We start from the raw sequence: 140,101 nt of genomic DNA, 5'->3' as shown, positions 1-140,101 counted from the left end.
GCCTTTTATGAGCAACTGCCAAGGTCTAAGACCAGAGTAATTTCTGTTCTTGCTGAAGCCTGAACTGAAACCAGGAGCTGGGAGGCTGCGGCCTTTCACTGGGGAATCTCCAGGGACAGTGGGACAGTGCCTGATGGCAGGACCTTGGGTCCTCTGCTCCCTGCAGCTCACTCATACCCTCACAAATGAGTCACTACAGGACTTTATTTCTAGGTGAGAAATGACTCATGCTTATTAATTTAGTTCTACAGCTACAGAAGCAATTGAAGACCATAGGAATCATCTAAACTTTGGGGTGAAACACTGTGACAGGTAATGGGCTGCATGGTATTCCTGAATTTAAGGATCAGTGAAGGTCTCAGGATCCATCCTTCGTGAAGGCCAAGGCCCCCAGGTCCCTCATCTGGAGACCACCTGCAGCTTGGCCCTCACATCATGATCCCATGATGAACTCGAATCTCACTTTTGCCTCCCACCGAAGCAAGTACCAGACAGAACCAGGTGAGAGCTGGATCCCTTTCTCCTGGGACAGAAAACCTGCCCCAAGGCCATAACGGGCAATAACTGCTTTCCTTTTCCTGCTCATCAGAGTGTCAGCCAGGTTAACAGAAAATACACAGACTAAGTGGGAACTAAATATAAATAGCAGGCCACCACACACAAACCGTGAGACACTGCGGGACGTGAGCCGGGACCACTTTGCGGGGTGGCCATGAGGCCTGTCACCAGACCACAAACCTGGTGGCATGTAGCTTATCTCCAAGCAGCAGCTTTCCAGTCAGGCCTGGTCACGGTGAGGGAAGACCAAGGCCACAGAGGGTCTGGGTTCCCAGAACCCCAGGGCAATAACTCCTGGGGGGTGACGGAGGGACCCGTCAGGAGGTAACCCCTCACAAGGTCCCATCATGCCAACCCTCGGCCTACTCCCAAAGGGACCCCAGGCTTCTCTGAGGCTCTGCTGTGTCAACAGGGCCGCCTCCCTTCACTCACCTGGCCCCATGCTGGGCTGGATGTCCTTGAGGGGAGAGGCTGGTGACTCCCTCTCTGAAACTTCCTCTTCCTCTTTAACAGAGGACAAAACGCTGGTGCTGGCCGGGGGCCCTGCGGGAGAGAATCCCCTAAGGGCCTTTCCTGACACCAGGCTCCTTCAGGGTGACACAGCCACCCCCAGCAGGCTCTGGATACACTCAAGCATTTGCCAGGAAAAGGGAGCCCCAGGGCTCTGTCCGGAGGACTACAGGTACCCACTCCGTAGGCTCTGCTTCAAAGGTGACAGAACAGCTGTGAAGGCCCATGTGAGCCAGTGCCAATGACTGGTCCCTCAGCATCTGAGGGTCACCCTGCAGAGCCTCAAAAGGACAGAGGGTTTGGGGAGGCCCCTGGGCTGCAGCCCAGGTCTGCAACACAGCAGGGACAATAAGAGAGTCTTATCCCATGTTATACACTATCTGGGAAGGAGGGACACAGCGAAGGGAGGAGGCGTCACCTCCAACCTCAGGAAGACCATATTCAGTGGGGAAGATGCAGAGAAATAACAAGAGAGAAGGTACCCAGAGAATGGAAAGTCAGGCTAGCAGCAAGGCGGAGACGTGGAAGCCAGGCCAGCAAGGGGCAGTTTGGGGACAGAAACAAGGCCCCCGATTATCTGCCAAACGCCAGACTCATGCCTTCTGAATTATACTCCATATTTGTGAAAAATGGACAGGAGTTTCCTTTAAACAGAAGCAGACAAAGAACATTTGAAGGGTGACGGAAGCCCCAGAGCCCCTCACAGGCCTTCGTGGAGATGACAGCAGGCTAGGCATATGACACATATCTCCCTGTCACTGTAACCAATGTGAGAAGCTCAAGATCCACCCTGTGTGCCTGTCCCCTCACTGTAGCTGGACTGGTGTGCCCGGTCCCCAACATACGCAAGGAACCCACACCTTCGCTCAGACCATTCTCTCCTGCTGAAATGCCCTATGTTCCCAGCAAAATCTCCTCTTCCTCTAAGGCCTGTCTCGGTGGCCCCCTTTCCAGGAAGTCTGTCCGGCTCCGCCCAGCTGGTCCCGGTCATCTTCTCAGTACTGCTGGTCTGTCACTACTGCTGGGATGCCGTCCACACCGCTGCCCTGCAGCCCTCACTCACCTGTGCTTGCTCCGGGCGGGGCTGCTCTTGCTCCCGAGACTTGCTGGTGCTGGTGCTCAGGGGGCTGCCTCTCTTGTGGCTCCTTCCGGACAGGGCTGGCTGGGCTGGCGATGTGCTCTGGGTATGGAGGGAGGTTGGGGGAACACAAATCAGTGACACTGAGGACAATACAAAGTTCCCCAAGCCAGAAGCCTACATTCAGTCACCGGGACCTGGGACATCAGGGCAAACACAGGATATGATAATTAAGTGGACTTCACTGATCATCTCGTGACTACATTCTAGGCCAAAGCCTTCATGTCTGACAGAAGGAAGCAGTACGGCACTGTAACTCACCTGATGGTACTAGACAGGTCACACAGCAGGGCCAAGGGTCTGCCCTTTCCGGATTCCTGGCTCAGAACACTGTAACAGTGACTCCTAATCTTAAGTCCTCCCCCAGGCTAGTGTATAAGGATCTCCTGGGGAGCACCCCAAGATTCTCATCAGTAGATATGGGTGGGCCTAAGAAGTTTATCTTTTTAAAAAGCTTCCTAGGGCAAAAGAGATGAGTATTTCACAGAAGTTAATAAACAGTTATAATGGCCCATAAACAAACAAAAAGATACTAAACCACACTCATAATGAGAGAGATACCATTAAAATCACACTGCTAGCCAAGCCAGACAGATCCTCCAAAACTACAGACCAATGTCTCTAATGACCTTATGTAAAAATCCTCAACAAAACAGCAGCAAACCAAAATCAGCAGCATATTAAAAGGATTAAACACAACCGAGTAGATTCATTCCTGGAATGCGAGGGTGCTTCAATGTATGAACTTAGGTCAACAGAATACACCATATTAACAGAACAAAGGGAGAAAAAACCCCAAGATCACCTCAGCTGATGAAGAAAAATGAACTTAACTGTATACTGAGTTGGTGACATAATCACAGAGAAAATAATTATTTCAAGTGACTTTAAAAGGCATTATTTTGTCTGTAAGTCCTTGAATGAAATGCATTCAGAGAACAAGAGCTGCAAAGAAATCTCAGATTTCAATCAAAAATCTAACTGCTAGTACTAATAATACTGGCTTTATATTTTAAAATTATAAGATATTATAGGAGAATGAAAATATTAGGACTGCACATAGATAATGCATATAAGTAATTATGCTAATATAGTAAGAAATTGAAAATATCCATGTAAAAAAAAAGTAACATACAAGTATAAAATCAAATAACATTATATTTGAATTAGAAATATCAATGTAAACTCATGATTTTTCTTTCAAAAATTCACGTTTTCTGAAAACACTTATTAGTAGTAATTGTCAAAAATTAGCTACTACTGGCACTCATGCTGCAGTCTCTAAATATCATTCCTCACCGAAAGGAATCAAAACTCCTTGGAGAAATTTTTATTCCAGGTCTGGGGCAAGAAATATACAAGATGACTCAGGAACATCTTATGATGTCTGAAAGCCACTGAAGTCACAGCAAAATGACCTAAGGGCCAACTTTAAGGGGCTTCCATGAGCTAAAGATGGGACAATTAAGCATGAAAATAAGTGGCTGCAAAGAGTTGGCATATATCCTGGCGGCTGCAACTCTTCATTCTGATGAAGGGAAAGAATTAAGTATTACCCTTCCTTTTCTGTCCAGACTGTATTTCAGGGCCACTAAAAGAGTTAATTAGAGAAATTATTCTTTATAAAAGAATTTCAGCTACTCAGTGCAGAAGTAACAACAGAGTTTCACCATTCTGCAATCCCTAACGAAATAACGAATATGGGCAATAATCTTCAATGACCATTAAAATCATCAGGTGAAAAGTTGATGGAGAACTTTGTAACAAGAGGATTAAGGGGCTGATGATCACAAAAAAGCAGCAACTGGACCCTCTATGTCTCCTGACGTGATGTAGCAGGGAGTACACAGCACCACCTCTAAAGTAGACTTGCCAATGAGATTGAACCTGAATCTAAATAAGCCTCTAGATTGATCTACCAGTTTACAGGAAATGGAAGAAATAGAAGAACATGTTAAATGACACTAAATCCAGAATGTGGGAAATAATGGCATTTAAAAAGTAAATATTAAAATTTTGACACATAGATGACATTAAAAGGGGGGAGGTGAGGACAGTCCGTCAATTGATGGAGAAACAAAATGTGGTATATCTACACAATGGAATATTATTTGGCCATGAAAAGGAATGAAGTATTGATACCTGCTACAACGTGGGTAAATCTAGAAAACGTGCTCAGTGGAAGAAGGCAGACCCAAAAAGTCACATGGCGTATGATTCCATTTATACAAAATGCCTAGAATAGGTGAATGTATAGAGATAGAAAGCAGATTGGTGGTTGCCTAGGGCTGGGGAATAGGGAGAGAGGAACAAAAAGTTGTCTAACATCTATAGGTTCTTTTAGGTGAGACAAGAAAATTTTTAAATTAGACTGTGGTGATGGTCACAAAACTCTGTAAATATAGTAAAAATACTGAATTATATACTTTAGCCCATGAATTGCATAGTATGTTAATTATATCTCAATAAAGTTGTTGGGGAAGGTATAAGCTTTTTATGGACTTTTTGTAAGCCAGACGCATTATGTAGACTGGTTTATTAGAAATAGGATCCAAACACCTAAAGAGACAATCGAGGAAAACAGAACATGTTCTAGGTATTAGATATTAATCTGTTGGGTGTGATAATGGTATTTTGGTTATGCTTAGAAAAAAGGAAGAAGCAAATGTGGCAAACTCTTAATCATCGTTGAATCTGATGATTTGGAGGTCCACTGTAGAATTTTACTTCCATTTATTTTTAAATTTTTTTATTTATTTAACCAAAAAAACTCCCAGAAGATTCTGATATACAGTCAACTTTGAAATCACCGTCCTATACACAGCAGCTGTGGGGACAAAGTTGTCCCCAGGCTCCTCCTCCAGGAGGGTCCACTTCCACGAAGGGCAGCCAGAACACTGCAGGCCGTACAGCTACAGGTTACAGTTGGGGAGCAGAGGCTGACGGGGAAGCAGGAGGCGGTAGCAACGATGCTGCTGCTGCCACTAGCCTTACTGCCGATGACAAGCGCGCACTTACATAAAACGCTCCGCCTTACGCCTGCCATCATCCCCTTAGCCCTCCCAGCCGCCATGCGGGGCAAGCACTGCCGTCCCCTCCCCTCGCACAGATGCAGAAACTGTGCAGCTCGAAAGCGAAAGCCCCGCCCCTGCCCCGACTGACCGGCCTGGGACAGATCACGCCCGCTTTGGGTCAAGGGCCTGTGTAGCACATCTGGGGAGCCCAGGGGAGTGGGGACATGGTTCAGGTTGCCCCAGCTGGTCCCCGTCTTGCGCCCACTCACCAGGGCCCAGCCTCCTTGGGCGTGCTGCCTCGCTCTCTTTCCCTTCCTCCTGGCCCCACAGGCCTTCAGGACAAGGCTCTTCTCCCCTCTCCATGCGGGTGAGGATGTCCGGTTTGGAGATGGCATAATCTGCGTATAGAACGGAGACAGAGAGCTGGGTCAGGGCTGGACGCCTGCTACGCAATTGCCAGGGACGCAGTATGAAAAAATAAAAAAGAGATAGAGACACCAGAGGAACAGAAGCCAAAGCGAGGACACAAGAATGCAGGAGGCCGACCTGCAAACGAAGGCCCAGATCTCTTCTCCGCGGCCTTACCCAGGGAGACCAGCATCTCGTAGTTGCCCCTCATCACGTGCTTGTAGAGCTCCTTCTGCCACTCGTCCAGCTTGCCCCACTCCAGCTCGGAGAAATACACGGCCACGTCATCAAAGGTCACAGGCACCTGGAACCACAAGCCTCATGCACGCTCGCCCATACTTACAGGCACGGTCCCTTAGGCTGTCCCACCCCAGGGGCCCAGGGTTACCTTGGGGACCTCCCCCTTGCTGCCCGGGGGCAGCCGCAGGACCCAGAAGTTCCTGTTCCTCAGCAGGTTCTCCATGTTCTCCAGCCGCCTCTGCAGCAGCCCGTACTCCTGCAGCAGCGTCCCCAGCACGGCCCACTTGCCCTCCAGCTGGTTCCCGAACTCCAGGGTCGTCTTCTCGCAGTCGGCCAGCTTCTTCTCGGCTGTCCCCGTCCGCCCCTCCAGAGTCAACAAGCGGGCCAGACAGGAATCCACTTTCTTTTCCAAGGCCTGGATGGCGGCCACCACTGTCCACAGGGTGATCTCCGTGGAGTAGAGATATGAATTCTTCTCAGCAGGCGGCTGGGGCGATGCAGAAGGTGTTGAAGGCTTTTCATCCCCCATTTGCTTGTCCATCTCTGGAGCCTGTCCACAAGAGAAAGGAAAGATGTTACAAGAATTATACAATCAAAATGTCCATCTCAAAAAGAAACCTCGGACTGGCACCCGCCCAGGTAAAGCCCCATCCGGGATCCTGAGGGGCAGGCAGTCAGCTGTGCAGGGGATGGGGCGGTGGAGACATGAGAAGTCCAGTTTCAGAGACAGGAGACACTGGCTGGGCAGAGGTATCACAAGTCGGAAACAGGAGGAAAAACATGGCTGAAGAGAGAAGATATCTGCTTTCTCAGACAGGAGATTCCCCTCCTGGTTTTAGTCTCTGTTCAAAACGAAGGTACAAGTTTTGAATGAAGAACAGAGAATGTGAGGTCTGCAGACGGCCTGGGTGCAGCTAGCGACTCCGCCACTCAGAAGCTGACTGACTCTGAGCCAGGCTTCTTAAACATCTTACAATCTCACTTCCACATCTAGATAATGGAGCTAATAACAGTACCTATGTGACATGACTGTAAGAATTAATGACACAACTTAGCACAACGTCTAGCCTGTGGCAAATACTCAATAAATGTGAGCCCTCTGTCGATCAGCTGAGATGAGAGTGATGAGGATGATGGTGGCCACGGGTCTGGCGCAGGGACGCAGTATGAAAGTTCCCAGGCCTTTCTGCATGACCTCTTTCATGCCACTGTCCTTCAGTGCTCTAGAAACGGCTTCTGAAGTGCCTCAGCGTAACTTGGACGAGCCTTCCCTGAGCATGTACGCCAGCCTAAGTCCCGGGTCACCCTGCTGAAAGCCTTGTTGGAAAGATGAATGGACACCTCACCCCTCCATTTCACTCATCCTTCAAGGGCAAATTCTGACATCGTCTCAAATCCATCCTCTTTTCTCCTTCTCTCCTCCACCATCACCTAACCCCAGTCCTAACCACCTTGCACCGGAGCCACAGCAATTCCACTGAACTCATTTCCCTGCTTCACCTTTTTGCCCCGCGATACACCTGCCACCGGGTGGTCAGCAACCTTTTATAAATACTGACCAGTTCATTTCAGTCGCCTGCTTCAAACTCTTCAACAGGTTCCCAGTGGACATGGAATAAAATCTAAACTTCTTCCAGACTGCAGCCTACCTGCCTGACCACATATCCTCCTAGGCATTTACTACACTATGGCCACTCTGGCCTCCTCACACTCCTAGGACACCCAGCTCTCCCCTACCCTTGCTTTAGCTCCTGCTGCACCTTCGGCACTCCTGGCTTCCTCTCATACAAACCTCCAGCTTAAACATCACCTCAGAGACCTTCTCTGACCGGCACATCTAAAATAGGTCTGTTAGTCTTTTCCTTCACAGCACTAATAACCTATGATGACTCTGTGCGCCTGCCCGTGTCATGGTTCCCCACAAGAACATAAGCTCCATGAAGGTATGTGTATTTGCTGCAGTAGTCCCAGCTTTTAAAAGAACAGATGCTCAACCAACACTTACTGAATGAATGAATGACTAAACAATTCAACAACACATCCATCCAGTTCTAAACTCCCATCATAGCGAAGGTACAATGGAGATGCAGAAACATTACATGGTTCTTTCGTCCTCCAGGAGAAAGATACTGCATAGAAACAGTCACGATAAACAAGAGTGTAATAACCACGGGCTCTCAAAAGTAGAGGGCAAATCGGTCCTGTTTGGGGAGCTTTTCTTGCAATCTCAGGTGCTGCAAGATGGCAGAGGGAAGGGGCCGGCGGGTAGAAACCGTGGAAAGGGTGCGGAGGGAGGGGTCCTGGGCTGGCTGGGAGCTGAAGATGTCACCTGGACAGTCACAGAAAGGCCTTCCCCGGGGTCTCCCTCCAGCAAACAGGGCCATCAACCTGCAGCAATGCCTCCGCCCCTTCGCTCCTTTGCACTCAGAGAACCCTAAAGGAAGCATCGCCGAACTGCTAATTAAAGGGGAGAGAGAGAGAAAGCTCCTCCATAAGAAACATCCAGAAAAATCAAGGTTCCAAAAACTTCATTGAGACGTATTGATAATAATACAATTTATAAAGCTTTTTACAAGTGTTTTTCTACTGTGACCAAAACAGCCAAATGACTTTCTCCGAATTGTACACACTTGCATATTATCAGCCCACATTCTAAAATGCACCGAACTAATCTTAAAAATAAATAAATAAATAAATAAATAAATAAATAAATAAATAAATAAATAAAATAAAATAAAATAAAATAAAAACCCACGTACGATCTCTCCTGTACACGACATTCAATACCTTCCTCTTAGGTTAAAGTAGAATGCTGGGTATGTTAAAGTGGGTGGAATTCCAAGTCCCGGCCTGGCCTCGACCGGGTGACCGACCTTGGGCCAGTCCCCTCCCCGAGCTTTGGACTTTGGTTGTCAGAACCCAATGAGGCTGGCGACCGGGCCCTCCCTGCCTGCCTCTGCGGCCGCTGGCCCTGCAATGAGACAATGGCTAGGGGGTACCGGCCACTCGGTTCAAATGCGAGGCCTGTCATCTTCAGTGTTGCTGGAAAGCCCGGCCTGTCCCCTGACGTCGGGGCCGCCCGCCGCCCGCCGCCCGCCGCGCGCCGCCGCCGGGCCTGGCGTTTGGGCCGCCCGGTCGCTCGGCCTGAACGCGGGCGCAGACGCCGGACGCAGGCGGCCCGGCGGAGCGAGGGGGCCGGCGGCGGCGGGCAGGGGCCGGGGGCGCCGGCGGCGGCGAGGAGGCCGCGCCGAGGGGCCGCTGCGCGCCGCCCGCCCCACACCCTCGCGGGCGCACGCGGCGGCGGCGGCGGCGGCGGCGGCCCGGCCCGGCCCGGCCCGGCCCGTCTGGGCGTCCGCGCTGGGGCGCTTACCCGCGCGGGCGCCGCCTCGGCCATGGCTGCGCGCGTCCCTGTCTCGTCTGCTCAGCTCGGGCCGGCCGGTCGGGCCTGGCGCGGCGCGCGGGCGGCGGCGGAGGCGGAGCGGAGCCGCCCAGCCTCGGAGCTCCTGCCCGGCGGCCGCGAGCTGCGTCCGAGCCACGTGCCCCACCGGCCCTTTAAACAAGAGCTGCGCTCGCGGCCGGGCCCGAGGGCGCGCGCAGCGCCCCCTGCAGCCCGAAGGACCGCACGCCCGCGGCCGCGGCCTGCCGCCCCGCGCGCGGGCCGCGGGGGCCACCCGGAGGCGCCCGGCCGCGCACCCTCACCTGGGCGCCGGGGGTCGACGCCGGGGACCGACCTGGTTGCCGTCGGCCGCAGGCGACCGCCGGGCCTGGCGCTGGTGGGCGCGGGCCACACGCAGGAGCAGCCCGGCGGGCCTAGCCCTGGCCCCTAACCCTCTCCAGGATGCTGGGGCTGAGGGACCCCAGCTTCCCGCACCGGGGAATCACGCCAGGAACTAATAGGGAAACGCGCAGGCATTTCGAAACTTTGGGAGCTTCCCCCTGTATGGGCGGAGAAGAGCCAGCATTGCAGGGGAATCGCAAGCGTATGTAGATTTACCGTTTTTACACCTCTACTGGACCCAGTGACTGTTACTTTTAGTACCTTAAACCCGGGGAAAACGCGGTGTGTGTTGGGGAGGGGGGATGATAGATAAAGAACAAATAGACTCGAGAAAAATTTTATTTCATTTAAAAAAAAGGAGGGAAAAATCCCTCCGTTCGCCCCCAAACCTCTTTGGGAACCCTGGGTCTCCGCCTCCTGCCCTGGGGCCTACTCCATACAAGCAGCCTGCTCAGGCGCCCTTTGGGGAGCCTTCGGAAGCCCGCTGTGCCACGCCCTGTCTTCGTTTCCATAGCAGCCACCAACTGGGATCCCGTTGCTTTGGCTCCCACCTGGGCTTGCACAAGAGTAAATCCATCCCTAATTCAGCCCCAGGACATTCTGAAGAAACCACTGAATCTAGGACCCATTTCCTCATTTGTAATCCAAGAGGCTTACTCTGGAACCACAGTTAATAACTGAATGTAAAGTAAAATGTGTCTGTGCGGTTTAAGTTTTATTTTCTACCCTTTCTGCATTTGTCATTCGTCTTACAGTCTTTGCCCCACAAGCCCCCTGACTCTTCCGTTTGCATTGGCCATTAGCTATTTATAAGATCACGACTTACCAGTATTTTATAATCCTAAATATAACGGTCTGACAGACCCCGATGAGCTCCTAGTGTAAACCAAAATTAATTTTAGACTGTAATAAAGAATAAAAGGCATTTATTTGAGCAAAAAGTAGCTGCAGCCCTGGAGACAGACTCAGGCAGCACCCCAAATCGTATTCCACCAATAGTGAAAATTTCCACCCAGGCTCTCAATTAGGTCTGTTTCATGTAAGTGAGGTATCAAAATTGTGCTGTTCTGATTGGACAGGGCAGGTCTCAATCTGCTGGTGGAAAGCAAAACCAGGGTGTCCCCAGACAGCGTAAACTAGGGGGCATAGTTTGGGGAGAATTCAGGGTGGGGTTCTTCCAAGTACACGGAGTATTCAGGGGCCTGTCAGCAAATGGCCACTAGACTCTTTATAAAATGTGGGCCCTCCGTTGGCCATGGGGAGTCCATCGCAGCCTTTATATTCCTTCTCAGGGTTCACATCAGAAGAATCTTTCTTCTAGAGATCCACACCAGGGATCCTGTTAATGCCTTCAGCACTCATTTGCAAATTGTGCTGGGTTGGGTTAATTCCACAAGGGTTTCCGCAGTGAACAATGCCAAGTATTGATGTGATCTGTTACCTTAAAGTGACACTTCTTAACCTTGCCCCAAACTCTAGGGGGTACCTCACTTGGAGAAGGTATCAGTTTTGAAAGTGGACCCACCCAGATTTATAAAGCTTAGGAGGGAAAGTATTAGCAGAGGGAGACCAGAAATATAACCAAGTCCCCTTTCCTCCGTGAAGCCATCCCTAATTCAGACAATACTGAGCTCCCTAGTCTGTGTCCTGTTCCTTCTAAATGTGGTGATCACCTCTGTGCAAAGGCCCTGCCTTCAAAAAGCATCACATCCTGTGGGCTGTCTTGTCCATCTCTCCTTGTCTGTCACTCACTTCCCACTGCAGCTGTGCCCAGTCAGGTCTTCATTGGATCTTGGTCTCATTCAAAAACCTCCTAACATATCCCCCACCCCACCCCCAAAAAGTAACTCTTATTAGGTTAATACTGTCAAATCATAGCTAGAACCAGGTCACCCTTTTGCTCAAAACTCTCGGCTCCCCATCACTAACTCAGTAAAACCCAAACCCTTTAGCCTGACTCCAACCATTTCATAGCACGTCCATTCCTCCCCTTCTCACATCCACCCTCCAGCCAGATTGAATCGATTAGCGTTTATCTGTATATGCCCCAGCGACTCCTACTTTGGCCCTGTCACTCCATTTAGATTGTCCTCTTCCCAAGCTTAAAGATGCAGTTCAAAAGTCACCTCTCGTAAAGCCTTCCCCACCATCCCACAACTAAATGTTAATTGTTCTCTCAATTCGTAGACCTTCAACCTCTTAACACAAATAGTTTTCTACCTTTCATTAGATTCCCGCAGTCTGTAAGCCCAAGAGCGAGATCTCTGATTTCACCTCGTGTCCCTCTGTAGACTTGTCACAGAGGCCACTCATACTAGTGAGCCAGCAAACTCTGAGACTGTGCTAGAACCGTGCTGGTCTAGGGAAGGGCTGTGCAAACGTGCAGTCCAGGAAGAGCATGAATTTTGATAGAACATAAATTCAGCGAGGGCAGAGAGCTTTGTTTTCTACACCGCTCATGTATCCCGAGTACTTAAAACAATGCCCGGCTAATAGGTGCTCCCTATGGATTTATTTAATAAAAGAAATGGATGAGGGACTCCTTCACAGAAGGGGGTTATAAACAGCGAAAAAAATAAACAGGACGTGGCTCACTGAGGGCGGTAGGGGGACAGAACGCAGGAGCTGCCTGTGCAGGTCGGGAAGCGTGGTGTAAGCGCCTAGTCACAGGAAGCCCAGCGAGGCAGCAGCTTAGATCATTTAGACGGAGTGAAAGGTGCAGACACTCGGAGCAGGTCTGGTTGTGGATCTCTCGAGTTCTACACTAAAAAGCTTGTTGTTTGTCAGTAGCCGGTCAAATGCACTGCAAGGCTTTGAGGCAAGCCTGTCCAATTTGTGTTTCTGTGACAATAGTGTAAAGATGTGGTTAGGTTAGGTTATTGGGTTCAGGTGGGTGACAGTTAGGACCTTACCTGTAGGAATAGAGAAGATAAGACAGGTTAGTCACTGATGTATGACATTTATTCTTCCCTGGGTGTTGATTTAAATCTGTCGAATGTGATCAGCGCTGTTCTTTGGTTCCACTTCCTGGTTCCACTTCCTGTTTTCTTCTCAACGCCTAGCAGAGCAAGCTTTCAATGAACAGGTGAAACAGGCAAGAGGCTGAGTTTTTGTACCACTCAAGATAGTGCCTCCGTGTGCAGAGAATGACCTGGAGATCTTGTTAAAATGCAGACCCTGAGTCAGTGGGTCTGGGTCTGCATTGCTACCAAGCTCCCAGGGAACGTCAGTGCTGCTGGGGCAGAGACCACACTTTGGGTAACAAGGACTTAGACTTTAACCCGTGCACCAGGTACTTAATTACGGGCACCCAGAAGCAACAGAGCCCGTGGTCAAGTTTGTGAGCTCTGAAGCAATACGGCCTGGTTCGTGTCCACCTCTGCCTGCTACTTCACCTCTTACATCTCTTCCCATATCGCATGTGTAAAATGGGGTCATAATCATACTCACCCCACAGGGTCGTGTGAGGATTACGTCTGTTTCTATGTGAAGAACATAAAACAATAACAAGCACACGAGTGCTCAGTAAATATTAGCCACAATTACACCAGTCCAACTGCTTAATACAATTATTTCCCTGCCTCAGGGAGAACTTAACAATGCAACGCAAAGGCTGGTCCCGTTAAAACCCTCAGCAAAGACCTGGGAGGGGAGAGTAATCGAGGATGGGGCACGGGGGTATCTGTAATGCAACAGCTGGGGTCTAAGGAGACGGTCTAGCTTTCCTACACATGGTGGGCACCTCGCGCGAGCCTGCCGTGACAGCTTCCCTCCGCGCTGTTTCTACGCCAAGATAATCCCGCACCTTTTTCTCCCCATATCCCACTCACTCCTCCCACGGGCAACTGTGACACCTTGAATGTGTAACTTCTCGTTCCTCTGGTTTTGTGTATGTGCATTTTAATTTACATAAACGGTAACATTACAGATCTCGACTTCTTACTTTCCACTCAGCATTGTACAAGACCAACCCATGTGGTACACGAATATCTTGGCCAGTGTCCCTAACTGCTGCGCAGTGTCCCAGCACCCACCATATTTCACCTGCCTTCTCTGCCTCCCACCTTCCCACAACCGGCGCCCAGAAGGTCCGCAGCTCTAGACCACCACAAATAGGGTCCCACACACGCCCCTTCCTCATCGTCCAAGGTTTAAGTCGGGCCTCTGTTATTGCTCCAGGTGAGGCACCTCCTCCACCTTGGCCCCAGGAAAGTATTCTTAACAAATGGAGAAAAACATCCAACATGAGCGCTTTCTTTTGCTAGTAGCAAATTTTATTCTAGGCAACTGCAAGTCATCAAAGGGGACCAGGAGCCCACTCCCATCTCCCTGAACCACAGTGGGACAGGTATTTGACACTCCTGAGACAAGCGCCTCTGTGCCTTTTCCTCCATCGTCTCTGGAACAGCCAACCCCAGAACTAAATTAGAAGGTGTGTCATCAAGAACAACTGGTACGAGAGGAGCAAACTCAAAGGACCGCTAGGACAAGCTGGGCGAGCTTAGTAACGAAGGCAGTGTCCACCCTGTGGGGCCGTGGAACCGGCTGGGAGGGCGGAGCCCGGCTGTGGGGAAGCCCAGGCTCTGGACACCCCGTGTTAGCAGATCTGGACGCTCAGCTCCTACACCGGATTCTCCATTCTCAGCACGGGCTTTGGGGTCCGCCCCTACTGCTCGCTTCCACCGGGTCCTTCTGTCTCAGGGAGCCCCATCTGAGTGCCAAGGACTCTCACAAGAGGGGGCCGCCCTACGCCCCGACCACTGGCCTAACAAAGCATGGGTGGGCAGAAGTGCCCTGGAACGACTCCCTCCTGGAGGGCAGGCCCGGGCCCCATGTTAGGAACGACTTCTGCAGCTCTGGGAATTTAAAAAACAAGTGTCAGATTGTATTTTTAGAAAATCAACTAAAACCTAATTCCAAAAAAGGTTCTTCGGGGTGAGCAGTTCATTTAAATTATTTCTTCTATTTGTTATGAACAGAGACTACAGAAGAGGGGGAAACAGAGGGTCATGTTTCCGAGCCTCTTCCACACGCCTGCTCACTCCTTTGGCCTGGCTCCAGCCCGTGGGAAGCCCTGAAACGCCGGGTCAGGCCCTCGAGCCAGCCACCGGCCCTGCGGGGTCCGAGAGCCAACCGCGGACCCTGGGCATCAGTGCAGCTGGGAAACACAGAGAACTGAAGGTGCTGAGGCCACGGGAAGGCAGCAGCAGGGCAGACAGCAGGGGAGGCCTGGCCCAGAGCCGCCGGCTGCCTGGGCGCACGTGGTTCTAAGGATGGCCTCCGGGGTCCACCTGCTGCCTGGGCAAGGGAAGGGACTCCATGACTCCCCCCAGGAAGCAGTCGGCCCCTGACTCTGCACAGTGTCTCCTTGGGGGACTACTGCCAGCCCCCTTCCCCCCCCGGACAGGCGAGGGGCTGGCACCCTTAAAGCAAGCCATTGGGCCTTCCGGGCTCCAGGGCCAGCCCGCCCCGCTCCCGCTGGTGGATCTTCTGGTGCTGCAGGAGGTGCTGCTTCTGGACGAAGCTCTTCTCACACTCAGTGCAGCTGTAGGGCCGCTCGCCCGTGTGGATGCGCTGGTGTCGCACCAGGTCAGATGGGTGGCTGAAGCTCTTGCCACAGTAACCGCAGATGAGGGAACTCCGGCTTTTCCTCCAGGGGATGTGGCCGGGCAGGGCGACCAGGCTGTTGGGTGAGAACCTCTCCTGGACACGGTGGCCACCACTGGGCCCCTCCTGCAAGTGACAGCGCTGGTGGGTGACCAGGCTCAGCCTGCAGCTGAAGCTCCTCATGCACACCTCACACTGATGCAGCTTTGCCTTTTTGTTCTGGGGCTTCAGCCGCGGCCTGGGCCGAAGGCTCTCCTCTGGCTCCGAGGCTGCGGCAGGCTCCCATGCCGAGTGGCTCCGCAGGTGTGTGGCCAGCTGCTGCTTATAGCGGAAGCTGATCTCGCACTCAGCACACTCATAGGGGTCAGAAGTGTCCCTTTTCAGCTTCAGGCCCTGCCCGCATTCCTGAGCTGGGTGCACCTGCCTGTTAGGTTTCTGCTTTGGGGGGCAGCCCAGAGTTCTGCCGCTGCCAGGGTCTCCACTGCCTTCAATGGGCTCCTCTAGGTTAGTGTCCCCAGGACCTGGTTCCAAGAGGATAGAGCTGCCCTGACTGTCCCAGAGCTCAGCCTGCTCTGGGCTCAGGAAAGCCTGCCCTTCGGCCATGCTCGAGAACGCTCCAGGGAGACCCACAGGGCCTTGCTGCGGGTGCTGCGTCTCCTGCTTGATCATAACCCCTTCTGCTGCCAAAACAAACACACCGACAAAGATCACATTCTAACACCTCTGCTTTCTTCAGAGCTAAACAAGCATCTCTGAATTTCAGAAGGGCTCAAATCAAAGTATCCCAGGAATCGAGGGACTTAGGGCAAGCTGAAGGATGAGACTGACTGGGTTTGAAGACCTGAACAACTAAACCTATAGTCAGACATGTTGGCTGGAAAGCTGAATATATTATCTTATAGAACAATTTTATATATGACAGTTTTCCAAGCTTGTCCACAAATTTGTATTCAATCTCTGTAAAAAAAATGGTTAGATGTAATGTAACTATACTAATTTAGTTAGTAGAGTGTTAACAAAAGTCGAAGATTAAAAAAACAAAACTTACAGCTTATGTACCCAGCTCTCTCCTTCATGTGTATTCTTTTCAAATTAGCTCGCTTACAAATGCTTTTTCTGCCTCTCACCCAGTCAGCTTCACTCCTGAAGCTGTGACCGACCCCGTTCTCAATCCCCAGTGGGTTTTGACTAAAGCCTATTGTGTCCTCTAGCCTGTAGGGCATGAAGAAGTCTGACGTGCCATGAATCATAAGGACTCCACACAGCGGAAATGAGTGAAGACACACAGGTAACAGGTGAACTACTGATAATCACAAAGGCATCTAGAATAAGTAAGTGCCACATGAGGTCAGTGATAATCGCTGTTTGGCAGTGGAAAAGCTCGCTCTAGGCTGCAGGGAGTGGAGAGGGGTTGGAATATTCTGAAGCCACTCACCTGGGTGGACACCACCGGGGCCTTCCTCCTCCAAGTCGCCCAGCATCTCCGTACCCAGCTCTGCCTCTCCTTCTGGCTGGCCGAGGACCTCTAGGTTGGAAATGGCACAGTGTGAGCCCAGGGGAGAGTAAAACCTCACCGTGCACTAGTCATTTGTTGATGGACGAGGTGGCCAATGTCAAGGAGTTGATATTAAACTTCAAAATATTCAAAGTACTATTCTTGTTACTTTCCGCCAGCAGTCTGGGAAGATGAGAGAATTACGGCTATTTCGAACGATCCACTCGGCTGACTGCTGCCTTCGGTGCCCTGAATCACTGTGGCTCGGGCCGTCCAGCGCGGGGCGCACCACATGTCCCCTGGCACCACCACTTCCTCGCACGTACGTGGTTTCAAGTATTACTTTCTTTCTAAGTTCATCTGTGCTAAAGCCCTGCGAGCTAATGCAGGCATCACCATCCCCGCCATGACAGACAAGGAAAGAGCCACTAGCAGAACACGTGACGCAGCCAAAGTCATGCAGTCACCTCCGTGACCCGTTTGCTACTTTCCTCCCCCTCCACTCTGCTCCAGTGGCACTGGCCTTGTTGACAATCCTACACAGACCTAGGTCATAAAAGATTTTCCTTACCAAACAAAATATATTTATAATGTAATAGCTAATATTTTGCATAAAAAATGTGTATCTATTAAGCAGCATTTCTAACCACGAAACATAAACAGTGTTGAGACCACCGCTGGCTGTAATTCCAGCCAAATGCCCAGGAAAATCCTTGGCTAGCCTGTGCTGCCGGTCTCAGCCCAGGGAACAAGAGATTTCTCATCCAATGGTGGCCATAAGCATCAGAAACAGCGCGAGGCCCTCTAGCCAAGTTACAGTCTAATGCATGGGCGGCATCAGTCAATAAATACGTGACCACAGAGAAGAAAGGCACAACACTGTGACCTTTCCAAAAGCCTCTGCAGCTGGGACCTGGAGACCCCCACTTCTCCACCTGCCACAGGCCGACCGAGGGCCCAAAGCCAAGCAGACCCAGGCGTGGTCCTGAACGGCAGGTGTCCACAAGAGCTCCAGGGAGGCGGCCGGCACTCACTCAGAGAGACCAGAGTCTCGTAGTTGCTCTTCATCACGTTCCTGTAGAGCTCCTTCTGCCAGTCCTCCAGATTCTCCCACTCCTGCTCTGAAAAACAGACTCCATCATTTTCAAGTGACCGGGACGCCTGAAATCACAAATGTCACACAGTGAGTCCTCCAGCAGCCCTGAAGGATAAGCCGGCACGTTAGAAACTGAAGTAAAAGGCCTACCTTGGGGGCCTCCGCCGTGCTGCCCGGGGGCAGCCGCAGGACCCAGAAGTTCCTGTTCCTCAGCAGGTTCTCCATGTTCTCCAGCCGCCTCTGCAGCAGCCCGTACTCCTGCAGCAGCGTCCCCAGCACGGCCCACTTGCCCTCCAGCTGGTTCCCGAACTCCAGGGTCGTCTTCTCGCAGTCGGCCAGCTTCTTCTCGGCCGTCCCCGTCCGCCCCTCCAGGCTCTGCAGCCGAGCGGCCTGGGACTCCATCTTCTTCTCCACGGCCTGAATGGCGGCCACCACGGTCCAGAGTGAGATCTCTGTAGTCTGCAAATAGGAGCTTTTCTCTGTCGCTTGGGGGGGCAGTGTGGAAGCAGCCAGAGGTGTGGAGCGGCGCTTCCTCCTGTGCTGAAGAACCAGACACAGGGTCAGTCGGTCAGTGTCATGTCCAGACATCGAGTAAAGAAAACAATAGATCTGGTGGGGCCGAGAGTACTGAGAGCTGATCCCTGGTCTCTACTTTTTTTTAATTTAAAAAGTATGTTCTTTTGTATTCTGATGCTGCAAATTATACACATATGTTGTAATAAAAAAATACTGAAAAAAAGAAAGGAGGAAAGAAGGGTTATGTAAAGTACCACCATCTAGAAATAAGCAGTAAGAATCTTGGTGAATTTCCTATAAGTTTTTCTCATCTTTTAACTTCTTTTTCAACAAAATTGAAATCATATTGTACATATGCTTGGTTACTTGCATTTCACACACAGCATATTCTCTAAGACCTTCCTGTGTCAGTGTTCATTTTTTAAAACAATTTCTTTCTATTTGATATGCTGGGCTATTTGTAACATTTTGCTATGATAAACGATATAATTTATATCCACTCTTGACTCCACATTCCTGCCAGACCTCATAGTTGATCTTGTCACTCTTGCCGAAAACCTTTCAGCGGCTCCTTACAATAAAGACCAAATTCCTCAGCAGGCCCTACAAGACTCAACTCATTCGTCTTTGCATTGTAGCCAGTATAAGTGAATAACACCTACTAAATTCTTAATAAACATTCACCGAAATGATCTAAGTCCTCTGAAGTTTCTCTTATACTTCTCATTTTTATGGTCTGTCCCTGACAGTGGCTAAAGCTCAAAAGGACTAAAACCAATGCTTGGGATGTGTTCCCGAAGCTGTCCCCTTGCCCCCACTGTCCCACTGCGTGTTCACAATTCAGTCCTAACACCCAAGGCTTCGTATCCTTTTAAATGGTGCACTTCAATCAGGGCTGCTTCTCTCACCACAGTGAGGATACAGAGACCAAGACACTGAGAAGGAACATGGCTACTGGTCATTCAAAGTTCCCCTCCAGTGAACAACCTGCTGAAGTCTCATCCATTTATCTTTTAGATTATCTGACTTTTCCTCACTGTCTCAAAAGATTTCTCTGTAAATTCTGGATACTAATCTTTATCGGATGTGCTACAAGAATCTTCTCCTCCTTTGTACCTCACTTTTTTACTCTTTATTATCATTTGATAAAAAGTCCTTAACTTTAATGTTGTTGTGTTTTATCAGTATTAATGCTTTTATGGTTTGAATTTTCATGTCTGGTGTAAAAAAAAATTTATATCCCACAATATTGTCTTCTAAATACTTTACAGTTTTGGCTTTCACATTTACATATTTACCTCGACCCAGAACTGATCTCTGTGTATGGTGCAAGGCTCAATTTTCATACAGGAAATCAAAAGATCTAATACTATATAATGAAAAATCCATCATTTGCCCACTGACTTGCGATGCTATCTCTATCATAAATCAAGTTTTCTTACCTATCAGTCAGTTTCTGGCATCTCTATTCTGTTCTATGGGTCAATTTTTCCATCGCTTTACCAATATTACAGTCTTGATGACCACAGCTTTTTGATGATTACTGATAACTGGTGAGACAAGTCCCACTTCCTTGTTTCACAGGAATATACTGACTGTTTGGGGACTGTTTATATTCTCTACAAACTTGAAAGTTTTCACAAAAATATCTTTAAAGATTTTCTCTGGAACTGCATCAAATCCACAGATAAATTTGAGAAGCAATATCTTTAGGATAAGCTGTTTCAATCCATACACATAGTTCACCCTCCTTTTTAAAGGCATCTTTAATATCTTTCAATATTTAACCATATTCCCAAGGTATCTGTTCCAATCATCAGTTGCTGTATAATAAATGATCCCCAAATTTGGCAGACAATACCATCTATGTTGCTTGTGAACATGCAATTAAATGAAAGTCTAGCAGGGATGGGACAGTTTGCCTCTGGCCAGTCCACATCAAACGGAGTGTACCATGGGCAGACAGACACTGGAATCTCCCGAGGCTCCAAGCCACACGGGAAAGGCAAACAGAGATGCTCTGTCCAATAGCCCTATGTAAGGTCCCCGTCCACAGCCAGCATCGACCGCCAGAACACACTCGTTTCTAATGGTTTTTTTGGCCTTCTTTTTTCTTCATTAATCTCTCTATACATAAAAATTATATATATGGGATAAGATGTATGGGGAAAAAATCATATCCTATATATGTGTTGTCCAATATTACAGCGACTAGAAACGTGGCTATTTAAATTAAAATTAAATTAAAAAATTCAGTTCCTCAGTCATACTAACTACATTTCAAGTGCTCAATAGCCACGTATAACTGTGGCCCCTATACTGAGTAGTGCATATTTGAGATAATATTTCCATCATCTCAGAAAGATCTATTGGATGTACTACACCCTTACTAATTTTCTCTGCTTGATAAAACACTAACGCTATGTTAAAATCTTCTATTATGAGAGTGAATTTCCTTGTGGTTCTATCAATTTTTATTTTATATATTTTGAGGCTCTATAATTAGGTGCATTTAAGATTAGAAACGTCATATCAAGCTGGTAAATTGAGTCTTTTACCATTATAAAAGTAGTAGCAGCTGTCTATCTCTAGCAATTTTAATATAGTTAAGCCAATTTTCTTTTAATCAGTATTAACCTAGCATATATTTTCATATCCTTTTATAGTCAACCATTTCTACAGCTTTATCTTTTAGTTGTATTTCTTATAAACCATATAGTTGGATTCATCCCATCTTGCAATCTCTGCCTTTTAATTAGAACATTTAGTCTACTTACATTTATTGTAATTGATGTATGTTTACCTATTTTTATCTTTTCTGCTACATATCTCATCTTTATCTTCTCTTGCCTTTAGATGATTTTTTCTTATTCTATAATTACCCTTTTAATTTGTAAGTTACACAGCCAATTTCTAGTCTTTCAGCAACTATCCTAGAAATCACAGGAAGCACAATTACAAAGACCTTTAAACAATGAATTCTGATCATCTTTTCCTAACTTTTACATCAGCGCTGCCATATATTTTCATTCTGCTTTTGTTTTTAATTAACCCAAGAGATTATTATTGTTTTATTTGGTCAATATTTGTTTAGATTTATCCATTTTCATGGATGACACTTTCTTACACTGTCAGACTTTCCATTTAGTTGGGTTTTTGTTTTTTTTTTTTTTTTTTGCCTTCTCTGCATTTGGGATAATTTTCCTTTTACCTGAAATATATCCTTTAGAACTTCCTTTAATGACAGCACATTGGTAGCAAACTGTCAGTGTTAATTTGTCTGAAAATATCTTTATTTTACCCATGTTTTTGAGAGATACTTTTGCTGACTATAAAAATTTGGGATCACAGTTATTTTCTTTCAGTCCATTGATGATATCATTCTAGCGCTGTGTAGCTTCCACTGTTGCTGTTGTGAACCTGGGCCCTAGTCTTATAGTAGTTCATTTGAAGGTAATCTGTCTGGCTGCTTTTAAGAATTCTCTCTGCCTTGTATTCGGCACTTTCACTATCGTGTCTAGGGAGATTTCTTTTTGTTTATCCTGATGGGATCTACTGAGTTTCTACATATTAGTATCTGCATCAGTTCTACAATGTTCTCAGCCATTAGCTATTTATCAAATATGGCCTACAGTGCCACATTTGTGTTTAGAGTGTTTGTGCCTAGAGTGTTTGAGTGTGTTTTCCTTCTGAAATACCAATGTTTTTCATCTGCAATTTCAGTATCTGAAATCTCTGAAGGTCTAATTTCATTATCCATTATTTTTTACTGGCTTTTCCTCATAGTTTTTCATTGCTTGTTTGGTAATTTTCAAATTCTGAATTAATTTTTCTTATAATTTTATCTATAAAATTTGAAGTCTGAGTTAAATGGAGACTCCTCCAGAGAGACTCGTGTTTATTTTTGATAAAGAACTAATTCTGGGCTTGAGGATTCTTGGACCATCCAGGTCATATGAATTCAGGCAATAAGGCCACTTGAGGGTCACCATGAATTCTCAAGGGGCACCTTGCATCGTCTCTCAGCACCAAGGTCTGACACATGTAATTTTCTCTACAATCACCTGGGTGTAAGAGCTTACTTTCGTATCACCCTGAATGTTGCGCTTCGAAGTCTCAGCTTTATGGGGTTGAGGATGGAGCTTCTTAGATTCCCCACCTTAGGCTCTGAGTTTCGTTTCCTATCTTCTGGGCCCCTTAAGGTCATAAACACCACAGATGAATGTTCAGCAAAAGCCCTCAAAGTGGGCTTTGGAACCCTGCTTACCTCTTAAGAGCTCCTTCTTTCATTGAGTTTTTGGGCTTCAAGCAGTCTTTACTAACATACACATCAAATATATTTGTGTTTTTTCCCCCAGTATTTTCGGTCATTTTCATCAGGGTACCTACCTAGCCATACTATCGAATGAGAGGTACAGAATCCTCATCTGAAGAGATTATGTCTGAGAGTGGAAATATGCTCAAGAACAACTTAAATACATTCTATAACGACAGATCCATAAGTTACTTAAAGTGTAGTCTGAGATTTTGGCAGTTCTTTAAGGCTTTCTTTTAACAAGATCTGTTGATGACAGGTAGGTAGGAAACGGCACTGACAAGTCAGGAAGAAGTATTCTGGAAGCTGGGAACTTGTCCGCCTGCCCCACTTTACTATTAATTTGGTCTTGAGGAAAAACCAAGTCTTTGAGTGGATCACCTTAATTTAGCGAGGTCAGATGAGGTAAATACTGTAAATATTTGTGTCTTGTCTTTGCAATTCAATTGTAACTCCCTTGACAGCAAACACTATGTTCTCTAAGTCTTCCAACCCTTCCCCCTCTTAGTTCTTACCCACTTCCTACAAGAATCAAATACAGTGCATCTTGCTCATGGTAAAGTTTTCACCACAGGATCTCCTTGGCTCTCAATTCTCACAAGATCTCATATGATTCTGAAAGTGTTTCTAGACCAAAAAATGCTGCATTAAAAACCAGTTAAATTCCATCTGCCTTTTCCATAGCACATCTTCTTCTATTATCAAATTAACCACTACTCTGGAATAAAATGAGAATGTCAGAGCTGGCAGAAGCCTCCCAGATCATCTAGCAACTAGTCCAACAATTTACAGCTAAGGAAACAGAGGCCCAGAACTGGACGGCTGAGAGCTGAGTTACAGCTGAAGTCGTTTCCCGACTCCGTGCCCAGGACTTTGCTCACCCCAAGCTCTGTGTTCTGACATCCCAGAATGGGGATGGTTGGGGGAGGGGCGGGGGAAAGAGATCGGACAGCTTATCACAAAAACAAAAACAAAAACAAAACCCCCTGCAACTACACCGTGAGGTAACGCCCGTCCCCAAGGAGAGGATGCCCAGCCTGACTTTAACCCGTGGCTGCAACCCCAGGACAGAGTCTGTAGTGGGAGAATGTGGCAGAGGAACAAGCGAGACACATCAGGCCGAGAACGAGCTGGTCGCGGAGAGACAATGAGTCCAGGGTTCCTCGGAGCACCGGACGAGCTCACTGCCAGTGATGGGGACCCAGAGTTTCCAATCCGCGCCACCTCCTCAGCCTGGAAACGGGCTCTCTATTGGCACGACGGAGAAAACGTGTGGGGACACTCAGAAATCTAAGAACATGCAACAAGCCTGAGAAGTTTCCCAGCCAAGGCGCGTGACGCTGGGGCTCTGGCCCGACGCGGAAGAAACCGGCCAGGGGGAGGGCAGAGCCCCGGGGTCGCAGGGGGAGGGCGGTCTTCACCCGCGCGGGCGGCAACCCGGGGGACACAGAGCCCCGCCCCGGCCAGGGGCTCCGCCATCCCGAACGCGCCCCCGAGTCGTGCCAGGAGGACTCTTACCCGAGTAGGCGCCGACTCCGCCATGGCTGCCAGTCGCCCCTCAACAGCCGGACCCCACTTGATACCCCTCGGGCTGCGTGCGGGTCCCCTGGGCACCTTGGGCCCCTCCTCGAAGCGACCACCAGCGCCGTGTTGACACAAGGTGCATTGTGGGAGTGCGGCCCTCCGAAGCCAAGACGGGCTCCAGCCGCTCTTCCTCCGAGCGCGGCATTCCCATTGCGCCCCCGTGCGGCAGGAGGGTGAACGGCGGCTCGGCATTCCGGGCCAGTGGGTTGACAGCGGAAGGGCTCTCAGTCCCTCAAGCTCAAGTTCAGAATTTCAGGCAAACCCATGGGCCGTTGTGTGCCATCTATGAGCCTAGCACTCTGATAGGCACTTTGAAGGATTCCAAAATGTTTAAACTTAGACTTTGCTCTGAGGGAAGACGTAATCTAGTTGGGGAAAACACCTATGGTCCCAAATGGCAGGTGTCTTATTCCAAATTGTTATTTTGCTTTTTAGAAACTAGAAACACAGTTCCCATCTCAACAGCGCGGGGTCAGGTGCCCCGGCCAACCCACTGCGGCCTATTAATTATGGTGATCACATGCTCTGGATCCCTCTGAGAGCTAAACTCTCAATGTTCACAGGACTGGGTCCTTCTTAGCCTGTGGAGCTTGTCAGACTTTATCTCCTCAGAGACACTCCCTGCCCACCCAGTTTACAACCCAACAGCCTCCTCCATCCCAACCCTCAACCTAAGTACCTGCCTTGAAATCTGTCATAGCATTTATTGCTATCTGAAATAACCTCATGTCCCCGTTAGTAATTATGTGCCTCTTTCACTAAAATGTCCCTCCATAGGACCCTCCATTTCTTTAACTTTAGAAGTGCCCTAATAAATATTTTTAGGTGCTTGAATGGTGAATCAGAGGGTGAGCTAGGAAAAGTCACTTTCCCAGAGAAGGCATGATGTCCATGACAAGCAGATCAACACGAGGCTGATTGAATCATTAATATCTGAAGAAAGAATGGGCCAGGTGGAGGATACTAGTCAGCCATGGACATGTGTCCAAGGTCTGACCTACTCTCTCAGGCCAACAAAAACATACTGCGGATACAGAAAAGAACGTATCACAACTGTGGAGACAGACACTATCAGGACATAGGATACTGAGGTCATTAAACACTTCAGTTATGGAACTCATGCCCTCTGCCGTTTCTATGTTCACCAGGCAACCTTCTGATGATGCAGGCTCTCGCGCAGCTGCTAGGAGACCACATGCAGGTCAGGCTGATGCAAATGTCCAGCCCACCCCTGGAAATCATGAAACCGATACTCTGGATTACCCATCAGTCAGTCTCTAGAGTCAGCCTGATCCAGCATCCCTGAATCTGGAACCCTGGAAGAATATTTAGATCACATTTCCAGTGTGCAAGAGAGGCAGCACCAGGTACTGGTTTGAAGTCTTGTGGGCTTTGGGAGATGGTAGAGCACACTGTTAAAGAGTGGGTCCCTAGCCCAGAGCGGCCACTTACTAGCTGCGGACCTTGGGCAAGACATTAACATCTTGGCATCTCCGTTTCCTCATTGTCAGTGCGAAATAATAATAGCATGTATCCCAGAGAGTTGTGCAGATGAAATAAATTAGTTCGAGTCAAGTGCTTAGAACAGTGCCGGTCACTGGGTAAGAGCTGCTCAGGCTGCTAGTATTCTTTGCTTCCCAGCTCCTTCACTTACTAAGTGGTGTGGTTCGTGCTCACTCCGCCTCGGTGTCTTCCCCCTGAGAATAGAAACACCACCTCCAAGGATTGTTGATGGAATTAGAAGAAATGACACGTGTTAAGTAAAGTGCGTATGTAGCTTAAAGCCTGGCAGATAGCCAGCACTCAACAACAGGCAATTTCCCATTTGGTTTGTTTTTGCTTTGGCAAGGTCCAAGCCCTGAACTGCAATGAATTCACCGTGATGTCACCTTGTTTGTCTCTCAGAAGCCACCCATTTGTCCTTCCCCAATGACACTCGGATCTCGACACATGCTTTTAAATAAACTTTTAAATGAGGTTCACAATTATTCCCATCAGTGGCAGTGGTATCAGAGGAATCAAGAAAATATATTTAGTACCTGTATCCTGTCATCTTTATATCTGCAGAATGATCGCAACATGCAGAGCTGAACATGACCTTAGACATTATCTCACCCACACCCTCACTTTTAGTGACAAAGTATTCTCTGAATCACAAATGGTATAAATTAAGTTTAAAATAATGCTTTAAAAATATTTATCTTGTTCTTTAAATTTTCTAGTGTATGATTTATAGCATACATAACCTTAGCTTATATATGTACATACATGTATGCCCAAACATTTTTTATTCAAGAAAATTTATAGGCCACGGCTTTATTCCATTTAGAAGAGGCCCTTTCTATTCCGTTCCCCTTACTATTCCATGAGTCTCTAGATGGCAGGGACCACGCCTTTTGTATTTCTTTCCTCGAAAAAAAAAATAACACCTTGGGGAACATGCTCCATTCGGCTTGCAGGTCAGTAAGAATCCTTGAATGAACACACCTTGGCTCAATCTGTGTCCCACCCTGCTGGATGTACGTGTGCAGTGGGCATCTGATGACTTCATCAGCCTAGCACTTCCTCTGGGCATATCTCCTCGTTCTCTCTGGGGACTTCTCCAGTTCTGGAAGGACACATAAACAGCTCCTAGCAGTGGATGCTTCTTAACAGGGAGTCTGGTAGGAAAGAGTTTTACTCTTCGTTGTCTTTTTTTCCCCCTCATTTAAATTTTTACTATGTGCATTTTAAATTAAAAGCTAATTGACAGATTATCAGAATAAAAACCTGCCCCAAGCAGACCCTGTTCTGCTTCAGAAAGTGGACTACAGAGTCTAGACTGAGGATCCTTGCCACCTGCGAGAGGTTCACATTGAGTGCCACTACCTTTGATCAGCTCGGGGGGCAGAGCTCACTCTAGAACTCTCCCAGGGCCAGTGATGGAGGCTGGGGTGACTCGACTCCTAGTGGAGCCAAGGGGCTCTTGGGGACCAGGGATCCACCAGACTGGGACCCAGGAAACCAGATACTAAGTATCGGCCCTCTTACTTGCTCAGTCACTAAACCTCTTTGGGAATCAGCTCCTTGAGGGTAAAATAAAGGGATACACTCCAACTACATGCTCAAATGATTCAGGCCCATGTCTCAATAGTATTGATTTCTCCTTCTCCATCCTCTGAACAGCCAAAAAAAAATTTTTTGTTGTTGGTCTTATTTTCCATGATTTAAGTTATGAAAATACTCATTTTCTGCATATGCTTTTGGAAAGCTGAATACTGCCCCCTCCCAACCAAAACACCAAACTGAAGGGCCTCTTCTGCACTAACAAAACTCCGTTGAACATGACTGCGTTTCATTTCTCATTGCAGCTCGTTTTCTTAAGACTTGCCGCCTTCAAAAAGCAGTATGAAGAAAAAAACATCCGTGAGTTGGATTCCAGTCCAACGAGGCTTTCCTGTACAAAGCCGCGCTGGGGAGCCCTCGGCCTTGCAAACGTGCAGTCTGCACTCTGGACACCTTTTATTTAGTTTTAAGAATTCCCTTTGCATGTGGCAAAAATGGGTTTGAGGAAAACAGAGCGGGACAGATGAGGGGGAGGCGGAAGCAGAGCGCTCACAAACGTGGTGCCGGGAGCTGGATGCCACCTGGGCCCCCGGCCGAGAGAGAAGCGGGATCGACGGAAGGAGCAAGGAAAGTCATTCTCGACACAAACCAGGGTCCTGGGGCATGCCGCCCCAGCCCAGGGCCTGGCCATGCAAGATGCAGAAATGGAGACTGTGGCCTCAGGACCACAGAGCATTTGCACCAACACGAGGAGTCCTTTGGGTGCCTCCTGAGGCACCTGCAGGGTCTGGAGCAGCGGAGGTCTGTGTCCATGTCCACGAGCACGTCAGTTGACAGATAGCACCAGTTGGGAGGCTCAGGGCAGGAGAGAGGCTGAGGCTCTCAGCCTCTAGCACCCACTTGCCCGGCCCTCCTGGGAAGAGGCTCACTTCCTTGAGGGCTGCTCCTGCAGCACGAGGCTCTCCCTCTGCCCTGGGGAAACTGGAATCGGAGTGAGGTCTGACCCAGGGCACCTGCTGCTCTGGAGGGCCGGGTCACGACTGCGCAGTGAGAAGATGCTGCTGCACCGGATCGGGGGCCGGGAGGTGGAAGGGCAGGCTGAGGGCCCACAAAGGGGGCCCTTTCGGAAGCCCAAGCAGGGGCATTTTGCAGCCAATCTGTTCCCATTCCCAGGAACCCCAGGAGTTGGCCCCGTGCCGCTTCTGGTTATTTTGGGTAGGTCAGGGGAAAGGGAGGAGAGAGAGACCAGGAGAGGCCAGACCAGAGAGGTCTCTCCAACATCGGAGGTAGGCAGTGTGTGGTGGGGACACTGCGCTGGGGTCAGGAGCCCTGGTCCCAGTTCTGCCACTCTCTTGTGTGAATTTCGCTACACCATCTCACCTGCGTCTCCTTTCCCGTTACCAAGTCAGGCAAATCCTACCCCACTTACCTCAGAGGGATAGGCTAAGGGTGAAAATAGATAACGGATAGAAAACACGTTTAAAAAAGTAAAAAGCGCTATTCAAGCGCGAGGCAGTGTTGTCGTCATAGAGATGGTATCCCTCGGCACGTCCTCAGCGCAGTCACACCGTCACTTCCTTTTTTGGCGTCTCACCCTCAGGACCTGATTTCCTGACCTCGGAAGGCTTCGGAGATCCCCTGGGCAGTGACAAGATGCTGCTGAATCAGCTGCTTGCTTCCGCTGATCAGTCTGTGACCCCAGTGGCCAAACCGGGCACTCTAGGTGTCCCAGGGGAGTGCCCGACGCTCTTGCTTCATTCCTGTCCCGCTGGCACCTTTCCTGCGGGAAGCCACTGAGCCGGCCCCTCGGGCCACCCTACGAGATGAGCTGGGGCGTCCATTCCGGCGGACAGGTCCAGGGCGCCCCTGCCCAAGCCCCGGGGGGCCTTGTTTGGAGTGCAATTCCTGCTCCCGACTTCCAGCAGGTGGCGGGTGGAGGGAGGGAAGGCGAGCCGAGATGGTGGGTCCTCAGGCCGCCCCCAGGCCTGCCCCACCCCTGCTCCTGCCACTGGGCCCTCCCCTCCCCCAGCCCAGCCCTAGTCTCGCTCGGGTGGCGCCTGGATGGGCCGCGGGGCGCCGAGGCCCGGGCCCCCGCCGTGCACGCGCAGGTGGTCCTTGAGCGACTCCTTGTAGCGGAAGCTCTTGCCGCACTCGCCGCACGCGTAGGGCCGCTCGCCCGTGTGGATGCGCTGGTGCTTGAGCAGGTTCTGCTTGCGGATGAAGCTCTTGCCGCAGAGCGCGCACTGGAAGGGCCGCTCGCCCGTGTGCAGCCGCTGGTGGTTCTGCAGGTGCTCCTTGCGGCTGTACGTCTTCTCGCACTCCGAGCACTTGTAGGGCCGCTCGCCGCGGTGCGTCATCTGGTGGCGGATGAGGCCCGAGTGGCAGTTGAAGCTCTTCTCGCACTCGGCGCACTCGTAGGGCCGCTCCTTGGTGTGGCTGCGGTGGTGGATGATGAGGCTCTTGCGCACCCCGAAGCTCTTGCCGCACTCGGGGCACGAGTAGGGCTTGCTGCGCGCTCCGTGCAGGAGGCCGCGCCGGAGCCCGCCCCCCGGGCAGCAGCTGCCGCAGCCCCCGCCGCCCCCCGGGCCCCCGCCCGCGCCCCCGCCGCCCGCCAGCGCCCCGGCCGCCGCGCCGCACTCCCCCGCCAGCGCCGGGAAGCCGTCGTCCAGCAGCCCCGCCGCGCCCCGGCTCGGGGGGCCGCCCGCGTTCTCGGCCGCCGCGGCCGGGGGCTGGCTCGGCGGAGCGGGCTGGGGCTGCGGGGCCGGGTTCTTCACCAGCAGCAGGCTGTCACCTGGAGGGGGGAGACACAGAGAGGTGACAGGCTGCCAGCGCTCTGCCCAGGACCCCACAGCGTCCCCAATTTCCTCTGTGGCTTGGCGTGAGTCACAGGTGATCTGGGCCTCAGGTTCTCTACAAAATGAGGCTGAATGAGGCAAGCGGTCACGGTCACGTCCCCCATGGCTCGAGGGCTCCTTGACCCTCTGACCTGCCCAAAGCCACCTAGAGAGCACCAGAAGCGAGTCAAGTAAGCAGCAGCGTTTAGGACAGAACATGCCTCCAGGATGCAAGGGGGCTGCTTGGCACAGAGAAGGCACTAAGTAGATATTTGTCACATAACAGAAACCAAAGGAGGCTGGAACCACTGTTTTCACCTAAGGCAGTGCATAATGTAAGAATTTCAGGAGGGTGCTCTCCAATCACATTCTCTGGGGGCCGGCATCTGGAGCGGGGCGGAACCCGGCTCTGGCTCCTGCTCCTGACCAGCACTCACTCTGGAAGGGGAAGCGCCTGGTATCAGGGGACTCCAGAGTCCTCCTCCTACTTCTGACTCCCTGGAGCCTCACGCAGTCTACCTCTGGGTGAACCAGATTGTGTTCCTGTCTTACACGAGCTGTCAGAGAGCAGGGACGAATGCACACTCATTAATCTATGAGGTCGGGCATTCCTTTTACTAAAGTCTGGAGTCCAGTTAGGCTGAAGTCTGAAGGAGGATGGCAGGGACGGACTGGTATCAAGTATTTCTGAGTTTTACTCTATCCTCACCACCCTCTCCCCTTCCAACCCCTACCCGGATGGCTGTGCCACGGGATACCAAAAGTCCATCCGGTTGTCCTTGGCAACCCCAACACTGGATGTGTTTTGGTGTTCAAAAAAATCACGGGTGAGGTGCTAATTTCACATTCCAAAATTAACACTGGAAGGCAGGCTCATTTTGGAAGAAAAACAAGGGGCTCTGATAAGAGGCTTTGGGACCGGGCAGGCAGGAGAAGCATCTCCAGATACCCCCGTCTCCCAAACTCTGGGCGTGTCCTGCTAAATGCTAAGGTTCCAAGGCCTCCCAGAGATAAAACAACACAAGGCAAATTGTTCTATGGCTTAGCACGTCCAACTGAAGAAGTAAAATGGTCCAGTAATTTGCAGAGTCTTGCAATTTCCACACAGGCTTCCCTAGATCTGTCCCCACAACTGCACAGGAGGAAAAGGCTCCTCCAGGCCCACGTGGTCCTAGCTGACTCGCGAAAATCAAAAAATAGTCTTGAGGGACAAAGGTTTGAGTAGAATCTCCTGGCACGATGTGTGATAAACTGGTATCTATGCCTTCAAGGCCAAAGCTAGAAATGGTGGCCTGGGAGCTGTAGAGCTGTTGTCACTTCTCCCTGGCCTCAGAGTCTCTGGCTTTCCCTGTCTCATCTCACCCCACCGACAGGTTAGAAAGAAGACTACTTTGAATTCTGTGTTAAACAAGGACACATACTGTTCCTCTCTTGTCCCCTGCTCAGTCCCCCAGCCCCTCCCCGCTCTCCAGACTGAACTAAGTTTGTCTCACTGACAATGGGGATCCGCTTACCTGGGTTTGAAATAGCCTTTCGGACCAGAAATGACCTGTGTCCTCAGCTCTTACGTGGATTTTAAGCTCTTAGAGGGCGTCAGGAGTATGGACAAGGAACATATGTTTAGCTGTCCCTTCAACACTCCAACCGACCAGAAGACACTAACTCAGCTGTTCTCAGGGCGATGGCACTGGGTCTGGCAAGGAACGCTGGCCATGCGCTAAGAGTGTTAGATAATCCACAAGCACAGCCCTACAGCCCCGGGCCAATGAGCGGAGTTTCACCCGAGACCCAAGTCGGGTGAGATGTTTGGTTGGAAACTTGTTGGGGGAAAAATAGCCCCTCTCCCTACTTGAGCTTGAGGATCTTCACCAGTGACACTGGGGTGTCAGCTCAGAACTGGCTTGAGTACTGTGGCCAGTGTTTCCCAGTATGTGAGCCACCTGCTGCCAACAATACCTGCTCAGGCCCCACCGGCTCAGCTCACTCCCAGCCCATTCACCTTCCCCTGCTACTGTGGGCTGAACTGTATCTCCCAAAAAGATATGTTGAAATCTGAACCCCCCAGGACCTCAAAATGTGCTCTTATTTGGACATAGGGTCTTTGCAGATGTAATTAGTGAAGATGAGGTCATACTGGGATTGGGGGTGGGGCCTGACCCTATATAACTGTCCTTATAAGAAGATGGCCTGGTGAAGACACAGACACAGACACAAAGGGAGAACACCATGTGAAGACAGAGAACTGGGGTGACACAGCTACAAGCCCCGGAACGCCGAAGACTGCCAGCAAACGCCGGAGCTAGGAAGAGGTGGGGAAGGGTTCCCTACGGCTCTCAGAGAGGGCACTCCTGGTCCCCAAAACTGTGAGACAACACCTTTCTGTTGTCTAAAGCCACCCAGTTCATGAGACTTTGTTAAGACAGCCCTAGGAAATGACCACACCTCCAAAAGGGAAGGGTACAGTGCTTTGGTAGAGACCACTGAAAGGCCACCGCGACCGAGCATCGCCCTATCGGGGGTGGCCTGGGGCAAGCAGCCCTCCCTCTGGACGACGCTCCCAGGGGACCCGGGGCACAGTACTCACCAGGGCCAGAGTCTAAGCTGGGCTCTCCTTCTATGGGGTCACGCGGGCCCCATGCGTACGGCTGCTCCTCCTGCTTGATCCATGACAAAATGTCATGTGCTGAGATCAGGGACTCTGTTCGAGGAGAGAAGGCAGACTTAGTGTCGGTTCATTTCTGCCGAGCCGCCCACCCAGGCTTTGAAAACCAGCACATGCGAAGGCTGTGGCTCCGGCTCACAGGGCACGTGGCAGTTTTGGTACCTGTTTCATTTACTGGCTGTCCTCCCCGAGCTCATGCCCTCCTAAATGGGACCCCAGGTGGCCAGGGATGAGGAGGTTTGTCTCGGGTCTATGCGGCGGCAGAGCCAGGATCAGAACCCAGGTCTTCTGACTCTGTCCACTGAGCCCCAGAGCAGCCTATGGGTCCCGGACAGGCCAGAGAGCAGCCTGGTCTCTGACACCCACGGGACCAAGGGAGGAGAGGCAGGGCTTAAAAATCAGCGATGGGAGAAATGGTGACCAAAGGTCATTGTAAGAACTGCAGTGGAGACTGGCTCCTTATGAGGGAGGGGTCAGCGGCCCTTCCGCCCTGGAACCGTCTCCACCTCCCCAGCGTAAGGCTGTAGAGTTGAAAAACTACAAGCTATGCTAGATTTTACGTCCTGGTACGGGAGGTGGCCACCGAACAAGATGCCACTGGATTACTCCAGGTCTGCAAGCATATGTGAACACACACACGCGTGCGCGTGCACGCACGCACGTGCCCACACACAGGCCCTGGGCTTCCCTACGGTTCTTTTATGCTTTCCTTTAGGTCTGGCCCCTGCTCAGAAGTTTGCTGGGAGACATCTAACTAGTATTCACTCAAAAATTCCAAAAACTGTAAATTACTTTCTTTTTGTCACAGAAGCCTTTTTGGTCATATGTATTGTTCAAAAGTCAGTGAAGTCATTTCAGTATTATTTACAGTGACACAGTAAACTATCGATTTAATGATTCCGTTAGAAAAATCCTCTTCACTTTACTAATAGTTGTGAAGTCTGTACAAAGTCACTTTTTTGTTTTTTTTTCCCTGAGCCTTCATTGGTCTTTGACCAAAAGTGACTCAATCGCTGGTGGATTTGCCAAAAGTTAGAAAAGTCAGCTGAGAGGCGACTGTCCCCCCGATCTTCATTCTGGCACCCTGCTCACCTGAATTGGGGTCGGTTGGTATGTCTCTCTCCGCCAAGTCCTGCTGATCCCACACACACGGGGGCTCCTCCTGTTTGATCCGGGACAAGAGGTCCTGGGCAGAGGCTGGCGAGTCTGCACATGGGGACAGAGTGGCAAAAGTGTTGGGGAACATGAAAATGCCCACGAGTCTGTGCTTTGAGTAAATCTCTCATTTCATGCAATTACGTCTTTTCCCTACAAGTCGGGTATAATTAAATTTTGCTAATTAGTTAAAGGTTTGAGTCAGCTTGGACTTAACGGAGCTTTTGCTGTGAATAACTGGCTACTATCAGGGAGCGACATAACAGTGACTTCGAGAGAGAGTCTTGTGCTTTAGGAGCTTAGAGGAGGTTCATGCTCGAATACTGAGCACTGAGCACTGCCGCAGGAAGAGGTGTCCCTTTTAGCACCATTCCAAGAGCATGATGCCTTCCAGGAAGCCTTTTATCTGAACCATTTTAACTGGATTTTTCTAAGATGCACCCTGTGTCTTCTTTCTTCTGCAGAGTCTATTAAACCTCCTTTACCCTCTTATCTCTGAAATCTCTTGGAAGATGTAATACCATGATGCCTTCGAGGACTGTGCTGGATGACAAGGGAACCGGCTTTCCTCAACCCAGCCGCTCTTATCACTTACCTATGGGTGTGAGGCTCTGACTAAGGGGGATGAGGTTTGTGGAGATCTAACCTGCGGATAAGTAAAGAGCTATAGTGTGTTAATATATCTTGTGCTGGTTAATTTTATGTGTCCGCTTGGCTAGGCCACAGTACCCAGAAATTTGGTCAAACATTATTCTAGATGTTGCTGTGAAGGTATTTTTTTTAGAAGGACTTAACACCGAAATCAGCAGACTCTGAATAAAGCAGATTATCCTCCATAATGCGGGTGGGCCTCACCTAATCATTTGAAGGCCTTAAAGAAAATGCTGGCCTCCCCCGAGGAAGAAGGATTTCTGCCAGCAGACAGCCCTGGCTTCCCAGCCTGCTGGCCCATTTGAAGGTTCTGGATGTGCCAGCCGATGCCTTCCAATCAATCAACCAATCAATCAATCAATCGACTGATCTGTTTCTCTCTCTCTACACACAAGCACACACCCCCTCCCGCCCCCATTGGGTCTCTGGAGAATGCCAATACACATCTGCTCTAACATCTGTTCTCACACCCAGAGTCCAGCTGGATGCCATCCAAGAGGAACCTTCCAGACTGCCCCACAGGACTGCAGCCGAGCCCATGCCTGGTGCAGAGGCCACAGTCTGTAAAGGCTTGTATAAAACAATGAAGGCTCTTCTGGGTCCGAGGCAGGTGTTACAGACCGGTACACCCCCCGCCCACAGAGCCCCCTAAGGTGCCTTCACACAGCACTGCTGCCCTGACAGTGCCTGTCGTGGGGAAGGAAGGGGTAGTTAAAAACTGATATTACAAAGAGAGGAAACGGAACTAAGCCCAGATGAGCCTGCACATTGTCAATGCCCCGGGCCACGTTTGCGCCCATCCCGGATGCACAGCTCTCCCATTTCCAGCTCAGGCCCCCGGTCTTGCAGGCACGGCGCGCATAGCGCTGGGCACCTTGCGGGACCCTGCGGGACCTCCCCCCGCATCCCGCTTGGCGGCTATTCTGCTCACTCACCGGTGACGGGTTCCGTGGGGATGGCTCGTTCCTCAAGGCCCCGCTGACCCCGGGCCTGACACAGTGCTTCCTCCCGCTTCACCTGAGAGGGGGCTTCCTGCGCAGGCACCAGGGGCTCCGCTCCTGGGGACACGGAATCACATCATTCAGGGTCTTTTTTTCCCTGAATGATCGTCACCCAAACGCTCTTGGGGTCGGGAGCACGGCTGATAGCACTCGTTGGGGAAGAGCACAGGAGTCTCGGGTTCCTGGGGGTGACTCTGGGGAACCCCGAGGAGCAGAAGGTCCTGGGAGCAGAGAGGCGATCAACATCCAGGACAAAGGGGCAGGCCAAGGACAAAATGAGGTGCGAAAGCTGGAACAGAGTTCCAGAAACAGCCTCACGCCAGGCTGGGTGCGAATCAGGAGCAGGCCATAAGTTTGACCTTTGTGGAGGAGTCATTCTTCCTTGATTTTCACCCCAGTTAGAAAGAGTTGGCCAGACACAACACAGACACACACTCGCATACGCATACATGATCAGCAGGACGTTAGATGGGCAAAGAGATGCAACCCAGCCCCATTCCTGGATGGATAACGCGCAGCAACCTTATGCATAAAAGACAGTGAGATATCTTCTATGTAACCCCAAGACGTGACAAACAGGGCATTTTCCTCCTGTAATGACCTAGGGCACACTGTCCTAGCCCTGGAAGCAGACGGCTCAGGCAGCAGGAAAGAAGTTAGATGAGGAATCAGAAGACGTAGGTCCTAGTGTCAACTGTGCCGCCCCAGCCCAGCCGATGAGTCGCTTGACCCCTCTGGCTCTCAGTCTGCTAGTCCCATCCTTAAAACGGGCATAGCGCTCCCTGTCCGATCTCGTGCACAGTGATGGATGAAACTCAGTAAAACCGAGAGGTTACGGTGTTTTCAGGGTGAAAGGTTACCACAGCCGCTGACCTCAGACGTTTGCAGGTTCTACATATTTTTGCCGCACGCATGTTTGCCACAAACATTTCTGCCATAAGCATCTCACTGCACAACTAACTGGCCATGAGGCAATTTTTGCCGTAAAAGATAAAATAACGAAAAATAAGAGGGACGTTAAAAAGGATGTGATGAAATGTGAAAAATTAATAACCAAATGAAAAAGACTTTGTTATGAAAAATGAAAATACATTGTCTTCAAAGTCTTTCCTTCGCAGCGTTATACTGTTTTAAATTTTTGCTCGTTGATTCGTCTGCTCGTTTGGCATCACCCTTTTTCTTTCCCACTACGTTTTCTTCCCTCGTTAGGGGAAGTTATCAGTTTCCAACCAAAGAATCGATAACTGATGCTCTTGAAGACTTGCGAATCAGTAGCCACCTCTTTTATACTTGGTAAACTCTTGGTGCCGATGGGCGGGGGAGGGATGGCCGCTTCCCAGGGGACTTGAGGAAACTGACACGTGATCAGTCTCTAGCACGGGATGCGACCTGGCTTCACGTGCAGGTGTTACCATCCCCAGTTTTAAGATCACCACATCTACTTGTCACCGCGTAGACCACTATGAGGGCTAAGATTATGTAACGTAAAGATGGGAGTAACTACAAGAGCCTCCTCAACGGACAAATGAAACCAAACTGACAACTGGCGTAAGCACGAGTAACCTGTTATTTTATCTTTTATAGCAAAATTGCCTTACGGCCAGTCTTACAGCGGGCCACAGCATAGCTACATGTCCATGTCCGCGCCCCTTCCCCGTCCCGAGCCACCTGCCCGGGGCCGGGCCTGGGGCCGCTCCCAGGTCTACGGCCTCGCACTACAGGTCACTACCAGGCCTCGGCAGGCTGGAGACCGCCCCGTCCTCTTCTCTCCGCCCAGCTTTCCTGGGCGTCCAGAGCTGCGTGGCTCTGAGGACGAACATCCCCAGTGTGCATCCAGGCCCTGAAAGCTCGTCCTGTAAGTGACCGCCCCATTTCAATGGCGGCAGAACTGGCCCCATGAGCAACTCAAGAGAAGCCCTGTTGGATTCAGGCCAGGATGGAGGGGCTTCTCTCCTGCCCTGCCCCGGACGAGGGTCTTTTCAGCTGCCATCACCTGTGTCCGGATCCATCAGGATTTCTCTGTCTCCCGGTTCACGCTGCTCCCACACGCAAGGCTCTTCCCTGGGCTCAGCCTGGGACGGAGCGTCTGGCTTGGGCGCTGTCCCCTCCGCATCTGGAATGAGTAGGAAGAGAAGGAAGACCCCAGGGAAAGTGACCGAGGGGTTCTCACCAAGGGCATTGGCAGACACTTCCCTCCCCGAGCCCCCTCCTCAAATAGTGGTGGCGTCACATAGCACTCAATTCCACAATGATCGGCCCTGTTATTGGGTGTTTAATTTTCATCCTATTATGAATCATTCTATCTTCCTTGCATTATAAGCCAATCGTTTCTTGTGTTTACATTAGGCATAAACACGCAACACTCTGCCCAGGTGGTGTGACCAGGGGTTGAAAGCATGTCACCGCCCACTGCGGGACCACTGGCCACAGGCAGGAGGGTGTCCTTACCCAGGGACGTCAGGGTTTTGTAGTTCTCCTTGACGAGGTTGTTGTAAAGCTCCTTCTGCCATTCGTCCAAGTTCTTCCACTCGTCCTCGGAGAAGTAAACAGCAATGTCCACGAAAGTCACCGGAACCTGGGCCAACGAGAGCGTGAGTCTGGCGCCCCGCCTGCTTCTGCCACCACATCCCCTTCAAGGGCCACGGGCCGCCCCGGCCCGCGGCCCGGCCTTCGCTCTCCACGGCGACTCGTCCTCCTCGGCCCAGCCCAGTCCATCTCAGCGGGATTGGGCCACTCTGTCCCCCGATCTCCCGCTGCTCCCGAACAATGATGGCTGCCTTTATTTTTAAAGCATTTAATTACATCCTCCATAAATTCGCTTTTAGGTAACTGGGCACCTGAAGGTAAAGCTGAAGCCGGTGCTTGTGGCGCTCAGGGTGACGGGGTGTGGGAGGTTCTCAGAGAGGGCATCGGTGAGCCAAGTACACTAAAACCCTGTTATAAAACCTGTATTTCTGGTCAGGTCACCTCTACATACAAAGAGACATTTTTGTCACTAAGACGTGTAAAATCTAAAGGCACGTGCTAACGCTCCGGGACCCCGATGGCTTTCGTTCACCGCTGCACCCCAGGCCTGTAGAAGCGCACGGTCTGGAGTCAACACGGATCTGTTCAACGTGTTGGACAGAGGCCGCCAGCCCTGCTGTAGCCTAAGCCGTCTAGCGCCCCGCGTCGGCCGCTGTAACCGGAGGCCGTCTCATCCGCTATGCACGGCTGGTACTGCGGTTTGACAGGATCCTTGTCTGTCCCTCACCAGATGGCCTCGCCTTGGACCGAATCATTCGGTTTCACCTCCGTGACTTTAATAACTGGGCTTTCCTCTCTGGCCCACGCAGCCTTACCTCTCACCGCCTCCACGCCTCTACCAGCCCAGCCTTTCGCCCTCACTGTGAAATCCAGCCCCTCGATGCTGCCCCCTGCCCTAGGGCGAGCCCGTCGGTCTTTGTACCTGCACGTACAACTCACCTACATGGCGCCTTTCGGAGAAGGAGAAAAACAGCCCTCCGTGTGTCAGACCCACTGATGTGCACTTTGGTGGGCGGGCAGCACCCTCACTTAAACCAGAAACGCCAGGCGCTCATAGCCATGAAAGCGTCCTGGGCAGGTGCCATGTGCACACCTGTATGCTACCTAGTGACAGACAACTCACCAGCCATCTTTAGAAACAGAACCAGACCTTCTAATTCCCTGGACGCCCCCAACAGACCTGGGCGGATCTCCTCCCTGGGAAAAGCGATCGAGACCGCTCTTTTCATTTTAGTTTCCTGCTGTGAGACAAAAGTCATGAAATTCTGCAGGTGACGCCCACCTGTCTCAGGCCGCCCTGGAAGCCTCTCGCTGACCCATGGCCCTGTTCCCTGGAGGCTTCTCTCAAACTCGCCCCTGTCGCTCCAGTCTATCCTGAACGCAGGTGGCTGTGGGCACGTCCCCTCCTTGCCCTTCTTCTGGCCAAGCAAATCCCACGACGTGCTACCTGGATTCCTGTCCCACCTCCTGCCCGTGAAACTCCACCCAAAACGATCTTTTCTCGGACAGCTTCGGTCTCCCCTCTCCGCTGGCTTTCCTGCCAGGGTCTTCCAGAGCCCCCCTCGACTCCGCCACGCCAAACGGCTCCACCCGCTCCCTCTTCACAGGAAAATCCCGAGGGACACGCTTGCTTCCTTCCTTCTTCACAATCCACGATTTGAACGCCTTCCAAGGTGAACCCCGCTCTCTGAAGCCACACCTGGAAGGTCACCCGTGGTCCCCTCGTCAGCCCTCGCCCTTTCACGCCTCTCTGCAAGGTCACGCCACCTCTGTGGAATTCTCCCCCGCGTGGTTTCTGCGTCGTGCTGCTCCCCGCCCGCCCGGCTCAGGCACGTCTCTGCGGCTCCCTCTTCCTCCCCCAAGACCCAAGGTTCTGCCCTTGCCCTTCCCTGTTCTCTCTGCCCTTGGTAATGTCACCCTTTTTCACAGCTTTAGTGGTCACCGCTTTGCAGATGACACCCTTCAACTTCCCTTGCCCGCTTCAGAGTTCACATTTCGACAGCCTCCTGAGTGGCTCCATTTAATCGCCTTTTAAGTAAATGTATCCAAAACCAAGTTCATTATCTGTTCTGACATCCCAACTCCTCTGCCTCGCTTCACCATTTCTGTGCAGAGGCAACTCTCTGGAACCATAGTCCACGGCTGGAAACAGACATCGCTTTGTAAAAGCTTCACCGTGCCGGGGCATAGCAGAAATCTGAGACGTAGCCGGAGACCGCAGGGGGCCTACAGTCTAGACGGGCAGACAAAACTATCCATGAATAATCTATAAGGCAGTTGACAGACACAACAGGATCCAAGAGGCACGAAGGATCTGAATTTGACAAAGAGAATGCAACGAGCGTAGCCAAGCGTCCACAAGCAATGCTAACTACTGCTGGCAACACGAATTTATTCTCGTGGTGCTTTACAGTTGTGTGGGGTTTTAAAATACGTCCACAAATTCTGTGACAGCCCCCTTTAAAAAGTACAGTTTAATTCTCCTCCCCTTGAGCATGAGCAGGATTTAGTGACTTGCTTCTTAGAACTAAAGAAGTGATGGTGGACAACTTCCGAGACCAGGTCACAAAAGACATCGTAGCTTCCGTCCTGGGCTCTCTCTCGTGATTCACTCGCTCTAGGGGAAGCCAGCTGCCATGTCGTGAGGACACCCGAGCAGCCCTGTGAGGAGGGCTACAGGGTGAGGAACTCGAGCTTCCTGCCAACAGCCACATGGGTGGACCACAACAGGACGCAGGTCATCAGGCCTCCAGATGACTGGAAGTCCAGCCCGTAGACAACTTCACGAGACTCTGAGCCACAACCACTCAGCTAAGCTAAGCTGCTCCTGAATTTCTAACCCTCAGAAAACTGCAAGATGATATATTTTTTTTCGGTTGCTAAGTTTGGGGGTAATCTGTTACACAGAAATAGGTGGCTGATACAGTGTTGTCCCATCAACAAAATCAATGAATCCTCATGACTCCACAAAGTAAGCATGCTGTCAGCTTCATTTTCCAGACGGAAACACTAAAGCTCAAAGGGACCAGCTGGGAATTTACTAATTTATGATTCATTTATACTTCAATTCTTTCAAACGGGGAATCGAGGCTTGAGAATAGCAAAAACCATACTTGACCAGCGGCAGGAAAACCAGCACGTGCCAAGCCCAGATTCAAACTCTCATCATCTGATTCCGGGCCCCTTAACTATGCCATTATTCTGTGAGGGTACATGTCAACTCAAGGGTCCTAACGCCTGATCCAACGCACAGAACACACGAGTGTGCCGCACGAGGTCGGAGCACCGAGGTAAAATGCACAGCACAGGCAAGAGGAAGGGCCGTGTGTGAGATGCCAGAGAAGCACCACGTGCCAAACCACATGAAAACCAGTGTCTATGGGCTGCGGTGGCAGGAAGTGTTTTAGGGGCGAACCAGGCCACTATGACAACTCGTTTCTGTGAGGCCTCAATAAACCGCTGTCAAACGACTCCTCTGGCAAAGTCACTGGGTTGTAGCCTCTGCAGATACAAAGACAGATAGAAGTGTGAACTCTCCAGCTGGAGTCACTTGGCAAATATTTTTTGCATACCGGCTGTGAGCAAGGTGCTGTCATAGGCACAGAGACACAGCAATGAACCAAGCAGAATTTAGATTCTGGTCAGAGAAAATCAAAACATAAGTAAATATGAGAGAAGACAAAACATAAGTAAATATTTAAGATGCCTGATGGCATAAATGAGAGCGGGGACCGAGAAGAGCGTGTGCCGCGGTCGGGGGCACATGGTCTTTTGGTGTTCACAGAAGGCCATGCTGACGTGACAACCGAGCAGACCTTGCTGGAAGCGACAGGGAGCGAACCACGCCTGTCCCCAGGGAAGGCAAGTCCCTGAGGGGGGATGGGAGGTGTGCTGGCGGAATGGCCAGAGGCCGGCGCGCCAGGCGGCAGTGGGCGAAGGGGGCGGAGGGGCGGTGAGTACCGCAAGGTGGGGCTAGAGAGGGGGCCGCTGCCAAAATGGGGGCTACACGAGTAAGGCAGGAAGCCACTCGGGGGTTTTAAGCAGAGGCGTCATATGATTGGTTGATAGTTTAAAAGGATCGCTCTGGCTGCTTGGCTGAGCATAGATGGTTTGGGGCAGGGGACAAGGACAGAGGCAAGGAGACCAGGCAGAAGGCCATGGCCATAATCCAGATGAGAGGTGACGGCAGCCCTGAGCACACGGTATGGGGAGCAGTGGAGGTGGGTGCGAGTGGTCGGGCTGTGGACGTTATTTTGAAGAAAAAGCATACAGTATTTCCTAGATGTTGGAAGTAGGGTGTGAGAAAATGAGGAGGACAGTGTGACCCCAAGGCTTTCATCCCGAGCAATTGGAAGGATAAAGTTGTCTTCAGTGAGCTGAGGACGCCTTTGGGTTCCAGGCAGAGGATAGGTTCAGGCAGGTCCCCTTAAATCGGAGAAAGTTACCGACACCCAGCTGGAGAGGCTGACTTAACAGGGAGGAGTGTCCACCTGGCGTTCAGGAAGGAAGTCCAGGCAAGACCCTGAGGAGGGCGGGGCGGGGGGAGATGGCATTCGGGAGCTGACAGCGCACAGACTGCGCCCAAAACCCCGAGACCGGCAGAAATCCTGAGGGGCGGTGGAGAGAACGAGCAAAGGCCCAAGCCCTGGCCCGCTCCAGACAGGAGAAGTCGGGGAAAGGAACCGGCCAAGGTGTGAGGAGCGAGGCAGGGAGATGGCCCAGCAGCCACTGGGGTGGGTGCCGGGGAGCGTGAGCCAGTGACCCATTTACTGGAGCACTGAGGACAGAGGAACATGGTGAGCGAGACCTGGGAGGATGCAGGGGCAGAACCCAGACAGTGAGGAGCTCGACGGGACCGATGGCCCGGTTTCTTCCACGGGGAACTGCAAGGAACAATGAAAGTGACGGGGGAGGGGCTCAGCAGTAGCGATGGGCGCCCTCGCTTCAGTTCTGATGCAAATACACGAACGGGAAAAAACTGATACTGGGGAGAGGACTGAACATTTGAGGACTGAACATTCGAGGAGGTTGAGGCTTTTGTTGTGGTGGTTAATACCACTAAGATGATTGGTTTTAAAAAAAGAGTCTTTACCTTTCAAAGCTACATACTGAAATATTTATAAATATAATGATTGATTGACGTCTGAGACTGGCTTCTAAATCACATGAGAGCAGGACATGGGTTGGGATTCAGATGAAACGAGATCGGCCAAGAGTTATTCGCTGTTGAAGCTGGATGATGGGTTCAGGAAGGTTCCTTATACTCTTCTGTCTACTTTAGTACGTGTTTGAATTTTCTATAATAAAAAAGGATAAAAGGGGAGGGAGAGGAAAAATGGGGAAGCAAGAATTGGAGACAGCACAGACAGCCTCTCCCTGAAGGAATTTTCGGCTCTAACGAGCAGAGAACAGAGGTGCTAACCACAGGGCAGTGTCACCGAACGTCTGCGTGCTGGTGGGGACGGTCCGGGGGGGAAGAGTTGGTGATGCACAGAGAAAGGGGAGACATGCTGGAGCGACCTCCAGCGTGGGACAGCGTGGGACAGCGTGAGACAGCGTGAGACAGCGAGCCCGCGGGAACAGAAAAGGCACAGGCGGGCAGGTGAATGCATGCGGCGGCTGCACGGGGACGTCCCCGTCAAGTGCCTGTTCCCTGGGTGGACCAGAAGCCGGGTCCTGGGCCGACAGCCAGTGTTGATGAGCTGGAGGGAGAGTGAGAGAGCGAGCGGCACGGGAAATGGAGCGCGGATTCTGGAGGGCGAGAAGGGCCCGCCAGCGGGTAGCGGTCATGACTTTCAAGGGACTCCCATCAGCGTGGTTTGGGGTCTGCCTCCAGCCACGTTCAGACAAACATATACGAAGACAACCGATGACAAACGATCACTTGTAGGTGCTAAGTGGAAAACCCAAGCATGAAGAGCTTCAGGAATCTGCCGACACCCAGACACCTCGGGGAGGGGCTGGGAGCGGTGACAGTGAAGGCTCAAAGACAGAAACGTGCTGGGGAACAGGGGGAGGCCAACTTCCCTGACGGAGAACACCCAAGACCGGGCTGTTAAAGCGGAGAGACGCTTTAAAGGAAGTTAGACAACAGGGAGCCAGAGAAGTTTGTGAGAACAAAATAAAATCGAGAATTTGTTCACCTGTGCTGGTCCTCACCTCCATCCCTGCCTATAGGGATCACCACGTACCTTGGGGACCTCCCCCTTGCTGCCCGGGGGCAGCCGCAGGACCCAGAAGTTCCTGTTCCTCAGCAGGTTCTCCATGTTCTCCAGCCGCCTCTGCAGCAGCCCGTACTCCTGCAGCAGCGTCCCCAGCACGGCCCACTTGCTCTCCATGTGGTTCCCGAACTCCACGGCCGTCTTCTCGCAGTCGGCCAGCTTCTTCTCGGCCGTCCCCGTCCGGCCCTCCAGATTTAGCAGCTGGCTGGCCTGGGCATCCACCTTCCTCTCCACGGCCTGAATGGCGGCCACCACGGTCCAGAGTGAGATCTCCGCCGGGGGCAGCTGGGGCTCTCTCATCATTCGGTCAGGGAAGACGGGTGCCCTATCCGGGAAGGGTGGGAACTGAAAAGGCATCGGTCGCCGGGCGTCCATGTCCCATTCTTGAGCCTGAGTGCAGAGGGCGGAAGCGACAGCCTGGGATGAGATCCTGCCTGAGAACACGGCTAGTAAAATGCCACAGATTCTCGCTCTTCTGCCAAGCCCCCGCCTCCCGTGCTATGGTGTTCATTCATGTCCCCAGCAATGGACCGAGCAGCCGCCTACCCAGCCTTTCTATTTCTTGCCTGCAGGAGTCATCCTGGTCATTAGTTTACGCATCTTGACCCTTGGCCTAAACTGTCACATAGCACTTTCTTTGAACAAAACAGTTACTTTCCTCAAGGGCTAGATTTCATGATGAACTCTTCAGAGTTGCTTAGTGTTTTCTGTTTCAAAGTGAGAATTTTCATGTAAGTCATCTGACCCTAATCTTCCCAGAACCTCTAAGCAGGTTAGGGCATGATTATCTCTGCTTTAAAGATGATGAAATCGAGGCACCGAGAAGCGGCCACTCTACATCACCTTGCTTCACTGCCAACTGGAGCGGCTCTAGGTGCTGCAGGTAACAAAAAAATACGGTTCAGGTCAGTGCTGCTGCCCACTTCCCAGCAGGCCGCGGCCAGGGGGACACCAGGCAGCCCAGCAAGGAAGTAGACGAGCAGCCTTTTTTCCAATATACAACTATTCATTCACATTTCCAAAATGAAAATAGATTTGCCAAAAAGATGTCATTCACTGAGTGGGGTACCCCATGGCCCAGGGCCCACCCCCCTCTCCCAGTTCCGGGCCTTCACCCTGGAAGGCGAGTCCCCATGGGTGCACATTGGGAGCTGGGCCCTACGACCAAGAGAGAGTGATCATGTGTTCACTGGTGACCAGGGAACTGGCCCCACCCTGTAACAGCACTTGGCTTACTGGATGAGGCTTACTGCATGACGGAGGGGCTAATAATGGCTCCTCACTATGGGGGACCATTTTCTGTTCTTCCTGTTGCTGCTGAAGAGGCCCCCGGGCTGGGCAAAATGGACCCCTGCTGCTCAGAGGGGACCTGGGCAAGCATGCCAACTGTCTTCTCTAACTTGGATCAGCAGTCACAGCCACAGAAGGACATCTCACACCTTCCAGGGAATCACTCCGTGACATGGGAGAAAGGGGATCAGTGCCCTGGGCCCCGGACCTGCTAAGTAAGAGGCGGCTGTTCTTCCACCTGGGCCTACTTAGGATAGACACTTGCCTGGCCACAGAAGGGGACAGGGACTGACAGTGGAAGTTTATAAAGTCACCCAGCCCAGCTTATGTGTCACAGATTTGTGGAGACCTAAAGCTGAAGAATGATGTAACACAAGGGGACAACTCTCGGCTGAACTCCTGTCAGAACCCGCTGAGAACCAGGCCCCCAGCAGAGGAGCCTCTGGGGGTCCCACCCAGGGTCAGCTCCCACACTGTCCTCCAGGCCTCTCTCAACACCGCCGCCTCCACTTTATATACGATTCCGGAGCACTGGCTCCCAGCTCGTCCGCACACTGAGAGCCTGGGCGCCCCAAGAAATGACCGCTGCCACTCGCAACCCCAGAGACGCTGATTTCACTAGTTTGGGACAAGGCCTGGGCGTCAGGAGTCTTAAGAGCTGCTCAGGTGATTCTAACGTGCAGCCGAGTGTGCCAATCGCTGGAGAGAAGGCAAAGTCACCTCTCAGTGGCCCCCGTCCCTCCGTCACACTCGGTGCAAGGGAAAAGTGAGTCACTCGTTATGCCTGGTGAATGCATTTAAAAATCGCCGTCAAAGCGGCTACGGCGTAACCTGCGGAGAACTCCTGTGCGCACATCCCCCGCGGGCCCGCGAGCGGCGGCCAAACCCCTCCTGCCCCGCGCGAGGTGACGCGGTCACGACCCCGCCAGGTCCCGCGAACCGCACGTTCCGGGCCCCTCGCCCCCACGGAGCCCCTCGGGCCGCCAGCGCCGGGCCCGGCGGGCACGCGGCCTCGGGGGGGCCTGCGGCTCGGCGGCGCGCGGGGCCGGGACGCGGGGCTCCGGACCCGGACTCGGGGCCGGGGCCGGGCCTGCTCGGGGCCCGCGGCGACCCGCCTGCGGCGCGAGCCCGCCCGCGCCCCGGCCCAGCGCGGCCTCCGCCGCCGCGCCGCACGCCAGGGCCCCTCCGGCGCCCCGCAGCCCCGCGCCCCGCCCCCACGGCCAGGCGGCGCGGCCATGGCGTTGGGCTGGGGCTGCACCCACCTGCATGGGCGGCATTCCCTCGGCCATTTCCCCGCGCAGCGCCGGCTCCTGGTGGCAAACCTCCTCTGGAGGCAGAGCCTGGGCCCAGCTCCAGCTCCCGCCGTCCAGCCCCAGGCCCTGGATGCCCAGCTGCTGAGGCTGCGGCCGTGTTGACACAAACTGCATCCTGGGAGTGCTGTTCCCCGCTCGGACCGGCCAGGGAGAAGAAGAACGTTTTCCAGGCGCCTTTCCCCTCGCCGGGGCCGGACAGCTCCATCTACAGCCCGTAGGAGCAAACAGTCCCCTTCGGCGGCGCTCCCCGCCCCTCCGCCGCCAGTGCGCCAGCCAATGGCCTCCGAGCTCCTGCCGCCTGCGGAGACCCGCGGCGCCACACCCTGGCCGGGGCCACCGCCACCCCTGAGGTGGCTCTGGGCGGGTATTCTCCTTAGAGCCTCAGTCAGCGATGGCCTGCCCTAACGTCCCAAACAATGCAGGGTACCGATTTCTGTTAATTCGGCAAATATGTTGGGCATCCCAAGGAAAATGGTGTCTGACCCTTTTGAAAATTTTGCAAGGATAATTGTGTCTCCAGATTCTTTCTTCCGGCCTTTCTCCTTCCCTCACTGCTTTGCTGGCTTCACCTACCCGCTCTCCTTCTTGCCAATCAAATTTACCTGGACCACTTCCAGGCCTCTTTGCACTCGTCTGGATGATGGAGAAGGGATCTGGGCTAAAAATGTGTCAGACAAGGGCCAAACTCCTCCAGGAAAGGCACATCGCATTTTAACAGCAGCCTCTTCTAAAATCTTTAAACATAAGTCGACGTCACTTTGAAACCTCAGGCCAGGGCAGAGGAAGAACCAGGGAGAGGCCAGAGAGAAGGATGAAGATAGCAGAAAGGGAAATTCATTCATTCATTCCAAGAATATTTGCTGAGTGCCTTCTATGTGCGAGGTACTGCTGAGGCAGAGGGTGGGCTTTGCACCTAGATGCAAATGAGTTTAAATTCCAAAATCACCACTCACTAGCTGTGACTGTGAGCAAGTTATTTAATTTCTCCGAGCTTCACTTGGTCTCTTCATATACAAATGAAGAAAATACTGTGTATTCTACAGTTGTAAAACCAAATGAGAACAGTGCTTAGCACACAGTAGGTACTCAACAAAGGTAGTTACCCCCAGAAGGTAAGTCCTAGTAAATAACCTCAAAATAGTGTCCACTTTGTCTTCCTAAATGACTAGTCCTCGTCTTGCTAAGCAAGAGATCTCCAAGACCCCTTATGCCCTGTGTGGAGGCGGGTCTGCTGCAGACCACATCGACTGGCACCCTCTTGTTCCACTGCACTTAGTAAATGGCATTGTCAGCCCAAGTGAGACATGAGCTTAGAGCCTCACATTCAGAAAGACAATTATTAAGTACTTCCTCTATTAGGTAGGCTTCCGGATACAGAATGAGTACCTCATGGACTTAGTACTGTCCCAAGGTGTTCATAGACTAGCGAAGGTTATGTCCTCAGAAGTGAGTGATGTCCTTCCCTCCGTTCCCTGGCCACAGGCTGCCTTCTGATTGTAAACATCATGTCTACTGATATTAGGGTACCCAGGCAAGTAGAGCCTGAAAAGCTCCAGGTAAATTTATTCCACCAGTGAGACGCATGTCAGAGCACACATTCTGACCTAAGGATCCTCAGCCATTTCGCTCTCTCCTAGAGGTAGAAAAGAGAGTCTGGGTTAGTCTCAAGGTTTTAAGCTATCTTTTCAGTACAAAGCAGTTAATTAACTACTTCCCTTCCTAAGCATTAATAACTACTTCTGTTTTCACACAATAAGACACCACTGTAGTACATCCACCTCCTGTTTCTCCTTCACAGAGGGTGGATGTCCACACAGCCAGCCACACTTTCACCCCTGGCTGCCAGGGAGTAGCTACCCAGGGCCGGAGGTTCAGGTCACAGCTGTATGAACAAAGCTACTCGACTTAAAAAGAATGTAAATGCACAGGCTTCGTTGTACTAGCATTATTTTATAACCACCGAGCTTAGCAAAACCACAAAAATAAAACAGTAGAGGATATAGCAGGAGGGTAGGAAATGGGGTGGGGTGGGGGGGTTTAGGGGGCACTCCCAGAAGGAAGGCAAGGGCATGAGGAGGGGGCTGCTGTCACGGCACAGGCCATGGGCCTTCTGATGGGTAGTTCAGTGACCTGGGCTGAGATATGCCAGGGTGGGAGAGATCCTGTGCTGGGACAGATGTCCAGTCACTAGACTTGTTTCTATGAATCACTGGGTAACTGAGGCCATTAACTAACATTGTTGAGCAGAATGAGCAACTGGACAAAGTGGATTAAAAATTCAAGTGTCAATGTTAATACACATTTCTTGTGAGAGAAGGACCCAGGCTGGCCCCTCACTCTCTTGGGTGGGAATTGACTGCTTTTTATCTCTTCACTTAGGAATTTGGCTGCTGCTCTGGATAGGGCATTTGACGTGATAGATGCTGAGCTACAGGATGTAGGGGAGGCCAAAGGAGAAGAATTTCGTAAATGCCAGAACTTTTATGTGTTGTGATGGTTCATTTTATGCATCAACTTGACTGGGCCAATGGATGCCCAGGCAGCTGCTAAAACATTTCTGGGTGTTTCTGTGAGGATATTTCCAGAAGAAATTAGCATTTGAATTGGTAGGCTGAGTAAAGAAGATGGCCCTCACCAGCGATGGGCATCATCCAATCCACTGAGGGCCAGGGCAGAACAGAAAGGCAGAGGCAGGGCCAACTTGCTCTTTCCTTGAGCTCAGACATCCATCCCTCTCATCCCTCCCACCCCTGGACATCGCGCGCCCCGGTCTTGAGCCTTTGGACTCAGAATGAATTACACCACTGGCTTTCCTGGTTTCCTAGCTGGCAGATGGCAGTTCATGGGACTTCTTGGCCTCCATAATTGCATGAGCTAATTCCTACAATAAAATCTCTCATTATCTCTTTGTACCCTTTTGGTTCTGTTCCTCTGGAGCATCCTAATACATGTCTCCACCATTTCCTAAGGATCCCTGGGGCTCCCTGTGCATTCTACGCCCTTCAACGATCACAGCTTTAGTTGAAGAAAACCTCTAGATTTACTCTTGGCCGAGTGAAGAGGGTACCTGGATTTACATGTCTGTCTCGGTGTCTCCCACACCTAAATTTGCAAGCCAGCTTAAGGACTGCAATGTAACCGATGGGGTGGGACAGAGCCTCGTGTCCTCAGGCTCCCCTCAGCCACTGGCATGTCTGTGGTTATGACCTATCTTCACTTCAGGACACTGTGCCTAGTCAGGCCAACCTCCAAGGAAGGGTGACTCCTTAGGTTTCACAGCCACCGGCATCCTAAGTGTGACTGAAGACCAGAGGCAGGGCTTTCTGGAGGGGAGGGGCACTGGGGGTAAGGTGACACAGCTCCAAGACTACTCAGAAGAGGCACAAAATATTAATGTGGGACCACAGTCAAATGTTCTGTATTATACAGTTTTAAGGTCATTTTGCCCTTGCTAATGAGTTCCAACATCCTTGTCTTTTTCAGTTCTACCTTTTGCCACCATTTTTATTAAAACTTAAATGCTCAAACACCCACACATACTTTCACACTCCCTCTCCCTCACTTTCTTACTAATTTCTGAAAATTTCTGCTTTCTACCTATGTAAAGTCTGGAGAAAATATTATTTTCCCCTTTTCAGTTTATTTTCAGCTTACTTCGAACAGGCATTTCATCACCTTTACAAGTCTTGACAGTAGATAAGTCAAGTTCATTGGCTTCTCTTCAGTTCTTAATGACGCTATGGTACTTTCCCAGTCTTAATGGACATGTAATTGCTTGGGTGACAAAGTGAGTACACTACTTCCTAACAGTCCTAACGCAGCAGGCACGTAGGGCTTAGCAACCCTTGGTGCAGAAGACATGTTTTATGTTGGTAATGATTCAGTACGTTCTCTGGAATCTTCTCAGTGGGCAACCCTTCCACTTTTAAATGTGGATTCAATTACTAAAAATGGTCAAAATTCATTCAAAATAAAGTCTAGTGTTCATGCAGAATACTGTTTTTTTTTTTTAAAAAAATGCAACAAATACGGTCCTGAAACCACACATTCTTATTAAATGCGAGTTAGTAATGATGTCACCAAGGTCCCTTTTTGTTCTTCAGCAAACTGATCTTACAAGGAGGTGCTGGCCTCACCGCCATACAGGTTAGGGAGATCTGGGGCACAGGCACTGAGACCACGTCCATCTGTGCTCATCCAGCATCCTGTCAGTGTTCTACATACCAGGCCTCTGGACAGAGCGTGCAGTGGGCACAGCTGAAGTGAATGCTGCCTCTCCCGCGCCTTCACCTAACTATTGAGAGCTGACAGAACTTTTTCAGCAACCATTCCCATAGCCTTATTTCCTTCTGAGTCCTGCTTCTAGAATCAAATGATGACTTCCTATTGTAGATTCAAAGACTCTTTATTAATCTCCAGGCCACAGCTCCCTCGCTCCAGTAAAGCAGGCTAACTGGTCATTTCCAGTCCGATAATTCACTTTCTCTTTCTACGATCTTCTGAACTCACAGGCACATTAGAATCGCGTGGTGGAACTTGAAAAAAACATTTAACAAAACATCCCAGCCCCAACCCAGAATAAATTAAATCATGCCTTGGTGGGCCCTGGCATACACATCTGTTTAAGCTCCCCAGGACATTCTAATATTCAGCCTAGAACAAACTAGCGTAACAAAGCTGCCCTGCTATTCCTCACATCCGTGTCTCAGCCCCAGGGGGAAATGAACATACTAAATTATCGCTAATTTTTATTGGCTAAAAATAAAATATGATTGATTTAATTATTCTTGTTCATTGTTTTTATCCTGCTGTTTACTCACTGAGGTTGGCTTGTAGATATTGTTTTTCTTATATAATTTGTAAAAACTATAAACTCAAAACCAAGAAATGGCTTGATGCACATAGCTTTATGTACATCCTTAATTTTGAATTCTGCTTGTTTAACTCAATCTCTTCAGTAATGTGCCTGCGTTCCTAATTTGTTATAATTCCTCATATGCACAAAACCGGGTACCTCGAGTAAGTTTCTGGTAGAAGTCAACACATTATATAGGTCAACCTGGGTACCTTGAGAGAGATAATGAGAGATTTTCTGCAACCAATTCTATTTTCTGCAACCAATTCTATTTTCAACCTCTGCCCACACATACTTCTGTTCCCCCACAGCTCCCCAAACTTCGATCTCGGGCAGCTTCTCTCCAGCACAGGAAAGCAAACTGGAAGAAACGACCATTGCCCAGTCTTGAATGAAGAGGAGCACCAACAACATAGGAAATTGTTTACCTGGTCAACAAGTAATTCTCCTGCACCTGCTATATCGACATCTTCTTAGGCCTGCAACATGTTTCAAAGCACTTTTTAAGACCTTCCCTCATTTGAGCCTCATAACACCTATGTAAACTTGGTAAAGTGTGAGTTATCCTCACACTACAAACGAGAAACCAAAGCGAGATCAAAATTCTGGCCTCTCGACTTCCTTTCTAGTATCAGTCTCATTATAATAATCCTTATTTTTATAAAAGTATTTAAAATACTATACACAAAATGTTTTACATTACACAGAATTTACAGGGAAGAACAACCACTGAATGATCCCAGCACCCTAGAACCACCATTGGCATTTTGGTGTGTTTTCCTATGCTTAAAAAATGCAATCAACTGCATTCTATGTGTTTAAAACAAAATTTTATAGTTTCACTAGAATTTTATTAGTTCGTGTGCCTTTAGAGTAATTATAATATGGTTAGAATGAGACTCTATTCTATAATGATGCTTTATTCTGCTGTGTCGAAACAATCGCTCAGCAGGGCAGAATCTGGAGAGAAACCAGACAAGGAAAACAGGACTAGGAAGTAAAATCTTAAAGTCTGTTTTAGAGTTGGAAGGGACATTATAGTTCAATGTGCACATTAGAATTAGGAAACAGATTTCCACAAATTAAGTGGCTTGCTCCATATCAAGAAGGTAGAGAATGCTAAGCTAGGACCAGGATCAGAATCCAGTTTCTCACCTCCACTCAGGTGGTCTTACCACTGTACAATTACTCATTGAGGATCCATGTCCCTGATAGCATGTGGCACCATGAGGGATATAAAGACATGGCCTTAATATCCCTTGGGTAGCTTAAATTTTAGACCAGTTTCAAGATTTTATAACAAATACTGCCTTTGCTAATAAACAAACACAAAAGCCACATCAGCCAATGAGGTTTATCAAATATTGTCTTTGACATGTAACCTGCCAATTTTTAGAGCATGGCAACACACTGCTTTTGATGCTTCTCTCATTGGACTGTATCCTTCTGCTGGTCTTAGGGGTAAAATAATTTGTTTTGAAGAGGCAATTTGATGAACTGGACATAAGCCATTTTGTGTGTGTGTGTGTGTGTGTGTGTGTGCATGCATGCACGCCTATTTATGATGGAGCCATACATATACACATATATAAAATTAGACCAGAGTTACACACTTAAAAAAACTGAAGCAGGGCCAGAAAGTGACAAATCACTCCTTTCGTAAGGTAAATAGCACCTTCCAGGTCCTTTATGCAAGGGACACCAAGCTCTGCCCCAATAGTGCTAATGAAGTAGGAGTCTTTTAAGAAAATGATATAGGAGAAGCAGATTGTCTCCAATCCTAGTAGTCCTAGAGATGCCATACTGTGCCACTGTGTATCCATTCCCAAGTCACAGATGCTGGTGCAGGGACCACATGACCTCCCCTCCTGACTACAGCTGCCTGAACCAAGATGAGCACATACCCCAAGGGCAGCCAGTCCAATGGCTGGCTGGAAACTTCTGTGGCCTGGTATAGAAAGAGGAGCTGGGCCAGATCCCACACCTTAGAAACTAAGAGAAACCAAGGGAGTCAGAGCCACATGGTGTCATGGCACACAGGAACTTGTGGGAGCCACGAGGTACAGAAAAGACAGGGCACAAGAACAGGGAAGCAAAAAGCTGAGACACGAAGCACTCACGTGCTTGCACGGAGCAGCCTCAGTTCCTGCTCCTCTCCGCTGAAGGCTCAGCCGGCTTTGTGGCCCTCTCTGGTTGGTCCTGTACACCTCTCCTGATGGCTGCCTCTTGACACCTACAAGTCAGGCTCTCTGTGCTCAGCACCTCCACAGATTTCTCCTAACCAAACACCCCTGAGACAGAGGTATCATTCTCCCTATTTCACAGATAAGGAAACCAGAATTATGATGGTTAAATAATCTGTTGTTACCTCTGATGACACCAGGACTTCAATCCAGGTCTGACTCAGAGTCCATGCTCTATGGCTTTAAGCTGTACTGACCCACATGTCCTCATGGTAAGGCCCTGTGCCCTGCCCGTCCCATCCCCCTACAGCTAACTTGAGTTACCTTTAGCTTGTAAGAGCCCGACACGTCCCTAGTCAAAGAATGTCCCGTGTACAAACCCTGTGAGAAGTGACTGATTCCTCTGCAGAGTGAAGAGAACTGGGTCAAAGGTATCCAGCAAGCACACAGACAAAACACGTGACGATAACAGAGTTTCTTTTGGGGAAAGGCTGTTTTACTCATCGCTACTTGGGCAGCTGCTGAGGACGATTTTTGTCCAAGATGCTACGATATGGGGAAAAGGGATAAGGTGTCCTGACCTTCTTCAAGGGAAAATCTGAGCAGAAATTTGGGTTCTCCATCCCATTTGGAATGAACAGATAAAGGAAATCAGTCCTGTTTTGTTAACAAGGCTTCTGCAGACTGAGACAGAGAACATTTGTTACTTGCCAGTAAGCCACAGGGTCTGGTCCTGGTTGAGACAGGCGTGGACACTCAAATCCCTCAAAAATGTTCCAAAAAGAGCCCTGCAGAGTCGGGAATTCAGCAAGAATTAACGAGGGAAGTTGTACAAAGAACTGCTCTAGCTAGAGCCCAGCCACGGTGCTGCCAATATCGGATACCCAGCAGAAAGGATCAATCAGTCAGCGGCTTTCACCTTCTAGACAAGTGATCAACTTCCATTTATTTTCACATCTGTAACGGAACCAGGGGTTCATCTTATGGTAACAATGAAAACCTAGTAAGCGAAGAGCGAATTTGATTATAGTCAACATCTGGATCCACCCCGAGGAGACAGCGCCTATTTATGGGGTAGTACAGACTTCTTGGCCCAGAGAGCGGACTGATGAGACATTCCTGGGTTTTCCTCTTTCCTATCACTTCTGCTCAGGACAACCAGTCCTCAGGTACCTCCTCAGCTGCTGAGTTAAATGCATGGCTTGTCTCAGGGGCCCTTGATGGATCAAGTTTCTCCACACACTGAAACCTTTCTGTTGGACTATCTTTTCCACTGATCCACTTTACTTATCCACTCTCCAGTCTGCAGCTGGCCTGGAGTCCCACCCAGTAGAGGACTGGTGGAGGGAAAGGAGACCAGAGTGTACCACGGCTGAACTCCCTAGTCTGCACCAGGGCTGAAGATGAGGATAACACGTACTTCCGGCGTACTTCCGGCTTTCTCGCACGGCCCTGCCCATTCCCTTTCGTTCAGCTTTGTTGGTATCTGAACTGTGTTCACTTCTTGCCAAAGTTTGGGTCCCTGCTGGCTAGTTCCTTACAGAGAGACTGTGAGATCATATATATGCAGTATTTTAACCTACGCTTCTCTTTTATTAGCAAGCTGTGTCCTCAGTAAATCTATGAGCGAAGGAGAATTTTCCACGTTATCTAGTCCAACATACTGTAGGAATCCCTTCTCCAGCACACCCTGGAAAATGCTTAGATTTGTTCAGAAAAGGGGGTGCACCACCTAAAGGCAGTACTGATTCTTCTCCCATTTCATTAGAGAGATCAAGGTGCAAACCAGAGCTGAAGCTCAAACTCAAGCTCCGAGTGGGTCACCAGCGAAACTAGAACTCTCAGAACCACCTGATTTTCCCATAGTATGGGTCTAGATTCTAACTAGGAAGCTCTTAAGCCCAACAAGCCAGGGCTGTGTTCATCATTTGTCTTGATTTGTTCTATATCCTTGGGTTTCTTCACTGCCTTCAGACTGTAGGTTAGGACTGTTCTCCTTAAAACGCTTTTAGAGTCAGACCAGGTCTCACACACATTCCTTAGGTCTCCCACAATCCCTGGTATTGTGAATGTCACAGAGCAGATGTTTTATAAATATGACTAGCCAGACAAGCAGCATGTTCAGACAGAGCCTCCCCAGGAACAAAGCTAGCTGGGGTAAAGGCAGGGTAAATGCTGGGCTAGGTGATATGGAAAAAATGGGTCCTTCCTCGACTATTTCATCAAGAAAGTGTCCTGTCTAAATCCTCACAGACCTTATTTCCAGGCATCTTAGGAAGAGCCAGGGTAAACAAGAGAGTGCAGGTATAAACAGTTTTTCTGCCCAAGACTTAAGGCTTCTGCATTTTCTTTCTACCTCAGGCTCTAAGCAAGAGTAAAATAACAAATCAAATTGATTTCAGTCAAGTTTCAGCAAGAATGTCTCTGCTTTGATTTTGCTGTCTTATTTGGCTTTGCCTGGATAGAAGCCAGAGATAGAGAGGATTCTGGCAGAAGGAATGTATCAAAAGATTTTTTTAAAAAAAATTTAGAGGCCCACATTTTTCCTCTCACCAACCTCATTTTGGTGATGAAAATTTGAGATCTATAAAGGAAAAGAGATTTATGTCCAATTGCAAAGCCACTTAGGAATAGGACAAGGCTCAGACGCTCGCAGGTCACTGAATGACCCTGACAAAAGAGCACATTCTAGCCAAGCTCCCTAACAGGGAGACGGGCAGGAAGAGGCTGTCCTTGTCTGGGCGGTGCGCAGCTCTCAGTGACCTGTAAAGTCCCTCAATCAGTCCACCGCCAATGGGGGGACAGCCAGATGGTCAACAAACACTCTCTGATGGCTCAAGAAAGCTGTAATAACACTATCACCTCACTACTAAGGAAATGAAAGCCGAACGTCGTCCATGGGTGCTTTGTAAAACACCACGACGCTTCTGGAAAGTGCTGTGGTCTTTTCTGCTGTCAAGAATATCAGACACCAGAAATAAAAAAGCCATCTTCTTGGCTTGTAAATGATAAGGAAAAATTTGATGCAATGACTCTCAGAAACAAGATGCAGGCACAAATTTTAGACTGTTCTGCCATTTCTCTGGGACCTCCAGCTTTTAAAACTGGGGCTGAGCACACTGCTCTAACTTTTTAACCAGGATCTCAGAGGTGTGTAGCAGTTTTAGATGCCAATAAGAGGCTGAATGCTTCAATCAAGCTAAAGTTAAGAACTGTTCTTAAAACGCTTTTAGAGTCAGATTTCTCGCTCACCCAGTATTAAACCAAATGTATTTAGAAGAGTTAGTCTAGGAAACCTAGGAAGGCGTTTAGAGCTCTCCTCTCGGGAGAGGCAGTGCTTAGCACAGGCGCAGACCTAGGCTGGTGTGGGAGCTTGCGCGCTTCCTTGTCTTACCATCGGGGGGAAAGGCTGACGAAAGGCTCCCTGCCTCAGGACCAGCTTCGAGCTTTGGAGGCCCTTCCCGCACACCGGTCCCTACCCAGGGCTGTAATCATTCTCACTCATTACCATGAGGCTCAACCTTGCTTTCCTATCTCTCTGCAACTTCTGCTTAGGTCATATTTTTGAAAAGATGGGGATGCTGGGCTCCTTTCCAGGTCTTTCTGGATTTCAAAATGTGGTGTTCTTGTAATGCCGTGAAGTTCCAAAACTCAAGCATGTCTCCAGTCAAGTGCATGGGACCCCAAACTCATCGAAGTGCCAACAGTGATGACTGTGGGGGTGGAGGGGCTCGCGGGCCTTTCTCTTGCCCTGAGGTGGGCAGGGATAACCAGGAAAGGAGGTTCACAGAACTCCCCCTCCATTTCCCTCCCCATACCACTGACTGGCCTCTAGACCTTCGGTGTTAACGCCTAGGCCAGAGGTTTCGAGCCCTGTTAGGAGGGGCCCCGGGGGGTCAGGCGGCTGTCCAGATGGGTCACTCTCGCCCCCACAGCCTCCGCTGTGGCCTGAGCGCAGGTGGTCCTTGAGGGTCTGTTTGTAGCGGAAGCTCCGGCCGCAGTAGGCGCAGGGGTAGGGCCGCTCGCCCGTGTGGATGCGCTGGTGCTTCATGAGGTGGTGCTTGCGGATGAAGCTCTTGCCGCAGTGCGCGCAGCTGAAGGGCCGCTCGCCCGTGTGCAGCCGCCGGTGGTTCAGCAGGTGCTCCTTGCGCATAAAGCTCTTACTGCAGTCAGTGCACGGGTAAGGACGCTCGCCCGTGTGGATCATCTGATGGCGGATCAGGGCCGAGTGGCCATTGAAGTCAATGCCGCACTGGGGGCAGGAGAAAGGCCTCTCCTGCGCATGCCCGCGCTGGTGGAGCAGGAGGCTGATTTTCAGGCTGAAGCTCCGGCCACACTGCGCGCAGCGGAAAGGCCTCTCGCTGGCGTGAGCGCGCCGGTGGCTAGTGAGGCGGGCCTGGTCGGCAAAGCGCTTGGGACAATCAGGACAGGGGAAAGGGCGCTCGGTGCTGTTATGGACCCGGAGGTGGTAGGTGAGTCTCGACGGGTGCGTGAAAGTTCTGGCGCAGTGCGGGCAGGTCGGGGGTGTCTCAGCGGTGTGGGCCTGGGAGTTGCTGCCAAGCTCGGCCGGCGGGGCAAAGTGCTTGGGGCACTGGGCGCAGGATACGGGGTGCTCACCAGTGTGGCCGCACTGGTGGGTCAGCAACATGTCTTGGCTGAGGCTCTTGCCACAATGGTGGCATGAGAACACCTGCTCTCCCGCTGGAGGCGGCAGGGGGTAGCTACCCAACTGAGTAAAAGTCACTTGTCCCTCAGAGGCTTCTGCCAGGTCAGTGGCTGGACGTCCAAAAGGTGTCATGGGTGCAGACTGCTGGCTTTTGAAAGCCACATCTGAAAAAGTATCCTTTGTTACTGCTGGTGGTGGAGAAGAGAAGGTGACCGGAACCTCGGGGCACAAGGAGGCTCTGGCAAGGCCTTCGGCTTTGATGACAAGCTCTTCATCTGAAAGAAAGGACTCAGAGTCACCCCTGTCAACAACTGCCTCATGATGCCTCTCCTGTTCCTCCCCAGCTCTCACTGCCCTGAGCTCTTACTTGGCTCAGATAAGAAAGGCAGGCGAGGGCTGAGATCATCGTCAAAGCCTCTGTCCTCCCTCCCGCAGATCAGCAGAGAATTTACTACCAGCCCCTTCAATGTTCCCCGTTTGGAAAGGAACAACCTTGGCCATCAAACTTCCCAGCACTTTCCTACCGTCTGCCTCTGCATACACTTTGAAAGAGTCTCTGTTGCCTATTGTGACAAGGACTAAAAGCATGTATTTATCTACTATTCCTTTTTATTCTGTCAGATAAATCCTGTGCAATTGTTGGCTGTCTCTACTTACCCTGAAAATAAAATACACATTTCCACTTCGCATCTTTGCTCATTCTATCCTCCCATTTGTAGAATGCATCCCCTGTCTTCCCAAATTAGAGCCAGCCATATCACAGCAATCTTCTCAGGTCCGATTCTGGCTTCACATCCTTCTTTAGGCCTTATCTAAAAACCTAAATACCTAAACTAAAACTGATCTGTGTTCTCCAAGCCTCTCATTTCTTATAGTCATCCGTAGCACTCACCCTCAACACTCAACAACAGGCAGGCCTAGTATTGCTATGTGTCCCCAATATAATGTCTTGAAGAACAGAAACTGTCTATTTTTATTTCCTAGAGTCTAAAAAAAAAATAGGCATAGAAGATATTTAAAAACAGGTTGCATTAATTTTATAAACAACTGGGTCCCTTCTGACCTTGAGATTCTCTTCTATAATTCAGATGGCAAAATATAGATGGCACTGAATATCTCACAAGGAAGACATCTCTTTCTCTTCCCATCATTGTCTTTCTTGAGAGCTCCCGTCGAGCCTCCCCAATAACATTTTTGTCTCCGCTGCTTGTCTCCTCCCCGCCCCCTCTTTGTTCTGTCCTTTCTACATGATCTTTAGATGTTCTTTTGTCTTTCCCCATCCTCATACTTGTGGGCCATCTGTATGCACTTATTCTTCTTCCTCTGACAATTCTAATTTTTCTTTACACTTAAGAGTGTGTTCTCTCACTTAAAATTGATCTTAGTTTGATTTTGGTTTCCTCTCTCACTTACTCGAGAATGTCTTTTTTTTCCTTTTCCCATTCTTCTCCCACGTCCTTGCCTCATCCCCATCTTGCCTGCTCTCCTCCCTCAGTCCCCGCACAAGCTGGACCTGGGCACGAAAGTCTCTTTGATTCATTACTCACCGGCATAGGTACCTTTGTATATGTCACTCTCCTTGGACTCCTGTGGGGCCCCAACCTGGGGCTCTTCCTCTTGTTTAATCCAAGACAGGATATCTGATGTTGAAATGCCAGGCTCTGTTTATGGAGGGAAAAAAGAACGGCCTTCAGGGACTTGAATCAGAAAGTGAAAAGAATCATGTTGGTTTATTGAACACTACATTTTGTCCCAATGTTTATCTCTAACCATAACAAAACTGAATCAACGTTTAAAAAAAAAAAAAAAAGCATATAACATCTAGAGAACCAGTTCAAAATTAAACCAAATTTATATATTTTTAGATGATATACTCAGCTTGATTCACAACAAATTTTCAAAACAGATTTCAAAACAGATCACAATTTTTATTTTGGAGATGACACCCTGAAATAATCTAGAATCGACAGTCCCTTTAATTTCATTAGCGTACTTACTTTCAAAATGTTCTCACTTTTTGTCTCACAAATTTTTAAATAAATAATGAAGCGGGGAATATTTTCTCCATTTAAGTAGAGAGGGACCACGGGGGTTAAATAAATTGACAATAAAGAAGTATTTACGGCGAAATGCCATATTATCAAAAGTTGCTTTAAAATACAGCAGGAGAAAAGCAAAGAAACAAGACTGACCAAACATTTTTTTCTTAAATGTTAATTAAAAAACAAATACATTTCTAGAATTACAAAGTTTAAACACAGACTTGACTCCTCAGAAACATACTTTTCAAGTTCCCAATTGTAGGCTCTAAGAGATCATGTTACTTTTGCTTATTAAATGATAAAAGTCATTGTTCCCTGAACGTTGGGATGGGGAGAACAGTATTTGCAAGTCCCTCAGATCCTGAGGAGTCTTTTAGAAAGAAAAAAACAGCCTCCGAAGGCTTTGCACATAACATCCCTCATGTGATCAGTGCAGAAACAGCTGTGCTTGCTATTCTAGCCGAGGCCTATATAACCTTTTTTGGCCTAAGAGGACAAGCTGGCAAGCTGACAAAGTCCAGAGAGTAAATTCAAGCTCTCTATATTATTTCTCAGAAAAGCTTTGTAGGCAGGTTATGGCTTTATTGCTAGCAAGTGAAAACTTGCTGGTTTACGTAATGCCTTTTAAGTTAGTTAGAGACCACTGTAGTCTAAAAGTGTACCCAAAGCAGAAATAAGAGGGTGGGTAAGACGCAGGCCCCAAAGACTGTCAGCTGATGCAGAGAACAGGGAAAATACAGGTTTTAGCACATGCGGCAGGTTGCCTTCCCAACTTCCTACTTTGAGCTGCAAGGCTGAAATGTATTAAACACATTCCAACCTTATCTTTTTTTTTTCTTCCAGATTTTACATACACATATATCAAGAAGCAGGAGGGGAGATGCTAGGTATAAGGAAGAGGATCTTTTAACAGTCATCCAGAGAATGAACTTCTATTCATCGAAAATTAGACTTTTTAAATGTTCAATTGTTTCTCTGCCTCAGTTTCTGAATAATGAGTTAGTGGTCTAGAAACCTCCAAAAATGTGATTCAAGTAGTTTTGACTTTTTTTTTTTTTTGGTTTATCATTAGAAACTCGTAGAATGTTATACATTTGCTAAGTTTCAGTCCATTGCAGTCACTCTTTTTAATGCTCACATTGTCTCTTCTTTGGCCAGTGGGAAGCCCTCAGATCAGCTTTGTATCATTTCACATTATCGAACATCTAGTTTCTTCATTTCTGATATGACAGACTATCCCAGGTCCATCCTGGACATTTCCTCCTCCAAGCATACAATTAATGATCTGAGAAATGAAATTTAGAGACCACAATCTGGATGGTAAGGACGCTAACTGTTAACAGGCTGTCATTGCTTCTAGATCTTTTCAACGAATGAAGCTATAAACAAAAAGTATTGCGAGTTTATATTCGTATTTAAGATAACAGAGTTTTCATTAAATTACTTGATTTTATACTTAAATCTTTTCTCTCTTACCCTGAAAATTTGATTTCTAATGACATTAACATAATCTTTGCTTTTCTGAATATATGTTTCAAAATACCAATATTATTAACAAAACTATGAACTCAATTAAAAATTTTTTGGTTCTTTTGGTCTTTGGGGTATATCCTTCTAGGGATATATAGTTAAAATACTATGATTTAAAGTCATTTGAAAGAAATCTATGTATTTGTCACCAACATGATAGTTATTTCAGCATGTTTGATTTAAAAAATTTTTTAATTATATAAAATATTTACAAGATTCCAAAATCAAAACTATAAAATACAGTACATTCGGAGAGGTCCAGCTTCCATTTCTAGTCTCTCTCTCTCCCTGAATAGGTAGCCGTTCTCACTGGGTTTTTTTAATCTTCCATTGTTTCTTTGTGAAAATATAAGCAAGTATGTATACATCTTAATATTTTCCCTCTTTATGTGGCATACTACACAAGTACTCTGATTTTCTACATTTGTACTCTGATTTTCTACTGGACAGTGTATTCTGGATATCTGTCCAGAGCAGAGATCTTTCTCACACCCTTTCCCAGCTGTGCCCTGTAGCTGCACCACGGTTTATTCGAGGGTCCCCTACTGATGGGCACTTGGATTCTTTCCAGTCTTTTGTTACAGTATTAGTCAGCAGCCACCCATAAAAGCTATGGAGGGCTAAAAGCAAAACAAAATAAAACAAAAAACAAGCTAGTTCTCCAGAAATGTAAGTGGCTGTTGCTATTACTGGCTTACTAGCTAAGTATGTTTTTACTAAACTTGGGAAACCCCAGGAAGCTAACCATTCCTTCTGAATAATGATGCTAAAAGTTCCTCTGGTCACTTAACTAACTAGATCAGTACAATTAAATAAATATTTTATTAATTAATTGGGTCTTAGCACTACAGTCACAGACTGCACAGAATGTGGTTATATCTACCAGGGTTTGGTGGGAGGGTGTAACCTGAGGACCTAGGAAGTAAAATAAAAGGAGCCCGAGAGCTTCAATTCTAAGATGGCCTGATACAAACAGATACCTGTGCGGTGACAGTATAGCAGCTGCTGGCCAGGTCACCACAGTGGCACTCAAAGCACATTCCTCACAGGCCCGAGGAATCCCAACAGTGGATACTTAAAGAAACACGTAATAAAAGTAAAATCATTGGTTCATGTAAGCAGTAGGCTTTGGAGAAAGCCAGAGAACAGAGAAAAACTGAATACTGATCAGGTAAGAGGAAGTCAATAAATGTTGAAGTTTTATATTTAGGAGGTGGTTAATAGGCTGATCACAAGGAAATATAAAATTGTAATATTTACACTGGCTGAAAATGATTTTAACTAGAAGGAACTCTAATTTGTGTGTGTGTGTGTGTGTGTGTGTGTGTATGTTTGTGTGTTTCAAATACGTAAGGGCCTGTGCTGTCTGAAAAGGAGCTGGAACCTTTTCAGGGTTCTGGGTATCCAGAGGTGCTATAAACTGAGTTGAAAGTGGTGCTGAGATCTGACTTCTTAAGCAGACAATAAAAAATACTTGACATAAAAAACTACCATTGGTAAAAATATAAAAGCTTTTTTTAAAACTTTCTGTTAAACAGGTGTGGGACTGTAATATAGCCAGGTGAATGTGTTGAGTATTTCTGCAATAGTTTAAAACTTCTAAGTTTTATCATTTCTAGGATGATTCTTGTTCTCAAATAAGATAAATGAAAATAAAAGGGTTATCATATTGGGATGTGCCTTAATCACTGATTTATTTAGGAAAAGATGACCTTGCTGAGCCATAGGGAACAGGGATAAACATGGAATAATGGCGATGCATCTGAAGTGAAAATGATCAAAGAAGTCTCCCCAGGACTATAAGATTTAGAAATGAATTTATTTTACTTTTGGGTCATTCTAGAATCTTGGCTTGAGTCTATGGCTTCCAAACTAGAAGAAGGGCTAAATAATGGACTTTCAGTAATTATTCCACCTGAATATCTTGGGTAAAATTTTTCTCCAAAGAATTCTAAAAATCTGGAGTTCAATATTAAAACTATTAATGACCAAATAATGGACACATACACACGGCTGGTCTGCAGTTTCGTGCTAGTAAGAGAGTTAAAGAAGAATTTCAGAAAATCTCAGGATTATACTTTTCTTTATTCTCCCCTTCACAACTATTCTCTAATAATTGTATGCGACTTCATCTGGGATACTAAGCATCAGTGACTATTCCATACAAGGATATGATAATTTCTCTTTTATTACATTCAATTGGTGATGGAGAGTATAAAATTAATTCCGAGAAAAATTCTGGAATTAAATAAAAAGGAGAGGGTGCCAAATGGTACCATTACCTACTCTAAATCTATTCTATCTATACATTTTTATTTGATTATAACACAGTTCTTCCCAAAGATCTAAAATAGAATACGATAATAAATTATGGGTTTTATTTTATAAGGAAAATGAATAAAATCCAAATATATTTTAGAAAATTAAGTATGTCAATATTCTAATATAAATCACTTGGTCTAACAACAAATTACATGGTATATGAAAATTAAGATGATGTTAAAGAGAGAAGCTGCTTGATCAAAAATAAAAAACATTTAGTTTTCTTCTATTAGAACAAGATAAAAAAATGATTTAAATGGTTACAGTTAAGTGGAGAGTATCTATCAAAAAGATATTTTATTAGTTCTGTAACTAAAGTGGCCTAGAGTTAGCATCCTCCACCCAGTATGCCTGTGAAACAATCTGTTACCTGCCTCAGTGACCAGTCTGATACTCTTCTCCACTGAAAGGAACCAGGACTTAATGTGTTAGAAGGAAAATCTAAACTCGGTCTGTGTTAACACAGCAGGCCTGAGACTGCCTATCCTTACAAAGGCTGCTTGCAAGGTTGGCCCTTGGCTGGAAACAGTTCCCTGCACTGATATAAAATTTTCCCTAAATGTCAAGAGTGCCTCTGGGGGCCTAAACTACTGGTAGTGTGGTGTCTGTTCAATATCTGCTTTCCTTCTGGGAGTCTGAAGTTTAAGGACTTCTTCGGCAGAGGGCGACTACGTGACCAGCTCCCAGGAAAACCTTGGCCACTGAGTCTCTACTGAACTTCTCTGGGAGCCAACACTCTGCATGTGTTGTCACAACTCCTTGCTGCAGGAATTAACGTATCTTGAGAGACTAGCGCAAGAACACTCTGGAAGCCTTGCCTGGTTTCCCTCAGACTTTGCCCTGTGAGCCTTTTATCTTCGCTGATTTTGCTTTGTATCCTTTTGCTGCAATAAATCTCAGCCCTGAGCATGACTACATGCTGAGTCCTGTGTGTCTCCTTCTAGCAAATTACTGAACCCAGAGGTGGTCTTGGGGACCCCCAACACAACCTGGAACACTTATTTTTAAAGAAAGTAAGTACTGAGATAGTGCTGGGAGGACACAGGAAACAATTTAAAGTCCTCTTACCTGCCAAGTTGACAGTTTAAGCAACACAAAGGAAATAATTGAATGAAAAGTCTTGAATATATAGTTAAACATAAAAGGGGGAAAAAATAAATGGTCCTAAAGATAGACACATTTGAGGGTTTTTAAAAAATGCTATATATTGATCAGTCCCAGTCGAATGATTCTCATCCTTAGTTCTGCTAAATATCTAGGTTGCTAATCGCCAATGAAAGCTAAAACAGTAAAGAATCAAACCACAGTACTAAGTAAATTCAATTCTTACACTGTTTAAGTAAAAATGTATTAACATATATAGGTTGATTACCCACAAATAGAATCTTAAAAACCAAGATAAAAGTAAATTGACAAGATGGCAGCTATATGAAACTTTCATATATTATTTACGAAACTAAATAACTTATCTCTTTTCCATTTGTCCCCTAAAATAAAATGACACACTGATTTATTCTTGCTGATGGTTATATCATGTAATAATAGACCAAGGAGTTATTTCCAATAGTGAATCTTTCTGTAATCAACACACTCATCTTTATTTGTAATGATTTTAGATTCATTACATATATCCATGACAAAGATATTAATCAAATTCAACTTATAACATTGCCTAAAATCACCCACACGTTCTTTAAAAAATAATAATGTGTAGCAGTTATAAGCATACTTTAGAATGTTCAGTTAAAATTTGAGCATTTCATTGTGTGCAAAATTTACCTCAAAAGAAAAGAAATAAACAAATATTGAACTTTAGGTCAATGATATTCATGCTTAACTATTTAGGGGGAAATGTACTGATGACTGTACTGATGACTGTACTGATTTTGGGATGGATGGATTAATGGATGAATAGGGGGATGTGGAGGTGGATATATATGTGACAAGGAAGCAGAGTAAAATGTTAGTGGTAGAATCTAGGTGATAGGTATCTAGCTGTTCAGTGTAAAATTACTAAGACTTTTCTGATTGTTTGAAAATTTTTGTAATAAAACGTTAGAAAAAAATAACAGTATATGGGACGGGGGTGGGGTTGTAAGAGAAGTTCAGCTAGCAGAGATGTCTAGAGGATGAACTTTCTGTGAGCTTTCTATCCACCAAAGAACAAAAATGTAATGAGATTTTTCTGATAGCAGAGGTAGGACTTGAGAGAAACTCTTCAACTGGACTTTGCTAGCAATTTCCCACACACTATCAAGCAACTGCCAGCCAAAAATATTAGAGAGGGCTAATTAATGACAGCTGGCTCCCATACGAGGCAAAGTCTACTTTGGGGTCTGCTGGTTAAGTGCATCGCTGAGGGGCCAGGCTGACCCCCTGCCCCTCCAGCACTTCTAAACGACCAGGCACACATTCCCCAGAAGTCACTTCCCTCCAGACAGGTACCACTGCTTCCTCGGCCATCTAAAGACATGCTTATTTTACTAAATAATTAGGTCTCAGAACCTTTGTCATGGAATGCAATTAACAGCCCTCAGAAGTCTGGTACTGATGGGTGAAGGCACGGGTCAAGGTGGTCTCTCAGCTCTCTCCTATGTAAATGCCTGAGATCCAGTCACGGTCTAGTTGCTTTAGCACCATGCAGCTCTGGAAGCCCCTAGCCCTGCTTACTGAGTTCTGAGCCATCATCTGTGACCTGAAAGGGAAACAAGGAGTGGATAATCTCTTCTCCCACTCACCTTCACTGGGGTCGGTAGGAATCTCACTTTCCTGTGGCCCTGTCTGGTCTTCTGTATTATGTTCTCCTTCTGGCTGAATCTGAGATAAGACATCAGGTTGATTCATGGCATAATCTAGAAGAGGAAGAAGGGAAATGACAAAGAGATAAATGAGTGACAACTAATTGCCGTTAAGGCTGAGCTAAAGGTTTTGAGGTCCACGGTCCAAGGGAATTTCTTTTAGATTTTAGATCACTTCTCCCCATTCACCTCCAACTATGGATGAAATCTCGTGGGAAAGCAGGTAAGAGGAGAGTAGTGTGTGGGGAAGGCGTTTGTGCTACTTTAGCACGGCCCTGCTACGTTCACTGAGTAAGAGGACAGTGTGCCTCAACGGGAGAGATCGAGGCCCTTTCAAAGTGAAGGATACCCATGGAAACCACTGCAGCTGGCACACCCATAACCCTGAACTTCATTCTCTGTCCTACGATTGGTACAAGGAGAGATTATGTTTCCTATTTAGCAAGGTGAACCGGAAATCTTTGGCTAGGAATCAGAGTCTGAAGTGTGTGAGGACAAAGTGAAAATGAGGACCACTGGAGGAAAAGGGACTGTTCTGAGCCCTCTTAGAGCAACTGTCACCTCATTCAAAAGGTGCCAACTTAGCCTCACCCATGGAGATGAGAGACTCGTAGTTGCCCTTCATGATATTCTTGTAAAGTTCCTTTTGCCATTCTTCTAATTTTTCCCACTCTGGAGTGGAAAAGTAGATGGAGATGTCATCAAATGTCACAGGCACCTGAAATTACAATCACTGGGGTTAGTCCCTCCCAATGCAATTCAATCATTCAATAACTCTTTACTAAGTGCCTACTAGTTATAAAAGATGCTGAAAGGATACAGGGAAACAAGACACAGATCCAACTTCCAGGAGTTGATGATGTTTTCAAGGAGAAAGGTGGTAAGCTTTAGAGCTATAAATCTGGGAGAAGATTACTTATAATTTGGGGAACATTACTTATAAGCAATCATTCAGAGATAGGTACAAATGTGAAGCAGTATTGAATTCACATAAGATAACATATTCTAAATATCTGCTAAGTACAAGGCTTATTCTAAGCACCTGGACTATAAAAATAAAGTTTCTACCTAAAAGGGGCATATGACTATATTCAAATTAGTGACATGGACAAAAATTTTAGAAATAGAACTATACTGGGGCTGAAGTGAGTCTAGAAGAGATGGGACTTTGGCTAGTCCTAAAGGACAAGTAGGTTATAAACAGGCCTAATGGGAACAGGAAAAACATTTAAGCATGGAAAAATGGAGACTGCTTTCGGAGGACAACTATGAATACTGCTTCACTGGTTTCGCGTAGGGAAATGTCATATACGGAAGAGAATCCCTCCACCTTCCAGAATAGTTTCGTCTAAAGCTAGGTATCCATCACTAGGCAAAAACTGGAAGGTTCATCTGTAAAAAAAATTCAAGAGTTGCCTGGGGAATTTAAAGTTCCCAGTATGGACCCTGTCGCCTCGTGTAAAGCTTTCCTCCTGCTGGTGTTTAGCTGTTCTTCGTCATACGGCTTGCTCTTCCTCCTCCCGCCTGACAGCTTTCTACAGTTTTAATCTTAAATGTGAGCTAACTACTAAGTATAAGTCAAACCATTTAGTGTAAGATGAACAAACCTTATAAGTGATCCTAAAGGGAAAAATAATAAACTAAAAATTAAACGAACCTCTAATACACATTCCCAGAGAAATTTGAATAGGTATTGTAACCATTTTTTAAAAATCCAGGCTGCTTTTTAAAAAGGAGCAGAAAATAAATATTCTTGAAAATTAAATATATAATTGTTAAAATAAAAATTAGAAAGGCTGGAAGGAAAAGTCACAGAGCTCCAGTTAAAAAGATAAAAAGTAGGAAAGAAAAGTTGAGAAAGACAGTAATCTATCTGTCAAACCATAGTTCCAGAAAGAGAACAAAAAATAATGGAAAGGGGGACAAAAATATTATAAAAATAGAAATGGAAAGGGGGACAAAATATAATAAAAATAGATTCACAGGAGAAAATTTCCCAGAGCCAAAAAGATCCCAGTCTTTTGACTGAAAAGCCACATCAAGAGCTCAACACAAATTTAAAGACCTACACCTAGACATGTACGTCTTCAATAAAGTTTAGAAAAAAACTAGAAATAGAAGATAAAAGCTTCCAGAGAGAGAAAAATAGGTTTCTTACAAACAAATAATTGATTTGGCAATAAACTTTTCATTGATGCCATTAGATGTTGTGAGACAAAGGACCAGTGCCTTTAAAATTCTGAGAGAAATGGATTATTCAGCCTTAAAAAGGAAGGAAAATCTGACATGAACAAACCTGGAGATGGTATGTTAGTGAAATACATCATTCGCAAAAGGACAAATATTGTATAATTTCACTTATATAACACCTGTCAAATTCACAGAGACAAAGTAGAATGGTGGCTGCCAGGGGCTGGGGGAAGGGGAGTGGGGAGTTTGTTTAAGGGGGACAGTTTCGGTTTGAGTGGTGGTGGTGGTTGCACAGCAATGTGAAGGTACTTAATACCACTGAACTGTGCACTTAAGCATAGTTAAAGTGGCACATTCTATGTATATTTTACCACAATTTTAAAAATTAAAATTAAGAAAAAAATTCCGAGGGAAACTTATTTTGAACTTGAAATTCAAAAGTAAGGGCAGAATAAGAGTATTTTCAACAAAGCAAGGACACAAAAGTTTATTTTCTATATTATCAATCTAGCAAATCTTCAAAATATTCTAATTTCACTAAGAAATCTTTAAATCACGACATGATTTAATGTATGATTTTGTTAGCCATTTATCCAGGTAAGACAATAAGTAACTTTAATTTACCTTTCCTGCTATTCTTATGGTAAAGAGTAAGTTTAAATTATCCCAGAGAACTTCTGGAGGGGCTCCAGACACAAACGATCACATTGTGGGGAAGGCCCTCTTCCGTACTGACTCTGACAGCCCCCAGCCACCTCCTCCTTGAGTCAGTTGTCATTCTCCCCATTTTTTCTCTCCCCACTCTCTCCCTTTGACCTGCTCCATTCAGTCTTCCGTTCCCAGCACTGCACTGAAATGAGTCTTGTTAAGGTCACGAGCGAGGTCTATGTCGTCCTATCATAGTCACCATCCTCACCTTCTAGACTCCCCAGTAACATACTCAACCCAAATGATAACTCCTACTAGAAACGCCTTTTCTCCCTGTCCCTGTTGCCCCCACATACTTTCCTGTTTTCTTCCTTTTCCCACCTCCTGACCATTCCTTGGAGCTTGGTCCCTGGACCCTTTCTCTGGCTTCTCCACTTTACCTCCCACGGTAACCATTTCCAGTCTCATGACTTACAATACAATCTATACAGCCACGATTCACAAATATTTCTCACCTTCGAGCTTCAGAGGCCACTTAACATCTCTCGTACATTTTAGAATCATCTATGGCTTTAAGGATTACTAATGTTTAGGCCCCATCCTGGACCAGAATCTGTAGGTATGATGTCCATCAAAATTAAAAGCTCACCTGTGATTCCTACATACAGCCAGGGCTGAAAAACGCTGCCCTAAATGACCTGACCCCTACCCACCCCTCCAGCGTGCTCCTGTTTACTCACTGCACACCCGCTAACTGGCCTTCTTCCTCTTCCTTGGTGCTCCCAGTTTGTGCCTTCGAAACTTTGCATGAGGTATTCTTTCTACTAGAAAGCTTTTCTGCAGATCTCACAGTTGGGTCCTCCCTGTCATTCAGTCTCAGCCTAAATACCAGCTCCTTTATGAGCCCTTCTCTGACATCCTATCTAAAATAAATCGCCAGATAGCACTTTCATTTTTATCAAAGCACTTAAATGAATTCATTTCCTTGTTTGTCTATATCATCTTTCTTTTTCCACTAAAGTTTAAGCCCCAAAGGAGCTTATGTGAATTGTTCACTGTTGTGCCTTTAGGATGCAGATATCAAGCAAAACAGTTAGTGTTCAAGAAATATTTGTTGAATGAAGGAATAAATGGGTATGCTTGGGAACTAGCTGCCTCAAGACTGTTTTCCATAGCTTAAAAATGAAGTTTATTTCTTTTGTTATATGGGCTAGTCCCTCCGGAAAGGCTGGGCCCTAGCATTGCAGCACACTTCTATAAAGGATGCTGAAGGACAGGGTCCATGTCAGTCCTACACTTACAGATCGCCCCTATTAACCATTTACTCTATATCGTTCCCCTGTCCTCCCTCTAACCTTTTCATCAGAATTGCCAACAAATTCCAATTGACTGGTTTAAATGATATTTAATTTAGTTTCCGCACCGAGATGGTGGCAGACAGGTTAACAAAGAAAACAGTGCCTTGCGGGTAATGAGTAGGAGAAAGCAAGAGGAAAAAATCCATCTGCCAGATCGCCAACTTTGTGCTGGAGAGCTTCCTAACCTGAAATCTGACACTTCGAATGATCTCTGAATTGAACATGGAATGCTTCCCAAATAGATAAACACAAGATGACTTTGTGGTCCTTCGGCCTAACTGACTGACCAAGACTACCCCTTACATCTAGAACTGAAGGACTACCTTTGGGATATCTCCTTTAATGCCCGGGGGCAGCCGCAGGATCCAGAAGTTCCTGTTCCTCAGCAGGTTCTCCAAGTTCTCCAGCCGCCTCTGCAGCAGCCCGTACTCCTGCAGCAGTGTCCCCAGCACGCCCCACTTGCCATCTAGCTGGTGCCCAAGATCTGCCACTGTCTTTTCACAGCTGGCCAGCTTCTTCTCTGCTGTCCCTGCCCGTCCTTCTAGGTGCAGGAGTCGTCGGCTGTGGACTTCCACCTTCCTCTCTATAGCCTGCACGGCTGCCACCACTGTCCACAAGGAGATGGCTGCAGTCTGTAGGTGTGCCTCGTTTGTTGCTGGGGGCGTGGGAAGAGGTAGGGGCTGCAGGGATGTAAGGCATTCAGAGTCCCACTCAGAAGTCTGTGTGCAGTGGAGAGACAAGACATTGAGTGTTAGGAGCCCTAATCCAAACTCAGATCACATGAGGACTGCTTAACTGGCCAGCTGAGATTAACTAAATATAGTTTTCATACTGTCTGGATAAGCCTCATCTTTATGGAGCTCATCAGCATCAAAAGCCAAGAGAACTGCTTTGGTGGGTCAGGGATGGATTAAGTAAGACAGTGAGTGAGTGAAACTGGATCAAGAGCCAGCCTGGCATATTCCCTGGGATGCAAGGCCCTAGAGGCCAGTCATCCACAGACTCAAGCTGCTGCTGCATCTTCCATCTGTGGGAAAGGCCTACGTGCCCCAGCATCTTCTCAGGTTTCACTGAGCTCAGTGCCCTCTGAAAAACCCCTTATTAAGTTCTGGCCCTGTCCACCAGCCTGCTTACAAACCACAACCATACCAATTCAGTAATAGCTGAGGAAGCTTTGAAGGTTGAGTCTGGAGAAAGCATGATGGCTATTTTCAAATATTTGAGGGTTATAAAACAGGAGGCAGAACAGACTTGTTTAATCTTATACTATGTTACTCCAGAAGGCAGAACTAGAATCAACATGGAATTTTCGGGCTGGTAAACTTTGGCCTATATAAGTAGCATTTGAACTAGAGCTTCCAAGGAAACAACAGGCTGCCCCATCACTGAAGGTACATTGAAACGGTGTATAAAGAAATTGCTACAACAAATAGGAGGCTGGACAAGCATGACCTCTGTGGATTTTGTAACTGGCTCTCTGATACAGCCTCCCACCTCTCCAGCTCACCCACTCCTATGCTCATTTCACCTGTTCTGCAATCCTACTAAACCCTTGAGCATTCCATTTGCTCCTGGTTTATCACCCTGCTCCAGGCTTTGCTTTCTTCCTCCGCAGATCACTTCTAACACCTTTAACTCTTTCACTCATCCCTGTCTTTCTGCTCAACTAAGTTCCAGGTTTGAATCAGTCTAATTGTTCCCATTCTGTTTCTGTAAGCGGGCTGGTAAGTCTCATAATTGGGTAAACTGGTGTCACCACACACCAATAGTCTCTAAGCTTAGCGGGGACTCGACACTGCCTGATGCCCCCATGCTTCTTTTCCTATTCCATATAGTGGCCGCTACAAACTCCCAGCCTTCCCCTTAAACTTTTCTTATGATGCTTCTCAAATGAATAATTTGCATAAGAATCATCCGGTAATCTTGTTAAAATGCAGGCTTCTACTCAGCAGGTATGGGAGGAAAATTGAGATACTGTATTTTTAACAAGCTCCTGGGGGATGCTGATGCTGTTGGCACAGGGAGCACACATTGAGAAGGAAGACCCTTGGTCACTGCAGGCCCCTTCACTCGCAGATGACACGAAGAAAATTAAATCAATTAGACCAAAACTCCCTCACCTTTCTCTTCTTTTTCTTGACATTCCTTACCACTTTGAACTCATGAGTAGCTTAATCTACGCTTTCTCATTTCTGTCCCACAGGAAAAAGGTTCCTCCTGTCTAAAACTAATCTTTCCACTCATGCTCTGAATGCCAACTCCTTCTACAATTTTGGGTACATTGTTCTTTTCTCTTTCTTATGGTCAACATTTGTCTCTCCTGATTCTTCTGCACTGTTCAATGTGGTAGCCACCTGTGGCTACTGAGCACTTGAAATGTGGTTGTTTTGACTGAAATACGCTGTGAGTATAAAATACCAGATTTTGAATACTTAGTGTGGGGAAAAATGTAAGACTTCGTTAATTTCTTAATTTTTACTACACATTGAAGTATTTCGAATGCACTGGGTTAAATAAAATACATCATTAAAATTAATTTCACCTATTTCTTTTTACTTTTTAAACGTGACTAGTAGAAAATGGAAAGTTACATGTTTATGTCTTCCATTATATTTCTATTAGACAGGGCTGGCATAGACACGCGATCGCCACTTATTTTTTTTTTTACTTGGAAAACGAAAAAGGTGCAAGGGTAGGGCTGGCATTCCCCTCTGCTCTATTCCCCACCCCGCGGTGACTGCTCCCTCTTTCTCCTCTTTTTTCCCTCACTTTCCAGTCACTCCTCAGCAGCCTGGTCTGACTCCTGATCCACTAAAGTGGCTCTCCTTGGGGGCACCGAAGGCTTCTGCTGGAAATCCGAGGCATGCTTTTCCGTCCTATGTTCCTTGCCTAGTCCCTGCTCGCTCTACATGGGTCTTGTGTGCAGGGGCTGTCTCGGTCATCTGCAGCCCTAGCAACTGGCAGAGGGCCTGGCGCCCGCGGGCCGGCGGCAAACATCCCCTGAATGAACAAACACATGTCAGGTGACCCCACCCTCGGCCCCCGGCCCCCGTCATTCGTTTCATTCGGCGGCAGTGACGAAGGGCCTCCGGTGCGGCCGGCGTTGCCATGTGCTGGGCACTGGAGAGCCCTGTCCTCACCCAGTCCTTCAGCACGGCCAGGCGTTACCGTCACCGTCACCGTCACCGTCACCGTCACCGTCACCGCGCATCTGGGGCTGTTTGAGGCTCGGGTGCACCGCACCGAGGGTGACAGGGACGGCGCCCGCAGCTGGACAGTGGCCGAAGAAAACACAGCAAGCCCAGCGCCCTGCTTCTGGCCGGCTGCGGGGGGCGGGGGAGCGGTGACAGCAAGCGGGAGGGTCCCCCGCACTCACTGGAAACCTGACGGGCTGGGAGCCCCCGGCCGCACCCCGAGGCCGCGGGGGGCGAGCCTTTCAAGCCCCGCGTCGGGGTCCCACCCAACACGCAGGCGCACCCCGGCCGGCGGGCCCCGAGGCGCCGGTGCTCGGCCGTTCCGTCTGCGCGCCGCGCCTGACAGGCCGGGCTTCCCGCCCGCCTCCCTCTCCGCGGGTCGGGGGTCGGCGCCCGGGGCGCCCAGAAACCCCCGGCGCGCAGCGCTCGGCGCGCGGGCTGCGTTTACCGGAGCCGGGGCCGCCTCGGCCATGGCCCTGCGCTGTCCGGCCCGGCCCGCAGTCGTCGCCGTCGCTGTCGCCGCCGCGCGGTCCCACACAGGCCAGCCCCCGGCCTGGCCGCAGGTGGCACCCGCCCGGCCTGGCTTCCCCGCCCGGGCTCGCGCGGCCGTCGGGCCCGGCTGCTCGGGGCGCGGAGACGCGGCGGAGGCGCGGGCGGCCGGCCGGAGGAGCTCGGGTGGCGGGCAGGCTCGGCGGCGCTCGGCCCGCGGCGGCCCCTCAGCTGGCGCTTTGTGGGCACCGAGCGCAACGCCGGCGCGGCTGCGGCCTAGACGCGCCGCCCGCTCGCCCGCCGCGCAGCGCGCCCCCTGCCGGCCCGGCGGCCACTCGGCCCCGCGGCTGGGCCGGCTCCGCTGATGAGCGGTGGTTGCTGTAGGAACCAAGGGTGCTGTTTGCTACGCACCCGCACAGCGCTCAACAGGCTGCAGCTTAGGGCCCGACGCAAACTGGGGCTCCTCTGGGGAGTTTGCCTCCAAGAGGCCCACCGCCCGAAGGGGGAGGCTCTCCGGCGGGAGGCAGCCCAGTTCAGAAAGGTGGAAACGGGAGGTGTGCGGAAGCTCGGTGCGAAGCTGCAGGTTGGAATGAGTGACCCAGGGGCACACAGCTGTGATGAACAGCACCTTCGTCATTTGCAGAAATTGCAAATGTGGCTGCCGAGGCGAAGTGGTTCACATCCCCCGTGGCCCGTGTTAGGACCAAAATTTACTGTACAGTTGTCCTTACTTGAGGATCTTTCAGGTTACCGTTTGCTAGGAAAGAAGCACGTGTTATCTATGGAGGTTGTGTTTCCGGTTGACAAACACAGAACCCTGAGTTTCCAGCACAGTCTTCATTTCAAACATGCTGAACGTGAATCAGGGTCCTCCGAAACCTGTATTTTAACAACTGAATCAAGGCAATGTCCATAACAGTCCAAGTACATGAATCGCAAAAGTGTGAGAAAGAACCATCTCGTCGGGGCACCTGCTCTTGGGCATACTAAGCTATTTTTAGACTGTAGCTACACATTCAGCGTGTAACTTGAGGTCTACCTGAATATATATTTTGGTCAAATGGTGAATGTTTGACAATTAAAAATTGCAATTCTATGAATCAGAGTATCGCCATAACGGAATGAACTTCTAGAAGGAAAAAACGTGAATTTTATTGGAAAGGAAATTCATTTTTACAATTCTGTTATTAAAAATGTAGTCAATAAAATTTTACAGTTTGACCTTAATGCAAGAACAGTAATTTCACAGCCCTGTCAACTGCTGGATATCTCTATGGCTATTAAACAGGGGCGTTTGCATTACTAAGCAGGATATATCAACTGAGTGTCATGGGCAGCAAGCCTACTTCTGTCAATACAATAATGGTAATATCACTACCAAATTATTATATGTTCCTTCCTCTAATAACTTATTACAGTAATACTTTTTTCCTTTTTAATTCTTGTATTTGACAATTTTTTGGATGGTGATAGCATTTCACTGAAGCAATTTCACTGACTGAAGTTTTGTGTACTATTTCAAGAACGTGCACAATATTTTCAGAATTAGATTTAAGATTATTGTACTCACTTATATTTTTGATTTCCAATTTCTAATATTTTTGTCTGTCCTTGCTGCTATACACAATCACTAGAGAAAAATTCGTCCTTAAAGTTTGGATCTATAAATGTGACAATGAAGAAATCTAATTATTTTGCAGGTTAGGAAAACAATTGAAGTTTCCACCTGCATCTTAGATTTCCTTGTATGCACACCAATTTCAGCATCTACTTGGAGTAGAATCAAAAGGAAATCTCTTCAGCAGGAATCATGTAGGCACAGCAATTTATTCAGCAAGTTCCAACAAAAAAACTGCTTTCAATGCAAGCGACTATTGGATATAAGTAAGTCTTGCTACATGTTTTCTGGAAAATACAAAATCAAGGACTTCTTTATTCTATAAGCTTTTGAAAGATATAATAGCTGCGGTTCCATCTTGTTTAAATATTTTGTGTGTGTACATGACAATTTCAAAATCACTTGTGTAACATATAATTTGTTATTGGCTGAAGAAAAATTGTGGAAGTGATCTACATCTTTCTGCTTGCAGCCCGTTATATTCTATTATATCTTTTAAAGCTATAACCACTTCTGAATATAAAACTAAAGGGTGCAAACAAATTATAGTATGCTTGTGCTCATAGCCTTCACCATATTTGTTCCATAGTCAATGATAATTTCATGCATCTCTCTTTACTGATTTCACACTCCATAAAATACTTCTCGAAGCCAGATTCACTATGTGTGTGAGACCCAGGAACCTTTCATCAAACAAGGAAAGTGGAAACATGGTTGAATTAATCTTTAATCTTCTACGCTGTCGAATTTAAAAAATTAACATTGATTCATCATGTTCAAATGTCACATGTACCATATACAGTAGTGTATTTAATAATTTCATTAAACTTTTTATACACAGCAAAATATAAATCAGAAAAAATATTTTAAGAATATTTTCTGAAAGAAATCAATATTTAGAATTTGTAGCTTTGGCAAATCTCAAAAGTTCTTTTTCTTCAACTGCTGAAAATGGTTATCAGTCTATAGCAATTATTTCTACAAGCTTTAAAAAGTATTAGACTGCACAGATCCCAAACCATGAGGCATAGTCTTATCAAAAGCATTCTTGTAAAGTTCGTGGTTTAGAGAACAAATGTATTTTGAGTGTCTCATTTTTATATAAACTTTCAATTTTTTCATGCTCTCTTTATATTTTTAATCATGTCTCAATCAAATATGATTTTTCGTATATGTGTTGTACATGAGTATTTTCTGTCCTTGTGAATTTCTGAGGTAGCCACATGGCCATTCTTTTATTTATCCTCCTAGTAAAGTGAAAAATAACCATATACGGCTTTTCCTTTTTAAGATTCACAGACTAAATGGAATTAAATAATTAAACATTAGTTTCTAAAGACTATTTTAGTGTTATGAACGTGATTACACCAAATAATTCGATAGTAATCAGAATGATCATATATTTAACAGTGAAAGTTCTCATTTATTACACAGAATCAACACCTTTCATAATTCTCAATAATCACTGTAGCATTTTACTTTTGCAATGTTAAAAATACAATTACATACTTCAACTGACTGTTAGCATTTCAACATATAAAGTGCATCATCAAAGTTTGCACCTCAAGTTACATCTAGAATTGAGAACACCTCAATTTGGAAGCAGCTATTCAGACATCAACAACAGCTACGAATGACATGCCACGTTTCTGTTACTGAAGACTGGTGCCCTGACGGGATCCTGATGGAAATTTACCCGACCGCACAGTTGTCACTTACGTACAAGTCTAAGATGCCAGAAATGACACTAAGTGAACATTCACTATTCCACTTTGCAATGGCCAAGGCTGAAGCCAACATCTGAACAACAGGATTTGGCTAAACACTGAGCCTGAAGCCAAAAGTCACTGCACCAAGACACATGCTCGTGGTTCTCATCTAGGCATACCCGAAGACCTGGCCACCGTGTAGTGGTCCCATTACTGTGATTGTAAATGAAACTTTCCAAGTGATTATTATCCACCTAGGCTGACATTATGGATGCTATTTTAAATTATTTAAATATTTTTATATTTATATGCTGTAACTGGGTCAGAATTATCTTGTTTTTACCACTGATGGCCACTGAAATTCTGAGATTGATACATTTACTTATTCCTTTTGTCTTTCCCCATTGACTTTTGTTGTTTTTCTATGCTTTGTCCCCATGTCCCTTGGCCTCAGACTGTCTAGTATGCTGACGGGCACCTTTTTCTTCCTACCCGGAAGTCTCCTTGGCTCTCTTCTCTCAAGTCTTATTTACTCTCTTGGCCTGATCTGGGTCCTATGTTATTTCTCTACAGACGATTCGGCATAAAACAGAGCATATTGGGCAAAAATCCTATAGAGACAAAATGACCTTGAACATCTGTTAACTTGCTCCTGTAGCTCAGAATACATGGTTTTATACAACTCTGTATAGCCATTCTTATACACACTAATGTTTCAGATATGGAAACTGACGTTCCAACGGTCCAAATGACTTGCCTGGTGTCACAGAGATGGCAGAAGTTAGCGACGATATCCAAACTCAGGTCTTTCTCACTCTAAAATGCAAAACTCCACTGTAGCTGACTTCCTTGTGGGTTATGACTTTCTGAAGTCAGCCGGAAAATAAAGATGTTGAAAGTTGGTTCGGGATGACCTAAAGCTTGAGGCGAGATTCTTCTGAGGCCATGTAGGGAAATATCTTCTTTACCCGAGGAGAACAGAGGGGCTGACCTGGTGCGATGGTGTAGGAAGCTAAGCAGAATCTTATAAAAGTAGCCGCATCCATGCCTGTTCATGATTTCCTCTGAAAGCAAGGAAGAGACATCCAGAGACCGAGCTGCCATTTCCACCCCAGGTGTGTAACACAAGGTGACATCCCTGAGGCTCGCGCCTTTCTGGTCCCTTGGGGATATCATGTGACCGTCAAGTAAAAGACATTGTAAACCCGGAAACTTAATTAGGCCGAAAACTGTAATCACTCAAGAAAAAAACATGCGCCCAACTTTGAAGACACAGGAGCAGCTTTAGGAGAACCAGCTACCGGCCCCAGCACAGTGGACATATGGAAGGAACATGTCACGCTCACTGCAGCAGGGGAAGGGAGAGCCCTGGAGAAACTCCAAGAGCCACCAAGTAGGTCCGTGAGTCCTCCGCACACACAGTGGCTTGGAAGACGCATAAACACCACGAGTTAGGGGCCTAGACTGAATTTCACTGCGATGTAACAAAGGCTGTTGGAGGAGTACAACTGGATATTAAATTAATAAGGACCACTCACGATAAGTTGGGAGAGAAATGGAGTTACAGTGTTCTAAGTGTTCTAAGAGGCTTGTGCTGCCCGGGAGGAGGGTGAAGTTATTGGTTAACCAACAGGCTTTGAGAAATAACTACATACGGGGAGTATTTAGTATAACCCCTAAAATAAAAAAATAGCATTTATGTTTTTTAAATCAGCAGGGGAAATAATGGCATGATAAAAATCTCAAATAAAAATTAACGAGGAGAGGAAAACAAGTGATGTAAATTGAAAACAAAATAAGGTGACAATTTGAATACAAATATATCAGCAATTACATTAAAAGTAAATAAATGAAATGCCCCAGATGAAAAGACAGATTGTCATATTGGGTTAAGACAACGGACCAACCGTATTCTATTTACAAAAGGCACATCTAAAGTGCAACCTTCATACCAAAACCCAGCAAGAACAATATAAAAAATGTACAGGCCAATCTCACTCATAACACAGGTACAAAATTAAATAAATGATAACCTAACTGAATCTACAATATATACAATATGTGAAAATGATATAACTTCCTGACCAAGATGGATTTACATATGGAATGCAAAATGTGTTCCATTTTACAAAAAGCAATAAATGTAATTCACCATGTTAATAATCTACAGCAGAAAGATCACGATTTTCTCAATAAATGCAAAAAAGGGAGTTTTGATAAATTTCCACATCTATCCATAATTTTTTTGTGAACTAGAAGAAAAATTTCTTGATTTAATATAGGCCATTTTCAAAAAGTATAGTCCGCAACATGTACTCAATGGTGAAATGTTGAAAGCTTTTCATTTAAAATCAGAATGAGACAAGACAGCTCCTGTCAACACCTTTATTCAGCATTATACTGGAGGTCCTGGCCAGTACAATAAGGTGAAAAAGAAAGAAATAAAAGATATAAGGATTAGAGAGGAGGAAATAAAACGTTTACGTTTTTTAGATGTGATCATATACATAGGGAATCTAAAAGAATCAGCAAATAAATTACTAACGCTGACGCCTGTCTGCCAAGACGACTAGCATGGAGCCCACATTCCCTGACCGCCTTCAGCTCGGCAAAACCACAACCTTTAAAGTGATGCCCTAGAAATTGCTACATGCAAATTTTAAGTCTAAGTTAGTCAATATCTTGATCCTCTTCCCAACTTACACAAACACGTTACTGCGATCACCCCACTCCTCATATGTGATCGTTAACCAGTATTTTCATTGTCTTTTAAATAACTTAATAAATTAGACATTAATATTATATTGCATGGCCGATAATTTTAGATTGGCTTCCATATCTTACAATTTCTTCGTTCAGTTTTTCTTCTTGTATCTCAGACCTCACACCTGGAATCGTTTTTCTTTTCTCTAAAGTATATATTTATAATTTTCTCCGGTGAGGGTCTCTTAGCAGTAAACTCAGCTTTCGTCTGTCCTTGAAGAGCGGTTTGGCTGGGACAAGAACTCAGGGCTGACCGTCACGCGTCGTTGCACTGTCTTCGGCTTCCTTACGGCTGTTGAGAGTCGGCCAGCGGTCCGACCACTGTTCCTGTGTAGGTGATCTCAGCCTTCTTTCTCTGGCGACCCTCAGAAGACAGTCCTCACCCGCGGCCAGGAGATCAAGTTCACAGTGGAGAGCAGGGACAGGGCGGGGGGAGAGTGGGAAGGACAGAGCAGAGTGGCCCTGCCCTGGGCGGAAAGGGTCTCCTCTGCTTCTTCACCCTTTGCAGGAAGATGTGGAGACCGGATGCAGCAAGAGGAGAGGACGTGAGAACTCCTTCACCACCTTGAGTGACTAAAATGCTAGGGGGCACCCAGATTCGAACTGGGGACCTCTTGATCTGCAGTCAAATGCTCTGCCCCTGAGCTATACCCCCAGCGGCACCAGTGAGGTCCCGTAAACGTCCTCCCTGTGCAGCCACACCCAGGGCTTCTGCCCAGATGCCCCTTTGCGTGGGCCGGCGGAGCTGCCAGACCTGCTCTACTGCGAACTCAGCTCCTGGCATTAGAAGCAGGAGGTTCCCTCCTCCCCCAGCTCCATTCTGCACCATCAGTCCCCGAGGGGGGCAGTGAATGGGGAGCATCCCTTGCAGCTGGAAGGACCACGTCTACCTTGTGGGTTTCATGCTGAGCACTTGAAAACACCCTAGGGCCTGGCTAGGCACACAGCGCCGCAAAGCTAGAAGACACACTGACCCGAAACGGACGGGAGCTCCCTGCACAGTGCCGCACCCTGGGGCGCAGGCTGACCCCTCCTCTGGACCCGGGATCCCCACACCGTCAGCCCTCTAACTGCTGGTGAGATGAGCTGTCTGAAGAAACGACTGAAGAAGTGATGGTCTCTGGCCTGCGACTCCACCCTCCCGTGTGTGCTCTGGGATGCTGGGTGGGGACTCGGCACACCGCCCTCCTTCTCTGCCAGGTGGCTTCCTGGTCGGTCCTGCCAGTAGGGCTCCGGAGGGACGTGGAAGCCTGGAGCAGGAAGAAGCACGTGCTCCTCCCTGCCTGCTCTGGGTTCCTGTCAGTGTCACCGGGCACAGTGCATTCCAGTGGCAATGGCGACTGCCATCCTCAGTTGGGCGCTCACAGGCCCGGCATCGTCATAACTCTTTAGGGACACCTCCTTAGCGGTCCACGTCGCCGATGCACAGACACACTCCCCAAGCTTGTGAGTTTTGCCACGTTTGTCCTCTTGTGTTTGTCCCCCAGCCCTGGAGTGGTGGCTGCTTCTACAGAAACTTCCTCCCTGAGACTTAGTCTTCCCTTTCCGCCCTTCAGTTCTAATTCCTGGTCATTGTGGTTGAATTGTGTCCCCAAAAAGCTATGTTGAAGTCCTAGCCCCAGTGTCCAGGAATGTGTCCTTTATTTGGAGAGGGTCGTGAGGGATGGAATTAGTGAAGATGAGGTGACCATGGGGAAGGTTGCCCCCTGACCCAATACGACCCGTGTCCTCATAAAAGGAGGACAGACACAGGGAGAAGATGCCACGTGTAGACAGGCAGACGGAGCGACACGTCTACGAAACAAGGAGTACCTGGACGTCCACACGGCAGAGCTGGAAGGCGGCGAGGAAGGACCCTCCTTTGGAGCTGTCAGGGAGCTTGGCCCTGCTGACACCCGGATCGCAGACTCTGGCCTCCAAACTGTAAGATAGTAACTGTCTGTTGTTTATATCACACACTTTGTGGTACTTTGCTACAAAAGCTCTAGGAAACTGATGCGCTGGTTAACGATTTTTCAGGTTACATTCTCTGTTAGGTGCAGTTTTTGTCTCTGGACTGGATCCTATGGGATACTGAAATTGGTCCCATAGGGGTCCCTGGAAACAGACTCTCAAAGAGGCTATTGCAGATGCATTTGGTGTTGTCCTTGGTCTTCAGGGCAATGCCAAGTGGTGCCTGACCGCAACCTGAATCAGAAGGGATGGCCATAAGGGAGCTGTTTCATGGGGTCTAGCGAGCCACCTCCTCTAATGGAACTAAGTATCATCTCTGGGAGGAAAAGAGGGCTTCCAAAGGGGGCACCTGGATTTGAACCAGGGACCTCTTGATCTGCAGTCAAATGCTCTACCCCTGAGCTATACCCCGTCCTCTTACTAATGGTGACATGTAATTCATAATCTTCTTCACACGTCCACTCACACACACGCTGCTGGTTCTGATTCAGCACAGAGCCGCTAGTCCTGTTCCACTGTACACACGCCCCTTACGCCATAACCATCCTTCCTTTGTAAAAAGACACCAGCCGTCATTGGTACCAACATGCAAGGTCACGGGTTTCCCTTTGAGATACAAAGTCTGTACCTGGCTTGTAGATGAGGCAGAAGGTGAAGCCCAGGGGCAAGCTGAGGCTTACCGAGCAAGGACTAGGGTTCATCGCCTGCTTTTCAGTTGAGATCACTTTCACATCCCCCGCAGCAGGGGACCAAGATGACCTCGCCGCCTTCCCTCCAAATTCCACATCTGTTTAAGGCCTTTGAACTTCAACTTTTATTTCAGCTTCCTGCCCTCACTGCTCACTTGTCCTTCCTGTGTTTCCTTTAGCCATCCCCTCCCATCCATGCCGACATCAGCTTCCTAAGCTTTTTCCTTCTCTGGACTTCTCTCTCCTCCTGAAATTGGTCTTTCTTGTGCTTTCCCACAGTGGTCCAGAGTCTTGGTTGATTCTAGGGCCAGTGTGTCAGGACCGATGGCAGGAGGACTCTGTATTAGTCAGATGTTGCCGCATGACAAAAACACTCCAAAACCCGGATTCAGGAACATGGGGGTGGCTCAGCTCTGTGATTCTGGTTCCGGGGCTCACGTGAAGTTAGATCAAATGTCATCGGGGCTGCGGTCATCTCAAGGTTTGCCTGGGGCTGGAGGAACCAGTCTAAGCTCTGCACACTCCACGGCTGTTGACGAGAGGACTCAGTTCCTCATTGGCTGTCGGCAGGAGGCTTCAATTCCTTGTCACATGGGTCTATTCACAGGGCCGCTTGATGTGTCCTCATGGCCTGGAAACTGCCTCTTCCCTCCAGCATTAATCTCATGTACAAATGCCTTCACGGACACACCCAGACTGATGTTTGACCAAATACCTGGGCCCCCCCATAAGAACCTGCCAAGCTGTTTCCCAGAGCGGCTGTACTGGTTACATTCCTACCTGCAATGTATGAGCGGTCAGTTTTTCTGCATCCTCACCAGCATTTGGTGTTCTCATCTTTTTTTATCTTGGTCATGCTGATAGGTGTGTGGTGACAATTCATTGTGATTTTAATTTGTGTTTCCCTGACGGTAATAATGTTGACATCTTTTCAAGTACTTATATTCCATCTGTATTTCCTCTCCTGTAAAAGTCTGTTCATGTCTTTTGCCCATTTTCTAAGTAGACGTGTTGAATTCAGACAGCTCTTTACATATATTTACATATTTCACAATGATTGGGGGAAACAATGCCCAGTCTCCCATGATACAGAGTCAGTTCTCTGACATTGATTTCCACCCCTTCCGCCCCTGGAGTTGGGACATGGTGCTTCCTGTCTCCTTCCCCGCGGTGCTCAGTCCTCGCGTTTGGAGTGGGGAGGAGGAGGAAGGGGCGGAGGAGGAAGGGGCGGAGGAGGGGAAGGGAGAATAAGAAAGTTCTTAGCAGGTGAGAAGCGCAGTGGGATGGACTTGCTCTCTCTGGACTGGCGAGTGTTTGGAATCCCCCCAGGGTGTTTCGGGGAGGCCTCTGAGGCCTCCACTGGGGACCTGTGACTGCTCCTGTGATCTGGCAGTGCATTTTCTTCCTGGCTTTCCGGGGTCTGTGTCACACAGACCCTCTCTGTTGGGGTCCAAGACCCATCCTCTCAGGCAGAGCCTGACATTACTCCAGAATGTCCCTCACCTGTGTGGCCCCAGGAAACACTCACGGGCCTTTCATCCTCGCCCACTCTGGTAGCGAAGATCGGCCTGGCCCCTGTCCCCCTGCAGAGCCAACCCCAGGCTCCCCGTGGGGCCGGACAAACATCACTGAGAACCCCAACTCTAGCCCATGACCAAGCCCTCTAGCAGATTCCACCAGCCCCTTCCTAGCCTGGGCTCGACTGAGGGGAGAGCGCCACAACTTTCCCTCTCCGGAGGAGCGGTGTTTGGTACACATCACCCAGACAGGCACTGCTCACCAGTACTCTGACCTCCGACCCCCTGCACCTCCTGTGGCCAGTGGTGGGTGAGTAACCGGGCTGTAAGACATGATCCCGAGATTTCTACAGGGTGCTCCCTCCCACTTATGCCTTTATACCTGTGCTTGTGTCATTTTGGACGCTCAGTGGAACTTTCCTTTAATATATTACATTATAGGAGCCCAGAAAGCTTCATTTATCTATTCTTCTACTTAATGGACACACTTAGGACATTTCCTGTTTTTTGCGAACAGGAGCGCTGCAATGAACATGTCTCTCTGAGTCTCCTGGTGCTCTTCTGCTAGAATTTCTCAAGGGGATATACCTAGAAATGAAATTCCTGAATTGTATTCATGCTTTTAATTTTACTATTATAGTTACAGGTAACTTTTGTGTTGACTTTATTATGTTTATTACCCAAAATTTCTCCATAGTGAGTGTACCAATTACACTCCTATTGTGAGCAAACGAAAGTACCATTTTCCCTCAGCGACTCTTGATCTAGTTAAACCTTGATGGATCCTAACTTTTGGGAGGGGAGGAAAATGGTACCTCCTTATTGTTTTAATTAATTTTTGCTTCCCTGATTTCTAGCAAAGTTGAGCATCTTTTCACATGTTTGTCATAAAAAATAACCTCTTCTGTGACTTGCTTATTACGTCCTTGTCCATTTTTCTGTTGGGTTAACTATTTTTTTTCTGATTGCTCTATAGGAATTCTTATTTTTAAAATAATTAAAAATATTTAATTGTGGTAAAAACACATAAGAAAATTTACCATCTTAACCATTTTTAGGTAGACAATTCAATAGTGTTAAGTACATTCATACTGTTATGCAACAGATCTCCAGAACTTTTTCATTTTGGTTATATTTTGGTACAAATCCATTCTCCATCATATGTGTTGCAAAATTCAGAGTCTCTTGTTTAGAAACTTTCTGTCACATGGAAATTTAAATTCTGATATAATCAAATTTATTTTCTGTAGTTTGTAATTTGGGGGTTGTGTTTAAGAAATCTTTCTATGGGTCATATATATATATTTGTGTTTAAGAAATCTTTCTTTGGGGGTTGTGTTTAAGAAATCTTTCTATGGGTCATATATATATATATGGGTTATATATATATATATATAGATATATATATATATATCTCAGACTGAATGTTTGTGTGCTCCGCCTCAACCCCCCCCAATTAATATGTTGAAACCTAATCCCTAATGTGATGGCATCTGGAGGTGGGGCCGCTGGTAGGTGATTAGGTCATGAGAGTGAAACCCTCATGAATGAGATCAATGCCCTTATAAAACAGGCCTAAAAGAGCTCTTGTCCCTTCTGCCACATGAGGACACAGCAAGACAGCTGTCTGTGAACCAGAAAGCGGGTCCTCACCAGACACAGAGTGTACTGGCACCTTGATTTTGGACGTTCCAACCTCCAGACTGTGAGACATAAATTTCTAACTCTTTATAAGCCACCCAGTCTACGGTATTCCATTTTTTGTAAAAAGGGATAAACTACAGCCAATATCTAGGGTCACTAGGCTGTATAACTCTACGGGACCATGTGACTGGTGGAGTTGTGTAACACACTACCTGTGTGACTGCCACAGCTGCCCTGGGAATAACCATCATCTCTCCAGTGTGGCATCTATAAAGACCCATCATATAAACGACTGCTGTTTTTCAGAGCTAATAAAGTACTTTACTCAGTTGATGAACTGGTATGTTCGCACTTCTGTCTCATTACCTGGAAGCTCAGAGACAAGCTCTGTATTCAGCAGTAGTAGCTTCTCACAACCAGGGCCCTTGGGAACAATTATTTACCTCCTCTCCTAAACGTTCAGTCCCTGCCTTTTCTTTTTCCTTCATTTTTTAAAATTGTGATAAAGTACACACGACATAAAATTTATCGTCTTAACCATTTTAAATGTATTTTCATTTCATTAAGTGTAATACCATTTTTCAGTAGTTTTAAGTACATTCATAATGTGCAACCATCCGCCCCCAGAACAAAGTGAAACTCTGTCCCCCACTGATCAATAACTCCTCACCCACCTCCAGCCCCTGGCACCCATCATCCTTTCTGTCCCTATGATTTTGACTGCCTCATTTAAGTCGGCCCTTGACTCTTTATACTTCTTTGACTGGTTGGACTTTTATTGCAAGCTGCCTCAGATGCTATTTTTTTGAAGCAAGCTTGTTATAAACAAATAAAACAGGATGGTAATAATTAGGCACCAAGGAAACAGAGAGAAAGCCTGAGACAGACTTCCTCCATCTCTCCAGCAAATGAATATGGCTGAGCAGGTAAAAAGGAAACACATGAGAAATGTCACAAGAGGGACACTTCCATCTCTACCACTTGTTGGAAATTTAGATTCCATGAAGCTGGGCCTGCAGGATAACAAGGAGCTACACTTCCACAGGAATAAAAGAGTCAAACAACATAGGGGGCACCTGGATTTGAACCAGGGACCTCTTGATCTGCAGTCAAATGCTCTACCCCTGAGCTATACCCCCAGATGTTATGCTTTCTCAGTAAGAGACTTTCATAATTGCAATCTTTATCAAGCTCTGCTCTCACCATCATGTCTCCCTGAGGAGCTGCCTGAACTGCTGCTCTGGGCACCCACCTCCACACCTGTCAGAAGCTGCTCCCTTTCCTCAGGCTCTGTATACCTATGTTCACCTGAACATCTTTTCCCAGAGTAGTTCTCACCCCGTCCTTTATTACTACTACTACTGCTGCTGCTGCTGCTGCTGGGTACAGAAAGAATGCTACCCATTCTCTTAATATCTAAGATGCTTTCTTTCCTCTTTTTCCATCTCCAACTCTGTTTTGGTTTCCTTTCCCAGGGACCAAAGCCTGGGACCCATCAACAGCTCTCAGCAGCTTGGCTTACTCCAGGGGATGTACCTGGCCAAGAAAGTTGCAGCCCCAACTTCTTGGAGAAAGAGAGTGGGCGAGGACAAACCCAGGTGTCAGCAGAGCTAGAGGGCCCAGCCTGGGCAGCAAGCCTATCTGTTCCGAACACAGAGCGCCCCTGCTCCGCAGGCGTACGCTTCCCCATACTGAGCCCCCACGGCATTTGTTTGAGCCTCTCCGAGTTATGCTGCACTATACTATTGGATAAGATTTTCTACTATCGAAGTTCAATTGTTCTGAAGTGAGATTGGCCCACTCTGATAGAGGAGGGCGATTCTTTGGTCCAGGGTGTCCGAGTAGCTGAGCCCCCTGGTGGAACCTCCATACAAGCTCTTGGGGTCCATCTGTCGGAGAATGTAGGCTCGACATGTGGGATGCTGCATGGAGCAAGTGGAAGACATTCTCCAGGATAATAAACAACACTTTGATGAATAGGAACATGCTGTTTGCTCAGTCTCAGATCATTCCCCTAGGACTGATTCCTAAAAGTGAAAATCTCAGGCTCCAAGGACCTGGCTTAGGACGGTGGCTCTGAGCAGTGACCCTCCGCAGGAAGTCACTCCCGGTGGTTCCCATTGTGCTCACTCCTTCACCCCCTTTCCACATGGTCCTGCCAGGTGACAATAGTTACTCTGCTCCTCATCAGAGTGGTAACGAAGCAGCTTCAGAAAAGCGTCCCGAAATCCTGAACTGGCAGAACCATCAAGGTTTGGACTCTCAGACTCTGAAAGTGCAGATGCAACCAGAACTGGACCTGGCTCTCAAGACCTCCCTAATCAGACTCTCAAAGATGGATAGCAACAAGCCAGAATGTCCTCCAGGTTACCTGGGAAACCACATGAGCTGCCGGAAGGTTGCTTAGTGAGGCTGCAAATGGAATTCATCGCTCTTCAGAGTATTTCCTCAGGCCAGGGAAAAGTTTTATGAATTATTCCCGGTCCAAAGTACTGTCCCTTCTCAGGAGGCCAGAACACTGTCATCCACCACGCCAGGACTCTCCCTGTCCCGACTCACCCCTCCCAGATCACCGGGTCCCATCCGTCCATCTCCTGAACACGTGCATCTCTTCGCCCCCAGCTAGTGTCTCAGCTCTGTGATCCGCCGCGTGCGCGCAAATCTTAGTCCACCGACTGAGAGGGAGCAGATGTGGAACCTAATTTTTCTACCAAACAACTTGATCTCTGCTTTGTGTCCCATCTTGTGAGTGGCTCGAGCCTGGGGTCCCCCACAATGTCCCCCCGTGCTGTGGCTGAGTTATGAAGGGGCTTGCAGGCGACTGCCACGTGGAGTGGGTGGGCGTCTGGTCCTCTCCATTGTCTCGATCGCACTGTGAGTGTGGGGACCTTCTGGTCGCATGCTGGTGCCCGCTGCCTGTGCTCCTCGATTCCCTGGCACTGTTGGCCGCACCCGTGCAGTGCTGGGATGTCCCATGTGGCTCTGCCATGCTGGGACAGTTTTCTGCTCTGGGGCCAATCTTTATTTCCTGAATCCCCCAGCACCCAGACTGTTGGAATTTGAAAGCTGAGCGCCGACAGTTTGCATTCTATGGGGTCATCCCTTCCCTGTGGTGCGAAAGGCAGAAAGCCCAGCTGGCGGGCAGGGGAGGGCTGGATGGGAGCCGCAGGGGGCAGGAAACCTTAGCGACCATCTCCATTATGATGCAGCATGCCGGAACTGTAGGAGGACCCAGCTCCTTACCTGATCTCTCCATCTCCTGTCCGTGACCCCAACACTCTCCCTCATTCCAAGGCGGCTCTAGCAGGGACCTTCCTGTGACTCAGCACGAGATGCCTCCATGAAATTTCTCCTCCGTCTTTATACCAACCCTAAGAGAGAGGTACAATTATTACCCCCAATTACAGATAAAGAAACTAAAGCTTTAAACTAAAGCTTAAATTCAGTAGCCCACGGAGTCTAACTCTAGAACTAAAACTCGTGACCATATTGCAAGGATTCTTGCTAAAACACAGATTGAACTGGGTCTCTTGTGTGGCAGCGCTACATAAAACATCAGCCAATTCCTTTCTGTCTGATTTCCCTTCTAAAATATTCGGGAGCTAACAGTGCATCATGCATTGCTTTAGGCTCTTAGGTTATGATATGATTAATTAGGTCGCAGCTCACTCTAACTGACATTCCTCCGAAGAAGTCACTGTGCGTGCTCCTGCTCATAACTACGTCTCTCTGGGTCACTTCTGAAGGCCAGTCTCACCCACTGCATGCTGATTCCAGTTTAACTTTTCGCAGGGTTATAGTATCTTCAAGTTGCAGGAGTATCGCCCTCCCAAACATGAGAAAGTATGGGAGCGTCCTTGGAGACGCTGGAGGTAAGCCCTCTGCCCGCTAATCCTTGGGTAAGATGAGCCAGGAAGCCAGTCCCCAAGGCTGGAGACCACTGGCCTGACAGCAGAACAGCTGGTGTCCGTCACTTGTCACTGAGCCCTGGGTGGCTAGTGACGCTGGCGATGCTGCTAATGCACCAGAACCACAGTGACTGGTTCTATGGCTGCGCTTCTGTTTCTGCTTGCTTTTCAGCCAAGTTCTTTTTGAAAATGTCAGCCTGTCTCCATGGTGCTAAGACAAATAAGGGAAAGTCTTCCTCCCTTACACGCCAGTTCAGTTAATCAATATAAGATGCAAAACCAAATCAGAACCAGAAAATGGAAACAGCGTTTTTTAATTGGGGAGCATAGTTTCCTTCCATTGTCTATAAAAATATTTATCTATGAGAAAGGAATTTTTTTTACTTTTATTATGGGAAATCTCAAATATACACAAAAGTAGTGGTGTCTATCATCTAGTCTATTGGTTAGGGTTCTTTGGAGACACAGAACCAATTATACATCTATTTTGTATTGCTGATTATATAATTTATATAACCGATTATATATAAATTTATATAACTATATGTGATTTTATGTAACAAATTATACATATGCATATAATTAACTCTACAATTAAATCCATATGGAGAGAGAGGAAGAGAGTGAGAGAGACTGACTGATTTATTCTAAGGAATAGTTTCACGTGATCGTGGAGGCTGAGATGTCCTAGGAACTGCCATCTTGGCAAGTCACAGACCCGAGAAGGCTGGTGTGTAGTTCTCGTCAGGGCCTGAAGGCCTGAGAACCAGAGAGCTGATGGTGTGAATTCTAGTCCGAGGCAGGAGACCACCAGTGTCTCAGCTCGAGTAGACAGGCAGAGAGCGAATCCTCCCTTCCTCTGCCTTTCTGTTCCGTCCAGGCCCTCGATGAACGGGATGACACCCAGTAGCACTGGGGAGGAACATCTGTTTTACTTAGATTTTACTGAGTCAAGTGCTAATCTCATCTAGAAATACCCTTAAAAAAATACACCCAAAAAAGTTTAACCAGATATCTGTGTGCCCTATGACCCATTCAACTAGACACATAAAGGTCACCATCATAGTCAGTTTTAACAATTTTTAACATAGCTAAGCTTGCTGTATCTAGAGGCTTGATCAAATTCAGGTTCAATTTTTTTGGTAAGAAGACATCACTGTAAACACTGTGTTCTTCCTTTGTATAAGGATGCTCATGTCTCCTGGTTTCTCTTTCTGTGAAATTAAGATTAACCAGTATGTTGAGGTGCTGTTACCCTCATAATAAATGTCTTCATCAAACACTCATCTCACAGTTTGAGCAGGCATTGCTGACACCTCCTCACATCTGTTTTTCCATTAGGATTTGTAAATGGTTTTATTCTAATTCTCGACCTCTATTAGCTCGCATTTTGTTAGTAGGGAAGAAATTCCTTCGTCAGCTATTTGGTCCTGTTGGAATATCGTTAATACAGAAGGTGTAGAACAAATGCTTGATTCTTTCCTTTTATTTATGAGTTTTCCGAATAATACATTAATGCTTTAGCAACCTTCAAATTTGACCAGTGAGAGCTTTTAAAACAATACATCATAATGAATGAATGGATTTTTAAAATGCCTGTTTTAGGCATTTCGATCAATTATGCCCATTCTTCTTTTTGATCCTCAAATTGTCCCACCTTTGGCTGGTGGTAGCCTGTTCGATTTGGCTCTTATGATCATTTAACACGACTCAAGGGGTCTCTGGGAGTTCGCTTGTTTCCTATATGATGTGAGTGTGTGGGAACGAGCAAAATGAAACTGCCAGGCGGGGCGGGCTGCCTTTAAGTCGGTACCCAGCCCAGTCTCGGAGACGGACGGGTGCTCGCCTGCAGGCGGGGAGAGGTGGGCCTCACGGGAGAAGTGCTGGCTGGAGCCTCCAGTATGGAAAGGACAGGTCCGGGTCCTGGAGGAGGCCAACTCCTAGTAGAGTGTTTGTGGGAGGGCTCCCGCCCAGCCCGGAAGTGCCGGGGGAAGGTCCTGGGCTGGGCCTTGCGGGAGGGGCCTGAGGAATCTGTTGGCCGCGACAGGGCCTTGGCCGACCTGGGCGAGGAGTGGCCCTTAGCGTGTGTCGCACCCTGACTGCCCAGACTCAAGATTCTGGCAAAACGCAACAGAAAGGGGAAACACAGACCAAACAGACCCATGTTCTTGGTGGGTGAGGCCTCATTTAATTTGATTATTTTTAAATTTTCAATTGTATTTGTAAAAGAAAGATACCAAACGCAGAGAATTCACATGATACAATGTTCAAAAGGCACACAAAGTATGCAGTTGGAGGCAACTGTCCCTCACTAGGTAAAAGGGTAAATAAATTGCGACACATACAGACAATGGAATACTACTCTGCACTGAAAAGAAATGAGCTGACAAGCCGTGAAAAGACATGGAGGAATCTTCCATGCGTATCATTAAGTGAAAGAAGCCAATGCGAAAAGGGTAACATATTATGTGACATTCTGGAATAGGCGACTAGATGACATTCTAGAAAAGGCAAAACTATGGAGACGGTAAAAAGACCATGGCTGCCAGGGGTTTGGGGGTCGGAGGAGATAAATGGGCAGAGCACAGAGGATTCTTTAGGGCAGTGAAAATACTCTTTACGATACTACAGTGGTGAATACATGTCATTATACATTCGTCTAAACCCATGGAATATACAACAGCAAGAGTGAGCGCCAACGTCAGCTGTGCATTTTGGGTGATGGTGACGTGTCAGTGCAGGTTCACATTGTAACAAATGTACCAGTGGTGGGGGGTGTTGACAATGGGGGAGGATGCGTGTGTGTCGGGGCAGGGGGCATATGGGAGATCTCTGTGCCTTCCCCTCAATTTTGCTATAAATACAAAACGAAATAATATCTTAAGAATAAATAAATTTAAAAAATAAAATGAAAAAGAAAGTATGCAGTGAAAATTCTCCCTCTCACCTAGAAAAGGCTCCGCTGGAGGAAACCCACGCGGGTGGCCTGTGACACAAAAGGCAGCATAACATATGTGCTGTACTGCATCCTGCTTTTCGTCATCTATTTTAATTTTATGTAAACAAAGGTAGAATGGAGAAGTGCAATCCCAAAGTTAAGGGAGGGGATACAGACAACTCAAGAGTCCCCTACACAGCAGGGGATGGATAGATCACCAGGACACCCAGCGAGGTGAAGGAAGATTTGGGATAACTACAGAGGACACCCAGATTTGAACCAGAGGCCCGCTGACGTGCAGTCAAGTGCTTCACCCCTGAGCTACACCCCTTGCTGGGCCAAGAAGGCCTCCTTGGGGCTTCTCAGTTGGGTAGCTCCACCCAAGAAACCCATAAATAACTATAAGACTTAATATTTATTGCACACTTATAATGTGCTTCATACATATGATTTTAAAAATGATTTGTCGTAGTATTATGTCTATCACCACCACCACCACCGTCACCACCCTTAAGGGTGACAGTGACACAGGGAACTGAAGCAACTTGGTCCAAATCACAAAAAAATAAGTGACAGAATCAAGAGTTAAATGACCACCACTTCATCCTGCCTGGACACAGCTGCCATTTGAGGATGCTGCCACAGGGCCAACCTTTGTCCGCGCCCGGTGACAACCAGCGGTCCCTCTTCCCCTACCTCCCTGCAGACTCTCTCCCTTTGTATAATAAGGTCGCCCAGAAAAGCAGAGAGGACCTAACCCTGTGCCTTGAGAGGACTCAACAGCAGCTTCTGGAAGTCAGATCACTTGAACTGAGGTTTTCTAAATTTGTAAATTAATTAGCTTTTGTATGAATAATGCACAAAATTAAAAATGTACAAAACAGCATACAGAGAAAAATTAAGGCTCCATTATTATTGTGGAGATCATTTTGCCATATACACATATGACTGTACACCTTAAGCTTCTAAATGTTATATGTCAAATATATCACAGTAAAACTGGAAAAAAATTTTAATAAAAATATATGAATTAAAAAGAAATCACTTAAGTCGAGTTGCCATCCATCACCAGACATAATTACAACTTTTCCTCTTGTGATGAGAACTCTGACGATCTTTTCTCTTAGCAACTTTCAGATACACGATATGGTATTAACTGTAGTCACTATGATGTATGTTACACCCCCAGGGCTTATTTATCTTATATCTGCCTTGGTTTCCATGTTTGTCAAGTGTGGACTAGGATGACACTTACCTTGCAGGCTTCCTGTGAGGATGAAATAAGAAGGTGAAGACATCTCTCCAGAGGGGACAGAGTTGAGAAGTGAGAGAAACCTGTAGAGCCCAAGGAGAAAGTTGGTCTTATTTTCAGTCCAAACGAGATGCTGCATCTATGGACATCACATAAGAGCCGGAAAACCTCTAAAAAGAGATCCTTGCAGGGGGCACCCGGATTTGAACCGGGGACCTCTTGATCTGCAGTCAAATGCTCTACCCCTGAGCTATACCCCCAGGGTTGAGTGACTCTTCACTCACAGCTTTATACTCACACAGCCACACCCAGCTGCCCTATAAACAAGTATAGTTTTTGCATCTTCAGTTTCATGTCCCATTGTCACTTCATACTGGCCTTTCTGCTCTGAACCCCAACCCGCTTTTTTTCCTCAAGTTTGGTGAATTGATTTGGTCACGATCTTTTGCCCACAGCTGGAGACAGCAGGGGTCCAGGGAGCCTCTCCTTACCTAGCCGAGAAAAGCCAGGCCACCTGGAGCCCCTGCACGACACCACGCTCCAGGCCTGCCTGTTCACTCCGCCAGTCGCCCTCCCTCTACCACCTTTTCTTTATCCGTCCATCTTTCTTTTTGCCCTCCATCTCTTTAATTCGCCACCTGTCTTTCCTCTTCCCACTATGTCACTCACGGCCTCCTCCCCACCGTCTTCCCTCTCCAAGACACCCAGGCCTCTTAGTTCTTTGTCTAAGTCGAGTGTCGTCTTTTTCAAACTAACTCCTTACCTGAGATGTAGATGGAAGACAGACCTAGCAAATAAAAGGTGGAACATTTATTTCCAAAAACGGAAGAGATGACGGGAGCTAAGAAAACTGAGAATAACAAGGTAAGTGTCATCCTAGTCCGCACTTGACAATGGAGGACTCGTTCTAGTTTATATCAGAACGTCTGCTAAAACACAGGACTGAACACAGCGCCAGGAGAGAACACCTGGAATCCAGACCTGGGAAGACACCACAGCACACACCACGATCTAATAAAAGATCGTCGCAACCAACCTGTTCAGCTGCCCCTTCCGCCCGCCTGATGGCATCACACTTCCTCTCGCAGATATGCTTAAATGTGTACTGTTTACTCCACGGCAGAAAGACCAGGATTAAAAAATAAACAGGGGGATTATGGGAGACTTTTTACATTTTCTTTATACTCTATCGTAGTTTCCAAATTTTCCGCATAAAATGTATTATTCTCAAAATGTCACAAATTTAAGCATATTCCCTTCCAGTAACTGCAAGCAATATCGTTTCCTATTTACATAATTAATAAATAATTGCTTTAAGACAAAAAGGATCAATGGAATGCTAATTCGAGAAATCTGCATTATAATTTACACTTAACTCATTCAAGCTTTTATAGGAATCATTATTTCCATTTTGCAGAGGAGGACACAGCCTCATAGCTTCATCAGCCATCTGGTCCCCCTCCACGTTAGGATGTGTGCCAATCTAAGCTATTAATAATGGCTCAGTGTTTACTATGTTGAGTGTTTACTATGTTGAAGGCACTGCATGTACATCTCCCATTTAATCCTCCCAAGAACTCTCTGACGCAGATAAAATTGTTCTCTCATGAAGTAGCTAAGATTACCCCCATTTTACAGATGAAGAAACAGAGACTAAGAGGGGTTAAGTAACTTTCATTCAGTCATTCGACAAACAGTAAGCACCCACGGCATCCCAAATTCTAGTCTAGGTACTGAGGGCTGAGCAGTGACCAAGGCAGGCAAACAAGGTCCCTGATGGGATTTCGTGGAGCTTCTATTCTGAAAGGTGTAAGGTGACAGACAAGCAAACAAATATGTGAGCGAGATCATCGCAGATCCTGAGAGCACTATAGGAAAATAAAGCCAGGCGATGTGATGGACGACAGTGAGGGAGAGATGGAGGTGGTCGGGGAAGTGACAACCCGAGCTGAAGTTTAAGAAGAAGCCAGTGTGTAAAAATTTGGATGCAGAACATTCCAGGCTGTGGGTATGACTGCCAAGGCCCCCATGCAGGAACTAGCTTGACAGGAGCATCAGGGAGTGTGAACAGTACCAGTGTGGCTGCAGCAAAGGGACAGAGCAGGACAGACCTGAGTAGTGGTCAGGGAGGTGGGTTTTATTTCTTGTCCCTCTAGGGGAGGATGGAGCCTGGACTGAATGCAGACCTGTCTCCTCCTGTGCACAGGGACCACACCCCCCCAACCTTCCTGATGGGCTCACTGCAGTGGAGTTGGCACAGTCTGTGGCCTGGCCTATTGTGACAGGCTTCCCGAGTCAGGCTGCAAGCCTTTGGCCACAAATTTAGGTTTGTTATTGTTCATCCAGTCAGCCTGGTTCCTGCCCTTGTAAAGGTGACTCTCTAGTGGATGTGGTACACATGCGTGTGACACTGTCACTCAGGTACTTCTTCAATCACCATTGTGATGAGTGCTGAGCGCCCACAGAACAGGGCCGGGTGATCCTAGTCTGTGGGGTTCAGGAGAAGCAGTGACATTGCAGGAAGAAGGGAAGTTAGTTAGGATGAGTGGCCCAGGAGGACCAGGCAGTACGGGCGCAACCTCAACCGGAACTGCAGAGAGGTCAGGGTGTGGAGTCAGGGACACGGCCTCTTGTGGGTTGAAGTGGGTCTTCCCCAAATTCACGTCCTTCCAGGAACCTCAGAATGTCACCTTACTTGGAAATAGAATCGTTGCAGATGTAATTAGTTAAGATGAAGTCATACTGGAGTAGGTGGGTCCCTAATGCAACAGTCGTCCTTATATGAGACACAGAGACAGAGACACATATGAACACGTGACGATGGAGGCAGAGACCAGAGGGATGTGTCTACAAGCCAAGGGATGCCAAAGGTTGCTGGCCACCACCGAAAGCTCCGTGAGAGGCGTGGAACAGATTCTCCCCGAGAGCCTCTAGTGAGAACTGTGACAGCACTCTGATTTTGGACTTCTAGCCAATAAATTCCTGTAGTACAAGGCCACCCAGTTTGTGGTCCCTTGTGACTGCAGCCCTAGGAAACTAATAAACTAATACACAGCCCAAGATAGGGCTGGAGAGGCAGGTGTGGCCTCCTGGGCCTGAGGAGGTTCTGGATTTTACCCTAAGAGCCATGGGAACCACTACCCTTAGGGTAATAAGCAAGAGGGCCATGATCAAACGTGCACTTTCAAAGACTTCCTTTCTGGGGCCTCGTGTCCCCAAAACATTCAAATCCATTGAGAGTCAGGTCCCACAATAAGGCCCCACAATAAGGCCCGGGCCACCGTTTCAACGCCACTGTCCGCTTAACCATCATTCACACTCAACCCAAGGTGCTCCTCAGACTCCACCCCAACCTCCACCTCAGGAGACGCCCTCCCAGTTCTCACCTCTGCCTGCAGGTACCCACCTACTTCCCGCAAAGAACAAGCGTGACCTGGTGGACTTTCAGGAGACCGGTTTGGCCACATATATCAAAAAAAAGCCTTTAAAAAAAATCCATACCCTCTAACGGTGCTATTCCACCTCTTGGAAATAACCAAATATTCGAAAATGTTGTAAGAACCAAAATCAGCCCAGCCCATCATCTGAGCGTTTCTCAAGGTTCAACCACTTCTACATGGTGTAAATACTAGCTTAACTGACCTGAACTTCAGAAAAGTGGGCAGCATAAAATGCTGCCGGGGAAAGGGTTTTCATAAACCCTGACGCTCGGGCAAACTCCGGGGCCACCCCTTCCTCCTTGGTCCCCGCGCCCGCGGGATTCCCTTTGTACCCTTCTCCTCCACCGCGGCTCGGCGGGGCGGGGCGGGGCACGTCTCCGCTCGGCCGCACCCTGAGGCCTGTCCTTTGTTTTTGAACCACCAGGTCCCCAGCCCCGGATCCGCACAACGCACGGGCCCCACCGGAGCTCGCGGGATTGGGCCGGGCGGGCCAGCCGTGCAAGGAAGCAAGAAAACACGGAAGGGAGGGCCGGTCTCGGGGTGCAGCAGCACCGCTCCGCGCCTGCCCGGAGTTGGGCCCACCGCTCGGCCCACCCCGGAGCTTCGGGGACGGCCCCTTCCTGAGCGCGCGACCGCGGCCCGGCGCCACCACCGAGAGGCCGCATGCCTAGAGCGGCCGCGGGCGGCCAGGTGCGGCGCGGGCCTCCGGGCCTCCGGGCCTCCCGGCTTCGGCCGGCAGGGGGCAGCACGGCCCGGCGGCCCCACGTGGCGAGGGCGCGCGGAGCGGTCCCCAGGCGGGCTGCTGGGCCCGGGCGCGCTCGGCATGTTCCGCGGCTTGGCGGGTGGAGGAGGCTCGAGCCGAGGAATTAAAAAAATTCAAGTCGTTAAATTTACAAACTACATATACATTTATTTAAGATACAAATCTATAGAAATATATTTTTAAATTGAAACATATATAGTGGTTTTTATTAATCCCTGGCTTCATCGTCCAGCAGCATCGCGCGCAGCAGCCCTGGGAGACAGGCACTGTACGTCACCATTTCACAGGTGCTCACTTGGGCCCAGGCTTTGAGCGGATCGTCAGAATTCCAGGAAGAGATGGAGCCTGGAGGTCCGAGGGGGAGGCTGTCCGCCAGGGGAGCCAGGACCTGGCTCTGTGGGACTCCAAGGACGTTGTCAAGGCGTTGGGGGGCCAGGGATTGGGAGAGGCCGCTTCTCTGGGGTCCTGACGCCTCTGTGTTGTGTAATACGTGTGTGAATATGCCGCTGCTGTAGACAGCAGGAAGGCACAGCAGAGCAAAGCGACTTGAAACGACAGAAAGCCTGTGCACACAGAGCAGTGACAATCTGACAGCTCGCAGCCAGCAGTAGGGTGGGAAGGCTCTCTGGATGCCGGGGAGATGCCAGCGGCCCCATCTCCCTGCAGTTTAGCCTTGCTGTCTGCTCGCCTGCCCACGGACCCCTTACCAGGGGGCTGGGTGACCTTCCTTCAAAGGCCGGAAACCCCAGAGGATTTCTGTCATCACACCAGGCACCGTGCCACTGGGGTTAGGGGATTTGGCAGTGACCCCGGGGCCCTACCTAATACGTGGGCTGAAATATCAGAGGAAATGATAAAATACATTTTAATTATATCTTAAAGCTTTTGGATTAGCTTTAATGAAGAAAGCCATCTGCATCCCAGTGGGGCAGGATTTGGGGTTTTACCTGTTTCTTCCTGCACTGTCATCTGTGGCTTAATTGTCCCTTCATTTAACATTCATTGAGTGCCTCCCGTGGGCCCGACCCAGGAGCAAGCACGGAAACAAACGGAAACCACCTTTGGGAAGATCAAGTACACATGCCACCAAGTGCCTACTCTAGGTGCCCACTGAGCCCGGGAAGGCAGGAAAGAAGCCCCTCAAAGCTGCCCACAGCCAGGTTGCAGGCCCAGAGTCCTGCCGGGGCTGTAACTTGCATTTGATCTTCCCCGGCCTTCACATGTCGGTGGTTAGCTGTAAAAATAACTTGGGAGATCCTAGTAGCTTCTGAAGGGCTTTTCTGGACATCTGTGCTGCTAGTTCCCTTGCCTTCCAAGGATTCTTGGTGGGTGTCAGCTCGCTAAATTCACTGGTAAGGCTACAGGGACTCGCCATTGTCTGACAAGACATCTCTGCCCACTGATATAGAGGTTATAGAGAATAGAAATGCATGAAATACCCTAAAAGGAAGAAATAAACTTAAGAAATCCTGTGCTCCATCGAAGAATTAGGTAAGCATGGCATGTGTCACTGACTAAATTAAACATACGGACTTTCAGTTGGGACTAGGAAAAGTTGAAGCAAGGGTTAAGGGTTGGCTGGACTTGGGATTTGAAGCAGCTTCCTCAGGTCAGCCCCACCCCCCACCTCCATCCCAACCCCCACACCCGCACCGGAGAGGGCCAAGCAGGTGTGTTTAGCTACCTCTCACTCCAACCCCCCAGCCCTTCTGCCTCAAATTACTTTACATATGTAGCTTCTGAAAATGGTTTTATTTAAACAAGGAATTCTGGGGCTAAACACAAAAGCTGAAAAACACTGACATCATGAAAGCGCAGAAAATTTGATTATTTTAAACTTGATGAGGATTTTGTGTCCCGGATCTGAAAGAGACTCTAAAATATAATATTATAGATTTAGTTACTTCAGAGAGGAGATGAATTCTTCCAAGTAATCCACTTAATTTCGCAGTTGTGGAGATGGTTAAAAGTCCTCATATTGGGTGGGAAATGATTTCTTCTGTTAAATTTATAGACGAGACTTGATACTTTCTCTTGAAAAAATAAGGGGCTCATTCAATTCTAAGATAAGCCTTTAGTGTTTGGAACTCAGAAATTCCTTTATGGCCAGGAAAAAAAAAAAAGGCATTTCATTTAGGGGAAAGGGTTTTTAATTAAATTCTGAAATTGTTATGTGATTATTACCTACTAATGTGAGTTAATCTTTTAGGTAAAATGAACACCCAAGTATGTTTGTATGCACTTTATACTTGTTCCAAGACTCTGAAGAGCAGGCATAGATTTGGGCAAGAAAAATATGTCTATCTCTTCTCAACATGTCTAATGTTTAAATTAAATATGCTGGAGATTCGTGTGATTTGGTCTGGATATTAACTTGATTGGTTTTTTTATTTTTAGCAGAACTATAAAGTATTCGAAGTTTTTTTTTCCTAAACTTATTTCAAAATGGATCATGAACCTTGAGCTTGGTAAGGCATCGATTATGTCCCAATCAGCAAAGGAAGAATAGGCATTTTAGTGAGACATTTCTTATTAAACTGTTCAGGGGGCGACAACGCCAAACAACTCACAGCCTTCGCTTTTTGACAAAATTCATGTGACTTTCAGTGACGATGGTCAATACAAAATAACAGATAAAAACTTTATCTTAGATTTTAGAATTTGCATAAATAATTCACCTGTAGAAAGTTTGATCACGGAACCATGTGGTTCTTGGATCATACTTTCGGTAGAAAAATGGCAAATGTCACATTTGATAACCTGTTTAATTTTCTTAATTGAATTTAGCTGAAATCCAATCAATTTCAATCCTTGGAGGGCATAACTTCAGTATTTGTGTATCTTGAAAATAAAGAACTGATTGAATGTAGTCCTTTAAGTCCTTTGTATACTTATTCAACTATACTGATTCTAAAAGGGAACAGTTTATCCTTATTAAATAATCATTATTTAAATGAAATCACTAGTGAGAGTAAAAATTTTCATCGGTACATTTTATCATTAAAATTCAACTTTCCATTCCCCGAGTTAATTAATAGACAGTGGCGATGTTCCTATCTATTTTGAGGACTTGGCTATTATTTTGTACAGAGAAGCAGTAAGTTTCACTCATGTGGTAGTGGTGGGAGGAACGGCGAGGACCCCAAGAAAAAGTCGGGGCGCGAATGCTATTTTCTCAGAGAGCAAGCGTTTGCTTGTAATGATCTCTTTCACCCAACTCCTCCTCTGACTTAAATGGCTTCTTACAGGTCCCAACGCCAGAGACAAACACAGACAGGGAGCCACCCTCTTCCCCCCCCACCCCCCGCCCTTAACAGATAGCCTCCTCCCAGAGTTCCTATGGAAGAGGGGGCCTCAGTTTAAAACGGGGCTAGCTTGGCACCCACCACCAAGGCACCCAGCCACATCCACTCGACCTGTGTTAGGTGAGCTGGGTCATCGTCCCTGTGTTACTGGGCTGGCTGGCCAGCCAGCGAGCTGTCTGCTTTTAGCCAGGTCCAGAATTTACGCGGAATGTCCGTGGGGCGGGCAGAGCTGCAAATCAGAGAGAAGTAGTACTGTTTTTTTTTTTTTTTTTTTATTAAGGATCCACGTTGAAGAAATTGGGAGGCAGTATATAACAGCAGTTAACAGCACACAGTTAGGTTTAAATTCTGGCCACGTGACCTTGGGCTAATCGCTTAACCTCTCTGAACTTCATCTGCAGGGGATACGAATACAATTTCACAGGTTGTCACAAGATAAAATATGAAAGCATTTACTTAGCACAGTGCCTGGAACATGGTAAGACCCGATGAACTGTAGCGATGATTATTATTGTCCCTAATAAAAATCACAGCTAGGTCTGACAGCTTACCAGAAGTTTTCATGTAAGGCCATTCATTCACTATCAGTAGGACTTGGTTTAATTTTTCTTTTATTTCCTTCTCTTTTCCTTCCTTCCTTTCCTTTTTTCCTCTTCCTTCTTTTCTTTTTTAAAAACATTCTCTTAGCCTAGAGTTACCTTTTGTAGAAAACAGAAATAAAAGGGTTAGATTCTATTGTGTTTTAACAAAAAAAGACTCATTTCAAGGAACCCAACTGGAAGTGGCAAATGCAGAATTGATTTTTTTAAAAAATTTAAATCTAGAAGTTTCCTCTATGCCTGGGAAGCAGCAAGAGGTTTGGCAGTCTAACTGCTTTCCAGAAAGCCAGAGAGGCCTTGGCCTGACTCACCGTTGCCCTGGCAACAGTAGGGCCTAGAGGCCTCGTCCCTGATCCCTTAATCTGAGGAGTCGCTACCACATTGCCTCAGGAAAGGTCCCCACAGACACCTGGCTGGTTAAAGCTACCCTGATTAACAGGAGGGACAAGGAAAAGATGGAGGTGTGGCTCTCTCTGCAAAGATATCCACCTACAGGTCTCTGAGATGGCCTCAGCTTGCCAGAGCCCCAAAGGCTAAGTCTAGAGAATTAGGCCAGAGTCTCCACCAGATTCTAAGGGCCCTCAAGGCAGTAGATGGTTTCCTAATCCTTTTGTTTCTTCCAGGAGCCCAGGACAATGCATTGCACAAGTGGTGCTTAATACATACTGGGGAGGCGGAGGGTGGGGGGGGAGGGTCGCTTGTATGACAATGAGCATCCCCTAAGGTGCCAGACCCAAGCCCTGCTCCATTCGCTGCCCCCCACCTGAGTGAGCGAGCACAGACTACCTGCTCCTCTCCATCTGAATTTCTCCAGCTGTAAAACAAGAGGTTCAACACAGGGGCCTTTACTGCGTCTCTTATTACTACATTAATGATTTTGGCAAATATATGGCACAAAGCACATTCTGCTTGATGTATTCCGTTTTCCCTAATTTCGTCTTAAATTTTAAAATCGAAGGATAAAATGGAATAATTGGAAAGAGGCGCTGGCTTTCTCTTTTTCAATAACAATTCAGGTTCCAAGGAAAGAACTCTGCGCTCAAGCGCGTGGGCTTTGGAGTCACAGAGACTCGAGTTCAAATCCTGACTCCACTAACTCGGTGCTGCGTGACTTTGGGCCGACTTAACCTCTCTGAGCCTCACGCCCTTCACCCATAAAATGAGTAAAATGATGCATACCGCAGAGTTATGAGGTGATACATGCAAAGTCTTCAAAAGGAAGACGCATTCAATAAATGACAATTTTTCTTTCTGGTACACAACTCCATGGGGCCGATGACAATGGGCAAGTTGGGAATTTGAAAGTCTTGCTTTCTAATTAAATGAAGGGCACCCTAAGAAAGCACTGTAAAAGCATACCAGACACCCAGCAAGCAGGGGCTCCACCCCGCTACAAACGCGAGCGTGTGGCTCAGAGGTGACTTTTAAACCCGTCTGCTCTGACATCACGACCAAGTGTAGCTGCCTGTGTGGTTGGATTTGAACTCCTTCACACCAAATAATTTTCTGCTTCTGTTGGCTGGGGAAATTTCCTTCTCAGAGATTTTTTTTTTTTTTTTAAATATACCACCAGCCCATGACCTACCTGAACTTCTCCTTTTACTAAGTTAAGCCATCATTAGCTAAAAGCTAATAATGAAATTAGCCAACTTAATCTGAGGGCTCTGCAGGTGCCAGCGTCTTTGCTATGTATTTATGTTATGTGTTATTTAAGCTTCAGAACAATGGAAACTTTATCATCCCCGTTGAACAGGTGAGGAAATTGATATTCTGTTAATTAACTTGTACAAGGCCACACAGCTATCAAGTTTAAATCCACATCTGTTCGACTCCAGTGTCTGTCTACGCTTTGATGAGAATCCCCTGTAGATGTTGGCCTTGGACTGCTACAGAGGTTATGGAAGATGGAAAGTGAGAAGCACGATGGGGTCTAGGAGTTGGGATGAGAGGAGAGATGACTGGAGTGGAGGGTGCTGGGCTCCTCGAAGGAAGAGGCATGAAGAGGGGCGCAGAGCCAAGGAAGGGGAAGTGGGAGTACAGAGCCCCTTTACAGTCCAGCTCCGTATAAGAAGTACCAGCCCTTGACTATATTGCATCCTTTAGAAACCAGATGCCTGGGGGAAAAAATGCTCAGACCCCCAAGGCGCTCTGAGGATGCCCCAGTAACGCACAACAAATGAAGTTGCTGAGTTTCTATCTTGGATTTCACCCTAAACTACTGTGGTCCACCGCTCAAGTCGGAACTTCTCAGGACTAGAACCGTAAATCCCAGGACTAGTCAAGATTTGGAGCAGCGATGGCTCTCCACCAAATATCTCCAAAACATCTCTGCTAACATCCCTTAGCAACTGCAAACACTCCAGAGTTCAAAAGAGCCATTTCCTCCGTCATCCCATCAACCGCCAGCCACTAGTTCCTTTATCTGTGGCACCTCCATCGAACAGGTCTGTTTCTCCCGTACGTCTGACAGTGATAAGTTTCCTTCTCCTTCAGGTTCAGCCTCTGATTCCCTATGTGCATCCATTCCCTCTCCTGCTCAGCAGTCTCAATGGTTTCTCACACAAGATCAAATTCCAACTCCATCCTGAAGTCTTAGATCGAAGACTCCCTCTGCGCCCCCAGTCTACTCCAAGCCCAACTTTGATCCTGTTTTCTCTCCACAAGCCCTCTCCAAAATCAATCACTGCTCCGGAATCAACTGGAGCCCACTTTCCACGCTTCTGCCTTAAAGGACACCCCACCAAAAGGCCTGCATTTTTTTCATCTGTGGACTCCTCCCAGCCCACAGAGGCACCTGGAATTCCACCTCCACCGAGCTGTCCTGACTTCTCCAGGCTCCTCCTCCTCCAGTCGGCAGAGCAACTGCTAGCTTCCGCAAACCTGGCACTCAGTGTTTACTGTTCACGAATGGAACTCCTTGCTTCTGGGGATCACTCTACTCTCCAGCTGCTTCTGGAGATCAGGGCCGAGACTGGGGGCCTCTCCATCCCATCACGCCAGCCGGGGCCTCTGCCCCCGACTCGGGCCGCCTGCCCTGATGTCCTACCATCCTTTCAGAAATGTTCAGTGTAAATAGAGAAGTCATATCCTTTTAAATGTGGGCTCTTGGGTATGACTTCCCCTCTCTGAGCCTCAGTTTACGCATCTTTATCAGGAGAGGAGGGATTGATGACCTCTGTGGTCCCTCAGTCGAGAATGGAGCACCTCCCCGCTCTCACTCCCTTTTCCGCACATCCTTTAGTGTCTTGTCCCTTCCTCACCACCCCAGACTCACGACTTAGTCTGCCCGCCTTCAGCAGTTCCTGTCTCTCAGGCCAGTCTCTCTGCCTTGAGCAGAAGTCTGGCCTTCCCAGCTCTCCTGGCCGAGCTGGGCACTCTGCTAGCCTCCACGAACTGACTCCTCGAATGGCCTGAATTCTCTCTGGGCCACCGCCAAGCCCAGGAGCAGAGCAAGAGTCAATCGCTCTGTGGGCAACGTAATATGCCCACGTTGTCTCTAGGCCTCAATGGATGGCAATGAGAAATGAATACCTCGTGAAACCAGGGTACATTCGTGCATTTAACAGATAAAGAGTCGCTTTGGTGCAACATACAAATAACAAGTAGAAAATGTTCTGAATGGTGCCTTTTGTGGTTTCCCCAAAGACTGGCACCAGGGGCCTCTGCATCCCTTCCTGATACCTTCTCCTCGCCACCCCTCCACCAGCCACATTTCAAGCTGGGCAGGAAGGCTGCTTGGTCCCGAGGGACGCGCCCAGCGTTTGCTGTAGGACCGTCTTTCCAGCCCATTCCAGATCTGTCGCTCTTCCTGCCTCCCTCCTGAATGCCCACTGTCCTCCGACATCAAGGTGCCAGGAGCTTCCACCCTTCCTTAAGCTCATTCACTATTTCAAGCTCCTCATCCTCTTTTCGATTTCATAATCGGTGGGATCTGCGTCCCCTTCGCCACCCAATACAAGGAAGAAGCACATAAATGAGACAACAGCACCTTTCAGCTGACACTAGGCACACGTCCCTTGGACACCTTCTCAACCCCTCCCCTTCAAAACCAAACAAAAACGGCAAACAGGAAACGCTCGTCTTTTAAAAATTACTCTATTATTATCAAATAGAACCACAGTATCCAAAAGGTAATTATAAAGTTCTATCCCCAACTAAGTGGCCCTGCACCAACCCTCCGAGTGGCCGGCGGCCGAATCACTCCCCCCGTGCTGATTGGTTTCATCCATTTTATTGTCAAGGAAATTAACAGCCCGAAAGGGTTCCCCAGGTTTGCGTTCTCCCGCCCTGGGGCCCCGGGTAAACACGGCAGCAAGCGACCTGGTCTCAGGACCCCCGTGTCCTTGGGAGAAGGGATGAAAGGAGAAGAGGGCTCACAGCAAAGGGGCTGGGGACCTCGCCCGCTGGGCTCGGGCCCCGCGGCAGCCAGGCATCTGCCCAGGGGCGGGCTGGGCCGCGCACCTGGCGGCACACCCGGCCTGGCGGCCGCGCGGGGGCGCGCTCACTCGCCCGTGTGTGTCCGCAGGTGGTACTTGAGCGACTGCTTATAGCGGAAGCACTTGGCACAGTGCGTGCAGGGGTAGGGCCGCTCGCCCGTGTGCGCGCGCTGGTGCTCCAGCAGGTGGTGCTTCTGCGTGAAGCGCTTGCCGCACTCGGCGCAGTGATACGGCCGCTCGCCGGTGTGGATGCGCCGGTGCTCCAGCAGGTGGTGCTTGCGGATGAAGCTCTTGCCGCATTCCGGGCAGGCGTGCGGGCGCTCGCGCGAGTGCACGCGGCAGTGGTTGGTGAGCTTGGACTTCTCGCTGAAGCTCTTCTCGCATTCGGGGCACTTGAAAGGCCGCTCGCCCGTGTGAGTCCGCTGATGGCGCAGCAGGTGCGACGGGCGGCTGAAGCTCTTGCCGCACAGGCTGCAGATGAAGGAGACCTCGTGCTTGCCCGCGTGCACGCGCTGGTGGATGACCAGGCTGATGTGCAGGCGGAAGCTCTTCTTGCACTCGGGGCACGTGTAGGGCCGCTCGCCCGTGTGTGTGATCTGGTGCTTGGTCAGGCTCGACTTGTGGCTGAAGCTGCTGTCACACTCAGGGCACTTGTAGGGCTTGGGGCCGCCGCCGCTGCCCGAGCTGGGCGACTTGGGGCGTGGCTTGAGCGCGTGCTTGGGGGCGAAGCCGGGCCCGCGCTCGGGCGACACGTAGCCGCCGCGGACGCGGTGGATGCGCTGGTGCAGCGTGAGCTGCTGCTTGTGCCGGAAGCTGATCTCGCACTCGGCGCACTCGTAGGGCCCCTCCTTGATGTGGTTGCGCTGGTGGATGATGAGGTTGATCTTCAGCCGGAAGCTCTTGCCGCATTCCATGCAGGTGAAGGGCCGCTCGCCGCGCCGGTTCCGCTGCTGCTGGCTGGAGGAGCCCCGGCTGTCGCTCGAGTGCCGGTCGCCATGGGACACGGGCGCCAGCCTCTTCACTGCGGGGTTTCCCAGCTGCAGCGGCGGGGGGCTCTCCTCGCCCTCCGGGGACAGCTCCCCGGGCAGCGGGGTCGGATACATGCTGGCCTCGTACCTGCCGGACAGCGGCCCGAGGGCCTGCAAGTGCTGCGGCAGCTCGTCCTCCTCCTCCTCGTCCTCCTCTTCCTCTTGCTCCTCGGTTTTGATCACGATCCCCTCTGCTCCAGGGACAGGGAGAGAGACAGCAAGAGGACGTTAGCTGTTGCCTAGCGGCCGAACCTGGACCAAGGTAAGCATCGCGCCAACCTCACCGAGCATCGCGTAGGTATTGTCGGCCTGAATTCCTTCCCGGGGGGCAAATACCTCTCAGCTCCCTGCCGCGGGTGGTCCTCGCCCCGCTGGGGTGGGCCTGTAACTAACGTACCCGCTCGGTTCGGGGGTGAGCCCAGGCCCTCTCTTGGGACCTTACGCGGAGGACGCAGGGAGGATTGTGGTCTCGGGATGGGAAAGCGACAGTGCAGGTGCCCATTCCCCGGGCTGCCAGCAAGCGGTCACTGGCAGGATAAAAGGACACTGGCATACGGGCCCCCCGGAGGCGCCCAGGCCCAGGCGTCTGAGGTTGGCACTCTCGCGCACCTACCAGATAGCTGGGCCCATAAACGCGGCTTTTTCATTTAAGCTACTTAAGGGCTGGGTTTCTTCGGCCTGTATCAGCGGGTCTGGACCCATGGAGTTCTCAGCCTTTCCCCCTCTACGTCTCTACCTGAGCGCTGCGCGGCCCCATGGGGCTTCTTTCCTGAACTCGCTTGGAGATCTCTCTCAGGCGCCTTTACTCACCCTCCTCTCCATGTTTCCAATTCGCGCTCATCGCTTAACACTCAGCTTCAACCTCCTCTTCTAACACCTTCCTTGACCGTCCCAAACTGCAGCCCTCAACCCCTCCCCAGCTGGTGCGCCTCCCTGGGACCGAGGTGGGCGGTCCCTGCGGCATCTCGCCTGCACAGGTGGATGACTCACCTGCAGAATCGGACTCTACCATCCCTTAAGCTGGGGCCGGGGGTTTCCCCTGCCTTTCCCACATGCCCTGGTGTGCAGTGCCACCACTGCGCGCACTGACGGATGCCTTCCCCTCCCCTCCCCCTCTAATCTGACCTTTTAGGACCGAAGTAAGGCTGTGGCCCACAAGAATGTAAGTCCCAGAGAAAAGGAGTGGCCTCCGACACCTGTTTGAGTTTTCTCAAGTGCCTTGTACTTATTTGGCACTCCCTAAACACAGTTAATGGGGACTCTATTTTCAGTCACCGACTTTGTGTGACGTAAGAAAGTCACTCACTTTTCTGAGACCACCTGTGAGATGAAAGATGCAATAAGTCTGCATTTGTGGAATTATTAAAAGCAAACAAATGAGAACTTTTTCAAATACTTCAAACCTGTTCTCTTTTCATATTCACCTCTTATTATAGGTTAAGTGAGCAAGACTTATCCACTTCACAGATGTGGAGCGTCCACACCTGGAGATGTCAAGTGATGTTCCCAAGTAAACAGTCATGGACCTTTTCAGAGCCTACAGTTTGGGGGGGTCATCTAGTTTACCCCCTCAACTGACAGGGAAACGGAAGCTGTGTCTGTGACCTGGTCAAGGTCTTATAAGTTTGTTAGTGACTGAAGCCAATAAAATGCAGTGTTAAAGTTAGAACATAGGTGTGCCAAGTTAGAACACAGGGGTGCCAAGTTAGAACGTAGGTGTGCCCAGCTCAGGCCGTGCCATTAGACCATGCTGCTCGGCACTGTTACAATCCTCAGCAGAAAGTGATTCAGAAGTTCCTTGGAACACGACGCTTAAGAGATCGGGAAGGAGGAAGCAGCTTCAGAGGTTGGTAACAAGTTGCCCTGGGGTTTATCCTGTGTGGGGGGCTCTGGGCCCGTCAAACTCTCCCTGAGCATCAATGTTGTTTTTTCTTACTGAAGTAGGAATGAAACATGTGGTCCTAAAATTCAGGACTCAAAATCCCACAAAGTACTGTTTAATAATTTTCTAAGTTTCTACTAGAATTAACGGCAGATGCTCAAAGGACGATCGGGAATTTGTTATGAAGCTCTAAGTTAGCCTATACTCACAACTGGCCTTGGATCTGCCACTGCTCTTTTGTGAAAGACAGTGTGGTATATTAAAAAGGTTTCTGGAATATCATGCAGTTATTTAAAAATAAGGAGTTAGATCCACATCTTTGACCAAGAAGGATGTCCATATTTTATTAGATGCAAAAAGGCAAACTGCAGAGGAATTATCTACAGATAAAATAAAAAAAAAATTTAAGTCATCAACGTAATATTTTAAAAAACCTAAAATGGATGTGGATATATTTCTAAATAGAAATAATGTATAAATTGATATGGTTAATGACTTTTACATATAAACCAAACATCCAAACAAAAACCAAAACCCAAGTGAGTTCTATCGAATTGTCAAAGAACACACTTAATTCCGACCTTATTATGTTCTTTCCAGAATATAGAAGAAAGAGCCAAAGCTCCCCAGTTCATTTGGTAAGTCTAGTACAATCTTGTTGCCAACACTAGATGAAGACGATTCAGGAAAAGTTCAGGTTCATGCACTTACGAATAGAGCTGTGAAGTTCCTGAATAAAACAGTGGCTAACTAAGTGTGTGTAAGACACCGTGATGACCAGGTAAGGCTTTTCTAGGACTCTGAGGAAGGTACAGCATCAGAAAATCGAACACAAAAGATGTCCTCGGATGAGGCCACTGCAAGCCCACTTGCCTGTTGTTCTCCTGTGGTGTACAGAATGTTGACTTTGAGGTTTTATAACTAAAAATGATGCTTAGATTGCCCCCAGAAAAAGACACTACTACTGGTCATTTTAAGAAGTGTGCTCTCCAAAGGCTAAAATCTTCATGTCAGGCAAGGCTTCTAGTGTGACACAACGATCAAGGACAATCAGGAGGAAGTTCGAGCTTTGCCACTATCTCGGGCAATTTATTTGACCATCTCTGCCTGTAAGATTGGATCCTTGTCTGACTTTGTGCTTGGCTGTCTTACCTTCTCTAGCCAGGAGACAGATTCTTATAAACCCTGTGGCAGGAAACCTGTACCTGAGGCGGTGCTTGGGGCTGTCATACCTGTGGACCCATCAATGTCCCTACCCCCAACTGACCTGTGCAGTTTCTCTGCTGCACCAGCATCTGCTTGAGCTCGCTGAACTCGCTGGAGCCTTCCGTAGCCTCCTCCAGAGTATGTTCCTGCTCCTGCATGTCCAAGTCTGGCTGCTCTCCACACGGGTCGCCCAGCTCCGAGTCCTGGAAGCCATGCTCTTCCACCTGTCCCATCAGGGGCTCCGGGGTCTCCAGGCTCTCTGAGCCCTCATCATTGGTCTGCACCTCGATCTTAATCACAATCCCGTCGTGGGCTGAGAGAAGGCGGGAAAGGGGGGGGGAGGACAGAAGAACCCAGAACACGTTCATTTCACCTGCCCTAGAATTTACACTTCAAAATTCTTATTTTAGAGACCCTGAAGAAACATAATACTGAGTTGGCGTTGAGTAGACAAATAGAATTTTCCGGACATTTGTGCAACCTCGAATACCACCACAAACTGGAATAAGGTTAAAATAAATGCAAAGTTTGTTTTCTATGACACCTTCCCATTTTAAATAGTGTTGTCAGGGTTTCTTTTAATGAGATCTTAATTCCCCTTTCCAGGTTAGGCCAGCGACATCAAGTCTCTCGCTCCTCGCAATTCAACTGAATGAAGCAGCAGCCGATCACCTCCTCACCACACTGACGACCAGACACCCCAAGTCCCCTCCTTGCCCACAATGACAAGCAGGCACACATGCAAGACAGGAGCTTTTGGTTTTGATTTTTAGTTAAACGGCATCCAATTACACACATTACCACCCACCCCCCTGCTTTTTTTTAAACTTGCCTATAGGTCTACAGGTCAACTTCAAATGTCATTACGCACACAGGCGTCATTTGACATAAATGAGATCAGAGCGCACGTTTCTGTTTTTCAGTGGTTTTTTTTTTTTTTTCCTTTTAATTTGCCTTCCCCTCACTTCCTATTTCACAGTTGGGGCCTTCCCAGGTGACTCCTGTCACTAACCTAGTATTTTTTTCTATGCTTATGTTCTTCGGCCATTATTGGTCTTTAAAACATAAAATCGCCTTCTACATCGTCTTGTATTCCTTTTCTCAAATGTTTTGTAGAAATCCCACAACACCGATTCGACAGGGCTACTGCCTCCCTTTTAAGAGCGGCGTGCATTCCACGTGCAGGCAGCGGCGACGCCCCAGCGCGCCCTCACTGGATAACACTGGCTTTCTGTTCCCAGCCTTTCAACACGGTGAACAATATATTGCAGTAAACGTTTGTTTGCGTCTCTGACTACAAAATCTCTATGAGAGTCCCGGGAAGGAAAATGCAAAGTCAAAAGGTGTCTGTATTTTTAACTCTGATAGATGTCATCAGACTGCTTTTCAACGAGGCTGTGACAATTCATATTTCCACCAGCCCTGAATGAGACGCCCTTTTTGTCACATCCCTGCCACCAGCAGACACCACTGTGCTCTTCCAATTTTCCTCAGTCATATGGGTGTAAAGTGATAATTTAAGACACTCTTAATTCCACCTCCCTGACTAGGGTAATCTGAGGATCATTTATTTACTGGCCTCTTAGATTTGATCCTGTATCAACCGTGTTCCGCTTGATTCGTAAGAGTCCTTTGGTCTCAGTTTTAAAGATAACCTGTTTTCTCTCATCGACATTTCCGATATTTCCCCCAGTATATCATCTGTCCACTGCCTCTGTGTTACCTTTTACCACACAACTTCCTTAAAGTTTTCATACTGTCAAATGTGTCCCTCTGTTTATGGCTCTTGGGTTTTCTGTCTCAGTTAAGAGGGTCTCCCCAGGTCCTTGATGGTTGGCATCTTGTCTCCCAGATCCTATTCCAAGGTTTTTATTCTTCGATTATTTACATTTCGGTCTTTACTCCACCTGAAATTTATTTTTGGTTTGCGCATGGTGTGAGGTAGGGGGTTCCACTTTGTCTTCTTCCATATGAGTCAGGTTGTGCCAGCATAAACCCCCTTCCGGGCTGAAAAATCACTCTGTTAATCAAGGAAATTATAAATATAATGCATAAACATGTCCATTTATTGAGCATTTACCCAACAGATATTTATTGAGGACCAACTATGTGCCACGTGGTGTTCTAATGGCTCGAACAAAATGGAGCTCCTGCCTCATACACCTCACACGGGACAATAAACACAACAGGGATGTCAGAGGTTACGGTAAGTGCTGGGGAAAAAAGAGAAGAAACCAGGAAGCCAGTGGATAAAACCGACAGTCCCTGTTTTGTTCTTTCACCAGATCCCCTTGTCACTCCAAAGTAAAGGGGTCCAGCCCGTGAGAAAGCAGACCCTCCAGTATGCCAGTACTTATGCCGTACGACTCCGAGCTGTTCTTTGCAGTGTTTGGAGTCCTTCAATTCCTCTCTGATTCGCCGAGGCGACCCATTCCAGAGTAAAGAGAACACAAAGCAGCTATAATGTTCCCAGGTTGCACCCCCCTTCCCCACCGCACCCCTCCGCCCTGGCTTTAAATGCAGACGGCGGCTACATTCCCTCAGAACCCAGTCTCCAAAGATGTCTTCTCACTCTCCAAAGTCACCTGCGTCCTAGTCTCTACCTTAAAAAATTCATCCACATTTCTACCCTGTACTTCCCCCGGCTCTAGCTCAAGGCCATCATCCTGACACCCCGTCTCTCCAGTCTCAGGAGAAGCAGTGTCCCTCCTCCCCTAACCCAAACCTCCACTCGCTGCCTTAATTCTGCCCGTTTTTCTCTCTGGAACTGAATCCTGCTCCATCGGCTGTGCCCTTTTCTTCTCTGTCCTCAATCCCCGTCTCTGCACCAGACCCACGATCATCACTGACTCCAGTACAGAAAAATATCTTCCCTGACTTCACCAATTCTTTGAAGTATTTTGCTTGTCTCCTCCCTAAAATAAAAATTTAAAACTGTGTACCCTTTGCATCTTTTTGAATAAACATATAAAATGCTTCAATAACTGCAAAAGGTGCAATTTCTGAAGTATTATAAATATTGATATTTTAAAATAAACTCCATCACCCTTTAACGTCACCAGTGGAATCCGAGAACCCTAGCAATTTTAAACCCACCATTATTCACTTAAAAAATACGTGAACAAGTTCTTCTTCGATAGTTGTATTTTTCTATCATTCCTTTCCACCTTAAACTTCTATTTCCATTCCCACTTTGCCCATAGAACTTTATCCTCATAGAACGTATTTTTATGCTTAGAAGCCTTTGACTGGTCACCTCACCTACCATGCTACCACAAAAGTGTGTAAACTGGAAGATTAATTTTGCTTTCATTTCTAATAGCCACAGGTCTCTCTAAGTATTCCCCCCATTAGATTATCCTTAGTTATTATTACTGTAAAATGATAAACAGTTATTGAAGATAGAAAAGAAAAAAGTTGTTGGGAGTGCATCTCTTACAGGGATGGGTAGAGATTTTTCCCAATTGGTTCACTTATCTGAGAATGAATATTCTCATTGTTTGAGTGAGACAGAGTTCAGAATAAAACCAATTCCTATTTTGTGTTTTTATAAACAAGCATCAAGGAAAGCTCATTTATATTGACATGTGACAGCTGGCAGGGGCTTTGTTATGGAACCGGCACTCGATTCTTTGAACTTCTGAATTATAATGCTATGAAAGCGCATGGTTAACATATCATCAGAAATTGTTTTCAGTGACCCATTAGCTGACAACTTAATTAGTTTCTCATTCAATTCTGTTGAAAGCAAAGTACTGCAAATGGTCTAACTTGCAAAAGAATTCACTATCCAGGCCTCAGAACAATGCACTTCCGGTTGTGTACCCCAACATTTGGGGATGTCCCTTTGTTTTGTGACCCGGGGGCTTCCTATACTTCAAATACTCCACAATAAGGTAGGGATGGGTGGGAGGTGCCTGTTATTTCTTTGTGGATAGTGGGGTGTGGGGGAGAGAACCAGCATCTCAGGGGCCTGCGTGCGCTGTGCCCTCTCGCCCATGAGTTTTATGAATGAGAACAGATGAGCTAAGGACCTAGAAACTGAACCTTCAACACCATCTCGAGTCTCTTTTGGACCCTGTACTGTCACGGGCATGGGTACCCCAGCTTGAAGAGCACTGCCTTCCAACACCTGCCCCTGCGTCCAATGTCCCCCACTCCATCGAACTTCTCACAGTGCTCTCGGCTGAACACAGCTGTGCTCCCCTCTGAACCCCAAGCACTCTTCTGCTCTTCTCTACGGCATTTAATTCTTTATCCCTTGAAAGGACCAGTATTTACACATTTTCACCCCTCCCCATTTGTCAGACAGTAAGGAAGCCAGTCATTTCCCTCAGGTCTCCCCGCCCAGACGACTTCTGAAAGAGCATTGATAACCAACGTGCATTTAGAAGCAGCGATCTGTTCTCCCATTTAAAAAAGCTAATCGAGGACATATACGTTGTGAGAACATAGTTTATGACCAGAGGTCGCATTTCAAAAAGTTTTAAAAAACATGGAGTAGAGACAACCAGCTTCCTGACTAGAAGGGGGAAGAAGCCACCGTCACACATCTCACCTCAGAGTACATGACCGGTGAGTCAGAAATTTAAACATAGATAATAAAGTCACACTAGTATTAGAAAAAAAAAAAAACACAGCCTTTTTTCTCCTTTCTTTCTTTTTTCTTCTTTCAACTTCGAACGAGGAACAGGCTATTCCTAGACCTCTGGGACTTCAGATATTCCTTCTGGAGGCTGCCTGGAGTCATTCCGAATGCATGCGATGTGCCGACCCATTGCAAGTATAATTTCTGCTGTAATTGTTTTGGGAATAATTTTGGTAGTTTTGCCTTGATATTGTTTGGCTATAAGAAACATATTTAATTTGTGATTGCTTTTTAATCTTTGTGATCACATTTGTTCACAAGAACTCTTGTGAGATGGGAAAAACCTGTCCATCAAATTGTTTTCAAATGTACTTAATGTTTGTGAACACTAAATTTAATAATTAATGAAGCTGATAGAATGTTATATTTGTAGACGCTAAAACATTTAATTATTTACATTTTGCAATTTCCTTTTCGTTTTCTGGAGCAAAAAAATAATTTATTTCAAGTTTCAAATATTCTTTATAGAATATTGAAAAGCTCATAGGCCCAGGGCCTTCAATCATAATGTTTACTTAATAAAATGAGCCAAGTAAGTAATTCTACACTTGACAGGAAACCCAGACACCATAAAGAAAGTCACTGGTAAATCTGAATACATAAACACTTAAGACTGATAAATTTGAACACATGAAAATGTGAAACAGCTATACGGCACTCACATAAATACTATACACAGGTAAACCGTAAACTCGGAAACGCATTCACATACATAAGTAAGAGCCAATAGCCTCAGTATTTAAAAAGCTTTTACAAGTCAATAATAAAAAGATGAATAGTCCAAAAGAACAATGGGCAAAAGGCAATTCATAAAAGAAGACATACTGGTAATCAATAAAGGTATGAAAATATACTCAAGTTCACTCTTAGAGAAGTCAAATGAAAACATCAAAATATTGTCCTTTCTAGCCATCACTCTGGCAAATGATAAAAAGATAAATAACACCTACTATTGCCATGGGTGTGGGGAAACAGGTGGTCTCATGCATAAATGAAGCTGTATGAAATTGGCTCAAATGTTTTGAAGGGCACTTGCTAATATTTTATTAAATTTTTTATTGAGTCTATCCTTTGACCCAGAAAATCTACTTCTAAATAAGTTTCAGACAAATGCACAGAGATATATTTATAAAGGAACTTTATACTGAAACTTATAAATACTCTAAATGTACATCAATTGGAGTTTTTAAAAATAAATTATGAAATCAATACACAGAACAGTACGGTCTGCTATTAAAAAGAACAAGATTGATTTACACCTGGCCTGTGATGTCAAAGATACACTATTGAGAAAAGCAAGTTGCCAAACAATGTACTTCCATGTTGTTTGAATTTTTGTTTTTTCAGAGTGTGTATTTATGTATTACTTGTATAATTAAGGCCGTGTGTGTGTGTGTGTGTGTGTGTGTGTGTGTGTGACAATATGCACATAAATTAGAAGAATAAACTGCTGACTCTTGAGAGAGAATTACGTGGGACTTTTGTGCTTTCTGCATTTTTTCTTTTTGAGTTATGTTGATGAAACTTTGGAGATTTTTAGAAAGTGAAAACCAGTACTGATTGCCACGTTGTTTCTCTGGAAGCTCAAAAGGAGGAAATGGTGGGTTGACACTGGCTCTCTAACCTTCTCATGGCTGCACTTTGTTAGATTTGTAAAATTTTGGTATATTAGTTCTTCGAAATCTGTTTTTCAAAAGCTCTCCTCCACCCTAACCCCATATTATCTGCTCCCCAGAAGCAGTCACTTTCAATTCCTGTAGCTGATTCTTTTGCCATTTATCTTCATAACTCTACGTAACATGTTTATGTTGTTACTCCTTGAATTTTCAATTTTATGTGTAATCTACTGACTTCTAACAACTGCAGGTGAGGACTATCTCTTCCCCATCTATCCACGTTTCTTCCAAATCCCCGATCATTCCAATTTAGTTTGTAATTCTGGCTGGATCAGTACTGGGAGTTTTCTGTTATTAGATTATGTAAACGTTATTTAAAATTGAACGATATTGTATACTTTAAGTACTTTTCTATGCCTATAAACCTTTTTTGCTTTCCCTAGTACTAATAACTTCTTCTGCTGCTTGGCTTACTACAAATTCTCATGAACTCGGCTCCAAACTCTCCCCCAATCCTGCTCTGTAACTCTCAAGTCGTTCACATATATTGGATATTTCTCAGTTTCATCTACTTGAAAAAATTTCTAGAAACTTCTGACATGCTCCAGTCTGGCCCAGTTGCCTGCGGGTACCCAGCTGCCTTCTTGGACTTCCCCTTCAGCACCCGGATTCTCTTCACCGCTCCTGCGCTGGGAGTTCCTAAGGTCTTTTTCTGGGTTTCTTTCTTTTGGGCAAAGCATCTCCCCCAGCTTAAGAAAGGCGGGCATGGGAAACCACAAACTCAAAAGTGTCTCGATTTCACGCTCTCTCATATTTAATTAAAACAGTCTGACTAGATACCAAATTCTAGAATGGCTGGACAATATTTTCTAATTTTAACATTTAAAGAATTTTAGAGACATTCTACCGTCTTGTAGCTTCCCATAACCGTTAAAAAGTCCAGAGCCATCCTGTCTTGTTTGTTTGTGTGAATCCGTTTTTTTTTTTTTCCCCCTCTCTGGAGCTTGCAGGATGGCCTTTGTCCTCAGTGGCTCTGGAATTTCTCGCTGAACTATCTAAGGTGTGGGCCTATTTCCATCCATTGTTCTGCGCAGTTGGTGGGCTCCTTCCATCTGGAAAACCATGTCTTCCAGTGCTGGAAACTTTTCTTGAATTATTTTGTTGCTGATTCCTTCCTTTCTGCTTTTGCTATTCTTTTCTGATATTCCCATTATCTGGATGTTGGACTTCCATCCTTTCCCTTACTTTCTTTTCTTTTTTTATTTTTTAACGCCTACAGCACCTGCTCTTCCTAGGTGGTCTCCCATCCAAGTACTAACCAGGCCCAACCCCGCTTAGCTTCCGAGATCAGACGGGATCAGGTATGTTCAGGGTGGCATGGCTGTAGACGTCTGTTTTCTTTTTTGTCTTTTTGTTTTATTTTGAGATGTGTATTCAACATTATCATCTAATACTGCTACTGAGTTTTAAATTTGTATTATTATATTTTTAATTTACAAGAGTTTCTATTCTTTTTTTTTAAAGAAAAATAAGCATTATATTTTTTTGTCATGGATGCATTCATTTCTTTTACATAAGGATTATATATGTATGTTTTATATACGTATACACACACACACACACACACACACATATTTAAACATTCTTCTTTTCCCTCTCTGCAATATCTGTTTCCTCAATATTTATTTTTCCTGCCTTTTTTCCTTTGGTCTCTTATGTTGGGGCTTTTCCCTAACATCTTGTGGTTCCTGGTCACCCGTTTATACTAAAGGTGGGACACTCAGAAGAGAACTGAGCCTGGTGCACTCAGGCGGGGCGGGCTGACTATGGCCTCCCAGGAGGACGACTTCGCCAGGTCGTTTCACTGGGAAATCTCCTGGCTGGACCCAAGGTCTCCAAATCCAGCTCTTCCACTATCCTGCCCCAAGGGTTTATCCCTGGATGTCAGCATCATCTGGGGAGCCGGGTTAGGAAAGAAGGCTGGAGATCTCAACATCTGCACGTCAGGTTTCGCTTATTCCTTGTTTTCAGCATGGTACCCCACCCTCAGTTGTGCCTGGTGCCCATGTCCGGAGACTCTCCTGTATTACTTCCTCTCCAGAGAATAGGCCTCGGTCACCCACCGGGGTTGGAAGAGGCAGATGCCAGGATTGGGGGAGGTGACGACGGGAGCGGTGCCTTTAAAGGCCTCTTTTAAGAGAAGTTCCTCGAACCCTCTGTTGTAGCCTCACCTTTGCCCCCATTTTCAAAGACACTGGAGTCTCTGGTGCCAATTCCTAAGCCCCGAGTGCAGGGGGCCGGGGAGAGTGCAAACCGGGCCTGCTCTCAGCTTTCCCCAGTTCCGATTTTGATTCCGCTTTCTAAGAAACCAGTAATCATCCAGCATTTGCTTTTAGGATTCCAAAATTTGGTTGCTATTATCTCCTTATTCATTCTTTTTAAAGTCCCTTCGCTCTTGTTTTAGGATTGTGGGAGGCGGGAGTAAACCACGTTCGACCTACCATCTTTAACTCGAAGTCTTTAGTCATGCATTGTTTTTCAAAACAATAATTTTTAGTCAGTAAGACTAATATGTGCTCGGTTCAGAAAACTGTACAAAGCATAGAGTAATATGCATTTGGCATGCTTCCAACCAGTTTTTTCCTGTCTTTTGTTTATATCACTGACTTACGGTATTTCCATGTTCCATTTCTGTGTCTTGAATTTCTCCTATCAAATGGATCATTCCTATCGATATTTCCAACAGGCTTCCACGATCTCCATCTTAAGCAAACAAGAGACCCCAGCGCCCCAGCTGCTGCCCGTGTTTCCACTCACAGCTGAACTTGAAACCACCACTGATATGAGCTTCCTCCCCGCCACTCCACAGCCCACTCCGACGGCCTCCGCTGCTACACGCCACCACAGTTCTCTTGCTAAGGTCACTGCCGCTGCCCATTTGCAAATCCAACGGATGCCTGTCGACCTTCGCACCGTCACACCACACTGCGGGGTTCAGCGCCGCGGGCCGCACCCGGCTCTTCCCTGAAACACCAGCACGGCACCACCCTCACGTCTCGCTGCCCTCTGGCCGCTCAGTCGGTTTCCTTGGATTTCCTTCGTTCCTCCTTCTTTTCCCAAATCCTACCACTGTGGCTTTCGACCTGGCTGCGCAGGAGAATCACCTCAACGCTTTTTTAAAAATACAAACTCCTGGACCCCACCCAGATCGATACATTCCAAGTCTCCACACCTGGGTCAGGGCTGCCACGGGCCTGGCCTGTGCCCTTCCCTCCTCCCCCTGCACCCCGCGCCGGCTGATCAGTCTATGCTACCAGCGCCCAAACGACTGTCTCTACTCATGTCTCTTTAAAAAAAACTCCTTCACTCAGCTGCTTTCTCAACACTTGCTTCTTAATGCTTCACAGGGATCTCAAACCTGACATGTTCTCGTCATTTCCCGAGATCTGAACCTCCTGTTGTCACCCGTGTACCCTCTTCCTCAAGTCACAGCCCTGGGAGTCAGCCCTGGCGCCCCTCCTCCCTAACATTCAACATCCGCTGATGCCAAGTCATTCGAGTCTATTGCCAACGCGCCTGGCGGGTATCCACCTCTCCCCCGGGTCAGGCCGCGGCCTCCTACCTGGACTGCGAAGGAGCCTCCAGCTGTCTCCTGGCTCCAGTCTTTCCTCCCTCCAGTGCGTTTTTTTTTGGAGCAACTAGAACCCTCCAACTGTTCTTTAGGTGTCCACTAAAAACCCTAATTCCTCAAAGAGGCCTTTTCTGATCTCCCACCTCACTAAGGTCTTCCGTGCTGTCTCTCACTGTCCTGGACGCTGGTCTTCACAGCTCGTCAGAGTTGGTGACCCCGTGTTTTTACATATGTGGGTGTTTTGGTAGTTAACACAGTACCTGGCACAAAAGACATTTGACGAACTACATAATAGAGATACAAGTGAAATTTACAGTATAGAAACTCTTCATAAACAGGATTTTTGTGGCCGCATAACAGCCTATCATAACATAATGTAATATTTGTACATCTTCATCCACACTTTGGATTCTTTCCCAGGCCATAGATAGATTCTCAGAAAGGAAACGATTAGGTCGAGTACATAAACATTTTAAATATCTGAAAAACATTTTAAGAATAGAAAATATTAAGTTGCTTTCTAAAAAGACTGCAACATTACACACAGCGTACGAGAATGTGGATCTCTGCCATGCCTTCCGGTGTGTTTTACGCTCTGCTAATTTGTTAGGCGAAACGTTACCTGGCTCCTCCAGGCCTCCACTGCCACCCTTCCGGGGCCATGCCTAGGAGCCCCAGGCTGAGTACGTTGAGAGCAGGGCTACTATCTGAACCATCCTTGGGTCTCCTCACCCTTAGGGAACTAAACCATAGATAATAGTCTCGTGAATGAATTTACTTAGCCAGTTAATAAAATTGCCACGTTAGGTCTATTTAGAACTACGAAAATGCTCAATTTTCTAGACTTTTCCCCTTGGTACCACATCATTGGGTCTGGCCCAGGGCTGACTTTGCAGCCGCCCTTGTAAGGGAGAAGACACATGGACACATGGACAGCCAGGTCACCATCGGCACGTTCGGGGCGCAGGAAGTGCAGATGCGCAGAACCGCCCTGCTCTCCAGAGGCCAGGGCCTTTGGTTTCACACAGAGGTGCGAGTCTGAGGCCATGAAGCAGTGGTTCCCATGTCCTCTCCTGTCCCCCTCTCAGTGCAGGCTCCAAGTAGCTGGAGATGGTTACTGGGACAAAGGGCGCGTGCCAGCCCTTTGAGTCGGCCTCTGTGCGGCCACCGCCCCACAGAAGCTCAGGCCGTGGATGTGCATGTGCCAGAACCCAGGCCGGGGCAGGGTAGGTGAGGTTACTCGCCGTTCGATTCTGGCCCCACTCTGGGGGAGGCCCATCTATGACGAGGGTGTGACGAGCTCACGATGCTGCCATTCCAGCCCTTCTAAGAAGATGCTGGGAGAGCAGCGCCTGGACTACAGAACTGCCCTGGGACGTCACACTGGATCTTAGATTCTGACCATCAGTTACCCCTCTCACGGTCTCATTCTTTGCCTTCTTTCTTATTTCTTCTGCTTTGACTCTATTCCCACTTGGCCCTTCGTATTGAATGTGGCCAAACAATTCAAAGTTACTTTCCCCTAAACAAAAGATCACTCTGCCACGTGCCACATTTTGTCCCTTACCCCCAATTCTCATCTACTTTTAAATCCATCTTTTTTGTCTGCCAGATGAATTCAGCGTCAGCCTTTCTCCTTGATTTAAATCTCTAGAACGTAATGACACTGATTTCTCTGAAAGACACCAGCACTTATTTCTCCACGGGATTCTGTCTCTTCCGTAAGCTGCCTTCACTCTTAGTCCATAGGGTTGACTTCGCATCCATGTTTCTGGGCCTCGTCCTTGGAGCCAGTTTACAGGTCCCAGAACCAATGACATGGCTTCATAACAAGACCTGACTGTTGGCCCCACAGTGGACGGATTATCCCCCATCACCACCAGTGGTGTGAGGCTGAAAGAGAGAAGGTCCCCCTTCATCGAGGGCCTGCGAGGTGAGCGACGCAGGTCTGAAGGCCACTCCAGACCAGGAGCTCCCCAAACGGACCACAGACCGTGACAGCACCGCGGAGCAAGCGTGCAGGCTGCTGCGGTGGCCGGTGTGGAAGGGGCAACACCCTACGCAGAATGGTGGTAGCTGGTGTTTACCAGGCCGTTGCTGCATTCCAGTCACCACGGCAGGCCCCAGATATCAGTACCCGTCCCATTTAAGAGACGAGGAATGAGGCCTCCGAAAAGGCCGAGCACTGGAAATCGCACTGCTAGCGAGCAGAGCGGCCGGGCTTCAAAAGCAGGCAGCCCGACGCCGGGGTCGGCACTGGAGCCCACGGCCAGTCCTGCCTGGCACTTCTCCGCTGCCGCCATCTAACAGCCTCGTCTCGACACTGTCCTGCTCATGGTAGGACACTTCGGGTCAAGTCCATGTCTGTCCCTATCCTTCCACTGACTGGCTGCAGGACCGGGACGTGGCCCTTCTCCAGGGAGCTCCAGGATGCACGGGCACCCTGACAAGTGACCACCTTTCTTTCAATTGTTTTGTTTCCCGCAGAAAAGTGTGGTGACACTCGGTAATGTCAAAAACTCCCCGAGACAAGGACCCCAACAGCATACCTATTTATCAGCCAGGCAGTCATGGAGGCCCTGGGCAGGCCTGGCACCCGAAGACGAGCCTCCTTCCCGCACACGGCTGGCCAAGGTCTCCGTGCAGGGCCTACCCTGGCCTGTAACGCCCCGCGCTGAAGACCTAGAAGGCAGAGCTCTGGGCCACGGCAGCCACTCACCAGCACTGGGATCTGCAGGCGCCTCGCCCTCCTCTGAGTCCTCCTGCTCCTGCATGGTCGGCCTCTCCCCGCGCTCCATCTGCGACATGAGGTCTGGCTTGGAAATTGCATAATCTGGGCAGGAGGAAGGAAAGAAGAAGATATTCTATGGGGTGAGGTCGCACCGGATGCTGCAAAGGCGTCACCTGTGCGAGGGTGAGAGCAAGAGCAGCTCCCCGATCTGGGGCTGACCATATTGGAAAAGAAATGGGTCAAGTTTCCGGCCCTTTTCTTGGAGCCCACTGTGTGCGTGCACATGCACACATGTGTGTGTTAATCACATTCTGTGTCCTTCCCTGCGGGGACCGGCAGTGAGGCACTGCCTATCACCAATGGAAAGCAGCCCTTCGGCCACCTGTCGCTCCTGTTGCTCACAGGTGGCCGATGCCTGCTCAGCTTTTTTTCATGACAAAGGCACAAGACGTTTGAAATTTTATAGAGTGAAAAACTAATCCTGATAAAGTCTAAAAGCCACAACACAAAACACTGATAGATTTCTTTGCATTAAAAAATGTTTAAAGTTCTTTGGAAATAAAGTTAAAAGATGAAGAAAGTTGAGGAAATATTATTACACTCACATTTGTCATATGTAAGGCAAAAGGTTAATATCCATAATTACATACAAACAGCTTCTGCAATCAAGTAAAGAATAAAAAAGCAAAGATATGAATAGGCAATTCACAGCATAAATGCAAATGACCGGTAAACATATGAAAAGATGTGCAAGTTCGCTAATCATCAAAGAAATACGGATTAAAATAATAAGGTGTCATTTTCACCCCTCAGAAAAGACAAATCTTTAAAATAGAAGAACATCTACTGGGCTAGGGTGTGGAGAAGTGGCAATGGCACACACAGCCGCACAGACACAGAGCCTCGGGAGGGCACCGCAGCAGTGGCTGAGACAGTGTAAATATGTACCCTCTGCTCCGCACACCTGCTTCTGGGAGTGCGTGCCACTGAACGCGCAGGTGCGTGCAGAGCCACGGCGATGCTTATGGCAATACTGCGGCGGTGAGGAACCAGGGCCCGGCCGCCGCTCACCAAACGCCCAGCGGTTCGTCTTCCCAAGCGGGCCCAGGCGTGCTGCCCTGGAAAGCTGTCTGGGACCCACCATTAGGTAAAATAAGTGTATGGTCCCATTTGTGCAAACCACAAACTGCGTGTGCACGAGTGCATGCATTGTGTGTGTTTGCACGCGCATAAAAAAATAGATGAGAAACCACACAAGCCAGTGGGTTCAAAGGCTACCTCTGGGGAGTGGTACTGGTCAGAGGTACTGGTCAGTGGGAGTTGCTCTTTATTATATAAATCTAAGTTGCTGAGTTGTCATGGTTATGTAGATACTTTAAAAGGAAAGAAACAAATTTAAAAGAGAACAGTTATCTTATGGAGAGATATGTGTGTGTAAAATTAACAATTCTAGTGAGAATCAACATTTCTATACACCAGAGTATTTAAAATTTTCTAACTTTTTTGTATGCCCAAACAGTGACCCATATCAGAGAAAAGGATACGTAGAAAACCATAGTGTTTCCAGGTTTTCATCCTTAAAAGCTGTTATCTAGTGAAAACAACAAGACTCCACAGAGTTTGGGGTAAGAGAGAGCTCAGTGAAATTGTGACTTCCTGGTGCGGACCTAGGACCCCCCTGAGTCACAGCCTCCTCTCTGCACAATGGGGTCAGGAACCCAAGGAACATTAAGGCCTCAACAGATGACAAGTGTTCAGTCGCCTGAGCAGTAAGGCAGGAGTGCCCGCACCTGTCCTAGCTCCCCTCCAGAGGCACGAGGACTAGAGGAGGATTACGTGTGCTGCGTGGAAAGCCTCCTTACCCATGGAAACCAGAGACTCGTAGTTGCCCCTCATCACATTCTTGTAGAGCTCCTTCTGCCACTCGGACAGGTTACCCCACTCCTGCTCCGAGAAATGGACGGCGACGTCATCGAACGTGACAGGGACCTGAAAACACACGACGAACTCAGCTGGGACCAACTGGAGGGCAGTCACAGGCCTTCAGCTGCCAAACCCCAAAGCAAGGAACGGCCCCAACGCCCTGGCCTGGCTCGAACACCTCTTCCTAGGACGGGAGTGGGAAAGCCCTAAGGAGCAGTTCTGGGGTGTCACCAAAGGCCTCTCTAGAAGTCTGGTCCTTTTCCTCTCTAACAGGATAATCCTCGCGGCTGCAAAGCATGGTGTGTAGACCAGCAGCAACAGCACCGTCAGGGAACCTGCTAGAAATGCAGACTCTCGGGCCCCACCCGAGATCCACTAACTCAGATTCTGCATTGAGTAAGATCCCCAGGCGACTCACGCACACAAAAAAACCGGAGAAGCGCCGGCCTAGAGGACACAGTCCGAGCTGCTTCCTGCGTGAGGCTGTGGAAGAGGCAGCAGCACAAAGGGACGGGAGGAAGTCTGGTCCACATTCAAGGTCTCTCGGAATCTTGGGATATTAAAACCTAACTATTCTCTATAGTTTTTTAGGATCCCTCTTGAAATCACATTTTTACCGGCATTAACGTGATTTATAAATCAGCTGATAAAAATTGTTGAGCCGGACAGAGCCCCATCCTATTCCGAGCTCTCCCTGCACGAACGGTGAACCGCTGATCCACACTCCCGGGGAACTGACGGTGAAGCCTGGATACATCTGTCACTTGGCCTGCGCTTTGCCTCCTTGTCCTTTCAGACATCTTGGGCTGAACGCCCTTCTCAATTGACAATCCGATCACTAGGACATTTCTCCAATCTCTTAACCTACGCTTTTATCAGCAGGAGAAATAATTTGACTGTGGCCGTCCTGTTCTTTGGGAAACGCTGCTGGCAACTAGGTATCGTTGTTATATTTTTCTCCTTCTTGACCATCGCTTTCCCTTTCTTCTATATCAAACTAAGTTCCTGAAACACATCCCAATTGAGATCGCTCCTTGGGAGCCCCAGTTGGGACGGGGTTACCTTGGGAACTTCTCCATTGCTGCCGGGGGGCAGCCGCAGGATCCAGAAATTTCTGTTTTTCAGCAGGTTCTCCATGTTCTCCAGCCGCCTCTGCAGCAGCCCGTACTCCTGCAGCAGCGTCCCCAGCACGACCCACTTGCTCTCCAGGTGGTTCGCAAACTCCACGGCCGTCTTCTCGCAGTCGGCTATCTTCTTCTCATTTGTCCCCGTCCGTCCCTCCAGCGTCAGCAGCCGCATGGCCTGGGCCTCCAGTTTCCTCTCCACCGCCTGGACTGCAGCCCACACGGCCAAGCGGGTGATCTCCGCCGTCGGCAGTGGCGTGTCCTTCTGGGCTGCAGAAGAGACCTGGAAGGGGGTGTCCTTTTGGGAAACTGGGTTCTGGAGCAGGGGGTCCATGTTGGTCTCGGGAACTGTGGGGGACAGGGTGAGGGGATCTTTCTCAGGAACTTCAGGGGAGCGGGGTGGGGCTTCTTGATGGGTGGACTGAGAGAGAAGGGAGACCTCCTGATCAGCAGCAGCTGGGGGTGGATACTGGGTCTCCTGGGAAGTCAGGGGGCCCTGGCGCTGCGTCTCTTGCTCAGGGACAGCAGGGTACTGGAGTGAGGGTCCCTTCTGGGACACGTGTGGCATCCGGCCCGAGGTCTCTTGCTTGGGAGTGTGGGGTAGGGAGCCTTGCCGGGGAATGGCGGGATTCAGAGAAGGAATTTCTTTGGGGGGAAGAACGCGGGACTGGAACAGAGTGTCTCGGGGGAGACCGGCAGGGCCCTGTCGCGGGGGTTCTTCCGGCAGAACACTGGGGAATGACAGAGGCGATGAGCGCTGAGTCTCCATGTCCAGCTGCTGGGCCTGTGTTGAAGGAAAGGGCAGGATTGAAGGCCACCGTGTCCCGCTGGCAAAATAAATGCCAAAGATAAGCGCCCACATCAAAAGGGCGTTGGTAGCAATCAGGTATGTTCCGTGGACATGAATCTTTTCTGAGACCCTAGCACTGATTCGGACTTCAATTATAAAACTACTATTAACAAGTAAAAGTTGGTCATGCCACCTTCTGCTCTTTATAGAATACCTCCTTTTCCGTAATACACGTTCCACAGGAACCATCTCATGAGTCGCAGGGGCAGAGAGGAGAAGGGGTCCTGGCCTTGAATCAGAACACTTGGCTCTTAGGCCTGTCTACATCTACTACTACCTGTGTCACCTTGGCCTGGTTATTCAACCTCTCTGTTCTCAGTCTTCATCAATAAAATGAGGATGATTATCGGACACACTTCCTACCTCTTTGAGCATTAAATAAACTCTGAAAAACAGCACAATTTCGTCAGGCATTGTTCCTATCCCGAGAGTCCCAGCAAGGTGGGAGGTGATCCCTGGCGGGGGCCGGTGCTGTCGACCGAATTACCTCTCGGGTGAACTTGACATCCAGCCCCGCTGCTTCTACTCAAATTATCGGGCAGTCATGGTGCCCATGTTCTTTCCCTCACTGTGTTCAACAGCGAGGATACACAATGATCTTAAGCTTCACAGACTCTGATAAAAGCTGAATTGTTGACATCAATAAAGTTCCTAAAAGAGTTTTTTACATTATGGGTTGACCTTGACATAGGGAGGAACCCTATGGCTCGTGAGTTGGGGAACGAGGAGGAAGGAGGCCTGGAAACAGCGCCGAAGTCACTCAGTTTTGTGACTTGAGTCAAGGTGGGTGGGGACTGGAAGCAAAATAAAGATTGATTCCTTTTGGGATTTCAGTAAGTCACACTCTCCCTGTCCCGCACCTTCACACATCCACGCTGAGAGAATTCTTATGTCCTCAGGGACATGGAGCCAAGATCTTAAAAGTGACTAGTTCTGTATTTACCTATCCAGACAATCAACAGTTTGTTGGAACTGACTAGAATCTCTCTTATAACAATGTTTGCCTATTTCCTCACCAGAGATCTTCAGTGGACTCACTCTATGCCAATCACTAAGTACCGTATACAAGTGATGTTTAAAGTAATTGAAATCCCATTTTCTTTGTTTGAAAATTAACATATCTCTGGTGTCTAGTCTGGAATATAGTATGTGCTCAATAAATGTCTGCTGCATGAACAAACAATATAGACTGTTGAGTTATGAGAAAAAAAATTAGGGTAAATAATGAAGTTTCTCCGATCATTTACCAAAGATCATCTAAACCTATTTGTATCTTCTGGCACATTCATTCATTCATTCATTCACTCACTCACTCACTTGTGGGTCTCTTAACTGAAACAGCATTACATTTTTAAACCAAGGATTAAAGGTTTAAGACCTTGTTTTGGCAAATTCAGAGCTAATTAGTGGGATGATACCAACAATTATTTGGCATTTATTATGTGCCATGAGCTGTGTTAAGCATTTTAAAGAGTTATCTCATTTAATCCTCACATGACCCTATGAAATAGGGACTCCCAGAGTTATTGTCCACACTTAGCACATGAAGACATTGAGGCCTGGAGAGGCTAAGTAACTGCCCAAGGTCACACAGCTCTGGCACCAGGGCCCTGGTTTCGCCTCACACTGTAGGTCACCTCCAGTTCTCAGCAGTCAACTGAGGCAGCTGGTCGGTGCTCTGAACGCTTTTTACCTCTAAAATCCAGAGCCCTGGAGATTAAATAAAGATCTGTGGGAGGTTCTCTCATGGGAGACTTGGAAGGCCTGCCTGTGAAGACATTTCCATTTAAAACTAGGGTCAGGGTTCCCTCTGAAAACCTAATTCAAGCAAATGGCTTCTCCCCCTCAAAAAACATACATGGTCACATACACGAAATTCTGCAAACACTTTCAAGGGATTCACAGACCCCAAAACTTGAAGGCTTGTGAACAACCAAGCTACCTCTCAACTCCTCACAGGTGAGGGCAAGACTGGACTTCCCTCTGGGATAGGAGCCTCAGACACAGGGAAAGTGACTAGCGAGATGTGACACAATAGACACATTATGGCCTCATCCTCAGAGGGGATTAGGGTATTTGCCTACAACTAGTAGGAAGAAGGGAAAAAAAAATCCCCTCAGGCCAAGTTAGTCTCCCTGAGTAATATAGGGGGTTTAACCAAAACAATGAAAACAAGCTTCAGTACAGTAAATAAAGCCAGCAGAGCAAGACATCTTAACCAACCAGTCTAATCAGAGCTCTAAAGGAAAATACCATTTCTTTGCTCTCCATTATTAGACTGTCTCTCTCTCCACTTCCGGATTTGGAGGACTATGGAGAAACGAGGGGCCACAGGGCCATGTCCCCTCCCCTGCACCAAAATAAAAGCCCCTTGCTATCATTTCATAATGTCTCGGTTTTACCCTAAGCAGAAAGAAGTGGCTAAAAAGAGGAATGTATATATCTAACATTAATAAGCTTGTATTGTCCATTCGTGGTGGGGGGGGGGAGTAGAATTTTTCTGAACTGTATTTTATAACATTTAACTGTCCCTTCCTACCCCATGAATCCCAAGTAAATGGAGTCTCCAGGATTCATGCCATGTTAGCAGAAAACTACGTTAACCACACATATCTGACTTATAAAGAAAGCTGTACCATTTTCTTGTATGACCCAGTGTGGTTCACCCAGCATTATATAGCGCCCTGCAGACCTAAGCCTGGAGGTAGACATTTAAAAAATCTTCATTTTATCTTTCTAACGATTTTATTATTATTATTTTTTAAGAATTAGAAAGCTCTTTAGAAAGCCTAATATCCTATATCCCGACCCCTTCCTGTACACAATAGGAAACTGAGGCTCAGAGACACTGGCTCCCATGCAGCAATCCTCCCAGCATGGCTGCTGCATCTCCAAGAGCAGGTCTGCGGGAAGATTTTAAGACTGATTTATAAGAACGGCTCACTGAAGAGGCCCATCAGCCCCCAAGCCCTTAGGAGCTCGCTCCCCAGATCCCCATTCGTCTGGACACTCAGAGTTTGGCCTGGGGCCCTCCAGGTGCCGAGACTGGAGGCCGAGACGCCCGAGCCCGAGGGTCACCTGCTTTCCACGGCAGAGACGCGGGGCTAGGAGCTGCCGGGCCTCCCATCCGGCCACCGCCACCGCCGCCGCCCGCCCCCCAACCCCCGACGGGCCGCGTCCGCCGCGCACCGGTCCCAGGCCCCCCACCCGAGAGAGGCCGCCGCCAGAGCCGCCCCCTCCCCGTCCAGGCCCGCGGCCCGGGAGGCAGGCATTTCTGGGGACGCGGGCGCCGCGCCACAAATGGCTCGCTACGTGACCTTGGGGCAGGCGGAGCAGGTCGGCGCCAGGTGTCCGTGCCTCAGTGTCGAGGCTCTGCGAAATGGGGAGAGCCGCGTCAGCGCCGCGCTCCGGCCGCGGGAGGCTCAGCGGGGCCGAGCTCTGCGGAAAACGTGCGGCGGCAACCCCGACGGACGCAGCGCCGGCGCCGCAGGGAGCGAGGCGCGCCGCCCGGGGCGCCCACCGCCCGCCCGCGTGCGTGCCAGGCCCGGCGCGTCCCCGCCGCCTCGCCCGGACGGCGGCCGGCTCCGCGGCGCGGCTCCCGTCCCGCCCCCCGCCGGTTCAGGGGCGCGCGAGCCTCCCCGCCCCACCCCCAACGTCGCAGCGTTTTTGTCCCTTACCGACACCCCAGGCCGGGCCGCCGAGCCCGGGACGCGCAGGCCGTCCCCGGGGCCCCGAGTCCGCGCGTCCGTGCGTGCGCGGGCCGCCCTCACCGCCTCGGCCATGGCCCTGCGCTGTCCGGCCCGGCCCCGAGTCGTCGCCGCCGCCGCCGCCGCCGCTGCCGCCGCCGCGCGGCCCCACGCAGGCCGGCCCTCGGCCTCTCCGCAGGCGCCGCCCGCCCGGCCTGGCTTCCCCGCGCGGGCTCGCGCGGCCGTCGGGCCCGGTCTGCTTGGGGCGCGCGGGGCGGGCGGGGACGGAGCGGCCGAGCCCGGCGGCGGCGTCGGAGCGGGGCGCGCGGCGGTGCGGGCGGCCCGGCAGGCTGCGCCCCGGCCGCGAGCTGGGCCCCGGCCCTCAGCACCGGACCCCGGTCCGCGCGCGGCCCCTCTGCGGCCGCGGCTGCGACCCCGGCTCCGGCCCCGGCTGCGAGCTGCGCTGCCGTCCCGGCGCCTCTTCAGCAGGGGAGCTGCACCGCAGCTGCCATGTTGATACAAACTGCATCCTGGGAGGCATGTCCCTCTCAGGCCGTTTAAAGAGAAACACTCCGAGGCTCGTCGGAGGCTGCAGGAACCCAGACAGCTCCATCTACAGCCGGTAGGAGCGAACAGTGTCGAGCGAGCAGCCAGGCGGCGACGGACACGCCCTGAGCCCCGGGCCAGCCCGTCGTGCAGCCCGGGCCGAACCGCCCGGGCCTCCCACCCTTCGGGACCCCCGGGCCTCTCACCTGGGGTCTTCGCCTGCCCGGGCACCCTAGGACGAGACCTGGAGGCGGGAGCGCCGAAGAGAAATAACAGCGCGCAGCCCAGGCGACGTGGTGGGGTCTGGAGGCGGCTTGATTGGCTCCGACAGCCTTCCCCCCGCCGGATCCCCTGCTCTTCTCAAACCCAGAACCCGCTCGTTCCCTTTCAAACCTGCGCTCACAAAGGGATCTAAGACACCCGTCACACCAAAGAAAGCCCGAGTTCATGTGACCAGCTCTGTGCAGAGAGGGTTCCAGGGAAGCGGGCTGGGGTTCCAAGGGTAGCAAGGGGGCTGGGTGCTTTTGTGAAATGCCCGAGTGTTGTTTGCGACCTGAAGGGACCGAATTCCGGGAATCATAGAGTGCTAGGGCTGGAGGGGGCCAGACCCGTCATTTGGGAGGAAACTGAGGCCGAGTGGGAAGTGACTTGTTTACCCCGAGTTGCAGTTTGGCTCCCTGGTGTGAATGCTCTTTCTAACCGTGAGAGCGAGCCCAGGAGCCACGGTAGACCCTGGAGTTGGCGACCCCCTTTCCTGGACAGGTTCACTTACGTATTCATGGCGTACCTACCTAGAAGGGGGCAAGAACTGAAGTGAAATTAAAACAACAACAACAACAACAACAAAAAACCCAGAAAATACAGGCAGGCCTCCTGACCAGGTTACAAACGAGGAAAAGCCAGCTGGAACTAACTTTTAAGGGGGGTGGGGGGAGAAGTGGAATATATCTGTTCACCCAGTGGGACCCCAGGGAGGTCGGGGGTGGAGCGGCAGGGAAGGCAATAGGAGCAGGACTCGGCAGGCTGTCAGCTCAGACCTCTCTATCAAAATGGAAAGTTCTGGCTAGAGATAGGGCCAGTGCCATCCAGTCCTTTCCCTCCCCTTCCCAGAGGTTAGAGTTCCCCCTTCTCTTGCTGCCTTTCTTACCATCTCTCCGTAAACAGTGCGTTCCACTGGTTTTGGTATTTTAAAATTTGATGCGAGTGACGTAATTCAGTACATAACCTGTTGGAACTTTTTTTTTTAATCGTTGTTTTTGAGATATAGCCATATTTAAACAAGCATATCTGGTTCATTCATTTTAACCACTATATAGTATTTCATTGAATAAGTAAACTCTAGTTTACTTTCCATTCCCGAGGGGAATGAAAACAGACCTGCTGCCAGGAACATCTATACATGTGTCACTGTGCACCGTAGGAGACACAGAACACGGGGCGACAGGCGTGCCTCCATCTTCCCTGGGCTCACCAAACCGCTCACCAGAGATGGTGCCCAGTGATACCACCGGCAGCAGAGCAGGGGGTCCTGTTTTCACGTCTTCACCAACACTCAATGATAATGGACTTAGAACCTTTGCCAGCACCATGAGTGTGAAACGGTAGTTAATTATTTTACTGCATATCTATATTTGTATTTCCCTGATTGAGGCAGTTAAACATCTTCTCATATTTACTAGGCATTTGGTTTCTTCCTCTGTGAATTTCCTCTTCATATCCTTTGCCAATGTTTCCGTTGTGAAGTCTTTTTCTTATTGGTTTATAGGTGTTTTTTGCAAAACATGTTCTGGATATTAATCCTATCACCAAACACTTAATGTAATTACCGATATGACTGCAGTTAAGTCTGCCATCATACTAGGTTTCTATCTGTTTCAGGCATTCGATGATACCTGCCCCACTGTTTTGCCTGCTTTTGAGATTTTAGTAATTATATTTTTCACCACTTATTAGTTACACTGCATTTTTAATGGTTGCCCTAAATATATTTTTACAATATACATCTTTAATTTTTAACAGCCTCCTTCCCACAAATTATACCACTTCACTTACAGTGCATTAATCTTACAACAGGTTATCCACCCCCCTCGTGCTGGTGTTAGTTTACATTTTATTTTTCTAAATGTTGTAATCAGCATAATGCACTGTTGGTTGTGCACATGGCAGAAATCTTCTCCCAATCTGTCTCTTCTCTTAACATTTTTCATGGGAGGTGTTGCACCAACATTTATATTTAAATGTAATCAAATCTCCTACTTTTCTTTTTAGGATTTGTGCTTTTTGTCTTGTTTGTTTGTTTGTTTTCTTCCTTACTCCAGTGCCTTAACGATGCGCCTTAATATTTTATTCTAAAACCTGTACGATTTAGCTTTTCACAGTTAGGTCTTTAATCTAGGATTTATTTATTTATTTTTTGGCTTTTAATAAACTGCACCTTTACCGAGATGTAATTCACATAGCACAAATCATCCATTTAAAGTGTACAATTCAGTGCTATGTTCATATTTGTGCAACTATCACCATGATCTAATATTTCTCACTAAAACTTCAAAGCATAGAGCTGGATTTTTTTTGTTTGTTTGTTTAGTTTTATAATCTGACAATTTTCTTTTGACTGGAGAGCTTACTTTCCGTTTGTGGTGAATAGATATATTTGGAATTTTTTTCTATCTTATTTTGTGATCTTTCTGAACCATGAATTTTCTTTGCTTCTTTTCCCTTTTTCCTCTTTTCTATTAGATTAATCATCTTTTTTCATCTTTTCTCCCTCTGCTAGGAGCCATTCTACTTCTGTTCCTTTAGTGACTATGATGAACATTTTAAACATGTATGTTTGAGTTACAAAGTTGAAATGGAATTGATATCTCTGCCCTTCTCTTGAAATCACAAGGACCAGAGAGAGGATGCTTTCATTGAAATCATGTTCCATCCTTCTTACATATTATTGTCTTCTGGTATTGTAGTTCCGTCTTGTTTTGTGTCCCCCAGATTTGTCCTTATTATCGTCTTAGAAAGTCAACACACATTAAGATTTACCCACGTCTACTAATTTTATTTTTGCTCACCATTCTCCTTACCTCCTTCGCCTTCTTACTGGGTTCAAGTTTCCTCTTCCCAAAGTATAGTCCTCAGTAGTTTTTCAGTGATGGTTTATGAATGGTACATTCTCAGTTATTTTCCAAAAACATTTTTATTTGATTGTGTTCATGTATGACAGTTGATCAGGGTATAAAATCGAGGTTGACAATTATTTTCCCCTCACCACTTTGTAGGTGTTAGTCCATCTCTTCTGGCCTCTGTTTTTACCATAAAAGAATCTATTGTCAATCTAATAGCTTTTCCTGTGATGTCCATTTGTCTTTTTCTCTTGAAGACTTCATTTTTGTCTTTCATCAATTCTTGAAGATTTTCGGCTATTCTTTTAGAAATATTTCTTTTCCAGTTTCCTAATTATCTGTTTCTAGATGAGAAAATCTGATTAGATAGATGTAGTAGGTGTTTCTAGCTTATTCTCTCGACATACCCTGTTTCCATCCATCATTTTCTGTCCTTCATCCTGCATACTTTCCTCATCTTTCATTTTTCAGCTGTGTCTAGGTCTGCTATTTAACTAGCCCATTGAGTTTTTTTAATTTCAATAATATATATATTTAGAAATTCTGTCCCCCCCAAATATTTCTAATAGTGTGTAAATTTTTTTTTAAGGTTTGGTGATTTCTATTTACCATGCCTTTTCCATGCTGCTTCTCCCACTTTCTGCCCTGTTTTAAAGCTTCTAAAACCGTTCACGTTATGCTCTAATTTGGATGATCTTTACATGAATTCAAGTTCTTGGATTTTTGATTCTGCTGTATGTTTGTGTTCTAATGGTGGGCTATTCCTTGTGGGTTTAGCAGTTTGTGACTGTGAGCTTATATTGAGCCAGGTTTGTGGTCTGGATTGTGGGATATTTCCTCCTGTTTTTGAATTCCCTTCAGCCAGAAACCTCAAGTGCTATCATTGGCCCAAGTCCAATTTTAAAGACAATTTATCAGCCCTGTGGCTGTGAATCCCAACCTCCACGGCTGGCGTAATAGCTGTGGTTTGGGATTTTCAAGGAAGATACCATCCCACCCACTCCCATCACCCAGAGCCCAGCCTAAGAAAGATAAGCTTTTTGTCATCCATGGCAGCTGTGGAGTTAAGTCACTCAGATCTCTATTCAAGAACTTACCATTTAACTTCAAGGAGTGCAGTCGACTGACAGTTCCAGTTATTACGATCTCCAGGAAATGCCTTGGCCTTCAAGCTAAGGCCACAGTTTTCTTGGGCAGCCCTAAGCCAGTGAGTGAGCAGGTGGGGTCCTAGGGCCTGGTCATTTCTGCCCCGCACAGGGCTTCTCTAACAGGCAATGTTTGCTCTACAACCCTTTGTTCAGTTGGCTGAAACTGTCAGAGCTGCATCACGTTCTGTTTCTGCTGCCCAGACCTGCTTCCTCTCGTCTTTCGATTCACGGATGCTGGATCTGCATCCCGGTCTGAGACTTTGTCTGCAAAACCCTGCTTCCTCCTCCTTTTACCTTTCATAGGCCTTATTCTCTAACAAACCTCTTGTACTTCAAACTCTCTCAGCATCTGATAACCAAGGAGCCAACTAACACATCTTTTGACGCTGGGAAGCAGTTTTTCTGAAGCATGGGTTTTCTGAGGACAAGGCCGTCCAGGGACTTTATCCGGAGGTGTCAGTTCCAACTATGTACCTTCATGGGCCCAAGGCCTATGGTCCCTTCTCCTTACCCCCACCTCCAGGTAGGTACAGCAGCCCCTCACATGCTTACGGTGTGGGTGTTCACTTTTGTCTCCATTTCTGGCACACTCGGGTTTCCCTGTATTCCTTTCCGTCTTAGCTCTATATTTAAAACTGTTTATTATGTCCCATTTGGAATGTCCAGGTGTTTAAAATATCGGGAGTGTGTTCAGGGTATAAAATCCACCCAATATGTGCATTTTTTACTTTTTGATCAAAACTTTCTAAAGAGAAATTATTTAACTACGTATTTAATGTCTAAATTGTGCTTTTAATATTTTTTAAATAATCATGTATAAATTGTACAACACTCAGGGTTTAAAGGAGTTTGACAATTACGCCGAATCAGGAACTTTGTTTTATAGCTGTCAGGGAATAAAGCCTTGTGATCCGGAAGTCCAACGCCTCCTTTTTATACATACACCTTTATACACGCTTCCAGGAACATGTTATATACAAAGTCGGGATGACAGGAGTCTGCGCAAGGGCCCATGGAGAAACAGGGAAGGCATCAGTTCAACCTGCACAGACTGGGGATGGCTGGATGACACGGAGCCATCACCTGAGGGCTAAGGAGAGTATCAGGTGGGCCGGAGGTGAGGGGAGCAGAGACACTGTATGCAGGGGAACAACATGTGCAGAGACGAGGAACAGCACGGCGCTCAGGGCAGGTTCACTTAGAGGGTGAGATGCAGGAGAAGCTGCAGCGGATGGGGACAAGGAAGGAGCCACCTCACGAGGGGTCGGATACGCTGTGCTACAGCGCAGGCATCTCTGCCAGTTGGGAAAGGTGAGGAAACATTCTCTGGAGTCCCCAGAAGGAACGGGCCCGGCCGGCACCTTGGTTTAGCTCTGTAAGACTCCTGTGGACTTCTGACCCCCAGAACGGCCAAGATAAATCTACGTTGGCTTAAGCCACAGAATTTGTGGCAATTTATCACCACAGCAATAGGAAATGAACATAGGAAGGGACCACTGTGCTTTGGCCTCAGCAGGACACCTCCGAGCGGTGGCAGAGCAAGGGTTCCCAGAAGTCAGGGAACAGTGCGAGGTTCTTCCCGTTCCGTAGCGCTTGTCTGGTCTCCCTAACTACTGATTGGGCACCCCCTTCTGGATGTTTGAAACTGAACCCAACTCTCCCCTCACCTCTATCCCATATTCTGTCTTGGAGAGCAGCGCAGCCCAGCCAGAAGCTTAGGAGTCAGCATTCAGTGAGGCACTAAATGGCCGAGGGACCTGTCATGAGATGCTTCCCGCATGCAGAGCACGTGGCTGAGAGGGAGGGAGAGGCTGCGTGAGGCCTGGGAAGGGGCGGTGGTGCTGGAGACTCAAACACGAGATAAAAAGTTAGCAACTGTCAACTCTGGTTGGTGGAAAGGGGTGTCAGCCTGGCTCAAATGCCATCACGGGGACTTCACTCCAAGCCCAGGGACACGACAAACACAGGCATCACCCATCCCTCCTCACCTCGGCCCAGCCAGGAAGGGGTGCGAGGAGGAAATGCTCGGCGCCCGCTCTCCTCTGATGTTCTGCACCTTTCCTCCCAGGCTTTCCTGTCTTCACGTGCGTCACATCGAATTAAATACAACCACACTGCACAAACCGTGACTATCTTCTGAAGCCAAGTGACGGGGTTGCTTTGATTTCCAAGCAAATGTCAGTTTATCTGCATCCAAACTTTTCTGGGCTCTTCCATTCTTAGCTCTCAGGGGCAGTCGCCTCCCTGGCTCCACGGCGACCAGGTGCTGGAGGAGGGCACTGGGAGCTGGCCGCACAGCCACCTCAGGGGGCGCGTTTAGCGGGAACAGCGCCAGAGACGCGGGTCTAAGAATGGAAGCCACCAAATCACCTCGGTGCTGGTTAGGTTTTATTTTAACAGGATGTTTCCTCTTCATTTGTTTTTCAAAATATCAGTTATATCAATTAGAAGTGTAAACAGGTACAAAATATACAGTACATAGAAACAATCTTCTTAACTAGTCTATTGCCTAATAAAAGTACGCATGGGGGAGCTGGATGAATGGCAGCCCTGGTCTCTTCTCTGAGGGGACGCGCGTCACCCGCTTTAGGTAAGGGACCCAGTGGTGGCTTCGACAAAATGGGAACGGACAGCTGCGTGGCCAGGACAGCACTGCGGTGGGACCAAGAAACCAGAGCCCGTGTCTGACTCCACCTTTAGGACGCGAGACGGGGAAGAAGCGAGTCACCCTGCAGCCGGCCTCCCAGACCTCGCTGGGAGCTGCAGCGTGCACACCTGGGCGGCCAGGCTCAGCTACAGCCCGAGGCCGGACGACCTCGCTCACGCAGATGTGGGACAAGTCTTCTAAGACGGCCAAAACGACATGCTTTCCTCCCCCACACTGAGGTCGGGCCATGTCCAACCTGAGGCTTTTCCCAGCTGTGGTGATGTGCTGCCTTTGAGTAATTTATTTCATCTCGTAGAAGAAAAAACACTTGCCCCGTGTGCTTCACAAGGTCACAGTAACAATCAAATGAGGTGCGACGTGAAAGCATTCTGACAATGAAGAAACGCCACGCAGAGAGGAAACAAGCATCTCGCTGGGGAGGAACGCAGCCCCGACGGGGTGGGCAGGCCGGGCTCTACTCCCGGCTTTGCTTGCAACTAGGTGACAGCGCCACGGCCCCCGCCTCGCCACCTCTGCGGCCCTAACACTGTGT

General features: G+C 48.1%; 6 protein-coding genes, 2 long non-coding RNA genes and 5 other non-coding genes across 31 annotated transcripts in view; 2 read left to right on the top strand and 11 right to left on the bottom strand.

Moving 5' to 3' along the window:
- Positions 1–9,400, bottom strand: part of ZNF783 (zinc finger protein 783) — a 13,448-nt gene extending 4,048 nt beyond the window's left edge. Inside the window, exons 1-6 of one of the 5 annotated variants that reach the window (XM_039861279.1) lie at positions 9,239–9,400; positions 6,017–6,418; positions 5,806–5,932; positions 5,490–5,618; positions 2,132–2,248; positions 991–1,101 (exon numbers count right to left, since the gene is read on the bottom strand). In XM_039861279.1, coding sequence (XP_039717213.1) covers positions 991–1,101; positions 2,132–2,248; positions 5,490–5,618; positions 5,806–5,932; positions 6,017–6,418; positions 9,239–9,262 — 910 coding nt within the window. In that variant the 5' untranslated portion in view covers positions 9,263–9,400. Of the gene's footprint in view, positions 1–990; positions 1,102–2,131; positions 2,249–5,489; positions 5,619–5,805; positions 5,933–6,016; positions 6,419–7,873; positions 8,496–8,627; positions 8,897–9,238 lie in introns of those variants that run through there. The other 4 variants (XM_039861283.1, XM_039861281.1, XM_039861282.1 and 1 more) reach the window with 4 other exon arrangements.
- A 186-nt stretch (positions 9,401–9,586) lies between these two features.
- On the top strand, positions 9,587–18,587 carry LOC120601541 (uncharacterized). Of its 2 annotated transcripts, none has more exons than XR_005652473.1 (3): positions 9,587–9,848; positions 16,465–16,541; positions 16,931–18,587. It is a non-coding gene; the product is annotated as an uncharacterized LOC120601541 (long non-coding RNA). The 2 variants fall into 2 exon arrangements; XR_005652472.1 differs by having other exon boundaries at positions 16,928–18,587.
- ZNF212 (zinc finger protein 212) lies at positions 13,899–24,370 on the bottom strand. Its single transcript, XM_039861355.1, has 5 exons — positions 24,194–24,370; positions 17,995–18,384; positions 17,783–17,909; positions 16,689–16,778; positions 13,899–15,933 (listed from the first exon to the last, which is right to left on the bottom strand). The coding sequence occupies exons 1-5, from the start codon at positions 24,215–24,217 to the stop codon at positions 15,071–15,073; spliced, it is 1,494 nt and encodes a 497-aa protein (XP_039717289.1). The 5' UTR covers positions 24,218–24,370; the 3' UTR covers positions 13,899–15,070.
- Positions 24,371–26,210: 1,840 nt separating this feature from the next.
- Positions 26,211–47,211, bottom strand: ZNF282 (zinc finger protein 282). Of its 2 annotated transcripts, none has more exons than XM_039861354.1 (8): positions 46,907–47,211; positions 44,325–44,744; positions 38,056–38,182; positions 37,601–37,720; positions 35,542–35,664; positions 33,893–34,006; positions 32,723–32,836; positions 26,211–30,095 (listed from the first exon to the last, which is right to left on the bottom strand). In XM_039861354.1, exons 1-8 carry the CDS (start codon positions 47,069–47,071, stop codon positions 29,341–29,343), a joined length of 1,938 nt encoding a protein of 645 aa, XP_039717288.1. In that variant the 5' UTR covers positions 47,072–47,211; the 3' UTR covers positions 26,211–29,340. The 2 variants fall into 2 exon arrangements, with proteins under 2 accessions (XP_039717288.1, XP_039717287.1); XM_039861353.1 differs by lacking the exon at positions 46,907–47,211 and adding an exon at positions 45,973–46,144.
- Positions 47,212–54,469: 7,258 nt separating this feature from the next.
- Positions 54,470–96,357, bottom strand: ZNF398 (zinc finger protein 398). Of its 5 annotated transcripts, none has more exons than XM_039861347.1 (8): positions 96,260–96,357; positions 95,227–95,306; positions 90,369–90,496; positions 71,873–72,268; positions 67,945–68,071; positions 67,294–67,407; positions 60,209–60,322; positions 54,470–58,936 (listed from the first exon to the last, which is right to left on the bottom strand). In XM_039861347.1, the coding sequence occupies exons 3-8, from the start codon at positions 90,411–90,413 to the stop codon at positions 57,780–57,782; spliced, it is 1,953 nt and encodes a 650-aa protein (XP_039717281.1). In that variant the 5' UTR covers positions 90,414–90,496; positions 95,227–95,306; positions 96,260–96,357; the 3' UTR covers positions 54,470–57,779. The 5 variants fall into 5 exon arrangements, with proteins under 5 accessions (XP_039717281.1, XP_039717282.1, XP_039717284.1 ...); XM_039861348.1 differs by lacking the exon at positions 96,260–96,357 and adding an exon at positions 95,987–96,231; XM_039861350.1 differs by lacking the exon at positions 95,227–95,306.
- Positions 63,132–65,468, top strand: LOC120601542 (uncharacterized). The gene is made up of 2 exons (XR_005652474.1): positions 63,132–63,404; positions 65,217–65,468. It is a non-coding gene; the product is annotated as an uncharacterized LOC120601542 (long non-coding RNA).
- TRNAC-GCA (transfer RNA cysteine (anticodon GCA)) lies at positions 81,906–81,977 on the bottom strand. Its single transcript has one exon. It is a non-coding gene; the product is annotated as a tRNA-Cys (tRNA).
- On the bottom strand, positions 83,616–83,687 carry TRNAC-GCA (transfer RNA cysteine (anticodon GCA)). The gene has a single exon. It is a non-coding gene; the product is annotated as a tRNA-Cys (tRNA).
- Positions 88,193–88,264, bottom strand: TRNAC-GCA (transfer RNA cysteine (anticodon GCA)). Its single transcript has one exon. It is a non-coding gene; the product is annotated as a tRNA-Cys (tRNA).
- Positions 95,412–95,483, bottom strand: TRNAC-GCA (transfer RNA cysteine (anticodon GCA)). The gene has a single exon. It is a non-coding gene; the product is annotated as a tRNA-Cys (tRNA).
- Positions 96,358–102,986: 6,629 nt separating the features above from the next.
- On the bottom strand, positions 102,987–133,083 carry ZNF777 (zinc finger protein 777). 3 transcript variants are annotated; one of them, XM_039861336.1, is made up of 6 exons: positions 132,844–133,083; positions 127,494–128,339; positions 126,371–126,497; positions 124,497–124,610; positions 111,944–112,195; positions 102,987–108,985 (listed from the first exon to the last, which is right to left on the bottom strand). In XM_039861336.1, the coding sequence occupies exons 2-6, from the start codon at positions 128,322–128,324 to the stop codon at positions 107,832–107,834; spliced, it is 2,478 nt and encodes an 825-aa protein (XP_039717270.1). In that variant the 5' UTR covers positions 128,325–128,339; positions 132,844–133,083; the 3' UTR covers positions 102,987–107,831. The 3 variants fall into 3 exon arrangements, with proteins under 3 accessions (XP_039717270.1, XP_039717271.1, XP_039717272.1); XM_039861337.1 differs by lacking the exon at positions 132,844–133,083 and adding an exon at positions 132,083–132,241; XM_039861338.1 differs by lacking the exon at positions 132,844–133,083 and adding an exon at positions 131,723–131,863.
- On the bottom strand, positions 119,417–119,535 carry LOC120601558 (5S ribosomal RNA). Its single transcript, XR_005652480.1, has one exon. It is a non-coding gene; the product is annotated as a 5S ribosomal RNA (ribosomal RNA).
- Positions 133,084–139,271: 6,188 nt separating the features above from the next.
- The window catches only part of ZNF746 (zinc finger protein 746), a 22,104-nt gene continuing 21,274 nt past the window's right edge, over positions 139,272–140,101 (bottom strand). For all 7 annotated transcript variants that reach the window (XM_039861342.1, XM_039861343.1, XM_039861346.1 and 4 more), the window contains one exon: positions 139,272–140,101. This exon is cut by the window's right edge. The gene's annotated coding sequence lies outside the window, so the exon portion shown is untranslated.

The sequence above is a fragment of the Pteropus medius genome, unplaced genomic scaffold, assembly GCF_902729225.1.
Source record: "Pteropus medius unplaced genomic scaffold, Ma_sr-lr_union100, whole genome shotgun sequence".
Classification (NCBI taxonomy): domain Eukaryota; kingdom Metazoa; phylum Chordata; class Mammalia; order Chiroptera; family Pteropodidae; genus Pteropus; species Pteropus medius.
The sequence above is the reverse complement of the archived record's forward strand: the minus strand, read 5'-3'. Positions and strand labels throughout refer to the sequence as shown.

Excerpts from the sequence above, each read along its gene's own strand:
- ZNF398 (XM_039861347.1), bottom strand. The coding sequence starts at position 90,413 with ATGAGGGAGAGTGTTGGGGTCACGGACAGGAGATGGAGAGATCAG. Across the intron at positions 60,323-67,293 it reads TCCTACCGACCCCAGTGAAG|AGCCTGGCATTTCAACATCA; the intron begins GTGAGTGGGAGA and ends CTCCATAAACAG. Across the intron at positions 58,937-60,208 it reads ATACAAAGGTACCTATGCCG|ATGAAGAGCTTGTCATCAAA; the intron begins GTGAGTAATGAA and ends CCTTTCTTTCAG.
- ZNF212 (XM_039861355.1), bottom strand. The coding sequence starts at position 24,217 with ATGGCGGAGTCGGCGCCTACTCGG. Across the intron at positions 16,779-17,782 it reads CGAGACTCTGGTCTCTCTGA|AGGTCCTCGGCCAGCCAGAA; the intron begins GTGAGTGCCGGC and ends TTTCCAACCTAG. Across the intron at positions 15,934-16,688 it reads CCCCGGTGGTGTCCACCCAG|CAGAAGGGGTTATGATCAAG; the intron begins GTGAGTGGCTTC and ends TTGTTTTGGCAG.
- ZNF282 (XM_039861354.1), bottom strand. The coding sequence starts at position 47,071 with ATGCAGTTTGTGTCAACACGGCCGCAGCCTCAGCAGCTGGGCATCCAG. Across the intron at positions 44,745-46,906 it reads AGGGAATGCCGCCCATGCAG|GCTCAAGAATGGGACATGGA; the intron begins GTGGGTGCAGCC and ends CTCTGCACTCAG. Across the intron at positions 37,721-38,055 it reads CAAAACCCTGACGTCCCTGG|ATGCGGAGGGGACAGCGCCC; the intron begins GTAAGGACACCC and ends TACTCATTCCAG.
- ZNF777 (XM_039861337.1), bottom strand. The coding sequence starts at position 132,187 with ATGGCCGAGGCGGTGAGGGCGGCCCGCGCACGCACGGACGCGCGGACT. Across the intron at positions 126,498-127,493 it reads GCAATGGAGAAGTTCCCAAG|GTCCCTGTCACGTTCGATGA; the intron begins GTAACCCCGTCC and ends GTGTGTTTTCAG. Across the intron at positions 112,196-124,496 it reads GCCTGCAGATCCCAGTGCTG|CCCACGACGGGATTGTGATT; the intron begins GTGAGTGGCTGC and ends GCCTTCTCTCAG.